At 39.8% G+C, this 102,910-nt stretch overlaps 1 protein-coding gene across 2 annotated transcripts; it reads right to left on the bottom strand.

The window, feature by feature from the left end:
- Window positions 1–5,139: 5,139 nt before the first annotated feature.
- RFC1 (replication factor C subunit 1) lies at window positions 5,140–82,358 on the bottom strand. 2 transcript variants are annotated; one of them, XM_008017619.3, is made up of 25 exons: window positions 82,212–82,358; window positions 66,726–66,854; window positions 59,877–59,952; window positions 56,853–56,975; window positions 41,809–42,041; window positions 40,842–40,919; window positions 37,696–37,773; window positions 35,607–35,694; window positions 34,704–34,990; window positions 31,236–31,343; window positions 27,095–27,274; window positions 25,771–25,875; window positions 22,957–23,353; window positions 20,972–21,084; window positions 19,198–19,312; window positions 17,437–17,528; window positions 17,120–17,257; window positions 16,885–16,980; window positions 16,664–16,762; window positions 14,717–14,871; window positions 14,491–14,608; window positions 11,940–12,085; window positions 9,325–9,538; window positions 7,529–7,720; window positions 5,140–6,521 (listed from the first exon to the last, which is right to left on the bottom strand). In XM_008017619.3, exons 1-25 carry the CDS (start codon window positions 82,212–82,214, stop codon window positions 6,438–6,440), a joined length of 3,447 nt encoding a protein of 1,148 aa, XP_008015810.3. In that variant the 5' UTR covers window positions 82,215–82,358; the 3' UTR covers window positions 5,140–6,437. The 2 variants fall into 2 exon arrangements, with proteins under 2 accessions (XP_008015810.3, XP_008015811.3); XM_008017620.3 differs by having other exon boundaries at window positions 20,972–21,081.
- Between the last annotated feature and the right edge of the window lie 20,552 nt (window positions 82,359–102,910).

Raw genomic sequence — 102,910 nt, 5'->3', positions numbered from 1 at the left:
TTGCTGAAGTTCCTTATCAGCTTAAGGAGATTTGGGGCTGAGATGATGGGGTTTTCTAAATATACAATCATGCCATCTGCAAACAGGGACAATTTGACTTCTTCTTTTCCTAATTGAATACCCTTTCTTTCTTTCTCTTGCCTGATTGCCCTAGCCAGAACTTCCAATACTATGTTGAATAGGAGTGGTGAGAGAGGGCATCCCTGTCTTGTGCCAGTTTTCAAAGGGAATGCTTCCAGTTTCTGCCCATTCAGTATGATATTGGCTGTGGGTCTGTCATAAATAGCTTTTTTTTTTTTTTTTTTTTTTTTGAGACGGAGTCTCGCTCTGTTGCCCAGGCTGGAGTGCAGTGGCCGGATCTCAGCTCACTGCAAACTCCGCCTCCCGGGTTCATGCCATTCTCCTGCCTCAGCCTCCCGAGTAGCTGGGACTACAGGCGCCCACCACCTCGCCCGGCTAGTGTTTTGTATTTTTTTTTTTTTAGTAGAGAAAGGGTTTCACCGTGTTAGCCAGGATGGTCTCGATCTCCTGACCTCGTGATCCGCCCGTCTCGGCCTCCCAAAGTGCTGGGATTACAGGCTTGAGCCACCACGCCCGGCCAAATAGCTCTTATTATTTTGAGATATGTTCCATCAATACTGAATTTATTTTTTGAGAGTTTTTAGCATGAAGGGCTGTTGAATTTTGTCAAAGGCCTTTTCTGCATCTATTGAGATAATCATGTGGTTTTTGTCTTTGGTTCTGTTTATATGCTGGATTACGTTTATTGATTTGCGTACGTTGAACCAGCCTTGCATCCCAGGGATGAAGCCCACTTGATCATGGTGGATAAGCTTTTTGATGTGCTGCTGGATTTGGTTTGCCAGTATTTTATTGAGGAGTTTTGCATCGATGTTCATCAGGGATATTGGTCTAAAATTCTCTTTTTGTTGTATCTCTGTCACGCTTTGGTATCAGGATGATGTTGGCCTCCTAAAATGAGTTAGAGAGGATTCCCTCTTTTTCTATTGATTGTAATAGTTTCAGAAGGAATGGTACCAACTCCTCCTTGTACCTCTGGTAGAATTCAGCTGTGAATCCGTCTGGTCCTGGACTTTTTTTGGTTGGTAGGCTATTAATTATTGCCTCAATTTCAGAGCCTGCTATTGGTCTATTCGGGGATTCAACTTCTTCCTAGTTTAGTCTTGGGAGAGTGTAAGTGTCCAGGAAATTATCCATTTCTTCTAGGTTTTCTAGTTTATTTGTGTAGAGGTGTTTATAGTATTCTCTGATGGTAGTTTGTATTTCTGTGGGGTCAGTGGTGATATCCCCTTTATCATTTTATTGCATCCATTTGATTCTTCTCTCTTTTCTTCTTTATTAGTCTTGCTAGCGGTCTATCAATTTTGTTGATCTTTTCAAAAAACCAACTCCTAGATTCATTGATTTTTTTGGAGAGTTTTTTGTGTCTCTATCTCCTTCAGTTCTGCTCTGACCTTAGTTATTTCTTGCCTTCTGCTAGCTTTTGAATGTGTTTGCTCTTGCTTCTCTAGTTCCTTTAATTGTGATGTTAGGGTGTCAATTTTAGATCTTTCCTGCTTTCTCTTGTGGGCATAAATTTCCCTCTACACACTGCTTTAAATGTGTCCCAGAGATTCTGGTATGTTGTATCTTTGTTCTCATTGGTTTCAAAGAATATCTTTATTTCTGCCTTCATTTCGTTATGTACCCAGTAGTCATTCAGGAGCAGGTTGTTGAGTTTCCATGTAGTTGAGCAGTTTTGATTGAGTTTCTTAGTCCTGAGTTCTAGTTTGATTGCACTGTGGTCTGAGAGACAGTTTGTTATAATTTCTGTTCTTTTACATTTGCTGAGGAGTGCTTTACTTCCAACTATGTGGTCAATTTTGGAATAAGTGCGATGTGGTGCTGAGAAGAATGTATATTCTGTTGATTTGAGGTGGAGAGTTCTGTAGATGTCTATTAGGTCTGCTTGGTGCAGAGATGAGTTCAATACCTGGATATCCTTGTTAACTTTCTGTCTCGTTGATCTGTCTAATGTTGACAGTGGGGTGTTGAAGTCTCCATTATTATTGTATGGGAGTCTAAGTCTCTTTGTAAGTCTCTAAGGACTTGCTTTATGAATCTGGGTGCTCCTGTATTGAGTGCATATATATTTAGGATAGTTAGCTCTTCCTGATGAACTGATCCCTTTACCATTATGTAATGGCCTTCTTTGTCTCTTTTGATCTTTGATGGTTTAAAGTCTGTTTTATCAGAGACTAGGATTGCAACCCCTGCTTTTTTTTTTGTTTTCCATTTGCTTGGTAGATCTTCCTCCATCCCTTTATTTTGAGCCTATGTGTGTCTCTGCATGTGAGATGGGTCTCCTGAATAGAGCAAACTGATGGGTCTTGACTCTTTATCCAATTTGCCAGTCTGTGTCTTTTAATTGGACCATTTAGTCCATTTACATTATATTGTTAATATTGTTATGTGTGAACTTGATCCTATCATTATGATATTAGCTGGTTATTTTGCTGCTAGTTGATGCAGTTTCTTCCTAGCATTGATGGACTTTACATTTTGACATATTTTTGCAACGGCTGGTACTGTTTGTTCCTTTCCATGTTTAGTGCTTCCTTCAGGATCTCTTGTAGGGCAGGCCTGGTGGTGACAAAATCTCTCGGCATTTGCTTGTCTGTAAAGGATTTTATTTCTCCTTCATTTATGAAACTTAGTTTGGCTGGATACGAAAATCTGGGTTGAAAATTCTTTTCTTTAAGAATGTTGAATATCGGCCCCCACTCTCTTCTGGCTTGGAGACTTTCTGCCGAGAGATCTGCTGTTAGTCTGATGGGCTTCCCTTTGTGTGTAACCCGACCTTTCTCTCTGGCTGCCCTTAACATTTTTTCCTTCATTTCAACTTTGGTGAATCTGACAATTATGTGTCTTGGAGTTGCTCTTCTCGAGGAGTATCTTTGTGGCGTTCTTTGTATTTCCTGAATTTGAATGTTGGCCTGCCCTACTAGGTTGGGGAAGTTCTCCTGGATGATATCCTGCAGAGTGTTTTCCAACTTGGTTCCATTTTCCCCGTCACTTTCAGGCACACCAGTCAGACATAGATTTGGTCTTTTCACATAATCCCATATTTCTTGAAGGCTTTGTTCATTTCTTTTTACTCTTTTTTCTCTACACTTCTCACTTCATTTCATTCATTTGATCTTCAATTGCTGATACTCTTCCTTCCAGTTGATTGAGTCGGTTACCGAAGCTTGTGCATTTGTCACATAGTTCTCGTGTTATGGTTTTCATCTCTATCAGTTCTTTTAAGGTCTTCTCTGCATTGATAATTCTAGTTATCCATTCATCCATTCTTTTTTCAAGGTTTTTAGTTTCTTGGCGCTGGTTATGTGGTTCCTCCTTTACCTCTGAGAAGTTTGATCGACTGAAGCCTTCTTCTCTCGTCAGTCATTCTCCGTCCAGCTTTGTTCCGTTGCTGGCGATGAGCTGCGTTCCTTTGGAGGGGGAGATGCGCTCTGATTTTTGTATTTCCAGCTTTTCTGCACTGCTTTTTCCCCATCTTTGTGGTTTTATCTGCCTTTGGTCTTTGATGATGGTGACGTACTGATGGGGTTTTGGTGTGGGTGTCCCGTTTGTTAGTTTTCCTTCTAACAGTCAGGAGGACCCTCAGCTGTAGGTCTGTTGGAGTTTCCTTGAGGCCCACTGCAGACCCTGTTTGCCTGGGTATCAGCAGCGGAGGCTGCAGAAGATAGAATAATGCTGAACAGCAAGTGTTGCTGTGTGATTCTTGCTCTGGACGCTTCGTCTCAGGGGTGTACCCCGCCATGTGAGGTGTGAGGTGTCGGTCTGCACCTAGTAGGGGATGTCTCCCAGTTAGGCTACTCAGGGGTCAGGGACCCACTTGAGCAGGCAGTCTGTCCGTTCTCAGATCTCAACCTCCATGCTGGGAGATCCACTGCTCTCTTCAAAGCTGTCAGACAGGAGCATTTACCTCTGCTGAGGTTTCTGCTGCTTTTTGTTTAGCTATGCCCTGTCCCCAGAGGAGGAGTCTACCAAGGCAGGCCGGCCTCCTTGAGCTGTGGTGGGCTCCACCCAATTCAAGCTTCCCAGTGGCTTTGTTTACCTACTTAAGCCTCAGCAATAGCGGGTGCCCCTCACCCAGCCTCACTGACATCTTGCAGTTAGATCTCAGACTGCTGTACTAGCAATGAGGGAGGCTCCATGGGCATGGGACCCTCTGGGCCAGGTGTGGGATATAATCTCCTGGTGTGCCGTTTGCTAAGACCCTTGGTAAAGCACAGTATTAGGGTGGGAGTTACCCGATTTTCCAGGTGTTATGTGTCTCAATTTCCTTTGGCTAGGAAAAGGAATTCCCTTCCCCCTTGCGCTTCCCAGGTGAGGCGATGCCTCGCCCTGCTTCAGCTCTTGCTGGTCGGGATGCACCTGCAGACCAGCACCAACTGTCCGACACACCCCGGTGAGATGAACCCGGTACCTCAGTTGAAAATGCAGAAATCACCCGTCTTCTGTGCCGCTCACACTGGGAGCTGGAGGCTGGAGCTGTGCCTATTCAGCCATCCAAGTATACAGTTTTATGCTGCAAAGATACCATGTGGCATCAAGTGGCTCCAAAAGACCACATCACTGGTGGCTCCAATGAAGACTCAACCCCAATGCAGACCATTCCGATTCACATCCAAACTGCTGCAGAACCACCAACTGCCTCCTTCCATGAATCTCAGTCATTCACCTCATGGTCACGAGGGCTTCAAAGAGGAATCAAACAGACCTATGCCATCCTCATAAAGGGCATATTTACAATTTCTAATTCTAAAAGAAATGCTATTTATTTTACACACATATTATCCCAACCTTGTGTTTAAAACATTTAAAATTATAAACAAAATCATAATAAACAAGTGAAGGACACTATGCCGCATCCTGGCTGCATGGAGAGTCAAGTCCCTCTCCTGGGGGCTGCAGAAGAAGTAGGGAGATGTGACTTACATATCCAAAAGGCATAGAAATGGAAGAACATGAATAGGAAAGCCAGCCTCACCCTACTGGTGAGAAAACCTTTCCCGAACCAGAAGAGTTTCAAGACAGACTTTAACAAAGACAGGGTCGTGACTCAGCAGGCAAGGGCTTAGGCAATGTTTTATTTCCATAATGAATTAATCTCCAAAAAGGACATTTTTCACACTGGTAAATACAGTTTAAATGTCTCAAGAACTTTGTCTCATCACCCAAACAAGACTACCAGTTCCTTAAAGCATGGAATACGATCCTTATTTTATATTCATTTAGTATATACCTCACAGAGGTAGCACAGACCTCTGAGCATTTACCAACAAGATTAAAAAATAGACATCTAAATTCTAGGCTAGGTCCACAGCCTCAGGGCCACTCAATATATTCGGTTATAGGAATAACCCAAACTTCCAACAGGGTTTGTGGAAGCCATCACAGGATGGGACTAGATCTCCCAGGGGCAAAGTGAACGAAAGCCAATGTTCATTTTGTCCCCCACCCTAGTGAACTGAAGAGCCTGACCCAGCCTGGTTCCTACTGGTTTGAACCTGATGGGTTGAGACTCCAGAAGGATAAGAATGTCTGAGAATCTTCTGCAGCCCCCCACACTGCAAAGTCCCATAACAGACCTCTCCTTGAAATCCTATTCACAGCAGAGATCTGGTCAGCACACACAGGAGTGAGGCTGGGAATCCCAAGTTCTGACTCCTCGACTGCCAATGTTATGTTTCACACAACAGGTGAGTAAGGAATACAGTGAGCTTTTTAATCCAATCATTTGCAAATTAATAAGTAAGTAATATACCAACATAATATTTTGCTGTACAAGATGACAATCTTAAAAAGAATTTATACATGTATCATGTGGAACATTTTTATTCCTAATTTATACTTTGAAAGATATCTGACAATGTACAAAGAATACCCAGTTCTAGGTGATGACTGTTTTGTATAATCATTTATTTACAAAATTTCACCACATAATAGGAACTACCTTTAAAAAAAAATCAGCATTGGTCCTATAAAGGCCATTAGGATAAATTCTTAAGCCTACAAAAGACGCCTTAGTACTACTGCTCCCAGGCTCAATATCGTTAACTAAAATCTGACTCCAAGGCCCAGGCGTAGTTTCTAGTTCCAATTCTATAGTCATTCAAAAGCATATCTAACTAGATTGACAAGGGACAGTGGAGGACCCAAGCAGTCCTATCAACCTCTATAAGAGGTGTACATAAGCCTACTGCTCATACCCTTCTAGCCATACCACCCTTTATTTATAATGGGACACCAGGTCATCCCATTATGCTAAAACATGGTTGCTCTGGGAAAAAACAAGGCTTTCGCTAGACCAGCTGGACTGGTCAGAAGGGAGAGTAAAAAGTGGCTGTCGCTAGTGAAAAATGGTTTCATTTCTTCGAACTTTTTCCTTTTCCTTTTCTGGGCTCCTTATCTTTTTCTGGTTTTGAAGGCTTTGAAGGTTTTGTCTTTTTCTGTTAGGGGGAGGGAGAAGATAACAAAATAGTTAATAGCTGTGTTTATGAGTAAATGAAATAAGTTCATCTCTACAACAAATCTAATCTTTACCTGCAACTTAATTAAAGAAGGGAGGCTGCAAACATCGAGATCTTGAACTACTGCGACCCATGAAGCGCTTACTTTCAAGCAACAACTGCCCTACTTACAGCCTCTAAAAGCTGGCAGTAAAAACTGAGAAGGTATTTAGAATTTAGAACTAAGATCTGTTCCCCATGTAAGGCAGTTTCTTGGATTTAGAACAGAGGTATACTTAGAAAAGACAAAATAAGCAAGAGGTAATTGACAAATAGGGTAATGTTTAGATGCAGAATTTCCTCTTCTTTTAGTTTCAGATTAGAGGTGTAAACAAGTCATTTTGTGAAAGTAGAAGAGAGGGAGACCACCCCTTAGGGTCTACATGAGCCACAGTGAAGAAGGCCACTATTCCTACTCCTGCGTATAGAAAACAGAAATGAAAGGCAAGAAGCACCCACACCCAGCAAAGGACAGAGGAGGATCGGACGAGTTTCCTTGGCTCAACCAGCTGTAAACAGCAGGCTGATACCACAGTTGGCTTTCATCTTTCCCATCAAAAGACAAGAATATTTTGCTCTGAGAAACTTCTACAAAGCAGCTTAGTGGCTATAGCAAAACATACACAACAGAAGAAACTGTTTTGTTAAAAACATTTTTCTTGAAAGCATATACCAATGGCCAGATAAATAAAAATGGTACTTTTTCTAACAGAACATATGGCCATCAAAATCATGTCCTGTTTTCTTGCCGTTTGGCTCTTCGACTACTATAAGAAACTGTTTATAAAAATGAAATCTCTACCTTCTCCACCTTCAACCATGATGAACAAAAAAACTTAGAAGTATTTTCAATTTATTCTGCCATGTGCTGAAAAGGCCCTATTATTCACCAGGCAAGAAAAGATCATCTATTTTGAGGTTCTCCTGTTGGTGGCTTAAAATACTACCTTGATCATGGCATCAGTTTCTATAGCATCTTGGTCTTTCTCATCAGATTGAGAGTCATCTTCATTTAACTCTTCATTGTATTCCGAATCCAGGGATGGGCTTGTGCTGTGTCTAGATGCCTTTATAGCTTGAAGTGAATATGGAGTAAGGTGGGCTTCCTTATTGTAAGCTCTTGTGAAGGCTGCTTTCACCTACATGAAAGGAGTAGATGGAGTTTTTAAAAATATAAGTCCCAAACAATTATTTTAAACTCTGGAAGCCTAAAGAGACCCTGAGGGCCCCTTGCAACTGTTTGCAAAGTATTTATGTATATACATGTAAATCTAAGTATGTGCATTTTTCTATGGATAAGTTCCGTATTTTTCATAACATTCTTAACAGAGCCCATGACAAAAAAGACTCAAGGCCAAGCGGGCTCACACGTCTCCATGAGAATCTTGAACCCAGGAGGTGGAGGTTGCAGTGAGCTGAGATCGCGCCATTGCACTCCAAGTTGGGTGACAGAGTGAGATTCTGTCTAATAAAAAAAGGATTTGGGAACTTTAGGCAAACAAACAAACAAAAGGTCACTTCAAGTTATCATGTTTACCTATTCAGCATTCTCCACATTTCTACAAAGTAGTAAGCAAAGTTAGTCAGTGAATCAGTAAATCAAAAAGGGGCTTGGCTGGGTGCGGTGGCTCATGCCTGTAATCTCAGCACTTCGCAAGGGCAAAGCAGGCAGATCACATAAGGCCAGGAGTTCGAGACCAGCCTGGCCAACACGGGAAAACCCTGTCTCTACTAAAAATACAAAACTTAGCCAGGCGTGATGGAGCACACCTGTAATCCCAGCTACTTGGGAGGCTGAGACAGGAGAATCACTTGAACCTGAGAGGTGGAGGTTGCAGTAAGCCGAGATCGTACCACTGCCCTTCAGCCTGGGCAAAGGAGTGAGATTGTCTCCAAAAAAAAAAAAGAAAAAGAAAAAGAAAAAAAAAAGTGAGGGGAGCTCATCATAAGATATAAGTTGGCCTTTAATTTCCACAAAACACAAGATACCTTTTCCATAATAATAGTAGTTACTTCAAAATACTACGAAACTTGAAAGTCTTACCTTCAAGCTTCTAATCATAATTCCTGAATTAGTCCATGAATTCTAACAATGGATGTCTGCTGTGAGAATTTACTGATAACCATAAAGTCAGGTCAAAATTCTGGAGAGGGCAAACTAGAGAGACTGAGTCTTCTAAACGCATTCATTACACAGGTGCAAGAGTTGGGTACTGGATGTTACATATTCATGATGTATCACTTTAGTTTTTTTGTGCTCATTATAAGAAAAGCGGGGATATATTATTACAGGGAAGATTATCCAACTGGAATAAATGCTGAATCCACAGATTAGGTAGACTAGGAAAAAGAAAATTTATACAAATCCTCAGCCAATAAACACATTTTATTTTTACGACCCATTACCACCAGAGCTCACAGCTCAACTTTTAATTCCCTAAGCTCATCCTCTCACCTTTTATAAAGAATATATTTATATTTGCTCCTCAAATTTCACTTCTTGTTTTTCCACTGAGCATAAAGCAAATATAAAAATACAAATTGTAAAGTTAAGTCCAGAAGTCTACTCTGAATACTGCATTCAAATAGTATCTATGGAAAATACAGGTCATAATAAGCAACAAGCATTTAAGGGGAAAAAGAAGTAAATCTTTTTATAAAGCATCTAAAACACCTCTGAAGTACTGTCAGTACAAACCTGGTATTAGAAAGTGATGGAGAACCAGTGAGTGACATGATTTACCTTGGGATCCAGCTTTGAAAAGGGACTAGGTTTGCCACCCCAGCTGCTAATTTCCATGATATTCTCAAAGTCTTCTTTCATCAAATAATATGTGTCCATAAGTGCAACAACATCCTGTACCCCGTCGACTCCTTGTGAGGTCAAGGGCTGTACAAGTGCATCCCTTAGATGTGACAGATAATCCATGTTTACAGTCCTTTTGCTGGAGTAAGTTCTGAAACCACAACAAAAAAGACATAGTCAACAGCAAAGTATCAACTTAAGTCATACTGTGCATACCAGCACTGTGTTAATCAGGCAGAGTTCCATCCAATTTCAATAATGCTGAATGGAACGCGTACTATTTGACAGCCAGCTGGTGTAGTTTGGAAAGCCCAGCACCACAGCATGAGGGTAATGGGTACACATCACATGCCCAAAGGAAGTTTTCTACTTACCCACATCAGTAACTGAAAAACAAATATGGACTCTACCCTACTCTTAAGGCCCAGGCAACAGAATGTTTCTTTGTGTTCATAAATATGACTCGTTCCAAGTTCCAAAATATTAAAAGCATCAGTAGAAGACAATGAAATTCCCTATCTCAAGTGTGTGAATGTGTGTAACACCTTTTGGTCTCCAATTATAACATACAAAATCATATATGAATATTTCCCTCATATTTCCTAATGGTGCTACTCTGAAATCTTCAGTTCTAGAACTGGGTTTTCCCCAAATCTAAGAAAATTGCAGAGTGTTCCCACAAAATCAAAAAGTGATCCACACTGGCCAGAGGAAGGTTTAGGGAAACAGTCTCTGGTCTGCTAAGAACTAGAATGTTATCATAAAATGACTTTCTTTCTCTCTTAAATGTTGTCACTTCTTAAAGACAGAAAGCTACTGAACAAAATAATATTTCAAATGCCACCATCCTAAATCTTTCCAACCCAGCTGCCTCTATCTTCAAACCAGGCAATTATATGCATACATATTTTTATTTATTTATTTATTTATTTATTTATTTTCAGACGAAGTCTTGCTCTTGTTGCCCAGGCTGGAGTGCAGTGGCACAATTTCAGCTCACTGCAACCTCCGCCTTCTAGGTTCACGAGGCTCTCCTGCCTTTAGCCTCCCGAGTAGCTGGGATTACAGGCGCCCGCTACCACACCCAGCTACTTTTTTTTGTATTTTTAGTAGAGACAGGGTTTCACCATGTTACCCAGGCTGGTCTCAAACTCCTGACAGGTGATCCGCCCGCCTTGGCCTCCCAAAGAGCTGGGATTACAGACGTAAGCCACTGCGCCCAGTCTGTATACATATTTTAAACAAGCAACCTCAAAAGCTGTTGGTATCAGAACCAGCATCGGAAGCAGAAAGAAATGATTCTTTACAAATTATCTATGGGTCCTGCTCCTGCCTTCAAGGAACTGAATGTGTGAACCGCAAGAAGCCACAGCTTTTCTCCTGATCAGAAATCTAGACTCACCCTTGCAACTATTACCTAGACAGAGTTTTTAAAACTCTCCTATTTCAATTTCATCCATTTCCTCTACATTGTCTTCCATAATTAAGCACACTAGTACTTAAAGGAAGTAGTGTGAGTCCCTAAACCATAGTACCCCCAAAAATCATGAAACCATTTCCAAAATTGTTCTCCTACAATGTTTACAGTATCATCATTTTCTAGTAGACTCACAGAAAAGTCAAAGATGCCATTTAGGGTACCTAAACCAAGGGTTCTTAACCTCAGGAATCTGTAATTCCCGAAAAGTGTTTTCTTTGTGGATCTATGCATTGTCAGGGGAATAAAAATCAAAGCATTCAGATTCTCAAAAGCACCTATGACCCCCAAAAAGGTTACGAACCAATAATAAGATCACACTTGCATTTTTTAAAGAAGAGAAACAGACCTACAAAAAAGTTCAGTGACTTGATCAGGGTTAAAAAGTAGGGAGGTCTTAATTTACTTTACAAATTGTGAATTCACTATAATGCAGAGATCGCACTACTGCATTCCAGCCTGGGTGACAGAGTGTGAAGAATAAAAAAGAAGAATCCATAATATTTATGTATATGCACATTTTCCAAGTTTCTAAAGTTCAACAAAATTGTACCAAATGCAAGTATTTTTGAACTTCCTTAAACTTTTCCAAGCACATTCGTTTTCAGTGATGTGAGCAGCCTCCTCCTGTTGCATGCTAAACTGTTATTTCCAATCCCACATGACTAGGTCAGTTTACTACTAGAGAAAATTGGTAAAAAACAGTTTGTTTCTTTAAATAGTTCAATTATTTTCCGATTAATTATTCTGAAGCTGGGAAGCTATTCCCACTAGTAATAGACATAATAACAATAACAGTGCCATCTCAGACTTCTGCAGTCTTTAAAATTTTAAATTATGACATCTACCGTTTTATTCTCCAAAGTATTCTTTTAAGTGGTGAAACAAGAGTTATACTGATTATAGATGATAAAACTCAGCCCATAAAATATAAGGAACTTATCCAGGATCATTCATCTAGTTAGCAATAAAATAAAAACTAAAACACAAATCTTTTGACTCACATGATTGTTACTGGATAAAGGCCAAATACATCAAATCGATAAAATACCCGAAACAGAGTAATCCCACCTACCTGAGACTCATATGCAAGGCCAGGTCCTGAACAATACGATCGTGTTTGCCTGTAGACGAGTGCTTCCCCAGCCAGCTCGGGAAGGTGGGAAACTGGGTCATGAACCCTCTCATCAACTCTCCAGGAAGAACACTGGCATAAATGGCCTGAAAAAAATCAATTGCAGTCCAGAATTTATGTTTGGTACAAAGTTATTTCCTTAACAGTCATTGGCTTCCAAACAGTCTATGGAAGATAAAGCAACACTGTCCCAAATACCTACCTACAGGCCAGTCAGATGCTTTCTCTAACTCTAATCTGTTGGTACGGGAAACTTCTCCCAAAGAAAACAACAGACTGTGGTACACACCTTGATCCGACGCGTTATGGCTCACAGGGAGATCATCTCGCCAACTCAGCCTCCTCAAGCAACTAATCTCAACATACCAGTTACCTCACAACGTCACAGCAAATAATTACTTAAGAGGGATATGATGGTCTTTAACATAAATGATTGACAGCATAGGTAGATTAAAGCATAGAGACTAATGATTAGAGTCCATTAAACTGGCACTTGAGAAAAGTTTTTTAAAAATGTATCCTTAGATGTCTTCTATGTCTAGCGTTTTCACTTTCTTAAAGACTGGAATTATAGTCTACATAAGTTTTGTATACTACTTATTCTAGTAATTCCCTCACAAGCACTTTTTCCTATTAGACAATCTTTGCAAATAGTTTTGAAGGCTATAAATACTTCCTCAAGAGAATTCATCATCATCATTCTGCTGCTAGACCTGGAGATTTTCTCTAACTTTTTGTTACCAGAACACTTTTGGAAGTATTTTTGTACATTAAGGTTTTCCTGTGTTAAAACATTATGCCTTTGAGGTACAATTATTAAGTAAACAAAACTAAACACATAAAATATAAAAGAAAAGATTCTGAGCCAGGGGCAGTGGCTCATGCCAGTAACCCCAGCACTTTTGGAGATGGGCAGACAACTTGCGCCCAGGAGTTCAAGACCAGCCCGGCCAACATGGTGAAACCCCGCCTCTACAAAAATAACAAAAATTAGCTGGCATGGTGGCGCACACCTATAGTCCCAGCTACTTGCAGGGCTGAGGCGGGAGGATCGCTTGAGCCCAGGAGGTCAAGGCTGCAGTGAGCCGTGATCACACCACTGCACTGCAGTCTAGGTGACCTTGTCTCAAAAATAAAAATAAAAAGTTATGTGTCTCCAGAATGAAATTTTGTTTCTTGTTTTCAAGCAATGTGTGGGTAGAATCAAGAGAAGCATTAGGCCTTCTGGAAGTGTCTTGCTTATTTTATTACTCAGGCCAATAATCCTGTATAACTATACAAAAGTCAAAAAGAACAAATAACTCTCTTAATTACAAATGTCTACCAAATTCTGTTTTGAGTTAAAGATCTCAACCTAAATACAGTACCCAACAGAAAACTGCTTTTTTAGCAAGGAAGACGAAAATCTGAATGCATGCCTCAGAGACACGGCTGCTGGCCCGCCCTAGCTGCACTGCTTCTAGGAGCCGCTACTCAGTGACCACCTGGGAGAGCCAAGAGTGACCACAAATAAAAAAAACAAGGATTCTTAAGTTAAAACACAGCAAATAAAACTTCTGATTCACATCTTACAACCAAAATCTAACATTCCTATTTCTATGTATCCATTTACATTAAAATTTTTTGAAATATGGATAAATAAGACCAGATTGGGCTGAGCACAGTGGCTCATGCCTGTAATCCCAGCACTTTGGGAGGTCAAGGCAGGCAGATCACAAGGTCAGGAGATCGAGACCATCCTGGCTAACACGGTGAAACCCCATCGATACCAAAAATACAAAAAATTAGCTGGGCATGGTGGCGGGCGCCTGTAGTCTCAGCTCCTCAGGAGGCTGAAAGCACGAGAATGGCATGAACCCAGGAGGTGGAGCTTGTAGTGAACCGAGATCGCACCCCTGCACTCCAGCCTGGGCAACAGAGCGAGACTCTGTCAAAAAAAGAAAGAAAGAAAGAAAGACAGAAAGAAAGAAAGACAGAAAGAAAGAAAGAGAGAGAGAAAGAAAGAAAGAAAGACGGACGGACGGACGGAAGGAAGGAAGGAAGGAAAGAAAGAAAGAAAGAAAGAAAGAAAGAAAGAAAGAAAGAAAGAAAGAAAGAAAGAAAGAAAGAAAGAAAGAAAGAAAGAAAAGGCCAGATTAAGAAACAGACAATAGTTACCACAGAGTATTATAATCTGTAACAGACTGTATTTTTGCCTCAAGAGCCATAACATTTATCTGGTATTTAAAATAACTACAGGATTAGCTGGGTATGGTGGCAGGCACCTGTAGTCCCAGCTACTCAGGAGGCTGAGGCAGGAGAATCTCTTGAACCCGGGAGGCAGAGCTTGCAGTGAGCCAAGATTGCACCACTGCACTCCAGCCTGGCGACAGAGCAAGACTCGATCTCAAAAATAAAGTAAACAAAATAAAATAAGTACAGGAGCTAAAAGCTATTTAGTTCTCTTTTCAGTAAAGCAGAGTCTGCACTTTAGGGAGAGCTCTCTGCTCACCTGCGTAGGCAAAAGACTCCAGTTTTGCTTACTCCGGATCTGGCTGTCCACTAAGTCACCATCACATATGCTGTCTGCTGCTCTGCTTAAAAGCATCAAGTGCTTTTTCATGTCGCCCCTGCAGGAAAGAATCAGTCTGGATTATCTCACTCTCCACACCCCAGGTCCCTCCTTCACGGTGCTAGGAGGATATTAACCATGTCTCTCACCAGCTCTGGACACTCACCCTGCTGCTACAGGCTTCACATGTATGTAATTTTCCTGGACAAAGAGGGGTGCTATTGAATAATCATGAAAAAAGAGATCTGACTTGTCCATAAGTGACATGTGAGCAGTCTCCTCTCCAGCTGCAAACACTTTCCGGGCAACATCAAATGGGCCCTGAAAAAAAAGAGGGACACACCTATTACAATGGCCAAAATTCAAAACATTAACATCACCAGATGCTAACGAGGATACGGAACAAGAGGAACTCCATTCATTGCTGGTGGGAATGCAAAACTGTACCGTTTGGTAGTTTCTTACAAAATTAAACATACTCTTACCATATGATCCAGCAACCACGCTTCTTGGTATTCACCCAAGTGAATTAAAAACTACGTTCACACAAAAACCTGCACATGGATGTTTATGAGCAGTTTTATTTATAATTACCAAAAGCTGGGAGCAACCAAGATGTCCTTTTAGTAGGTGAATAAACAATTTAACTGTGGTACATTCACACAATGTAATATTATTCAACAATAAAAAGAAGTGAGCTATCAAGCCATGAGAAGACATGGGGGGGCTGGGCATGGTGGCTCACCCCTGTAATCCCAGCACTTTGGGAGGCTGAGGTGGGCAGATCACTTGAGGTCAGGAGTTCGAGACCAGCCTGGCCAACATAGTAAAATCTCGTCTCTACTAAAAAAAAAAATTGGCCAGGTGTGGTGGCAGGCGCCTGTAATCCCAGCTACTCAGGAGCCTGAGACAAGAGAATCACATGAACCCGGGAGGCGGAGGCTACAGTGAGCCAAAAGTCATGGAAGAACCTTCTATGCTACTACTAAGTGGAAGAAGCCAATTGGAAAAGTCCACCTACTACATGATTCCAACTATACCACATTCTGGAAAAGGCAAAACTATAGACACAGTAAAAGGATCAGTGGTTGCCAGGGGTTGTAGGGAGGAGAGAGGAAAGGAAGAATGAACAGGTAGAGCACAGAGGATTTTCAGGACAGTGAAACTATTCTGTATGATACTATAATGGTGAATACATGTCATTATACATTTGTCAAAACCATACAACGCACACCACCAAGAGGGAATGCTAATGTAAACTATGGACTCTGGGTGATAATGAGGTATCACTGTAGGTTCATTGATTATAACAGATATACCACTGTGGTAGGGGACACTGGCAGTGGGAGAGGTTGTGCGTGTGAGGGGGACACGAAGTATATGAGAACTCTCTGTACCTTCCACTCAATTTTGAATCCATAGGCCGGGTGTGGATCACCATGTTGGCCAGGCTGGTCTCAAACTCCTGAGCCTAAACTGCTCTAAAAAATAAAGCATATAGGCCAGACGTGGTGGCTCACACCTGTAATCCCAGCACCTTGGGGGCCACAGCAGGAGGATCACTTGAGGCCAGGAATTCAAGACCAGTCGGGGAAACACAGCGAGACTTTGTCTCTACCAAAAATTTTGAAAATTTAAATAAATAAGAAAGTGTATTAACTTTTTTAGAACCTGCTTAATCATTGCTCTAACTATAAATTCTGATTAGCAACTAGGTAAAATACAACACAGAGGTAACTGACACATACCTCTAGTTTCAGAGAGGTCATTAAACTAAACCATTTGACATGGATTATTCTGAACAGTGCAAAACCACTCCAAACATGAAAGTTAAACATAAGGAACTCTGGAAAAGCCATTTTATAATTGCTGAAGCATGAGTATAATTTAAAATTTATCCCTTTCTCAAAATTTATAATAGACACTGACAATCTTTGAGAAAAAATTCACTTGAATTAGAAACACTTTTAGCAGCTGTCTGTACTTCTTACTATATATCCCTGGATTCCACAGGCATATCAAGGAACTATAATAACTATTTCTATCAAGCTACCTACAGAACAAGAAGTGTTTTGGCTTAAGAAAGTAACTAAGACATGGAAATTTATTTTACCATTTTGATATCCTTTTTGGCTCTGTGAGAATCAGCTTTGGCCTGGTCATAGGTTAATGCTTTACTTCGTGCACACCACATACTCAGATTATGTAAAACCTAAAAGAATCACAAATAAGACAACGTCAAGATAGGAAATCCTGTTGCCCCCCACCCCTACAACATTGAAAGCATTACCTAAAAATAATCAACAACTGTTACATAATACGTATTTAATTTACCTGTCTGATATCTTGATTGGCTCCCAAAATTATTTCATTCATTGCTGGAGGGGGAATCTTTAAACCTTCTTTAAATGCAATAGACATCATAGCACCCTGAAATTGACAAGGAAGGAGTCCTCAATGATTTTAACTCATATAATCAGATATTTTAAAAATATTTATCAGGTACTTTTAAAAATTGACCCTTAAATAAATAGGCTAGTGTGATGGGAAAAAATTTCAATCATCATACCTTAATCTGTTCAACCCGAGGTCTTTGAAAACGAAGATCAAAACAATAATGAACCAGAGAGCGAATCTTGGGATGATTTCTATCATTGCACATACAAATAATGGGAATTTTAGTATGTTTTATCAGGCCAATTAATTCCTGAAAGGCAAGTTAGCAACACAAAAATAATTATTTTTAAAATGACAAATATCACACAAGGTAATTTAGGTTCTAAAAATCTCCTCAGCGACATGCCTTGACTGCCATGAGAGAATGACAGTGTTTTAAAAATCTAAATTATCAATAGTGAAACTGCAAAAATACAGCACTTGGATTACCTGAATTCCTCCCCTATCCTCATTGCCTGCCATGCCATCTACTTCATCCATGATGAGAGCATGTTTCGTGCTTACTGAAGAGGCTGCTCCATCTGACCCAGGTTGAGGAGCAATGGGATGAGACAAAAACAAAATAACAATTGCTCAAAAACTGCTGCTCTGTAGAAAATTATGTAACAGATATTAAACTTCAAAAGCTACAAGAATATGCAGCACTGGGCTACAGAGTGTTGCTAAAGAAAAAAAAAGAATATGCAGCAAAGAGAAACTCTCCCTGCCACCCCTTCCCCTGCAGACCCCAATTCCCTTCCCAGAGACAAACAATAGTCTCTTACACGTCCTTTAAGAGATATTCTACACATATGTGCATAAAAATATACAACTGAGGGGTTTTTTTTTTTTCTTTTTTTGAGATGGAGTTCCACTCGTTGCCCAAGCTGGAGTGCAATGGCGCGATATTGGCTCACTGCAACCTCCGCCTCCCGGGTTCAAGCGATTATCTTGCCTCAGCCTCCCGAGTAGCTGAGATTACAGGTGCACGCCAACACACCCGGCTAATTTCTGTATTTTTAGTAGAGATGGGTTTTCACCATGTTGACCAGGCTGGTCTCCAACTCCTGACCTCAGGTGATCCATCCGCCTCGGCCTCCTAAAGTGCTGGTATTACAGGCGTGAGCCAACATGCCCGGCCAGTTTTGTCATTTTATGTATTTTGGTGATTCATTCTTTATCTATAGATATAGAACACTTCATTTTTTAAGGCAATTTAATATTCCATCCTACACTTGTACCACACTTTACTTAATCACCATTAATGAAATATATAGGATGCTTCCAAGCTTTTTTCTATTATGTCATACTAAATGACTATCCTTATCTATATGGCATATATATGCCAGTTTGCACATATATAAGTAAAATAATAGCTAAATTCCAGCAATTGGAATTTCTGGGCTAACGGGTATGTGTAATTTGAGAAATACTGCCGGACTGCTCTCCAGAGTAGTACCATCTACCCTCCCAACAGCCATGTCTAAGAGTGACATTTCCTGAGCAAATTCTTTTGAACAATGTGAAGGCACCAAGAATTCAGGTGACAAAACAACACACCATAGATGATTCTAAACAGGCACTGTGTGGTCCTTAACTTGAGCATCTTATTTTCCATGAACTTTGGCCATAGAGGACCACTAGCTACAACCTGAAACACAGTGGGCATTTGCACACTGTCTTCTCTTCTACTACCTTTGCCTGCAATGACCTCTTCCACCTCCAAATGGTTTTATTTCTCATTCTTTGAGGTCTTTCAAAACAATTATCACCCCTTTACTCAATGCCCCAAGCATAATTACTTCTTCATCTGCTGGCCTTATTACCTCACTGTGTATTACATACCTTATTACATACATACACAGAGTGAGGTTAATAAGGTAATGAAGTAGTAAGTCACACTGTATTACATACAGTTTTTTTATTTTCTCTCTTTACAGGATTCACCTGTGAATCCTCTAAAATCATATGAAAAATGCATTAAAATGTGCATGTACACATTTTTATCACATTCTCAGAAGCCTCTAAGACCTACAAAAGGGTAAGCACTACCCCATAAGAATGATGTCAGAGGACTTCCTTATTCTCTTGTTAGCCCCAGAATTTAGTAGGGTGTTTGGCACACAACCTGTGTTCAATACTGGTTACTGAACATTGAAATGAACATATTTTTCTTACATCACAACAGCAGCAGTTCAAAAAGCCACATACTTGAATAAAAGCCTTTGATGCTGGTATTGCTCAGTGACTCAGCAACAATCGCCTTCAAACTGCTCTTACTCCGGGTGTCACTTGCATTCAGTTCCACGTAGCTGTATCCCAATTCCTAATCAAAATATTGGAAACCACTGATGGCACAATACGAGTTACCTCCACCACCCCCGCCAAGAAAGGCCAGTTAAGAAAGACAGCAGGTACAAACATCACATAAAAAACCATAGGTAAAAATATAAAGTATGACACTAACAGACAATGAGATTAACTATAGTATGCCTTACAATATTAGACATTTTAGAATATCATATACATATATATAACATACACATATAAATACTAATAAATTTGGTCTTAGAACTTCAGCTGACAAATCACTAATCTGGAAGAGTATATTCAAACAAGCAATTTTACTAAATTTATTTCTTAGAGTCCTAAAAAAAGAATTAAATATAATAATCCCAACAATTCAGTATCAAGACACAGAATTAATCTATTATAAGATACCAGCCAGGTGTATTGGCTCACACCTGCAATTCCAGCACTTTTGGGAGGCCAAAGCGGATGGATCACTTGTTGTTAGGAGTTTGAGACCAGTTTGGCCAACATGGTGAAACCCCATCTCGACTACAAATACAAAAAATTAGCTGGGTGTGGTGGTGCGTGCCTGTAGTCTCAGCTACTCGGGAGGCTGAGGCACGAGAATCACTTGAACCTGGGAGGCAGAAGTTACACTGAACCAAGATCGTGCCACTGCACTCCAGCCTGGATGGCAGAGTAAAACTGTGTCCCAAAACAAAAAAATAAGATACCACAAAGTAATCCTAAGATAATTGATAAAGTTAAATCATTTTTTGTCATGACACTATCCCACTAAACAATTTTCCTCTGAAATCAGGAAAATTCAAGTTATTCTGATTCATTTCCCAAAACTGATCAGCTTATGCCTTAATTTGTAAAAAATATAATGATAATAACAAAGGGAGAAAAAGAGTTGTGTTCACAATTGTAGGAACTAGGGAAAAAATATTGTTTTGCTTTTTCATTAATGTTTATAAATACAGTGAAAACAGATAAAATTTTATTTAAATTTTATGCAGATGCATACAACAAATACCAAAAGAAACCATAAGCTTATGCAGCAGAGGATTGAGAAATCCAGCAATAAATTTCTAATTTGGTATTTCATCATTCTGATACCAACACGTGAACTCTGATCTGCTCTAGCGCCTAAGCAAGTCAAGTTCTCCCGTTGTCTACGGGGATTCAGCAGCAACAGAGACAACAGGAACAAAGGCAGGACCACACAGTGCTGAAGAGTAGAACCCTGAGTCACGCTACGTGGGTGAAAACTGGGCCTCCACCCTCCTCCCTAAGCCTATTTCATTTCACACATGTGGATGATGACAGTACAGATAATGATTCAGTACATAGAATTATTCAAGGGCATTAAGGTATTTGCATCTTTCAGAGTCTAGAATACATGTTTTTGTTATCTATAACACACCCACGTGCTGAGCACGCTGCCTCGCTCATAGGTAAGTATTGCCTAGTACTTTAATTACCAATATTTTAAAAGGATTAAAATTACAAACATCACCAGAACCAAAACAGGTTCTAAAGGATTTATTTTAGAAAAATAAACACAGTTTATATATAGACACCACACACACACACACACACACAGGCACACATGTGGGTACACACTTTTATCTCCTAGCCATGACCACTCGAGGTTATCTGTCCAGCCACACTGCGACAAAGCACCCACCTGACACACCAGGGAAGCTGTGGTGGTCTTGCCAACACCAGGAGGGCCTGACAGCAACGCTGCTTTAAAACTAGAGCCATCATCTTTGCCGGAAAATTTACCAAACTTTGCTGCTAGGAAAAAAGAAGTTCCAGAGTGTTAACCTATATCACCTAACAGAAATTCAGGCATGGCAGGGATAGTTGTGCCTAAACTTCGCATAGACAGCCATCCTCCAGTTTAGTTCTAAATTTGCAGAATATTTTCTACAAAACATAAACAAGTTTCCAGAGCATTCAGTGAAATTCTACTTCCTAGCTCACCCCCACCCAAAATAAAAAACTAAAACTCACTCACTTTAAAACTCTTGATTTGAAATAATAATTGTATGAGTTCCTTTCCTGTGAACGCACAGGCCATGGAGCACGCTGCCGGGGCTCGATCCTGACTCCATCCATCCTCATGCCAACTCTCACCAGCCACGGTGAGTTAAAAGTGACTTAGCCCCTGTGACTGCCTCCTCCTTTGTTAGACAAGGAGAACAACAGCAAAGTGGCTACTAAGGATGTTGTGAGGACGGAATGGCAGAGCACAGAGCCATGCATGCTTCACTAAATGTTAACAAGCACAGCAGCTACATGGTCACAAGAAAAAAAACTGACTTGAAGATGCTGTGTCTGCAACTATCTTGTGCCCCTCAACACTAGACCAGCACTCTTCCTCCCCTCACCACGTGAGCACCTGGCACACACATCAGGCTCAACTCATACTCAATAACTGACAGAGACAGCGGTTTTAAACCTACTGCCAGCAGGCATGCAGACAGGGACTAAGCTTTAAAACAGTCTTCTCGGCCAGGCGCGGTGGCTCATGCCTATAATTTCAGCATTTGGGGAGGCAGAGGCAGGTGGATCACATGGTCAGGGGTTCGAGACCAGCCTGGCCAGCATGGTGAAACCCCATCTCTACTAAAAATACAAAAAATTAGCCGGACATGGTGGTGTGTACCTGTAGCCCCAGGTACTCAGCCTCCTGAACCCAAGCGGCAGAGGTTGCAGTGAACCTAGATCGCGCCACTGCACTCCAGCCTGGGCAATAGAGCGAGACTGTCTCAAAAAAAAAAAGTCTTCTCTGGGCACATGAAATGCCTGTCTCTCTTTTAAGGAAGATTTTATTAAGTTTCAGAATGAAAAAATGATTTAACTTAAATGGAGTCCTATATCATTACAATATATTATCTGTTTAAATAAACAGGCATCATCAGCAACGGTGATCGGCATCTAGTCATCACTGGTCTCTGTTGACAACACTACTAAAACATTTGTGATCTCAAACCTCCGTTAAGAAATACTGTGGACATTAAATACATACTGGAGCTTTTCACTCTCCACAACAAATACATCACAAACAAGGACAGAAACTACAGAAGCACAGGCCTATCAGGCCTGCCAGAGCAAATCGTGCTTGCTACTGGGAGTTGAGGCTGACTGCCCTGCACGCATGCCTCCGTTATTTATTCACACCTTTCCTCCTAGTGCCCTTGCCACTCAGGGGTCTTACTGTCACATGGCTTCAGACCTTGGGACACATACTCTTTCCTACCCAACACTCACCCCTCCCTCCCTTCGCCTCGCTACCTCCTACTTTGTTTCCAAGTCTTAGCTTAGCCATCCCTTCCTCCAGGACGGGAGGACACACACCCAGACCCTGACCACACATCTTCATCCTCACAGCACCCTGGACTTACCCCTCTAGCAGTACTTGGCACAATACATTTTAATTGCTGGTTCAGATATGCCTCCCCCACTGCCTGTGAGCTCCTGAGAGGGACTGTTTTGTTCACAACACCACCAGCAGGGTCTAGTACTGCACCTGGGTTCAGATCAAGCTCTTAGTAAATGCTTGCTGACAGATGAATGAACCATTAGATTTTCTTATATATGTGCCACTGAGCAATCACATGTTGATATACACACACACAAAAATGAGTGAGGTTGTAAAATCACCGTGTTTTTTATCTTCAGAAGAACTCTTGTGCCAGTTTCGGAGCCAGCGTAGGAGTTTGTTGGCACAGCTCTGGTCACCTTGCTGTCCAATTATGGTCTTGAGCGAGGTTGGCTTATATTTATCCACCCAGAGCAAATTTTCCACTTTGTTTTCACTGCTGTCATCAGCCAAATTCCTAGCCTTGCTGTCACCACTTGTTTCCTCGGCCACCTGCTCCTTGAAATCCAGGCTTCTCCAAAACACATCTGTTTCCTTTTTTATTGTCTTTGCCAAACTGTCCCTTTTGGAAGTCGGCTTGCTCTTTTTAGATTCCGATTCCTTTTTAGAGGGACTAATTTTTCTTTTGCCTTGAACATTTTTTTGGGGTGTTCTCTCCAGTTTCGACTCTTTCTTCATCTTAAAAAGCAGAAAAGTGAGGAAAGAAGAAACCTGATGAAACATACAGAATTTCTATTCTGCTAAATGTACTACAGAGAGCAATCAGAGATATCCAAGTGGGCTATTCAACCTGGGCTGGTCTTGTCATGACAGACTTTCCTGTTTGTGGAAATCACCACTTTCTAAACTATAAAAATTAACAAACACACCAGAAACCACCAAAAGCAATTTCTAAAAGTGAGAACGTGTTGGATTTTAAAAGTAATAAGTACTCCAATTTTAGTTTGAAAAAAACAAGGTATAGTGTTGAGATTTTTGTTTCAAAGTTTCCTAATTAAAAGTTAATGCCTCTACAAAAACCTGTACACAAATGTTGTTCACAACCATATTATAGCTAAAAGATGGAAACAATCCAAATGTCCATCAACTGAAAAAGAAACAAAATAGGGTGTCTCCACATCATGAAATATTATTTACCCATAACAAGGAGTGAAGTACTGATACATGCTACAACCCAGGTCAACCTTTAAACCGCTATGCTAATTGAAAGAAGCCAGACACAAAATGCCATATATTCTAATGTCTCCATTTACACATGAAATGTCCAGAATAGGAAAATCCATAGAGATAAAGCAGAGCCGTGATTGCCAGGGGGTGGATAGAATGAGTGGCTGCTAATGGGTACAGGGTTTCTTTTTGGTGTGATGAAAATGTTCTGGAATTACACAGTGCTGATGGTTGCATACTCTGTTAATATACTAAAAACCACTGATTTGTACGCTTTGTAAGGGTGAATTTTATAGTATGTAATATCTTAATTTTAAAAAAAAATTATTGCCTCTTTAGCAGCAGATGCTAAAATTAGTGGATGAATGTTTAAGGACAAGTAGTATATAAGCATAGTTTTAAAGTACCTCCCTCTCCTGACAAGATAGTTATCAATTACAAAGGAAAAAATAGTCACTTTACTAGTGAAGAAACTCAGCACTAGTTTCAGTGGGATGCTGAATCATCTTAACCAAATAATCAAGGTTATCCTCACTAATAATAAGACATATTGACATCCTGTACCTATGAAAGGATGCACTGAGGACACAAGATCACACCTATGGTTTTCTTAGAAACAAAGGCATAATCTCAATCTAATCATGAGAAAACATCACAGATCCAAACTGAGAGACATTCCACAAAACTGACCAGTACTCATTTTAAAAGTGTCAAGGTTGTAAGAAGACAAGGAAAGACTGAAGAAATGTCATCGACTGGAGAAGACTAAGAAGACACAACTAAATGCAGTGTGGGGCCTGGAACAGAAGAACTACTACAGGGGAAAATGTAAGGTTCGAATAATATGTAGAGAGTAGTTAACAATAGGGCATCGATGTTAATTTCCTGGTTTTTATAACTATGCTATGGTTATGCAATCGAAATCATTCCCTAGATTTCTCTAACCAGAATAACCTGGGTGGACTATCTTGCCATTTAGGTGACAGAGCTGGGGACATTAACATCTTGGAATGCTGGCAATCCTGTGTCCTGTGTGTACAAATGGATGGTCTACAGTGGGAATGAATGAGGCTAACTAGGAGAAACTGAGAGACAGAAACTGAAGGGGTCCTCAAAGCTTTGTAGTCTGTGGATCCAGTAGTTCCTAGACCAGATCCTCCCTGCCCGTAGTTTAGTTATGTGAGCCAACATTTTTCCTTTTGCAAAAGCTAATACAGGCTAGGTGTCTGCACAACTTAAAAAATCCTAATACAGTTCTAATTGAAAACAAATTTATCATGCTGATACCTATTAACATATCCTTTAAGGAACTCCTAAACAATAACCTTTGCATAAAGTCAACGTGAGAATACGGCTGGGCACAATGGCTCACACCTATAATCCCAGCACTTTGGGAGGCTGAGGTGGGAGAATCACTTGAGGTCAGGAGTTCAAGACCAGCCTGGCCAATATAGTGAAACTCCATTGCTATTAAAAATATAAAAATAAGTGGGCGTGGTGGCAGGTCCCAGCTACTCGGGAGGCCGAGGCAGGAGAATCGCTTGAACCCAGGAGGCAGAAGTTGCGGTGAGCCGAGATCACACCACTGCACTCCAACCTGAGGGACAGAGCTAGATTCTGTCTCAAAAAATTAAAAACTAGTAATAATAATTATAGGAAAATTAGGAAAGTTTGATAAGTAGATATGTTATACACAATATGCTGTCCTTTCTCTACTCATATTCCCTGACAAAGATAAGGAAAAACAACAAACTAGACATCTTAAAGCAGAGTCCTCCAGCTCAAAAGGAACTAAGGTGGTTCATTTGTGGTAGACAGGAATGTTAACCTTTCAGCCAACAAGCCTGTATCCACCCAAGACATAAGTCTATGAAATTAAAAAGTTACTATACACCAACTTAAATAAATCACATTCATTTTATACAAACCTCAGTTTCAACTGCTATTTCGTACTTGGATTTCTTGCCTGGCATAGTTCGAATCAGATTCAACAGGCCATCTTCATCAATAATTTTTGTCCCCAAGGCTGCAGCCTGTTGATTAAAAATGCAAATCATCAAAACTGCATCCTACCATTCCTTTCTGTTTAAAAAAAAAAAAAAACAAAAAAAAACAAAAAAAATTCTAGGGCCTATTAGTAGGTGAAAAACCACATTTGTAAATTAGGTAACGCTGGAATTAAAAAAGAAAAACAAAAAATAGCACATTCATTGAAAAAGTAACATTGAAAAGAAAGAAAATAACAGATACATTCCCTAAGCGTAGCAGGTTGGCACAGGAAGTGGTCCATTACACTTTTGTGGACTGCTTTACCTTTCCTCCCCTAGGAAGGGGCAATGCCACTAGGGCCTAAGACCAGCTCTTCATACCTTCTCCCATATTGAATACATATGGCAGACATTTCCCCCACCTTCTTCCCTGCTGATGGAACTCCAATGTGTCCTTCTCCAAGTGATGAATTATGGCTGATCTAAGGCAACCAGAAACGTCTTGGTTCTTCCCAACCTCCCATACAGCTCTGAGTGGCCAGGTGACAGCTCTGGCCAATGAGACTTATGTGAAATTCTATAAGAGGTGTTTCTGGGAGAACTCTTGTCAGGCCAGTCACAGCTCTTATGACATCCTGCCACTGTTCCCTTTTCCTACCTTGAATAAGAACTTAAATGCCTTGAGCTGCAGCTACCTTGCAACCACAAGGCAACATTCATGAGGACAAAAGCTAACACAATAAGGACAAATGGAGGAACCACATCACTGAGATGCTGAACTATCCCAGCAATACCTCCAGAATTCTTGTGGGAAAAATAAGCAGATGATTGTTTAAGCCACGGTTAATCAGGTATTCTGTTGTTTGTAGCCAAACACAATCCTACCCAGGAGGCCGCTGATTCTTTTTCTAAAAGCATCAATTTAAAAAAAACCTAAGATGTTGTATGCGGTGGCATACATAGGAATACTTCGGACTGGAAGAAAAAGAAAACTGCATTTGTTTCTATCTTCAAAAATAAAAAAAGACTTACACTTAAACACACTAAAAAAAAAATCAAGTAAACAGGAACTACGCCTTCCATTGGAAAACCAAAATCCTGGTGTCAGAGCCAATAACACTTCTGTGGAGAAGAAATAATGTAGGCAAGAAATTATTTTTCTATTTCTTTCCTTCATTTAACTCTGAGTAAAGGGCAAATCACATCAAGAGTGTGCCAAGGCAGGCAGGAGGTATCACAGCGTTGAGAACACAGCAGTACCCACCTTATCACTCTTGGACTGTCCACTATCACGACCCATGACAAGGTAATTTGTTTTCTTGCTGACATTTCCTGTTACTTTTCCCCCATAACGTTCAATTAGAGACTTGGCCTCATCTCGTTCAATAGACTCCAGCACGCCTGTGATTACAAATATAAGGCCTTCCAAGCAATTTTCAGCTCCCTAAAAACCAAAATGTTCAAGCAGAGAGGAAATTACATGGTAGCTTTCCAAAGAAACATCTGTCATCAAAACTGCAGGAAACTGATTTTTCTCATTTCACATCATAAATAACCTTGGCATGGAAAGTTTGCTGGAAATTTACAGCAAATAAGCACCACCTGAAATTAGATCCTAAGAAATTTTGATATGGCTAACATTTAATAAACTTACAAAACAAGCAGTGAAAAACATACATCCAACACTGTTAGCAAAGCTATTAAAATTACCCATTCATACTATTTTCCATTATGCCCTCTTCATATCTAAACCACTAGTTAACTTGCATAACTGTAAATAAACAACCAAATGCAATCCATCTATAGAAACTCTTGCTATTCAGGAAACTGCTTGTTCTTAAGAACTTTCCCAACAAGAACTAATAGAAGCAGGCATACTCCTATCATTTTGATGTTTCTGTTAATGTTTCCAAACAATGTACTTTAAAATCAGAATCACTTATCATTTTCATACACTTCTGATGCTTTTCATCACATTAGTGATCAGAAATGAGGTATAATTCCCCAATCCCTGCGTGCAAGAGCTAAGAAGGATCTTAACTGTCAGTTGAAGGGAGTTCTGCCCGAACTCATGGCTTGTTCCAGAACAAACTGCGGTTGGGTTTGATGGTCTGCCAGTGGATTGTGGTGTGGCATATCTGAAGGCTACTGAATGCAACTTACAATGCTTAACAAAAATATTTACTGTTTCAGAGGAAAAAAGGAAGAAAACAGGCAACTCTTGCTATTGTTAAAAAGGGAAAGTTTTGATTCTAAAAAGCTAAACGAGTGTGAGCTCGTGCCCTCCTCTCTGCTCATTACTCTATGATAGTAAATCTGGCAACCTGCTAGTAACTTAAAGGCAAGATCATATTATCTCTGGATTGGAAAGATAACTCTCATAATGTATAACATAAAATAGGAGATACTTGCCAAAGAGAGTTGGATGGAAAAGACATTAAATCTTAATTGGAACTATGTATAGTTATATATTTTTGCAATGGTTCAATAAAATTATACAACAAAACAAAATGAAATAAAAATTACACATGACATTCCAAGTTACTTATTACTCTTTTAACAGAGAATTGAGATTAACAAACTTAAAACAGGCTTGAAAAGCAGCAGCCAACCAAAATTCAAAGACTACCCCCATGTAAGTTCAATCCTTCACCATTCAGGTGAAATCTTTCTCAGAAGACAAAAAGAAACAGCTATGAATATGTTTGGAAAGAAAAGGTTTGACTAACATCTCAGGGTCCCTTGAAGAGGTTCTTGGATTGAAATGATCTACTGTAACACTACAGGAAGTTAACTACTTCTGAACAAACTCAAAACAACCCTGGAAAAATCGCACATGCAAGCCCCTATATCCCATATCCCATGTATCTATTATCTCCCAAATTATCCCCACAATGGCTCTGATTATCTTTTTACTTATCCAATCTTAGCACTTCTAGCCTCCCTACCAAAACTCTTCTATTCTAGAACTTGTCTAAGCTCTTACTCCAGGAGCAGCCAACCACCCTCAATATTCCCAACCTCTGCTCCAACATTCCCTCCATAGCCTTGGCTTCACTGAAACCTGGCTGTCCCCTCAGGGCACCACTTTGCCTGAAGTCCTCTCAAGCAGAACTTGTTTGGTCTCTCATACCCATGTACAGGAGGCAAGACTGGCATCTTCCTGCAGGCTCCCATAAAACCCATTAGCCCCTTAAGACTGACCTTCCCACTCCCCACTCCAGGTACAGCTACACCATCTCTCCCTCTCTTCATTAGGGGAACTATTAATCTCTATATGCACTTATACATACCAAGCAAACTGAAAATTAAATTTATACATACATTGTATATGTTTCCACTCCCCTCCTGCCTTCTCAGAAATCTCAAACTACAATTGATTCTCCTTCTCCTGCTGCTATAACTTCAATCTCTCCCTTTCTGGTAGGACCTATCCCATTAGCAAAATGCAAGCTTTAAAATCTCCTACCATAAAAATAGTTACATCTCCCCCTAAATCCCACTTTCCATTCTAGCTAGAAGTCATTTCCCCTTCTAGTCCTTCTAGCTAGAAGTCCTCCCACTTCTTTCTCCTTCACAGCCAAACGTATCAAAAATATCTACTTTTCCTGTCTCCATTTTGTCTCCTCACACTCACTCTTCCACCCACTTCCATCAGGCTCTGCCTCCACCGTCCTTAGCTCTTGCTAAGGCCACTAAAGATCATTAATTCATGTTACTAAATGCAACAATTTCTGGTCTTCCCTTACCTGGAATCTTAACAGCATGACAGACTTAACCACTCAATCATTTTTAAAACACTCTCTCTTCCCTTTGCTTCTGTGATCCCATGCTTATCAAACTTCTCTCCCACATTTGTAGCTGCTGCTTCGCAGTTTCCTTTTGGTTTCCACCCTCTTCCACTTCACAAAGCAGCAGGGGCCGAGGCCCTCTTCTCTTCTTGGTCTGTACTAGTTTACCAGATGATATTCCTCACTTCATGCCAAGAATGCCCAAGTTTTTCCATCAAGTTCTGACTTCTGTTCTAAGCTCCAGTCCCACATATCTGCTTATCTACTCAGCATCTCCATGTGGACATCTCACATAACCCTAATGCACAGTGTGGCCAACAACAAACTCATTATCATCTCCCCAAACCAGCCCTGCCACCAATCGCATCAGCATCCACCAAGCTGCTCATGCCAATAACAAGATCATTCCCAATACTCTTTCTGCTCACCTTCCAATTCCAATTATCACCAAGTCCCATAGATTTTGCCTCTTCCAGTGAAACCTCTCCACTTTTCGACATTTTCACTGCTCCCCCAGACAAGTCCCTATCACTTCTCACCATCTCTCCTGATGATCTGTTTATCTATTCCTGCCCCATCCACTGCACTTGGTACATCAGCAGCCAGAGCGATCTTTCAGAAATTCAAATCTGGTCATGTTATTCCTCCACTTTAAAATTCCTTCTCGGCCGGGCCCAGCGGCTCACGCGTGTAATCCCAGCACTTTGGAAGGCCGAGGTGGGCAGATCACCTAAGGTCGAGAGTTCAAGACCAGCCTGACCAACATTGAGAAACCCCATCTCTACTAAAAATAAAAAATTAGCCGGGCATGGTGGCGGGCGCCTGTAGTCCCAGCAACTCCAGAGGCTGAGGCAGGAGAATCGCTTGAACCCGGGAGGCAGAGGCTGCAGTGAGCCAAGATTGTGCCACTGCACTCCAGGCTGGGCAACAGGAGCAAAACTCCGTTTTCAAAAAAACAAAATAAAAATTCCTTCTCTTAGACAAAAGTAAACATTAGGCCCTGCAAGATGTGACCCTATTAACTTCTTTGGCCATTCTCATCCCTTGGTCACTATGCTCCAACTACCATAATTTTTCTTTCAGTTCCTCAAACACACCATGCAAGAACCTTCCCCCTGCGGGAACATCACACATTGTGGCCCCTCTGCCCAGACCACCACGCCATCACAACCCCTTCACACCTGTTGAATCCCTTTCATTCTTCAAGTCTCCATATAAATGTCACATTCTATATGCCCCACCGAGGACCAGGTTCCTCTGTTATACTCCCTAAGGGCATCTTAGATTTTTCCCTCATAGCACATATCCCAATTATAATTAATTTATTTATTTAATGTCTCCTCCTTTAGGCTGTAAGTGCCATGCAAGCAAAAACATTAGTTTTGTCACTGGTATAGTCTCAAAGCCCAGCCTTTCTAGGGCTACTTGTTATTTAAAGGGAAATTTTTCTTAGTATCAAGCAGTGATTCATAATGTGAATAAACATCCCTAATTCTTGAAGATGGTAACTGAAGTTTTTCTGTTGCTAATTTTTAATTATTAATCCTCTGCTGCTGTAATCATAGTGAATACATACATGGCTCACAGAAAGGCATGCCCTCTCAGTACTCTTACCTTTGGTATTTCTTTGGAGCCCAGAGCCTTGGGACCTTCTCGATTTAAGTAGCTTCGATAAGCTTGATAATTAGTGCGTTTCTTTTCAGAATCTTCAGGACTTATAGACTATGGGAAGAGGGAAAGGAAAATGAACAAAGTCATACAAAATTCATGCAAAATTAAAAATACATATCTAGAAATAAATGTTATCTTTATTATGTCACTTCTGTGTCTGGCCGTGAAATTAACAGTTTTAGCTACACAAGTACTTCCTAACTTACAGATAACTCACGAACATCCCTGCATCAGCGCTTCTCAAAACTTCCCACTCTCTAAAGCCACACACCTCAGGGCAGATTATGGGAATAAGCCAAGTTGCCAGCTTCAAGCAAAGAAATGCAAAAAGTGTTTTACTTTAGAAATTCATCTGAATTTTAAATTCTATTCCATGATATAGCCATATATCCATGTTTACCAGGAAAATACATTTTTTCCCCAAGTAAACTTGATCACCCGAGAAGATATTCTGTGTTAACCTTCCATGCCCCTAAAGCACCAGCCTGCATCCCTAAGGATGGAAGTATTCCAGTTGGAGAATCTAAACAGTCAGTTCAAAGAAGGGACAAGCTTTACTCCAAAGAGAAGACACGTTCTCTATGCTATTTCATCTCTCCCTTTCTACTTCTCTCAGGAGATTTACCATGGGTATATCTCAGAAAATCCTGGGGAACTTTTTCAAACTATGCATCCCTAGAGCCATCTCCAAGTTTCTCTTTCGGAGATATGGGGTGCGGCTAGAATGTGTTTATGTGGGGGAAAAATATCCTAGATAGTTCTCATTTAAGAACCACTATCAGGTGTTTGTTATTTTTCCACTTTCTATTTTACATTATTTTTAACTTGTAAGCAATCCCAAATCCTTTTGAGAGTAGACAAAATAATAACTTCTATATAAAGAAATGGCTTAACCAATAAAATAGTTTAGCTGGTTTGGGTAAGAAGTTGATAAGCCATTAACAGGCTGGTCCTAGAATCTAACCCTACTTTCTAACAATGGTTTTCAAATGTTGGTGTGTGTTCATATCATATGAGGAGCTTATTAAAATACAGCCGCCCACACCACATTCCCTGGGAAACTCCGTATTTTTAATAAGTTTTGCAAGAGAGTCCAGTGCATACCAACATGGGAAAACGATTAATTTATGACACTCATTCCATGAAAAGAATTCTGAATGATAAACAGCTTATAAAATAACTTTGAAGGACACCCATTTTATGAAGTCAGAATTATTTGACCAAGACCAACTAAATGTATTAAATAGACTTTATTTGATGTTTCCAACCAAAACTGCTTAGGTAAAAGTTTTAAGTTATTTCTATTCTAACTTCAAAAAGTACAGTGAAGAGTATCATTTAAAGATTTCTTCTTGCCGGGCGCGGTGGCTCAAGCCTGTAATCCCAGCACTTTGGGAGGCCGAGGCGGGCGGATCACGAGGTCAGGAAATCGAGACCATCCTGGCTAACACGGTGAAACCCCGTCTCTACTAAAAAAAAAATACAAAAAACTAGCCGGGCGAGGCGGCGGGCGCCTATAGTCCCAGCGACTCGGGAGGCTGAGGCAGGAGAATGGCGTGAACCCGGGAGGCGGAGCTTGCAGTGAGCCGAGATCCGGCCACTGCACTCCAGCCTGGGCGGCAGAGCGAGACTCCGTCTCAAAAAAAAAAAAAAAAAAAAAAAAAAAAAAGATTTCTTCTTTCTTCATAAAAACAGACCGCCTCTGTAAATGGAACATGTTTTAGTGTGCCTGAAGAAAACCATTCATCTACCAGATAAGCATTTAGTGAAGAAAAAATCTGAGACCAAAAAGTTAATTGCTCCTTTAAGCGTATTTATAAGAATTGTCCACCAACAAAAGCATTCTGAAATCATCACCATTTCACTGTTCTGCACTAAAAAATAATGGTGATGACCAGTTAAAATAGGTGATATTCTACTTTTAATCCTAAGTGCCTAAGAGGCATGAATGAATAGTGGTTTCTCATTATGAATCTAAAGTAGTTCCAAATTGGAGATTCAGAGACCATTCGCTTCTCAAATATATTTCCTAACAAAACTTTTCAAAGATATTCATTATCTCATCATTTTTTCTTTTAAAAATAATTTCAGTATTTCAACACTGTTATACAAGAATAAAAAAGAGTAAATTCAGAACTAATCCAAATAACAATCATTTTAATAATAATAGCTAAGATGGCACTTACTAGGTCCCAGGCACTGCTCTAAGTGCTTTTACATATGAAGTCATTAGGTACTATTAATATTATTCCTATTTTACAAACAGCACCAAAGCACAGACAGGAGAAGTGATCAAACCTGCTCAGGGGCCCAGCTATAATTTGAAACTGGCTCCAGAGCCTGTGTGTGGAACCACTATGTTATACTGCTTCGGAGGACCTGAGTTCAAGGCTGGCCTTGCCACTTACCAGGTGGATGATCTTGGAATAAACTCTTTCAGCCTATTTCCTCATCTTTAAAAGTTGAATAATAAAAATAAGTATCTCAGAAGGTTGTTGGGAAAATTATGAGCTACCACATGTAAAGTACTAGCACAGTATCTGCCATACAATAATAATAAATATGGGCTTATTTAGCTATATTAATACTGCATATCCTACAACAGCTTCTAAATAAGGTATCTTAAAAATACAATGATGACTTATGGTCGTTAGAAATAAAACTTGAAAACAAACCCAGACTAACACACAGCCCCAAAATATATATAGCAGTCCCCCTTTATCCGAGGAGGGTATGTTCCAAGACCCCCCAGTAGGTTCCTAAAACCACAGACAGTACCAAACTCTATATAAACTTACATGTACTGTTTTTTCTATCTAATAACCAAGTCGGCTACCAAGTGACTAACCGGTGGGTAGTGTATCCAGCACGGATATGCTGGACAAAGAGATGATTCACATCCTGGGTGAAATGAAGCAGGCTGGCCAGAGATTTCATTATGTTACTCAGAAGAGTACACAATTTAAACCTTATTGTTTATTCCTAGAATTTTCCATTTAATACTTTCAGACCATGATTAACCACAGGTAACTGAAACTTCAGAAGGTAAAACGATGGATAAGGGAAAACACTGTACTCCCTAGAAAGTTCCTACCAAGGCCGGGCTCGGTGGCTCACGCCTGTAATCCCAGCACTTTGGGAAGCCGCGGCGGACGGATCACCTGAGGTTGGGAGTTCAAGACCAGCCTGACCAACATGGAAAAACCCCGTCGCTACTAAAAATACAAAATTAGCCGGGCATGGTGGCACATGCCTGTAATCCCAGCTACTTGGGAGGCTGAGGCAGGAAAGTCACTTGAACCCGGGAGGCGGAGGTTGCAGTGAGCCGAGATTACGCCACTGCACTCCAACCTCAGCAACAAGAGCAAAACTCCATCTGAAAACAAACAAACAAACAGAAAAAGTTCTTACCTCTTTTTTAGCTGGAGAACTTTTGGTTTTCTTAGGAGTTTTTGTCTCTCCTTTCAATTCAATGGCATTTTCTTTTCTTTTTGAGGCCACAGGCTCTATTTCTTTATAAGTGCTCTCTTCTTTTCTTTTCATAATTGCCAGCTTAGAACTGGCCTTGGGAGAAGAGACTTCTCCTATTTTGTCAGCTGATGACTTGGAATGTTGCTGAGGTTCTTTTGAACTTTCATATTTAGTTTGCTTCCTAGGACTGTAGCTCTTTCTTTCATCTGAAAATTGTTCTGTTTTTACTAGGAAGAAAGAAAAGATTATGATTGTTGTTTTTGGAAAATGATAACCTATATCAACTTTTCTTTCGTTTTTCAACTGAGTAATCTTAGCACAGAATATACCCTGAAGGCCCAAAGTCCTAAAGTGTCAAGACCATCTGTTTATAGTAAATCTATAAATACATTTACTTATAGGACTAAGATCATCTAGACTAGCAGATGATTTGCTATCAGGACCACCAAAGAATAAAACCTACAGGCAATAAGCAAGAGAGCTGAAGATGACCTGGCCAACTATGAGTCAACTGTGAGACTACCTCTGACACGAAAAGCTCAAAACATCTACTTCTTCATCTTTATATGCTGAAGTCCACATATCACACTATACTTGGAAATTAACAAGAAACCTGGAGTTGTAATACATTTCTCACAGTAATCATAGAGCAGATGGGCATTCTGTACCAGCTAGCATCCAAAGAGCTTTCAAAGTACCTAAGCTGAATATGCTCTAATAGTCCTGTGAAATAATGTCTACCTAACAATACATAATTATTCAATAGAATATTTAAACAAGATTATCATGAATTTACTTCCATGAAGACAAGTGCTCCATCTTACTTTTTTCTGCTAGTATTACCTTTATGAGGATATTTACGTTTTTCTGCTTTACTTAAATTGGCTTGGACAGATGAAAACGTTTCTCCCTCTTCTGTGTCCTTTCGAGCCTAAACAAATTTTAAAAGTGTCAAATGTAACAAATAATAGAAAAACTATTACCATAAAATCTGTTGTTAAAATACTTAAAATTTTAAGTTTAAGGGTCACCTTTCAACTAGCAGGGCACTCCAATAAACTGTCATTCATTCATCCACAAAATTTCCAAGGCAAATGAGGCATGTTTTATTACTTCATGTTACAAATGAGGAAACAGATGAAAGGGTATAAAAATCCATCTATAAAAATTATCCCTCTTCATTCCAACCTGTAAATCTGGAAGTAGAAGCCTTATTTCTGCTTCCTTTATCTCAACTCTCAAACTGTTAGTATTAAGCAGTTAAAAACTAAAATCTAAACTTAAAAGACTAAAATAAAAATAAACAAAAGCTCAAAAGGAAAATGAGAGCACTTTCTGAAAGAGAAAAAAATATATCCATTCTTTCCACTGCTCCTTCAAAACTCCATTTTATAAAAAGTTCACAAATCAAGGTGTGTGATACAGTCTTTTAAAGTAATTATAATTTGACTGTCTTCAGATGAAGTAAGACTTTTCAAATGAGAAAGTCTCTGCCACTCCCTACTGTCTTAATACCTGCCTGCTTAGTCTCAGCTCCTGATGTATCTAGGTTTACAACTCCCTGCTTTAAAAAAAAGAAGTAAAATCTTTTGAAGTAGTCACATATTGACACTGACAATTATATTAACAGAATGTGATTCATCAGAAATAAAGTTAATCTACTGGAGATAAATAAAAAATAAAAACAAAATAAAGTCTTGACGTTTTAAAGATTCCCCAAAATAAGGCTGAGGCAGGCAGATCACTTGAGCTCAGGAGTTCCAAACCAGCTTGGGCAACATGGCAAAACTCCATCTCTACAAAAAACAAAAATATTAGCTGGGTGTGGTGACACACGCCTGTAGTCTCAGCTACTTGGAGGGCTATGGTGAGGGGATCAATTGAGCCCAAGAAGTCAAGGTTGCAGTGAGCTGAGCTAGCACCACTGCACTCCAGCGTGAGTGACAAAGTGAGACCTTGCAAAAAAAAAAAAAAAGAAAGAAAGAAAAAGATTCCCCAACCTCAAAATATACTCATTATTATATGAGACTTGTCATAATATAGATTTTAGAGTTAACTGATTAGAACTGACAAAACTGTGCTTCCTGAAAAGACAGTGATTAATATTAAAATTATTAAACTCGTGTTCCAAAGGAATTTTTATGAGCATTATTTTCTGAACAAGTACATACGAACTCCTATGATAAAGAGTAACTAAAAGGTAAACTGGGCACAGAGGCTTATGCCTGTAATCCCAACACTTTGGGAGACTGAGGCAGGAAGATTGCTTGAGCTCATGAGTTCGAGGCTTCAGTGTGCTATGAACGTGCCAGTGTAATCCAGCCTGGGCAACAGAGACCTTGTCGCTAAAAAAAAAAAAAAAAAAAAAAAGGAACTAAAAGGCCAGGCACGGTAGCTCACATCTATAATCTTAGCACTCTGAGAGGCTGAGGCAGGAGAATCGCTTGAACTCCGGAGTTCAAGACCAGCCTGGCCAACGTAACAAAAGCCCATCTCTACAAAAACATACAAAAATTAGATGGGTGTGGTGGCACATGCCTGTAGTCTCAGCTACTCAAGAGGCTGAGGCAGGAGGATCACTTGAGCTCTGGAGGCAAAAGTTGCACTAAGCCCAGATCACACCCGGCTGCACTCCAGCAGAGACCCTGTCTCTAAAATAAATAAAATAAAATAAAGTCAAATATAAAAAAAGAAAAAGGAAAAGATATAATTCTTTGTTTTGTGATAAAAGGTTCTGGTTTGCTTTGACGCTGTCACCCTTCTTTTACAAAGAATAAGTTTCTCAGTGAGCTTCCCCAAAAACATTTTTATAAATCAAAATAATTTAACTTCTTTCTGGAAAAGTTATTCACGTTTTGGCTAGAGCCTAGAACACGCAAGTATGAACACTGTACGTTATATTCAGAATGCAAACAGCCCAACATTATGCCACCTTTTTGGTCTTGGGTTCTTCATCCAACATGGCTAATGTTCTGGCAAACTCTTCATCTTCATGCAACTGCCTCTCCAGCTGTAAAATGTGTCAGCAAAGTGAGTTGAGTTGCTCTTTTTCTTTTTGTAAATAAAAGTTTTCAATGTCAGATTCATATATTTAGAAGAAACTAGAAAAACATTTTCCAGAAAATAATTACGACATTTTCCCACTTAACATTAACAGTCAAGTATCACGGGTTTGTTTCACTAAAGCTGAATCAGATTGTGGAACACACAGTTCTGGTTTTGCAGGGATGACAGATAAAGTGAGCATATTTTTAAAGTCATATTTCTTACTTATAAAACATTAGGTCTATACTTTTAATGTTCCTTACGGAACACAGCTTTCTTGTTTCTATTTATTGTCTAAAAAGACCTCTGAAAGGAATCTCAACCTAACAGGAAAACACAATCATCTGGGGAGCACAAAAATAGTGAATCTAAGAATTTAAGAAAATTATACAGTTTTTTTTTTGCACATATAGTAAGCTATCTGTAAATGTAAAATCACTTTTACTATCAAACTCCTATTTTCAATTACTAATTCAAATGCATCTGTTCTCCTTTGAAAATTTAAGTCATCATGTCAGGAGTTCTAACATGCTAATATAACACACATTCTAGTTATCTCAGTTATTTCGAAATACTTTCACTTTCAGCAACATCTTCCAAAAGAGACTATGTAGCAGTGGAATATCTTTCTCATTATAAACCAAATGGCTGTATACCCCCTGGTAAAATGGCCTTATGTGATATTCAATAAAAAACACCATACGTTATTCAAACAAAGAAAGGACTTCAAAATCCACTCAATCTTTTAAAAGAGAAAAAAGAAGGGAGGAAAAACTCTTAGAGGGATAATTAGGAAAGACATCTTCAGGCATTAACACCTAAAAGTCCTTAATCAGATTAATAAATTACCCAAAAAAGATTCTGAAAGAATGTGATAAAAATGGAAAAATAGGGGATTATGATACAAAGTACCACACCTGGTTTGGAAAGGATTAGGTAACCCTCTAGTATTTGGATCAGATAAGGAGAAATCAGGTTCCTAAAAATTACTTCCTAGTTTGACCTAGGCTACTTGCACTACCTTGAGTCATGTGGACACTTGTTTGTAGTTTATGTGATTCAGTGTGATCAAATAAGATAGAAAAATATTTTGAAAACACAAACTATAAACTGCCGAAGTAATAAAAAGTGAACAATCACAAACAATATTGTTCTCTCACAATAATACTTATCAAGAGCCCATTGTATGCCAGACACTAAGATAAGCACTGATGTAACAATGGTTGAGTGAGAGACATAAACAGTCCTGGTGAGGGGACCTCAGAGCCTATACTTTAATAGTAGCTATGACAGCGTGATAGAGTATATCGGAGGGGTTTCTAATATAGTTAAGGTAGTTTGGAAAGTGACACTTAAGCTAAACAAGAGGAAGGGAGTTCAAACAGCCGGCAGCTAAGCCGGGAACCTCTGACAGAGATGGGCGCTCCTCCCTGAAATACTTTATTTGGCTTCTGTAAGATATCAACCCCTCCTGTTGTTCCTACTTCACTAGCCACTCTCTCCTCTCCTTTGCTGGATCATCCTCCTTTTCCTGACCTCTAAATGTTAACAGTGGCCCAGGGCTCAATCCTGAGACCTTTTTTTTTCTATTTGCATTATCTCCCCAAGATCTCACCCAGTTACACAGGTTTAAATATTACTCAACTGGTAATGATTTCCAAATGTCCATCTTCAGTTTAGACTTCTCCCCTGAGTTCCTGACTCTTCTACCCAACCGCCTACTCTGCATTTCCATTTGGAAGTCTATTAGACATCTCAAACTTAACTTGTCCAAAAGATTTATCTATACCAAACCTGTTCTGCTTCCCGTGTTCCAGCCTTAGCAAATCATATCACCGTTCATCCAGTTGTTAAGGCCATAACTGAATATTTTTTTCCCAGAGACAAGGTATTGCTCTGTCATCCAGGCTGGAGTACATTGGCACAATCACAGCTCATTGCAGCCTGAACCTCCCAGGTTTAAGCAATCCTCCCACCTCTGCCTCCCAAGTATCTGGGACCACAGGTGTGTACCACCGTGCCCAGCTAATTTTTGTATTTTTGGTAGAGATGGGATTTCCCTATGTTACCCAGACTGGTCTTGAACTCCCAGGCTCAAGTGGTCCTCCCACCTCGGCCGCCCAAAGTGCTGGGATTACAGGCGTGAGCCACCACGCCCAGCCTCATCTGTGAATCTTCTTCCCTCACACCTTACATCCCATCTGTCAAAAACAACTTGTACCTTTCAAGGTACATTCAGATTACGACCGCTTCTCACAGCCTCTTCCTATTACAAGCTGACATCTCTCGCCTACCATTCAGTCTGCAAACTGATCTGCTTTCAATCTTGCCCCCACCATGAACTATTAACATCATCGAGCCAAAATAATTTTCTTTTAAGATCCATCAAGTCATGTCACTTCTCTATTCAAAACTCCAATGGGTCTGGGCGTGGTGGCTCACACCTGTAATCCAACACTTTGGGAGACTGAGGAGGGCACATCACTTGAGGTTAGGAGTTTGAGACCAGCCTGGCCAACATGGTGAAACCCCATCTCTACTAAAACTACATAAATTAGCCAGGCGTAGTGGTGGGCACCTGTAGCCTCAGTTACTGGGGCAGGTGAGGCAGGAGAATCACTTGATCCCAGGAGGCGGAGGTTGCAATTAGCCAGATCGTGCCACTGCACTCCAGCCTGGGCAACAAAGTGAGACTGTCTTCAAAAAAAAAAAAAAAAAAACTCCAATGGGTTCCATTAACATCCTTTTTGTAGGTATCAAAGACCTATCATGACCTACAGGATTTGCTGCTAGCCATTTCTCCAAAATCATCTCACAGCACCTGATCAATCTTCTCTAAAAATAAATCTTTCAGTAGTAAATAATTCTCCCCTGGTCTCATTATTTATCTTGTATAGAAATTTAGATTTTCATTTATTAGATTTTAACTTATTTTACATGTAACTTCCAATGAGGTTCAATTCAAAGTCTAGTTGGACTAAATAGCTAGTCACAATATCAAGTTACTAATGATTCTAAGCAAAATGCCAATACCTCCGCATCTTCATCAAGCTGTAATTGCTTGGCGATGGCTTCATCATTTAATCCAGACTCATTTGTATTTTGTGAAAGCTATATTTCAAAGAAAATCAAGCAAAATCAGCATAAACCTTAAGTGAAAAATAAGGCACTTTTTCTTTACTGCTGCTGATTAAACACACCAATGAGAGATAAGTGTATCAGTAATAGCTGCAATGCACACCAGCCAGAAAGCCAAATCTACGGCTACTCCCTGACCATATCCAATTCCCTAATAAATAAATAGCCTATAGACAGACCTGTCTCACTTAATTCTATTGATATGTTCAAGAGAAGTACCAAAAATAAAAATAAAAATAACCCAATCCTGTAGATTAACGTCTTGGCTTGACAAGTAGTCCAGAACATTGGCAAACCAACATGTGAGAATGATTACATTGTACTATGGAGGAAGTGATCGAATCAACAAACACCCACTATAGGGCAGGCTTTCTTTAACTCAGGGGACTACTTTCACCATAATTTATGTGGTATGTTTGTTTCCTAAATGGCCAGGAACAGATGAATCCAATATCTGTCAAAGTAGCGAAGGTCAAAAGTGTAGCATTGGTATGCTGTATTTGTAAAGACTCTATTTATTATCTCATGTGGAAACAAATTTATTTCTAATATTGACTGGCTGAGGTCAACAGTAAAATGAGTTTGCATTCTGAGAACTCAATTTAAATTCGAATAATTACAATGTTTTCTTACAGCTTAAAAGATCTTTTCCCGCTTTCACGAATTAAAAAACTAAATATGTAACATTCTAACTTCCTCATCCTTTAAAATGAGGGCAATACATTTGATCCATAATCATAGGAAAATTATTTTAATTATTAAAACATGTTGACCTATTTACTACATCCTAGTTTCTCCTGTTATTAATATTAGTGAATGGGTATAAATCCTGAGCATACTTGTTTATATGTAGAACACTCACCTCTTTTCTTTTGCTTGCCACCATCTTCTTATTAGATCTTTGGACACTTCCAGTTCCAAAATAATCAAGCACTGATGTGGGTGTAAGTTTTATTGGTGATAAAGGCTTATTCTTGGTCTTAGTGTTTTCTTCATTCTTTTTCATGTTTGATGTTCCAAGATGACTATTTGTAGATCTTCCATTCTCTTTTGATTTAGAGGCCGCCTTCTTACACATAATGTCATCTTCTTCATCTTAAATGAAATGTAAGCAAATATTTTTTATAAAACATCAATTCAGTTATACAAAGCAAACACTTCTACCAGCTTTATAAAAAGTATACAAGAGGCTACACATGGTGGCTCATGCTTGTAATCCCAGCACTTTGGGAGATCAAGATAGGAGGATCATTTGTACTCAGGAGTCCGAGACCAGCCTGGGCAACATCATGAAATTCCATCTCTACAAAAAAACTATCAAAAAATTAGCCAGGCATGGTGGTGCACACCTCTAGTCCCAGCTACTAGGGAGGCTGAGGCAAGAGGATATAAACCCAGGAGGTTGAGGCTACAGTTAGCTGTGATTGCACCACTGCACTCCAGCCTGAACAACAAAGATCCTGTCTCAAAAACAAAATAAGTATACAAGAACTTTGAGATGCTAGTAACTTTTTTACCTTCTATCTCCTAAATTCAACCATCATCCCCACATTTACCAGTGCCAGGCCTGTAATACACTGTCTCCCCCAATTACTACCGAAAATACACAAATATTTACTGAGCACCCATTATGTACCAGGCACTTAAGACACAGCAGTGAATAAAAAAGACAAAATTCCTGCCCTTATGGAACTTGAAGTCTAGAAGAGGAAACAGATATACAAATAAATATACATTGTCAAGTTAAATGTTCTATGAATAAAAAGTAAAACTGGGTGAAACAGGGTGAAAGACTTAAAGAGTGATGAAGGATACTCTTTGAGATAAGGTAGTCAGGGAATGCCTCTTTGATAAACAACACTTTGACAGAGGCCTGAAATGAAGATACCTCAGGCAAGAATATTCGGGCAGTTAAAACTGCAAACGGAAAAGCCGAGATGGGAGTGTGCCTGGAGTTCAATGTGGCTGCAGCACAATGCGGAGGCGTGCCAGAAGAGTTCGGGTGAAAGAGGTAGGGGCCAAATCCTGGAGGACTTTCTAGGCAGTAGGAATAATTTTAGTCTTTATTATAGAATGGGAATCCACTGGAGAATTTTGAGCATAGTTTGTGACCCAACTTAAGGCCTGTCCTTTGAAGAACACACAGAAGAGGGGGGAAAGTAAATGCAGGGAGACCATTTAGAAAGCTACTGCAGTTCCAGATGAGATGCGGGAGGCTCGGACTATGGTGGTATTTGCAGAGGTGGTAAGTTGTCAAGTTCTAGCTATATATTGCAGGTGAACCATCTACTGATATCTAACCATTCATTTAAGACCATAAACTCTTTGTTACATTTTCTTTTTCTAAAAAGTTTCCACAAAACATCTTTTAAAAAGTTTCCCTACACATCTTTTTAAGCATTCATGACAAAGTTTAGATAATTAGAAGCTCCAAAAATGTACCTCAAAAGGGTGTCAATAAATTTGTTTGCTTCAGTGATTCACAAAAAATAAAAATAAAATAAAGCTTTTCAATTTGGCCTATTAACAAAAGAAATCCAATAAAAATGAAAATCTAAGAGACAAACATGAAGTCAGGTACGGTAGCACAAACCTGTCATCCCAGTACTTTGGGAGGCTGAGGCGGAGGACTGCTTGAGCCCAGGAATTCAAGATCAGCCTGGGCAACATAATGAGACTATCTCTACCAAAAAAAATTAGCTGGGGATCACTTGAGGTCAGGAGTTTGATACCAGCCTGGTCAACGTCGTGAAACCCCATCTCTACTAAAATTACAAAACTTAGCCGGGCATAGTGGTGCACGCCTGTAGTCCCAGCTACTCCGGAGGCAGAGGCAGAGGGTGCAGTGAGCTGAAATCGTGCCTCTGCACTCCAGCCTGGGAGACAGAGCAAGACTCTATCTCAAAAAAAAAAAAAAAAAAATTAAGCTGGGCATGGTGGTGCATGCCTGTAGCCCCAGCTACTCAGAAGGCTAAGGTAGGATGAGGATCGCTTGAGCCCAAGAGATGGAGGCTGCAGTAAGCCTCAATTGTACCACTGCACTCCAACCTGTCTCTAAAGAAAATTTTTTTAATAAAATTGAAAACAGGCTAGGTGCAGTGGCTCACACCTGTAATCCCAGCATTCTGAGAGGCCCAGATGGGCGGATCGTTTGAGGTCAGGAGTTCAAGACCAGCTTGGTCAACATGGTGAGACCCCGTCTCTACTAAAAACACAAAAATTAGCCGAGCATGGTGGAATGTGCCTGTAATCCCAGCTACTGGGGCAGTTGAGGCAGGAGAATCACTTGAACTGGGAGGCGGAGGTTACAGTGAACTGAGATTGCACCACTGCACTCCAGCCTGGGTGAGAGTGAGACTCCCTCTCAAAAAAGAAGAAGAAAAAACTTTTTTTTTAAATAAAAGACAACCATGAAGACTAGGTCATGGTGGGGATGGGGAACAGTTCACCTTATAAATTTGGTATGCAAAGCCACATATGAGTGGCTCTTATGTCCTCTCAACTGCTCCCTCATTCAACTATGAACATTTGCTCAAGGCCTTATGTCCCAGGCCTTGTGTTATCCTTAGGTGGCTGCCATTTCAAACATGAAAGTATCTAATGATACGTAAAAATTAAAAGGATTTAGCCTTACCTTCTAATTACTATATTTATATTAAAATGAAACTATAAATTTTGCAACACATAACTCTTACAGGTTTCTGATTACTAAAAATAACCCACTATTTAAAACAAGCACCTAGTAGACATCTCTGAGGATGCCAGTGCCCTTCACTACAAGCACATTTTCTCTAATAATTTACAGCTCACCCCACCCTCCAAAGGGCCTCCAAAAACCACAGATATATCCATCAGATGGCTCCACACTCTTGAACACAATCAACTAGCCCAGGAGTGAGCACTTGAGCAAGGTGTGGCCAACTTTATCCTTGATTTGTTGAACCAGTATGTACAAACCAAGGTGCAAAATGTTTATTTCTACATTCAGTGAGAAAAGTTAGCAGGCTCCGAATAAATTCCCCCATTTTGCTTACACTAAAGTGTTTGCAACTGAAAGACTTAAATTAAAACATATTTGTTTCATTTGTCTTCAACTATAGTCAATCTACCATCAAGTCTTAATTAAAAATTTATCCATAACTCTTTCTAAAGCACATTCAAGGTCTGATACAATTAACAGATTTCAGTTCAACCATACATTACAAAGAGTCAACAGACTAGGTTCAGTCATTCAAATATCTGTTCTCCCTACCTAACTACCGGTTTTTCTCTGCCTCTTTGTCAGACAGGAAAAAGGCTTTGCAAAAGGCTAGGTAACATCACCATTCCATTTATAATAGCCATGTGGATCACCCATAATAGTCCTAGTAACTAACCATTGAGAATATAATCTCAAAGTCCTTTCCTTTTCTCTAAAATAATAACACAACGATCATGGTATTATAGAAACTCAAAGTTTTTATACTTGACAGCTGGCCAGTTATACCCAAATATGTCAAATTTCTTATCTTATTAAATTTTATAATCTTTACTTGCTTTAAGTTCAACAGTTGTACTTCTGGGCAAGAGGGAGTCCCTTAATGGAGAAAGAACAAACTTAAATTATCTCTGAAATGATGGTGCTCTACTAGTTTCCCACCACCGTAAAAATGCCAAAAATATTAACATTCCATTTCCACTACACCTAGCCATGCTTATAAGCAGTATGACAGAAAACCCCATAGCTGAGTGGGTGAGATCAACTACTATGGAGAGCAGATTGCAATAGGGCAAGAAAAGGGGAAGTCAGAAAGTAAGTGACCATGTAGGCAAAGATGGCCTCAACTATAATAATGGCAGAATGAACAAAGAGATGTGAGTATTGTTTATAATATGGGAAAACAAATAACCTAAATATCTATTAATATGTATATTCAACAATGTAACAAAATCTCTACAGCAATAAAAATTATAACAAATACCATATTTACTCACAGAAATACATTCATGTTTATTAGGTGGCAAAAGCAGATGACGTAACAGTATGTTTAATGACACTGTTTATCTCTAGATATATACATAATTTTTAAATTCACATTCTAAAATCTGAAAAGAATCAATAAAACATTAACAATGTTTATCTCTGATTAGGGAAATATGGGTAATTTTCATGTTTTCTTCACACCCTTTGATATGGTTTGGCTGTGTCCCTAACCCACATCTCATGCTGAATTCCCACATGTTATGGGAAGGATGCTGAGAAAGGTGAATGAATCATGGGGACAGGTCTTTCCTGTGCTGTTCTCGTGATAGTGAATAAATCTCATGAGATCTGATGTCTTGTCTGCTGACACTTGAGACGTGTCTTTCCCCTTTCACCATGATTGTGAGGTCCCCAGCACGTGGAACTGTAAGTCCAATAAACCTTTCTTTCATAAATTGCCCAGTCTCAGGTATGTCTTCATTAGTAGCGTGAAAACGGACTAATACACCCTTTTCTCCATCTAATGTTTTACAACAAATTGACTACATCCTAGAACTCTCTGACCCCTTAGCTTTCAGAGTCAGTGCTTTAGTTTCTACCTCCTCTCCACTCTTCTTTGCTTACTTCTGTTCATCATTTATCAGCATCTCTGCTATTCTGTTGCTGGCTTCACAGACTTCATGGTATCTTTTAATTTACTATTAATAAGTTTTTATTGAGCATTAAACTACATGCCAAGAACTGTAAAATAAATTATCTTTAGTCAACTAGTCCTACCTCCTTATTCAATACATAGACCCCATTTTCCACATTTCTAAAAAAAATAGACTAGACTTAAATACTTTCAAAATCGAGGAACATTAATTCACATTCTTTCTTTAGTGAATAGCAAAATACTATACTCCTTAAGAAAGTTTTTCCTTATATTAAGTCAAAATACTTCCCTGTGAATTCCACCTTTTTCCTTAATCCAGCCGCTGACCAGGGAGAAAAAGTTTATCTACTTTTTCCACATTCAGCATCTGAAGACTGCCCTTATTTCTTCCTTATGTCCCCTTCTCTATAAATAGTAAAACAGTTTCAAGCCACTCAACATTTAGGTTACTGGGAAGATTAAATTTTTCTTAAAGGGTCGGACATGGTAGCCCATGCCTATAATCCCAGCACTTTGAGAAACCAAGACAGAAGGATCACTTGAGCCCAGGAGTTCAAGACCAGCCTGGGCAAAAGAGCAAGACCCCATCTCTACAAATAAACTAAACTAAACTAAAATAAAATAAGACAAAATTTTAAACGCTAAGTGCCCAGTGTAGCACCTAGCCATGTTACAGCCATTCAATAAATAAAAGTAGTATTCTCTGGGAAAAACAATACTGAACCAGAAGTCTAGAAAACTAAAATTCTAACCTAAGTTTGACTTACCATTTTTATTTTAATTAGTCATCAGGATTTCACTGTGGTCTTCTGTAAAATGTTGGACCAAACAAACTCTTTTTTTTTTTTTTTTTTTTTTTTGAGACGGAGTCTCACTCTGTCGCCCAGGCTGGAGTGCAGTGGGGCGATCTGGGCTCACTGCAAGCTCCGCCTCCCGGGTTCACGCCATTCTCCTGCCTCAGCCTCCCAAGTAGCTGGGACTACAGGCGCCCGCCACCTCGCCCGGCTGGTTTTTTGTATATTTTTTTAGTAGAGACGGGGTTTCACCGTGTTAGCCAGGATGGTCTCGATCTCCTGACCTCGTGATCCGCCCGTCTCGGCCTCCCAAAGTGCTAGGATTAACAGGCTTGAGCCACCGCGCCCAGCCCAAACAAACAAGTCTTAAGATTTTCCCCTCTACAATTTTATGACTCTATGGGTAGCCATATAGACTTTTTAATATTATACACAATATTGATAAAAATATGAGTTTGTACTAATAAAAACACTAATTATAAAAGTGTAAATTAGTGTGACTTTTCTAGAAAGTAATTTGGTAGAACACACCCAGAACCTCAAAGAAGTTCATTCATCTCCTTTAGCATAGTAACTCTTGGAGATACTCAGAGGTGATGACAAATATTTACATATAAATTTAGTCTAGTCATCACACTATTAGGAGCATAAGAAGTGCAAGCAACTGACATGCTTGAAATCAGGAAAATATTTATATAAATTATGGTCTAACTATACAATGGACTCATGAAGCCATGAAAAATTAAGCCCAAATTTCAAGACTCAAAAAAAAAAAAAAAAAACTCATGAAAAAAGCAAAATTAAGCTGTCAAAAAAACAAAATGCATCACTCTGTTCTTTTATGTGCACCCTAATGTTATAGGTATAAACATCACCCATAAAAAGGGAGGTTCCTGTCATGAGCCTCCTCTACCAGAGATCTCTGTACCATAGTGGAGGGTAACAGGGCCGTTCTCTGAATACATGAATTTGAATTGAACAGTGTCTTTAAGCTATAGATCAAAAAAATGTGCTATAGCTAAACACGGGCATAAGTTTATAAACATTTTTATAATTTCTGAGAAAATTTAATTACACATGGATCTCCAAAGAAAAAATATGGGAGTGTTCTACAAGATACTTTAAGTATGTTTTCATTGGGATAAACAAAAATTGCAAATAAGGCTCCTTTTCTCTGTTAGCTACAAAATAAATAGCTCTCTAAGCCCCTCGGAAACTACGAGTAACTCTAGTAACACAGTTATGAAAAGAAAAAGGGAGGCTAATTCTCAAGGACTGGCTCCCTTGCTTTAATACCTATTTAGTACCCCCTGATTTGTCAATTTCCCCATACTTCTTACAGTTATGAGAATAACATTTTTCAAAAAAAGCAAATTCATGATCCTAAGCATTGAGATATTTCTCACAAATATAAAGGATTTCATATTTATTTTATAAATAAATATGGTATCCTATAAGCCACAGGCATATCTGAAAACACTGTCATCTTGCCTTGATGAAACCAGAAAACTTGAAGAACAAGCAGTCCTACTGTTTCTCTACTATGACTTCTGAACTAGTTGTCTTAAAGTTCCTTTGCCTTTAACATTTTAAAGGCTATACCAATATATTATGGAAAGAAGACAACACAGGCCAAGGTTACAACTAGCTGCTTCCAACAGACAGTGACTTAACAGGTGTTGCTGTGAGGATCCTCATGTAAAATAAATATTTTACTATCCTACACAGTGTGTAGAGATGAAACATTCCAAATAAAGTTTTTTAACATTTGTTCTTGTTTTCTAATAAGCTTAAATTGGATTCCGCCTCATCGGAAGCCAAAGGCAAACCATGTTCTCTTCTCCCCAGAAACTTACAATAAAATAATGATAAACAGATCTAAGTCAAATTGAGGAGAACTGGTTGAAAATCACAAACAATTGAACACTTAGATTTTCCCTCTAGGATATCTGTCTTCTTGTAAAAACACCATTTATTTGTATTTATAGGCAACATAACCTCAAATGCGGTACCAACAACCAAGCAAACTAGCATTATTATATTATCCTACACACAGCAGAGGAACTGCGTGGGAGAGAAGATTGCTTTGACATTCTGAGTTAGATACATTCATTTATTTAGAAGAATAACAAAAGAGAAATAAAAAATGTGGGGGTCCATATAAAAATCTATTTATAAGGCAAGAAGGAAAAAAATCTAATTCTGGAATTCATACTGCTGAGAATCTGGCCTTTCCAAACAGATCTCTGAATTCTAATTCTGTGATTTTCTTTTCTTTGGTCTAGAATACACAAAAAGCAAATTAATGAAGAGATCCAGTTACAGGGACTAAAAATAATTTATTTAGCAACAAGTCAAAAACTAAAAAACGAATCAAACTGTTCAAACTCTTTTTCTATAAAGCTTCTTTTCAATATTTCCATGAGTCAAAAATCTAAACCATCATTTTGGTTTTAGAGACAGAAAAAGGTTCATGTATGAGCCATGCCTTCAATAAATATTGGTTAAATTAAGTGGATGGAAGAGAAACTAAACATACCACTTTTGCCCATTTATATGGTAAATCAGACATTCTATACATATCGGCATAAAATAAAACTTCTAAGACTGCTCATCTTCAATCAAGAAATCAGAGATCTCATGATTCACTACAAATGAATCCTCTTAGAATCAAATAGAGTCAGTTATATTTTTTAAATAAACCTTATTTTATAATTCATGGAGTCTAGTGAGGTAGCTGAGTAATAATAAATAAGAGAAAAAAGTACTGGCTTGCAATGTGATGTTATCCACCACATGGGTACCGAGTCCACTGAAATGCCTGAATAAGAAAAAGTGGGGGAAAGGCCTGGGTAGTTGCCACAGATACATTACCCAAAGCTTCTTACAATTCTAAGGCATAAAACGGGCAATAGAAGGAAACCTGCCTGGCCACAGAGCTAAGGGAGTGATTCTGCAATGCAATTTCCCCAATGCCATTCACATACATCTTCCCCACACAAGAGGAGAGAACAGTGCTGGTCTTAGTATCAAAGCCAAATATACGTCACTTTGTATATTATTTTATTATTATATATTGTATTGTATATTATTAGTACTTAATGATATTTTCATAATATAATCCTACTTCCTTGGCATTCTGGAATACAGTTCTATGTCCCTCATAATTTCACAAGTGCCTGACAGCAAAGTACGTGTCACCAGAACAGTCTGTTCATTTTCAAAGATGCTTCAGAACCTCAATATTTTAGTGTCTCATTATTTACTGTGCCCTTTTCAAATCTCCTTCCTCTCCATATGCCACTTAATTTTTTTCAGGTCTCGTAATACACACTAATAAAAGAGAATTGAAGAACAAATTAGCAAAAAAGATTATAAGAAAGCATCTAGCTCTCATAAATATGTGCATTTGCAGATAAAATTGCTAAAGCACTATCAGTGACCTTTGAATCATCACATAAAATAGAAATCCCTGAAGATTAAAGAAATGAAGTCCTAATTGTCAAAAAAAAAAAAAAAGGGCAGGCAGATCCGCAACCACAGAACTACAGAAGATTACAGATTTAGTGACAATGCTATGCAGTAACATCATGAACAGGTCAGGAGCAACATATGGCACTCAACTGAAGTAGACAAGGTCTCAATGAGCATAAACTAAGGCCTAAGCCTTCATTTCCTCTGTGAGTTATCAGACTAGTAGGTGAAATGAATACTAAAAACGATATCTGGACTTAAAGTATCTACCAAATTCTCTTCTGATAAGAGGCAGGGTTTCTAACCTCCACGTTATTGACATTTTAAGCCAAGTAACTCTCTGTCCTGTGCATTGTGGGATGCTTAGTGGCATACCTGGCCTCTGCCAATTACATGCCGTAGCATCCCCCAGTTGTGACAACCAAAACTGTCTCCAGATATTGCCAAAGGTCCCTCAGAAGGCAATATCACCCTTGGTTGAGAAACACTGATTTATGGCAAGATAGAGAAATATAAAATAATAGTCATTACTAAGATTCATAAGTAATTAGACAGCTATACATAAGAAACTAAACAGCTATATCCAGGGTGATGATTCAAAGCAAATTTTGAAAAAAACTTTGTCCCTTAATGCTAAACAATTTTAATAATGATTCAGGAAGAAACACAAAGATAAATCTATCAAATTTGTAGAAGATATAAAACTAGATGACATTAAAAAATTAAGTGTACGAGAGACATCCAAAGATCTACTCAATTCTTCTACTGGGAGGGAAGGGAGAAGGGAGGGTTAAGGCATTAAGTTATGAAAAAGCAAGCTGTAGACCAGGCGCAGTGGCTCACGCCTGTAATCCCAGCACTTTGGGAGGCTGAGGCAGGTGGATCACCTGAGGTCGGGAGTTCGAGACCAGCCTGACCAACATGGAGAAAGCTCGTCTCTACTAAAAATACAACATTAGCCGGGCATGGCGGTGCATGCCTATAATCTCAGCTACTCAGGAGGTTGAGGTAGGAGATGCACTTGAACCTGGGAGGCAGAGGTTGCGGTGAGCCAAGATCCTAACAAGAGCGAAACTCCATCTCAAAAAAAAAAAAGAAAAAGCAAGCTGTAGAAATTTTACAGTAAGATGCTACTCAAATGTGTGTGTGTGTGTGTGTGTGTGTGTGAGTGAATGGAACATTTACTTAGGTAATTTAAAATAATATTAATTTAAATACCTCATCTTCAACAATTCTAAATTTAGTTTCCTTTATACAGAATTTTAGCGTACAAAGTATTATTAATTTTTGAACAAGTATAATCAAAAAAATATAATACTCACTTGAAGGAAATTTTCTACCCTTATCACTCTAGGTTTCCCTGAAAACATCTAAGAGAAGCTCTCTATCATATACAGAATCTATACCTATTTGTCTCATGCACAAAACTATATGTCTCTAAAAGTTAGCAAAGAGAATGTTACACACATCGCCAAGAATATTTCCTGCTACTATTTTCCAAAGTCACAAGTCACTGTTATTACATGGTAACCTGTAACCTAGAGAACACAACATCACCAATTTTTTTCCCATTTAACACTCCTCAAATAATTATAACTTCAGGAGTACTAACTGCCTCCGGAATTATGTGCACAATTAAAATTACCAGTCAAACAATTCAAGGCAGGAAAAACCCCCACCATTTTCGATCAAACAGCAAGCCCTGATGAAACCATAATAAAAGGTCAATCTTCGCCAAACAAGACTCAAGGTCTCTCACTTCATTAAACAGCTAAAAGTAAATATATTTACCCAGTACAACAAGTATTTGGGTTTTCACTAACCTTGAAGAACATTTTACTAATGTCAATAGTTGGCTATAAAGATATTTATAAGCAGTTCTTTCCTTTTCCTGTAACTTGGGAAATTAATGTGGTTAAATTAGTTTTTAAAAATCAATAAATCCTAGTAGAAGACAGAGCTAATCAAAGTGATGATGAAAAATATTTCTCAAGGAGCAAAATGGAAAGCCTAAAAATCTGTATAACAATAATCTAAAAAGCTAGCTGTATAATAATATAAGCAAAAATACTTGAAACCTACATTTTTCCTAAATCTGTTTTTCATTGCTTATAAAGCACTATGCAACAGAAATAAAATACAAGCCACATATAAAATTTCAAATTTTCTCATAGCCACATTTTTAAAAATAGAAAGAAGGAAGTGAAATTAATTTTAACCATATATTTTATCTAACCCAATAGATCCAAATTATTAGCATTTCAAAATGGGATCAATAACAAAAAATTAACAAGGTATTTTACCTTTTTTGTGTAGGAAGTCTTTGAAATCTGTGTTTTTAAAATAAATTTTATTGTATATATCTAAAGTATACAACATAATATTAGGGGATATATAGATAGTAAAATAAATACTATAGTGAAGCAAATTAACATATCCATCATCTCACATAGTTACACATTTTATTTTTGTGGCAAGAGCAACTAAAATGTACTAATTTAGCAGGAATCCCAAATACAGTACAACTTTATTAACTATAGTCCTCATGTTATACATTAGATCTCTGGACTTGTTCATCCCATGTATCTGCTACTTTGTAACCTCTAATCAATATCTCCCCATGTCCTCCTCAACCCCCGCAACCACTGTTGCATTCTCTATTGACTTTTTTTTAAGAGTTTGCATTATAAGTGAGATCACGCAATATTCTTCCTTCTGTGCCTGACATTTCACTTAACATAATGTCCGCTGGGTTCATACATGCTGTGGCAAATGACAGAACCTCCTTCTTTTTTTAAGCCAAATAATATTCCACGATTACATATACCACAATTCCTTCATCCATCCACCGTCTGACACTTAGGTTGTTTCCGTACCTTGGCTATTGTGCATAATGCTGCAGTGAATATGGGAGTGCAGATAACTTTCCGAGGTGGTGATTTCATTTCCTTTAGGTATATGCCCAGAAGAGAGATTGCTGGGTCATATGGCGGTTTTATTTTTAATTCCATTGGGCTCCTCCATGCTGTTTTCCATAATGGCTGCACCAATCTACATTACCACCAATGGTGTACAGGTTCCCTGTTCTGCACACCCTGAATAACATTTGTTATCCCTTTATTCTTTATAACCATCCTAACGAGTGAGGTGTTATTGCATACTGGTTTTGATTTGCATTTCCCTAAGGATTAATGATATTAAACACTTTTTCATATACCTGTTGGCCACTTTTATGCATTCTTTGGAGAAATGTCTCTTCAGGTCCTAACCATTTTTAAATTTGACTGTTTTTCTATTGAATTGTATGAATTATTCACACATTTTAGATATCAACCCCTTATGAGATATATGATTTGCAAATTTTGTCCCAATCTGTAGGTTGTCATTTCATTTTGTTGACTGTTTCCTTTGCTGTGTGAAATCTGTGTGTATTTCACATTTACAGCATTCTCAATTCAGACTAAGCACATTTCAAGTGCTCCACAGCCACAAATAACTAGTAGTTCCCATACTGGATGACACAAATCCATAACATAAGTGGGCCAAATATCATTCCCAAATATCTAAAGCTCAATTACAAAATCAATAGAAAGCCCTAAGTAAGTAAACAAATACAAAATGTCTTTAAAGACAGACGTAGGCTTATAAGAGAGTCAAAACATAAGAATAACAATTAATACTTATTGAGCATTTACTATTTTAGATCCTAAGTCAGACCCTATTTTAAATGCTTTTCAAGCATTATCTCATTTGACTATCACAAAAGGCTGCTGATGCAGGTACTAGTGATGTCTCCATTTTACATAGAAGTAAACTAAAACACAAGGAAAGTTAAGTAAAGATTTAAGCAAGGCCATGCTTTCAAACAGTATACATGCTATGCCACAAGAAAAATGCCAATAGAACCAAAGGTTGTTTTTAAAATCAGAATACAGAACGTAAGAAAAGATAAAGTATGCAATAATGAAAAAAAATCCTATCTTTTGGAATTAACAGGTTTTTTTAAACTGAATCATGTCATATGATACTTTTCCACAAGAAGCTCCAATCTCCAGATAAACAATACAGTTTTAGATTAGAATTTTTACTTTTAAACTATTACACAAATATTGGGAATACTCATTCTATTTTATGGAATGAGGTAATGCCCAATTCTATTACACACACACACACATTTTATTTAACCTTATACTGGTAATACAAAACAAAAATATTTATGACCCAATATTGAAAAGTATGGTTTTAGCCTGAAGTAGAGTAACGAAAGTATTACTTTAAGGTCAAGGATTTTCCAGTAGAATATTAATTTGAAAAAGCTGCACTTCTCTTTTTTGAAACTCATATATTTGTGATTTTATTATGCCAATCTTATTACGGACTTTTTTTAATAGTCTCATTCTCTTGTATGAAGGGAAAGGCTTATCTTCCTCCTATTCACCTATCATTTCAAACAATAAAGTATGAAAAGATAAAACAGGCAATAATAAAGCAAGCTTCTTCCCTACATCTCAATTATAAGAAAAAAATAGAATAATGCATAATACTGAACACCACCTTAGATAGGTACACCATACCCCAAGATTTTTAGCTAAAACAAGAGGGCAATGTTTACTTTCACATGTATATGCTACCAGCAAACGACATGAACACTGCCTAATGTTCATAAAAAGTTTTCAGATAAAAAGCTGGACTTCTCTTCAGAAAGTAACATTCAAATATTGCTCATCTTAATGGATGACTGGAAACAGAAAGAAAAAAATTGCTTGTCTGAAATAAACAGTCCAATGTGAAAGAAACTGTGATCAGAACTTAAATTGTCTGACCTTTTTGTTTACTTAAAATCACCAGATAACAACAGCCTTGATCCACAGTTGAAGGCCATGGCTGGCTGCACACTAACTTTGACGTTTTTCAGGGTGTCACTGGAAAGCCTGATCACACCACCTTCAGTTACATAATAAACCTATCACCATACTGTTCTTACTCTCCCCTCCCACATGTTCAAAACTTCACAAAGGTAGCCAGAGCTAAGAGGAGAGCCTCACAATTTAAGGGTTCGTTTACACAATGTGCCTGAGCAGATATTTAGCAACAGCACGAAAAAGTTAAGAGTCAGTCACCTGCCCATAACAAAGAAACGTCTCAGTTTAGGAAAAATTTCCCAAAAAATATGCTCACATCACTTACATTTTGTCTTTAATATTTTGAACAATTTCATCAACAAATGTTCCACATAACTTACAAAGTTCACCTATGGACTTGGTTTTTCTTTTTATTTTTTCCTTTGGACTGCCTACTTAATGTGTCAGGCACTGGGTCTGGCCCTTTCATGTACATCATCCCATATTATTCCGGTTATGGTCTCCTCCAAGGGTTAACAATGTTACAATTGAAATGACTTCACCACTAACTTATCTGAGCTTTTCTTCTAGGATGACAATATAACTCTGGGATCCTTACATAAAAGAACAGTATTCATGAAACAACTATTTGCACAACAAAACATTTCAGATTAGCACATAATTATTTACAAATGTCCTTTGCACTTTGATTACTCTTAAAACAGATCTAACAGAACTAAATTTAAGTACAAAACAATCTTCTTTAAAAAACCCAATACTTTAATTTTCAGTGTCACCAGAGAATACAAGGAATTCAACATCAGTGCTAAATAATAAATCACAAATGTGAGTAATCACTCGACACTTGACTTTGGCCTGCCAGATAAAAAGCTTACATTAAAAAAGTAGTTCTAAAACAACCCAATACTATTTTAATATGTGATTCAAGATTAAGCTTCAACTTACATGATTCAGTACGAGCACTTAAAAAAAATTCCAAGAGCCAATTTCCCTGTAATTGGTCCTTAATCCACAGGAAATGCCAAAGATGATCCCAGCCTTCCCTGATAAATATAACTCAACAAAGCAAAAAGGCAGTAGAAATTCCATTCAAAGTGAAGGAGGTACATTTAGACACCAACAAAAAACTCAAGAACATAACACACAATGCAACCTTACCTGTTTCTGAAATGTATGTAACAGGATCCTGCCGTGAAATTTTACCAGGTTTAGAAGATACTGGCGGTTTTTCTGGTTGCTTTTTGGCATTTTTTACCTGCAACGTCTCCTCTGACTCTGAATCTGTATGTGAGAGAAAAATAAAATGAAACTTGGAAAAGAACTATTATAATACAGTGCATTTTTAAAGTAGTCATGGTGAACCAATTCCTCAAGGTCTTTTTCAAGGCACATGTCTTCTGTGAATTCTCACAGGTTACTTTTACTCAGTGTTAAGACTGTGTATTAGTTTCCTATTCCAGCTATAATAAATGACCACAAACTTAGTGGCTTAAAACAACTAAGCCACTAAATTTATTATCTTCCAGTTTTGGAGGTTAGATAGACGGTGAATGTGGGTTTCATTGGCCCAGTCAAGGTACCAGCAGGGCTATGTTCCTTTCTGGATACTCTAAGAAATAATTTTATTTGCCTTTTCCAATCTCTAGTGGATGTCAGCATTTCCTGGCTCAAGGACCCTTCCTCTATCTTCAAAGCCAGCATCAAGCGAAAGTCCTCATGTTGCCATCTCCTGGATCCTCTAACCTTCCTCCACAGTTAATCTCACTCTCTAAACCCTTTTTCTGCCTCCCTATTCCTTGTGACTACACTGAGCCCACCCAGATAATCCAGCATAATGTCCCTATTTTATTTTTCTTTTTTGAGACAGAGTCTCACTCTGTTGCCCAAGCTGGAGTGCAGTGGAGTGATCTCAGCTCACTGCAACCTCTGCCTTCCAGGTTCAAGCGATTCTCCCGCCTCAGACTCCTCAGCAGCTGGGACTACAGGCACGTGCCACTACGCCCAGTTAATTTTTGTATTTTTAGTAGAGACAGGGTTTTACTATGTTGGCCAGGCTGGTCTGGAACTCCTGACTGACCTCAAGTGATCCACCCACCTCAGCCTCCAAAAGTGCTGGGACTACAGGCAAGAACCACCACACCTGACCTAATCTCCTTACTTTTAAGGTCATCTGATTAGCCATCTTAACACCATCTGTAACTTTTACTTACCTTTCCCATATAACCTAATATAGTCACAGGTTCTAGGAATTAGGCTGTGGATATCTTTTGGGGCCATTATTCTGTTTACCACAGCCTAATCTCCCAGGGCACTTACATAAAAGTCAGGAAAAAAGTGTGAGTACCTGGCATAGTGCCTGGTACAAAATAGATATTTCATAAACTTTAGTGTCCTTCCTCTTCCCTTCACCATGCATTTATAAATCCTGTCACACTGTAGTAAACTATATCAAACACATTTCCAGTTTCCCAACAAACAAAACTCCTGGGGAAGAAGAACACGTACTTCTTTCAAATTCTTTACAATACAGAGTAATAAAAGGCACACAGTAAACACTTAAGTACTTTCAGAATTCAGAACCTTTGATAGTACTGTGAAAATCTTGACAATCCATAAATGCTTCTTTAGGCACATTTTTTATTTTAAGAATTCACACCAGAAGGCCGAGTGCAGTGGCTCACGCCTGTAATCCCAACTCTTTGGAAAGCCGAGGCAGGCAAAATCACCTGAGGTCAGGAGTTCGAGACCAGCCTGGCCAACATAGTGAAATCCCTTTTCTACTAGAAGCTACAAAAATTAGCCAGGCATGGTGGTGGGCACCTGTAATCCCAGCTACTTGGGAAGCTGAGGCAGGAGAATCACTTGAACTCAGGAGGCAGAGGTTGCAGTGAGCAGAGAGTGTGCCACAGCACTCCAGCCTTGGTGAGAGAGCAAAACTCCGTCTCAAAAAAAAAAAAAAAAAAAAAAAAAATTCACACCAGATAAAAATAAAACAGAAGAGACAGATCTTCTCCACAAAAGCAAAAACTGAAACTTTCTGAATTCTATCATCATTTTACCATCATTTTGTGCATCATAAAAGGCATGCAAAAAAATGTGTTCCCTATTTTAAAATTACATTCAAAGAAAAGCCTTTAAATTGTGTTTATTCCTTTTTAAATGCAACCCAAAAAAGCCAGACCTTTCAATAAGGCACAAAAATTAAATTTTAGATTTTTTGCTTTAAAAACAGTATTCTAAGGCACTATTTTTCAAATTTAACTTCCAACAACCTCAACTGGAAAAGAAATTAATACAAGTATTTTTAAAAATAACAGGGCCAGATGCAGAGGCTCATGCCTGCAATCCCAACACTTTGAAAGGCCGAGGAAGGTGAATTGCTTGAGGCCAGGAGTTCGAGATCAGCCTGGGATACATGGTAAAACCCTATCTCTAATAAAATTACAAAAATTAGCTAGACATGGTGCTGCACGCCTGTAGTTCCAGCTACTGCGGTGTCCGAAGCGCAAGAATCGCTCAAACCTGGGAGGTAGAGGTTGCAGTGAGCCAAGATCACACCACTGCATTCCAACCTGGGCAACAGGGCAAGACTGCCTCTAAATAAATTAATTAAATTAAATAAAAACACATATATCACATTCAAATTAAGTTTGACAAATGCTGCATACTCTATCACTTTCTGAAGGAATCTTTAATACAGATTTTGGTTCTGGTAAGTTCTATAATAAAATTATTTGAAATTTCACTTGAGCATACAGCACCGTTCTCACAGCACTTATTAATACCTCAGAGAGCTATGTGTCTCAGAACATAGTTTATTTACGTTTTTTTTTTTTTTTTTGGAGACAAAGTCTCACTCTTGTCAGCCTGATTGGAGTACAGTGGCGATCTTGGCTCACTGCCACTTCTGCCTCCGGGGTTCAATCAATTCTCATACCTCAGCCTCCCAAGTAGCTGGGATTGCAGGCACATGCCACCACACCCAGCTAATTTTTGTATTTCTAATAGAGACGGGGTTTCACCATGTTGGCCAGGCTGGTCTCAAACTCCCGACCTCAAGTCATCTGCCTGCCTTGGCCTCCCAAAGTGCTGGGATTACAGGCGTGGGCCACCGCACCCATCGCTGTGCTAAGGGATATACAATAACTTTAAAACTTTAAAGCTCCGCAGAAGAAATATTACCTGAATCATAGATGATCCTCTTTTTCTTGCTTGGTTGTTTCTGTTTGAAGTCATCCTCTTTACAGGAGCTATTTACCTATAAACATCACAGTATAATTAGAACATAAATAAGCCTATATAACTATCCTTTTTTTCTTGTTAGATTTGGGCTCAGTCGTTTGAACTAGGAGGAATTTTGCATACCCGCCCCCCGCCAGAAGACATTTTTCAATGTCTAGAAGCATTTTTACTTGTCACAAATAGGGGTAGGGAGGTTTACTGTCATCTAACAAGTAGATCAGGGATGCTATTAAACATCCTACAAATGCATAGGACAGTCCTCCACAACAAAGAATTCTCCAGCCTAAACTGTCAGTAATATACCCTTATTGGCTAAAAATAGGCCAGACACTAACTGTACCACAATGGGAAAAAAAGAATTACAGAAAACACTATAATATTATTCAGCTCCACTTTCAACACTAACCTATATATACAGCAAAGAATAAACAGATATCAGATATTACAAGGCAAGTGCTTCCTGAAAATGAAGACAGAAACAGGAATAAATGCTAAGCTAGTGGCCTACCACTGCCAATGCCCCTTTAGGAAACTAAATAAAACCGGCCATGCGTAGTGGCTCATGCCTGTAATCCCAACACTTTGGGAGACCAAGGCAGGTGGATCACCTGAGGTCGGGAGTTCAAGACCAGCCTGACCAACATGGAGAAACGCTGTCTCGACTAAAAATACAAAATTAGACAGGTGTGGTGGTGCATGCCTGTAATCCCAGCTACTCGGGAGGTTGAGGAAGGAGAATCACTTGAACCTGGGGGGCAGAGGTTGCAGTGAGCCAAGATCACGCCATTGCACACCAGTCTGGGGAACAAGAGCGAAACTCCATCTCAAAAAAAAAAAAAAAAAAAAAAAAAACTAAATAAAACCAATGCAAAAGGTATTATTTATATTTTGTAGTTAAACATCACATTTCTAACATATTCAAATTTTCTCAGAAAGCATCAAGAAGTCAGACAGTGAAAAAACTGATTATAATCAATTATAAGGTAGAAATAGAAACTATTCCTATCCATTACAATAAAACTTCAAAAACATAAGAACAATCAACTAGCTTGCAAAAAAATGGATCAAATGAGCAATTATAATTTACATATACCACTGGAACAAGGACAGAGTTAGAATCAACTACAACTCAAAAGTAAGAGAAGAAGGTATCAAGCAAAGGAGAAAGCCACAGAAAGAAATCTCAAATTCTGCCTGTAAACTTTACCCAAATCTCTGGCTATCTCCTGAATTATACATAAGTGGAACAACTCCTGGTGCTTAGCTAAGGTTAAAAGAATTGAAAAGATTTCAGCTGCTGCCCATTACAGGGTAGGCAAGAGTTTAGAGCTTGAGTACACCAAGATCATGCCTGATAAACCCAAATAATCAACACTCTTTGAAGGAATATAACAGGATCCAAAGTTTCTACACTGTATCATTCACAATGTCCAAGATAATCCAAAATAACTAGAACATACAAATAAAGAGGAAATGTGACCTGCCGAGGTTAATTTTATGTGTGAACCTGACTGAACCACAAGATGTCTACATATTTGGTCAAACATCATATTGGGTGTTTCTGCAAGGATGTTTTCAAATGAGCTTAATATTTAAATCAATAGACTAAGAAAAGCATATTGCCCTTCCTGATGGCATTAAGTCTCATCCAATCAGCTGAAAGTCTGAAAAGAACAAAGGCTAATCCTCTCCTGAATGAGAGGGAATTCCTCCTGCCTGACTGCCTTAGAGCTGGGACATCTCTGGGATACTTTCTTCCTGCCTTTGGACTCCCAATTAAAACATCAGGGTACCAATTCTTGGTAATAAATCTCTCTATGTATACACACATGCATCCTATTGCTTCTGTTTCTCTACAGAACTCTGATTGTATAATACAGATTTTGGTACCAAGAAATGGGGTACTACTGAAAAAAAAAAAAACCTAAAATACAGAAGTGACATTGGAATTGGGTAGAGGCTAGACGTTTTCTAGTATGTAGAAAAAGCCTAGACTGCCATGAAGGAACTGCTGGTAGAAATATGAACTTTAGATGTAATAACTATGAGAGCTGATGAAGAAAAGAGAAGAGCTAAAGAAGAAGCCTCTTTCATCTCAGAGCATATATCATCATGAACAGAATGCTGGTATAAATATGAATGTTAAAGGCCAACCTGGTGAGGTTTTACATGGAAATGAGAAAGAGATTATTGGAAATTGGAAGAAAGGCAATTATTACTATAAAGTGGCACAGAACTTGGCCAAGTTGGGTCCTAGTGCTTTGTAAAAGATGCAACTTGTGAACGATGAAATCACATATTTAGCTGAGGAGATCTCAAAGCAAAATCTTGAAGATGCGGCCTGAGTCCTTCTGACTGCTTGCAGTCAAATGCAAAAGGCAAGAGATGAACTACAGAAGAAACTGTTTAGCAAAAAGGGACCAGAGCTTGAAGGTTTGTAAAATTCTCAGCCTGTCCATATTTCAAAAAATGATAAAGCATGTTCTAGGCCGGACGTGGTGGCTCACACCTGTAATCTCTGCACTTTGGGAGGTCGAGGCAGGCGGATCACTTGAGGTCAGGAGCTTGAGACCAGCCTGGCCAATATGGTGAAACCCCAACTCTAGCAAAAATACAAAAAATTAGCTGGACAGTGGCACGCAACCACAGTTCCAGCTACTCAGCAGGCTGAGGCAGGAGATTAACTTCAATCTGGGAGACGGAGGTTGCAGTGAGCTGAGATCGCGCCACTGCACTCCAGTCTGGGCAACAGAGCAAGACCGTTTCAAAAAAAAAAAAAAGAAAAGAAAAGAAAAGAAAAAGCATGTTCTAAAGAGAATAGCAAGGATGTAGCTGGAGTATCACTTGATAAAGAGATTATGGGATTATACAAGCAAAAACACTGTCAGTTTGAATTGAAGAGGATGGAGAAAGGACAAAATGAAAGAAGGCTGTCAGACTTCTGAGATTCCAGTGACAGGACAACAGGGCTATTTTTCAAGAAAAGGGAAGAATGGTCCCAAAAGCAATTCAGAGACCAACCATCAGAACTGCCTCTTCAAAAGATGGAGCTTGGTTTCAACAGATGAGACAGCCACCACCCAAAGCCTTGCGGGCAGGATGGCCCAGCAGAGCTGCAGAAGCAGGACAGTTGCCTATGGTTGTGGGGGTAGAGCCACTAACCCAGTGGGTCTAGAGGGCAGGGCATCAAGCCAAAGAGTATTATTTTCAAGGCTTAAGTTCTGATGGAATTTGCCGTGCTAGGTTTTGGACTTGTTTGGGATCCATCGCCCCTCCCTGCCTTCTGATTTCTCCTCTTTGGAATGGTAATGTCTACCCTATATGTCTGTTCTACTATCATATTTTAGAAGCACATTCCTTATCTGGTTTCACAGGTTCACACCTAGAGAGAAATTTTGCCTCAGGATGATTCATACCTTAAGTATCACCCATATCTGATTTGGATGATATTTACATGAGACTGTGGACTTCAGACTTGATGCTGAAATAAGACTTTGGGGGCTGTTATGATGGAATGAATGTATTTTGCATGCAAGAAGGACATAAATTTTGAGTGGCCATGGATGGAATGTTATGTCCTGAATGTCTGTGTCCCCAAAATTCACATGTTGAAGCCATAACCTTCGGAGTGGCTATATTTGGAGGTGGAATCTCTAAACAAGTAATTAAGGATAAATAAGGTCATAAGGGTGGGGCTCTGATCTGACAGGATTCGCATTCTGTAAGAACAGACACCAGAGTGCTCATTCAATTCCTATCTCTCTCTCTTTCTCCACCAGAGTGCTCAATCTCTCTCTTCACCCAAATGCACTAAGAGGAGACTATGTGAGGACACAGCAAGAAGGGAGCCATGTACCAACCAGGAAAAAGGCCCTCACCAGACACCTAATCAGCCAGTACCATCTACTTTACAGTATTTTGTTATGGTGGCCTGAACTAACACACGACCCAAAGAATCAGGACAAAAGGCACTTAATGAAGACCAATCTTCATATAACCCAGATGTCAGCATTCGCAGACAAGAATTTTCAAGCAGCTACTAGGCCGGGCGCGGTGGCTCATGCCTGTAATTCCAGCACTTTGGGAGGCCGAGGCAGGTAGATCACCCGAGGTCGGGAGTTTGAGACCAGCCTGGCCAATATGGAGAAACCTCAACTCTCCTAAAAATACAAAATCAGTCGGGCATGGGGGCGCATGCCTGAAATCCCAGCTACTCGGGAGGCTGAGGCAGAAGAATCGCTTGAACCCAGGAGGCAGAGGTTGCGGTGAGCCAAGATCATGCCATTGCACTCCAACCTGGGCAATAAGAGCAAAACTCCGCCTCAAAATAAAAAATAAAAAATAAAGCAGCTATTATAATTACACTCAAGGACATAAAAGAGAGAAATTAAAGTCATGAAAAAGAAACGAAAATTCTAGAATTGACAAATACAATATATAAAATAAAAATTCACTAGATAGCCTTAACAGCAAATTGGTGATAAAAGAAGAATCAATGAACTTAAAGACAGAAAAAGAGAAAGTACTCAATCTGAAAAGAAGACTGATAAAAATGAACAAGGCTCAATGATCCGTGAGATAATATCAAAACTCTGTTTTTTTTTTTTTTTTTTTTTTTTTTGAGACGGAGTCTGGCTCTGTCGCCCAGGCTGGAGTGCAGTGGCCGGATTTCAGCTCACTGCAAGCTCCGCCTCCCGGGTTTACGCCATTCTCCTGCCTCAGCCTCCCGAGTAGCTGGGACTACAGGCGCCCGCCACCTCGCCCGGCTAGTTTTTTGTATTTTTAGTAGAGACGGGGTTTCACCGTGTTCGCCAGGATGGTCTCGATCTCCTGACCTCGTGATCCGCCCGTCTCGGCCTCCCAAAGTGCTGGGATTACAGGCTTGAGCCACCGCGCCCGGCCAATATCAAAACTCTTAATGTTTATGTAATTGTAGTTCAAGAAGAGGAGAGAAAATGAGGCAGAAAAAATATTTAAAGAAATTATAGCAAAAAGTTCCCAATTTTGATAAAAGATATAAATTTACAGATTAAAGCAGCTCAGAAACCCAAAACAGGATAAACACAAGAAAACCACACTCAGGTACGCCATCGTCAAACTGCTGAAAACCAAAAATTAAAAAATTCTTTAGTGAACCATGAGAAAAACAACACACATGAGAAAACAATATGAATGACCGGAGGCATCTCATCAGACAAACTGGAAGCCAAAAAACAGTGGAACATCTTTAAAAGGCTTACATTTTTTAAAAAACGGTCAACCCAAAATTCCATACCCAGCAAAAATAACCTTCAAGAATGAAGGCAAAATACAGGCATTTTCAGATTAACAAAAACTTAGCAGAGGTTTATCACCAACAGACCTACGCTACAAAAAAATGCTAAAGAAAATTCTTCAAATTGAAAGAAAATGATATTAGATGAAAACTCAGATCTTCAGTGAGAAATGAACAGCATCAGAAATAGCAAATACGTGCGTAAAATAAAAACAGCAATTTTTGCCTTAATTTTTTTTAAAAATGCACGTCTTTTTAAAGCAAAATTACATTGAATTGTGCAGTATTAACATACGTAGGTGTAATATATATGACAACTAGGGCGTAAAGAACGGAGTGATGGTGGCAGAGGGACTTGCAGAGTTGCAAAATGGTTACACTTTACATAAAGTGAAATAATATTAATTCAAATATACTACTGCAGCCATGGCCTACTTTCCATATTGACATTATATCTTAGTTTCTCTCAGGCCCATAGAAAACAGGGAAAAGAATAAAGCTTTCCTCCAAAGCCTTCCGTCACCAGAAATCTCACACCATCCACCTGAGCATAGGGGTTCATGTCTCTGTGAGCAAACTTTGGTCTTAAAATGCAAAGTGTTAACAACTAAAAGGGGTTATATCTCTACATCAGGAAAACATCAAGCTATGAATGTAGTAAGTTACATTAATTAGAACTAGTGGCCAGGCATGGTGGCTCACACCTGTAATCACAACATCTTGGGAGACAAGGGCAGGAGGATCACTCGAGGCCAAGAGTTCAAGACCAGCCTGTCTAACGTAATTGAGACCCCATCTCTATCAAAAAAAAATTTTTTTTAATTAGCCAGGCACAATGGCAAGCACCTGTAGTTCTGGCTACATGGAAGGCAAAGCCAGGAGGATCATTTGAGGCCAGGAGTTCGAGGCTGCAGTGGGCTGTGATCACGATACTGCACTCCAGCCTGGGCAACAGGGCAAGATCCTGTCGAAAGAACAGAAGAGAAGAGAAGAGGAAAAGAAAAAAGGAAAGAGAAAAGAAAAAAGAAAAGAGAAAAGGTGAGAGAGAGAGAGAAAGAACAAACGAACGAACAGCCTTATTACTCTTTTTCTTCCTCTGAGTTGAAACCTGCTTCCTCTGAGTTGATATCAAGCTTCCCAAGATATCAAGTATAAGAACTGAGGCTGGGCACGGTGGCTCATGCCTGTACTCCCAGCACTTTGAGGGGGGAGGATTGCAAGGCCAGGAGATCGAGACCATTGTGGCTAACACGGTGAAACCCCATCTCTACTAAATATGCAAAAAATTAGCCAGGCGTGGTGGCGGGTGTCTATAGTCCCAGCTACTCAGGAGGCTGAGGCAGGAGAATGGCGTGAACCTGAGAGGCAGAGCTTGCAGTGAGCTGAGATCGCGTCATTGCACTCCAGCCCGGGCAACAGAGCAAGACTCTGTCTCCAAAAAAAAAAAAAAAAAGTATAAGAACTGAGCTTCTTTTACATTTCATACAATGCAAAATTATATCCAGAAAACTAACCTTGATTTCCTTTATTCCTTTCTTTGCTTTTAAAGTTTCTTCATCAGACTTTGTTTTCTCATTCTTCTTTACTGTTTCAGTTACAAGTTTCTTTCCACTTGGTATTACTCCAAAGAATTTCCGAATGTCCTAAAAGCAAAAAAAACCAGGAGATTCATGAATAAACATTAACTGCATAAAATTATAATTTCAATTGTAAGATGGGACAGCTTTATATACACACTGGGTTACCCTGAGTAATTTCTCCCTATCAAGATAGTTCCATGAATACAGTAGCTTTCTTTTCATGTGCACAAGTTAACTGATAACTTTACCTGAGTTAAGAATAATTTGTCAGCCAGGCACAACGGCTCACGCCTGTAATCCCTCCACTTTGGGAGGCCAAGGCAAGTGGGTCAGTTGAGGTCAGGAGTTTGAGACCAGCCTGGCCAACATGGTGAAACCCCATCTCTACTAAAAACACAAAAAATTAGCTGGGCATGGTGGTGACAGGTGCCTGTAATTCCAGCTACTTGGGAGTCTGAGGGAGCAGAATTGCTTGAACCCAGGAGGCAGAGGTTGCAGTGAGCCCAGGTCACACCACTGCACTCCAGCCTGCCTGGGAGACATAGTGAGACTCCGTCTCAAAAAAAAAAAAAAGAATAATTGGTCTAATGAAAAGTAACATAAATTCTCAGAATTAGGCCAAAAACAGACCAAAATAAGCAAGTGATATTTTTGCTAATGACAGCAGAGTTACTAAAGAGGCAAGTAGCAGTTACTTATTATTGATCATGCATGCACATACACATCCACATCCCATCATCCCAGGCACAACTGAGGAGAAGACAAAGTTGGAGAATATAATCCTTGTCGGTGGAACGTATACTCCAGTCTGAAAGAAGAATAACTCTCACAACCCTAATCATTCCTGGCAACTAAAAACCTCCTAATTGTTTTCCTTTATATGATTGTTCAACATTCTGAAGAAAAAAAAACCTTTGATGCTTATTACAATACGCTCTTTAATCACCCCCTTGTTAAACCACAGAATTCAAATTAATCATACTGAAACATTTACAATGTAATTGTATTTAATTACAATTAAAATCAATCACTTTTCCTAACCTTTGCATAGTCTTCCCCACCTCTCTAAAATTTAGTTTAAGAAATTGCGGTATAGAGGAAAGGGAACAGACCTTAGAATCGGAAACCTTAATTCAAATCTGTGCTCTAGTGTTTTCTACCTGTGTGATTTTGGGCAAGCTACCGTGTATTATCTGTTTTCTCCTCAGTAAAGTGGGACTAATACTGACCCTTTATGTGGATTAATTATGCATCTGCCACAATTCTGGCTCAGTAAAAATCTTCCCCTCATCTCATTTCTGAACTATCATCCCTTTATATTACTGAAACACTCTGTTTATCATTATCTCTGCTTATAGAAAATGGTATAAGGAATAAAAAATAATGAGAACATAGGATCTGAACTCCAAAGAACTGGGTTTAAGAACCACCTGTATCATTTTCCCTCTTCCTATTCTTGATAGTTGTAATCACCAGTTTTTATCACTTTTTATACCTTATAGCCTATCTCTCTTTATTGCATGAGAGAAATGCCTACAAAACTACTTTGTAAAGTTTAAGAAAAGTTAGCAATTATTTCCTAGATCCTGACAATAATTGTTACACTCTTACAATGTCAAAAATTCCAAATAAGTGTGAAACACACACACACACACACACACAAATAACTTTGTGGCTAAGCCAATAAAGCAGATAATTGAGGTACGTAGCATGTTAAATAATTTTTTTTTTTTGAGACGAAGTCTTGCTCTGTCCCCCAGGCTGGAGTGCAGTGGCGCGATCTCGGCTCACTGCAAGCTCCGCCTCCTGGGTTTACGCCATTCTCCTGCCTCAGCCTCCCAAATAGCTGGGACTACAGGCGCCCGCCACCTCGCCCGGTTAGTTTTTTTGTATTTTTAGTAGAGACGGGGTTTCACCGTGTTAGCCAGGATGGTCTCGATCTCCTGACCTTGTGATCCGCCCGCCTCGGCCTCCCAAAGTGCTGGGATTACAGGCTTGAGCCACCGCGCCCGGCCAATAATTTTTTTAAAAGGCCAGGCAAGGTAGCTCTTGCCTGTAATCCCAGCACTTTGGGAGGTCGATGGGAAACAATCACTTGAGGCCAGTTCAAGACCAGCCTGGTCAACATGGTGAAAACCCATTTCTACTAAAAATCTGAAAATTAGCCAGGCATGGTGGCGCATGCCTATAATCCAACTACTCAGAAGACTGGAGCACGAGAATCGCTTGAACCTGGGAGGCAGAAGTTGCAGTGTGGTGAGATTGCACCACTGCACTCTAGCCTAGGCGACAGAACGAGACTTTGTCTCAAAAATAAATAAATAAATAAATAAATATTTTTAAAAAGGATTAAAGACTTCTCTGGCTTTATATATATCCTCTTTTGTAAATCTCCTAGTTACAAATCCATCCTAATTAAATCTAAGTTTAAAAGATACTGCTTACAGAATGGGTGTCTCAGCTATGAAACTGAGACATCTGTGTCAGATGCCAAAGAGGAGAAGAACAATAAAGAAAACCACCATCTTTCCTATAATTACAGAGAATCAAGTCTGAGGCTGACAACTACTTTATTGCTTCTGGAGCAAATGAGTTTCACATCAGTTTCACTTTTTTGAAATTACACAGTGATTCTTCACTCAAACAATCGTGACTGTTCTAAGTGAGCTTATAGATGGAAACATTTTAAAAATAAAAATAAAAAGCAGTGATTGTTTAAACACATACACACAGAGAAAGACAGAGTGATAGTGCATGTGCGCCATGGAAATAACCAAACTGTAAATTAATAACCTGGTTAAAGCAAGTGGTGGTTTTCAACCTGTTTTCAGACCAAAAATGCTTAAAACTGAGAAGAGAAAGAAAACAAAATGTAATTCAGGACATCGAGCTACTGGTGACATTGAGTTGTCTGGGTTTTGTCTGCACAAAAATCTGCACTGCCACTCCTTAGCACTGTTACACCACTTCCTCCCTACGTAATTATTTCCATTCACATCCTCCTTTCTTTCCTTTTGCATTACTTTACCCTACTCCCCTAAACTACCCCATACTCTGATGGCAACGTAAGAGTTAAAGAAATTGCAGCATCCTAACCTAACTTAGTATACACCAAAAATCAAAGTTTTTGGAAAATAATTTTCATCAGAATGGAAGCCATTTTACTCATACTTTTTTAGAACTATCTCCAGTGTGAGCAGTCGTCTGGGGTGTAAACATCTAAGAGGCAAAGGTCAGCAATTCGTCCTTAATTTATAGTGTGTGACTTCACCTGACTCTTCCAATTAACATTTGCTGTCCAGTGTTCTAGACCTTCAAAGACTTCATGAAATGCAGAAAAACAAGTCTAACTCCCAAATAATGGATCTAAACATTTCTCTTGCCTGCATAGAATAATTCTTGTTAAGCATATGAGTGGAGAAAGGAACAAATGTTTGTATTTATTTTTCAATCTTGGCAAGTGGAAGGCCCTCAAAGCAGAACATCAAGGCCAGAAACCATCCCTAAAGAAAGGTAGATTTTACTACACAAAAATAAAAGTGCCATAAACAAAGTTAAAATGCAAGCAACAGAGCTGGGCACTGTGGTGCACACCTATAGTCCCAGCTACCAGAGAGGCTGAGACAAGAGGATTGCTTGAACCCAGGAGTTCAAGTTCAACCTGGACAACATAGTGAAACTATCTCAAAAAAAAAAAAAAAAAAAAAAGCAACTAACTTAAAAATATCTATAACAGGCTGGACGCAGTGGCTCACGCCTGTATTTCCAGCACTTTCGAGGCCGCGGCAGGTGGACTGCTTGAGACCAGCAGTTTGAGACCAGCCTGGCCAACATAGCAAAACGCTGTCTCTACTAAAAATACAAAAATTGGTCAGGTGTGGTGGTGCAGTCTGTAATCCTAGCTACTCAGGGGGCTGAGGCACAAGAATCCCTTGAACCTTGGAGGCAGAGTTTGCAGTGAGCCGAGAATGCCCCTCTGCACTCCAGTCTGGGCGACAGAGCGACACTCGTCTCAAAAAAAAAAAAAAAAAAAAAATATATATATATATATATATATACATATCTACAACAGGCCAGGTGTGGTGGCCCACGCCTGTAATCCCAACACTTTGAGAGGCCAAGGCAGGAGGATCATTTGAGCCCAAGAGTTCAATACCAGCCAGGGCAACACAGGGAGACCCCCATCTCTACAAATTTAAAAAAAAAAAAAATCAGCTTGGTGTGGTGACACATGCCTGCATGCCTGTAGTCCCAGCTACTCAGAAGGCTGAAGTGGGAGGATCACTTGTGCACCAAAAGTTTGAGGCTGCAGTGAGCCATGACCATCAAACCACTGTACTCTAACCCGGGCAACAGAGCAACACCCTATCTTAAAAGACACACACACATACACACACATACACACACACACACATAACATGTAAAAAAGGGTTCTTACAAATCAATAAAAGATAACCCAACCAATAGAAAAATAAATAAAAGCTCCTAATAGGCAAAGTATAAAAGAAATGCAAATAACCAACAAACACAAAAAATGCTAGACGTCACAAATAAGCAGATACATTAAAACTTGATCATTTTCCCCTAAGTTTTAAAAGACTGATAATGCCCATATCTGTCAACGATGTGAGGAAACAGATGCTCACGCACTCTTACTGCTGATAGAAGTAAAAACTGGTATAACCTCGGCCGGGTACGATGGCTCATGCCTGTAATCCCAGCACTTTGGGAGGCTGAGGCGGGTGATCACGAGGTCAAGAGACCGAGACCATCCTGGCCAACATGGTGAAACCCCATCTCTACTAAAAATACAAAAATTAGCTGGGCATGGTGGCGCACACCTGTAGTCCCAGCGACTTGGGAAGCTGAGGCAGGAGAATCGCTTGAACCCAGGAGGTAGAGATTGCAGTGAGCGGAGATCATGCCACTGCACTCCGGCCTGGTGACAGAGCGAGACTTCACCTAAAAAAAAAAACTGGTATAACCTTTATGGAAGGCAATCTAGCCACACTTATCAAAATTTTAAAGGTACATACCCTTTGCCCAGTAATTTCATTTGTAAAAGAAATGGTCGGCAGGGCGTGATGGCTCACGCCTATAAACCCAGCACTTTGGGAGGCCGAGGCAGGTAGATCACGAGGTCAGGAGTTCCAGACCGTCCTGACCAACGTGGCAAAACCCCATCTCTACTAAAAGTACAAAAATTAGCTGGGCGTGGTAGTGCGTGCCTGTAATCCCAGCTACTCAGGAGACTGAGGCAGGAGAATCACTTGAACCCGGGAGGCGGAGGTTGCAGTGGGCCAAGATCATACCACTGCACTCCAGCCTGGGGAAATAGTGCAAAACTCCGTTTTTAAAAAAAAAAAAAAAAAAATTCATTGAACACATGAACTGTTATTTCTCAGGCCACTGACCTTCACAACTGCACTCAGAAAGAGAGGTTCTTGATTATGTAAAACAAAATTAATGGTAGATTTGTTTTTAAAGATTATGTATTAAAAGAATCTTTAATTGGGATTAACTTTGTGCTATGACTTTACCTAAGAAATTTTAAGAAGATATTAAATTAATACTGATTATATAGTATTTCTGAGTTAATAAAATTGAGTTTCTATAACTGATTTTCTGTTACTCTCATATTACAATATCGTGGCTACAAAAAACAAAAATATACTTGCACTTTTATTAGGACATTTCCTCTTCTTTAAAATTTAAGCCAGACAAATATAAGTTTTTTTAAAGAAATCAGAAATATCTCTAGATTTATAATTGATGTTACTAATTTAACAGTCTAGAATGGGTCTCAAAAACTTCTCTGAGGAAAACACTGGTGAGTGAAATATAAGAGTGGTCTGAAAAACCTTTGAACAGTAACAAGTTCTAGCTAGGAAGAATTTTAACAGCCCGCATCAACTCTTTTCATTCAATCATTCATTATCCATTCAAGAAATATTTACTCAGAGCCTTTTATAGACCAGGAACTATTCTTGATGCTTGGGATAAACAAAAGACGCTAGGTCTCTGTTCTTGTGAAGCTTTCATTCTACTTTCTGTTCCTAATCTTTCTTTAATCTGTCTTTAGAAAACAAAGCAGAGCACAGAAAAGAAAGAACAGATGAAATAAAGCACACTGAGGGAACAGAAATAGAGAATAGAAATTACTTCCCCTACTCACCCCAGTATCTGTTAAGTCTACCTGTGAGGCCACTCCCATGAGAGCAAAAAGACCCATTTCTACTGCTGTTGTGACAAGGGGGAAGTATAAGATTCTGAAGTCATAATATTTACTATCATTGAGCTTTATGCATTCAATGAAACACTCTATCACAGAAGTTTCCAAGTACCTGATCCAAAAATACAAACCGACACAGGCATATTAAATAGCAAATTGAAACAATTACCTAAATTAGGTTTAAAAAAATAAGTTATGTTTTCATACCTGCATAACTAAAGCATTTGAGACTGTTTATGCCTGATCTAACGGTTTATTTCAGAATTTTGACATTTTCACCAGGGCTAATGTACTCTGATTATGGTTTTTATTCATCCAGGAGCTAACCTTTTTTTTTTTCTTGATACAGAGTCTCCCACTGTCGCCCAGGCTGGAGTGCAGTGGGGCGATTTCAGCTCACTGCAAGCTCCACCTCCCAGGTTCACGCAGTTGTCCTGCCTCAGTTTCCCGAGTAGCTGGGATTACAGGCGCCCACCACGACACCCAGCTAATTTTTCCGTATTTTTAGTAGAGACAGGGTTTCACTATGCTGGCCAGGCTGGTCTCAAACTCCTGACCTCACAATCCGCCTCCCAAAGTGCCAGGATTACAGGCGTGAGCCACAGCGCCCAGCCCAGAAGCTAGCTTTTTACAACTGACTTTTGAGCCAAAAAAAATCAAATTTAAACTACTTAAATGAACACAGAAATTAAGTCCAACCGCGCCAGGTGCGGCGGCTCACACCTGTAATCCCAGCACTTTGGGAGGCCGAGATGTGTGGACCAACTGAAGTCAGGAGTTCGAGACCAGCCTGACCTACATGGAGAAGCCCTGTCTCTACTAAAAATGCAAAATTAGCTGGGCATGGTGGTGCACACCTGTAATCCCAGCTACTCGGGAGGCTGAGACAGGAGAATCGCTTGCACCCAGGAGGCGGAGGTTGCGGTGAGCCGAGATCACGCCATTGCACTCCAGCCTGGGCAAGAGCGAAATTCCGTTTCAAAAAAAAAGAAATTAAGTCCAAACTGAAAAGAGACCTACAACATAATAAAATAACTGTATTTCTCTAGGCTATATTATTCGTCACTAAGTGTTTTAATAGCTTAGATATAAAGTCATGCAACAGTGCTAGAGATGTTTTTATACCAGGAAGTTTTACCTTCTAGTTTATATTTTTAGTGGAAATATAAAGTTTACTTGTACTTATTCATTCCTCTAATATTTGTGGAAAACGCACCGTGAGCCACACGTTATACAGCAGTTCCCTCTCCTTGTGGCCCCTGCCGTTACAGAGCTTATATGCTAGTGAAGGAAGCTGTCAATACCTGCAACAAGTTGCTCATTTATTAAAATAAGCCAAAATGTGTGCCAAGGAAACAAAGCAGGTGCTCTCCCACTCATCATGCCAATTGTTTTTATGCTTTTGTGGATGAAAGTACATATATTTTCCACAGATACATGAAAAAACAAACATTTACACAAAACTTTGTATCCAATGTTAGGGGTTTTCCCCTAAAGCCTATTGGGAATCCCAAGTCAAAACTCCGGAACCACACACTCACACTGTGTGAACTAACTCACACCTACTTAACCCCAGTACCACTTATGTACATACTGATACTTCCTAAATTTCGTGTCTGTTTCTCCAGACCAGCTCTAAACTCCATATGTATGCAGTCAACATGCAGCCAAATCCATCTCTGTGCAAATCCCCCAAAGGTACCTCCAACTAATAATGTCCTCAACTAAATTCATCTTCAGCTGGGACTTGCTTCTCTCCCTTTATTCCCCACCTCCATGCATAGCACCACCATTCACCCAAAACAGAAACATGGCCACAGCTTTTCCTTCTCACTCTGACCTTCCACCTAATCATCCAACCTAAACTATCTCCCAAATACTTCTGTCTTCTCCCCTCTATTCCCACTGCCACTGCCCTGATTCAGGACTTCATTTGTTTACTTAACACACCTTTCTAGAGGCCTCACTCTGTGCCATGCAATGATTTGAGCTCTTTTAAAATATTAAGTCATTCAGTCCATCAATCAACAAGTAGATAAAAAAACTGTGGGATATATATATACATATATATACATACACACACACAATGGAATACTACTGAACCATAAAAAGGAATAAATTAATGGCATTCGCAGCAACCCAGATGGAACTGGAGACTATTATTCTAAGTGAAGTAACTCAGGAATGAAAAACCAAACATTGTATGTTCTCACTCACTTATAAGTGAGAGCTAAGCTATGAGGATGCAAAGGCATAAGAACAATACTATGGGCTGAGCGCAGCACTTTGGGAGGCCGAGGCGGATGCATCACAAGGTCAGGAGATCGAGACCATCCTGGCTAACACGGTGAAACCCCGTCTCTACCAAAAATACAAAAAATTAGCTGGGCATGGTGGCAGGAGCCTGTAGTCCCAGCTACTCGGGAGGCTGAGGCAGGAGAATGGGGTGAACTTGGGAGGCGGAGCTTGCAGTGAGCCGAGATCACCACTGCACTCCAGCCTGGGCGACAGAGCAAGACTCTCCCTCAGAAACAAAAAAATAATAATAATAATACAATGGACTCTAGGGAGTCAGGGAACCGGTGGGAAGGAAGTGAGGGATAAAAGACTACAAACTGGATTCATACATACTACTCAGGTGATGGATGCACCAAAATCTCACCTGTTCCCCAAAAACCCATGGAAATAAAAAATTTAAAAATAATAGTTAATAAATAAAAACGAAGGCAACACAAAAATATTTTCTTTTTTTGGCCGGGTGCGGTGGCTCACACCTCAATCCCAGCACTTTGGGAGGCCAAGGCGGGTGGATGGCTTGAGGTCAGGAGTTCAAGACCAGCCTGGCCAACATAGTGAAACCTCATCACTACTGAAAATACAGAAATTGGCCAGGTGCGGTGGCTCACCCCTATAATCCCAGCACTTTGGGAGGCAGAGGCAGGCAGATCGCCAGAGGTCAGGAGTTCAAGAACAGACTGGCCAACATGGGGAAACCCCGTCTTTACTAAAAACACAAAAAAGTTAGCCAGATGTGGTGGCACATGCCTGTAGTCCCAGTTACTCGGGAGGCTGAGGCAAGAGAATCGCTTGAACCAGGGCAGCAGAGGTTGGCAGTGAGCCAAGATCACGCCACTGCACTGCAGCCTGGGTGACAGGGCAAGACTCCATCTCTATAAAAAATTAAAAATAAAACAAAACAAAATACAAAAATCAGCTGGTGATTTTTGTATTTCAAAATACAGGCGAGCACCTGCAGTCCCAGCTACTTGGAGGCTGAAGCAAGAGAATTGCTTGAACCTGGGAAGCGGAGGTTGCAGTGAGCTGAGATTGTACCACTACGCACCAGCCTGGGCAACAGAGCGAGACTCCACCTCAAAAAAAAAAAAAAAGAAGAGAAAGCAAATTATGTGTTCATTTTATCTTTGAAGAGTACATAGTTTTATGCAAAATAAGTACCGCAGTACACTGTAGAGTGGTTGACAAAATACTGTATTTTGGTTTTACTTCTCTATTTTGAAAGTAATAAAGAAATACAAGTATTTCTGGTTAATATTTTTAAAAAGCCCATCAAATCCATGAGCAGAAATTGATTATCATCAACATACTTCACAAGTCTATCCAAGTATAAAAATATTTTATCCTAAAAATCACTAAAATGCAAAATCATATATCTGAATAAATTATAAAATGATTTAACTAGTGGGAGGACAGAAAAGAAAATCATGAAATAATTTTAAAGTATTTAAGCCAGGCACAGTGGCTCACGCCTGTAATCTCAGCACTTTGGGAGGCTGAGGCAGACAGATTACCTGAGGCCAGGAGCTTGAGACCAGCCTGGCCAACAGGACAAAACCCCGCCTGCTAAAAACAGAAAAAACAGTCAGTTGTGGTGGCACATGCCTGTAATCCCAGCTACTTGGGAGGCTGAGGCAGGAGAATCGCTTGAACCTGGGAGGTGGAGGTTGCAGTGAGCTGGTATCATGCCACTGCACTCCAGCCTGGGTAACAGCGAGACTCCGTTTCAATCAATCAATCAGTAAACAAATAAACAAAATATTTAAAATTATATTAAGGCTTTATACTTTGGAAGCAAAAAGTAAGTGGTTGGAGGGCTTTCCCCCTAAAAACAGGAAAAAATTGTCTGCTCTTGCCACTTGTACTCAATGTTGTCGAGTTTCTAGCAAAAGAATTAGGCAATAAAATGAAATAAAAGCCACCTACATTGAACAAGAAGTAAACCCATGTGTTTTCAGATGAAACAATCTTACAGAAAAACTAAGAAATCCACTAAACACTTTGAATAATGAGTTCAGCAAGGATACAAGATCAATATACAAAAATCAATTGTATTTCTGTATACTTTTGCAATAAACAATCCAAAAATGAAATTAGGAAAGCAGTTCTGGCCAGGCGCGGTGGCTCACATCTGTAATCCCAGTACTTTGGAAGGCCGAGGCGGGCGGATCACGAGGTCAGGAGATCGAGACCATCCTGGCTAACACGGTGAAACCCTGTCTCTACTAAAAATACAAAAAATTAGCCGGGCATGGTGGCGGGTGCCTGTAGTCCCAGCTACTCAGGAGGCTGAGGCAGGAGAATGGCATGAACCTGGGAGGCAGAGCTTGTAGTAAGCCGAGATTGTGCCACTGCACTCCAGTGTGGGGGACAGAGGGAGACTCCGTCTCAAAAGAAAAAAAAAAAGAAAGCAGTTCCACTTAAAAAATCACCAAAAAGAATAAAATACTTAGGAATATATTTAACAAATGAAGTGTGAAACTCATACTATGAAAAACTACAAAATACTGTTTAAACAAACTGAAGACCTAACAAATGAAGGCATCCCACATTCATGGATAGGAAGATTTAATATTGTTAAGATGGCAATATTCCCTAAATTGGCCTACAGATTCAATAAATTTCCTATCAAAATTCCATGTGGTATCTTTGCTGATTCTAAAATTCATATGGAAATTCAAGGAAATGGAATAGCCTAAACAATCTTGAAAAAGAACAAAGGTGGAGGACATACTTCCTGACTTCAAAAATTATTACAAAGCCACAGCAATGCAGTGTGTTGCTGGCATTCAGATAGATATACAGATCAATGGAATAGAACTGGGAGTTTAGAAAACAACTCTCACATTTACAGTCAACTGATTTTTGACGAGGGTGCCAAGATAATTCAATGGAGAAAGAAGAGTCTTTTCAAAAAATGATGCTGGGACAACTAGATGTCCACATACAAAAGAATAAAGTTGGACCTCTATACTTCACACAATATATAAAAATTAACTCAAAAATGGATAAAAGTCCTAAATGTAAGAGCTAAAACTACAAAGCTCTTAAGCATAAATCTTCATGACCTTGGATCAGGCAAGAGAAACTTAAATGATGTAAAAAAAGCAGACACTCAAGGATGTGGAGGGAGAGTATTTCGAAGAGAGAAAATAGCAAAAACAAAAGCTCTAAAAGAGAAACAGAACCAACCTAACACACTCAAAAGACAGAGAGAGAAAAATCAGAGAGGTAGGTAGGGGCCTTAGAGGCCAAGTTCAGGTATGTACGCATGGCAAAAGCATATTATTTGGCAAAAACGATATTATAACAAAATCAAGCACTGCTCCAGGGAGAGCATTCCACATAGTACACCATGATGTGAAAGCTGCCTCTAGGAGTGGAGCAGAAACAGTTCAGACCACAACTTATTTAAACTGACCTCACAGCTCTTCAAAAGGCTGTTCCTTAAGTCTCATGTGTGTTTAGTTCAATCTTATGCATATTTTCAATAATTATACCAACCAATTAATTATATATGCTGACTTCTTAAAAATGGCATCTGTCAGGTTTTATTCAAGTTTTGTGCAAACAATTAAATCTCAGTGAAATTCAAATGTCCACATGGCTTCTTTATTTTTAATTTTCTTTCTATTCCTTTAGTAGATAATATATTCACGTGGTTCAAATTTCAAAAGGGTAAAAAGTCTCCCTCTTATCCTGCCTCTCAGACACATACTTCCCATCTCTGGAGGCAACAAATGTTATCAGTTGGTTCCTTCCGGATCTTTCCAGAGAGATTTTTATTTTGGCAATTGTTTCGTATCAGAGTATAAAGTTTTCTCAATTTTATAAAGGTTGCACAGTATTCCATTGTATGAATACATACGCTTTATTTCTTTATTGATAACTTTTAATTAGAATTTTTGTTTTCAATGCAGCTTCCAAGGCAAGAGCTGTCTATGGATGGGTTTCAGAAGACAAGTGAATAGGCCAGGAACAGTGGCTCATACCTGTAATCCCGGCACTTTAAGAGGCCGAGGCAGGTGGATCAATTTGAAGCCAGGAGTTCCAGACCAGCCTGGCCAACATGGTGAAACTTTATCTCTACTAAATATAAAAAAATAAAATAGCTGGACATGGTGGCAGACACCTGTAATCCCAGCTACTGGGGAGGCTGAGGCATGAGAATCACTTAAACCTGGGAGGCAGAGGTTGCAGTAAGCCAAGACTATACCACTGCACTCCAGCCTGGGCAACACAGCAAGACTCTCAAAAAAAAAAAAAAAAAAAAGAAGAGAAGTGAATATGCCAGGCACAGTGGCTCACGCCTGTAATCCCAAAGCTTTGAGAGGCCAGGGTGGAAGGATCGCTTGTACCCGGGAATTAGAGGTGGCAGTGAGCTATCATCACACCACTGCACTCCAGCCTGGGCAACAGAGCAAGACTTTGTCTTTAAAAAAAAAAAAAAAGAAAAAAAAAAAAGAAGATAGGTCAATCCCTTAAAATAGTGTGTATGTGCCATATGCATTTCTCTGGGCAAAAAATTTGCATATCATTCACTATATTTATCAAAGGAAACTGTAACTAAAACAAAGATTGAGAACTACTGTCCTTCATACCCAATGACACAGTTTGAGGGAAAGAAAAAAAAAAAGAACTACTGTCTTATAACTTTGCACAGGTGTTCAATAAGCATTTGGTGAATCAATTTTAGTCTAGGGTTTTGCTAATTGTTGCACTAGAGACTGAAGGGCTAAATTAAATATCAATATAATACAAAATTCTTATCTACCGCATAGAACGTTTTCCCATTAACAACAAAGCTGACTAATTTGACCTATTTCTTTTCTGAGAAGAGGTCTATTTTTTATCTGCACCATGAACGGGAGTATTAAAGGAAGAAAAGAACCAAAAGTAAAAGGACCTGAATGATCAAAAGTTGACCACACAAGCTATGTTCACCATAAATGACACAGGAATCTACCATTAAAATCTATGTAACTTTCCATAGAGTCCTTTCTGAGAAAATAGATCATTGGTAGCTGTGTAGTTGCCTAACATGCCAGGCACCAGAATGGAAGCTTTACCTATACATCTTGCTTAATTCCCAAAACAATCACTATGGCAGCTATTATTTTCCCCTCTTACAGATAAGGAAATAGAAGCTTAAAGAGATTAAACGTAAGCTATTTACTTGCCCAAGACCACATAACTATTAAACTAGACCATACTAACATAGTAATATAACTATAAATTAATCTATAAACCATTAAACTAAAACATAACCACGTTCTTCATCTTCAAGACTCCAAATCTCACCAAGTTTCCAAAATACCACAGTGCCTTGACCTCCAAAATGTAATGATGATCATTATAACGAGGTAGTATAGCATGGTGGTCAGAAACACCAAGATTCTAATTCTAGTTCAACCACCTGCTACTTGTATGACACACTGTTTAAATTCCAGAAAGATGCTTGTACTGTCTGTAAAACTGCATCGATGTGGGTTGAAATGAAAAAAAAAAAAAAAAAAATGAAAAACCAACAGTTCACATATTGACCTAAAGAAGATGGTTGGTACAAGGTAGCTACTATCATTACTGTTGCCCTTTTTTGAGAAGAAACACAAAGGACTGCAACGTTTCCCAATGTGGCATAAAATTTTCACCCCCTAGAATGTTGTCTCTGTGACAAGTTGACCAATGAATGAAAAAAATTATATCGGATTGTTAAGTATCTTCTAGTTTAATGGAACATTTTAAATTGTCCTTTAAAAATATTTCAGCCGGGCGCGGTGGCTCAAGCCTGTAATCCCAGCACTTTGGGAGGCCGAGACGGGCGGATCACGAGGTCAGGAGATCGAGACCATCCTGGCGAACACGGTGAAACCCCGTCTCTACTAAAAAGTACAAAAAACTAGCCGGGCGAGGTGGCGGCGCCTGTAGTCCCAGCTACTCGGGAGGCTGAGGCAGGAGAATGGCGTAAACCCGGGAGGCGGAGCTTGCGGTGAGCAGAGATCCGGCCACTGCACTCCAGCCTGGGTGACAGAGCCAGACTCCGTCTCAAAAAAAAAAAAAAAAAGACATTATTTCTAAAAATATTTCAAACACAGAGCCGTATCCATTGCCATACCATGAGGAACGTCTGCTTTGCTGGCTGCATAATTATTTCACTTTCAATTTGTCTTAATGTTTTATCCAGAATTATGCAGTGAGGTTTGGGTTTTTTTAAGATTATTTTTAACACCAGGTGATAAGAGGATGACAGCTGTCAAATGTCTTGCATCTGTTTCTATTCGCTGCACTTCTTTTTCCTAGTAAGCCGTGTTATCCTTTTGACTCCTATGAACTCATCTAAACAAAATAAAATATCCTCTCCATGCCCTCGGTCTCAGCACCGCTCAGGTGATCGTTAATGACAAGTGGAGATGAGACGAGCTGAGCTGTTAATGATAAAAGTTTAAGGCCCTACACAACATATTCCCTAAGAAAAGTTTGTTACGTTCTTCTCCCTCGTGACCCAAAGCTTGAAATCCACGCCTTAGGCAGTACTCAAACTGTGGTTCGAGAAAGGCCGAACAAGAAAATAACTTTACCAATGCGTTCCAAAACCATCATCCATCCTTCTTCCTCTCTTCCTTTCTCCCTTCCCCCGGGGGCGGGGGGGGAATGTGCAAGTACACGTAGCAACAAAATCCCTGCGCGCTGGCTGCCGCCCAGAGCTTCAGCCCGCGGTGCAAGTAAAGTTTTGCGTCCAGTACCCAGTGTGCGGCCCCTTCTCTGCCTTTGCTCGCCTCCGGAACCACCCACCGCCATCCTCCCCCACCCTGCATACCAGGAGTGCCCCGTCCACACCAGGCCTGCAAAGCCTCCCCAGACCCCGAGCCCCACGGCCTCCCCCAGCGGCTCACCATCGCAGCCCCAGGATGAAGGCGCTGGCTGGCTGGCGGGCCGGCCTGTTGAGGAATCCGTTATCGGGGCTCAGGATCCATTCGCGCCAACAACTTCTCCCGCGAAGTGGAAGAAGGCGAAGATAGCGGCGCGCGGTGATGACGTCAGGCGGCGCGAGCTTTCCTCCGTCCCGCCCAGAGGCGGGAGGTGCGACGCCTGCCCAGGTGCCGCCCGGAGGGCAGGCGGGCCGCTGCCATCGCGAGGAACCACGGTGCTGTGGTGTGAGCTCGGTTTTTGGCACGGGCACTAAAGTAGGTGGGTCCTATATTGGTTTCCTTGGAAGGCGGGGTACCCAAGTACCTCCTGATTACACGTCTGGATAGTGCACTTCCCTACAGTAACTTTCAAAAGTTTTTACTACTAACTGCAGTTAAGATAAACGTTTTAGCTGCGCATTTTACATATTATGTATAAATATCTATTCTGTAATAGGTTTCATCAAGCGGCCGGACGCGGTGGCTCACCCCTGTAATCCCAGCACTTTGGGAGGCCGAAGCGGGTGGGTCACCTGAGGTCAGGAGTTCGAGACCAGCCTGACCAATATGGTGAAACCCCGTCTCTACTAAAAATACAAAAATTAGCCAGGGGTGGTGACGTGTGCCTGTAGTCCCAGCTGCTCGGGAGACTGAGACAGGAGAATTGCTTGAACCCAGGAGCAGAGATTGCAGTGAACCGAGATAGAGCTACTGCCCTCCAGCCTGGGTGACAGAGGAAAAGTCTGTCTCAAAAAAAAAAAAAAGATACCTAAAGCTTTGGAGTATACCAGTTTTATATGAATAGATAAGCAATTGAATCGTGGAATAGAATGAAACATTTGCGTACGATTTCAAGAGAAAAATGAGACCATAAAGAGTTCAATGGAGAAAGCAGTATCTCCAGCTTTGGCTGTAGCTACACTTTTGAAATTCTCACCCATCCACCCCCTGTTGGGTCTTGCACTTTATGATACCAACATCTTTAGGACGAAAGATATCAGAGCCTGGAATATAACAGAGGCTGAACATCAACAGCTTGTATTTATTAAACATTTATTGTTATATGTGCAGCTCTGGACTAGCCTAGCTGATTTTATCCCCATGATGACACTGAGTACTCTGATTCCCAATTTACAAACAGACTGTTACTTATTAACAGGGCCTCACTGCACTGGTCCCTCTGAAGCCAGGATGCTAGGTCTCCCAGCCCCACCACGTGCTATTTATCTGACCAAGGGCAAGTTACTGTGCCTCGGTTTTGTCTTAACAGACACATCACACAAATTTTTGCCCATAATTTTAGAGGACCTATGCCAATTTATAATGTTCATTGTGTTATAAATCAATAAATGAGTAAATAAGACACGTAAAAAGTTGTACGTATCTTTTATATTACATTCCTCTTAACTTTTGCTTTTTTTTTTTTTTTTTTTTTTTTTTTTTTTTTTGGCATTTGAAGCCTTCCTTGAGTTTAAATGAGACTTAAGTCAGGAGCCTGTAACTTCTTTGTGAGAGTGTTTTCCTTAGGAATATTTATTTACTTGAAAATACTTTATCTCAGAAATATACCAAATTTAAAATGACTGCAGTGCTTTGAAACTCCTCCCTTGAACCTGGACTGGCCTGTGACTGATTTGACCAAAGAATACAATGGAAGTGATACTATGCCAATTCCAGACCTAAGTTTTAAGAAGACTGGCAGCTCCTGTCTTGCTCTCTTGGAGCACCATGTAAAGCCAGGGAGGTGGTCATCTGAGACCAGCCTTATAGCCGTCTCCACCAGGCACCATGCATGTAAATGAAGCCATCTCGGACCCAACATCCCAGCAACCGATGGAATTTCACTAGCTTTGTTGACTCCAGTCAACACCTGGGAGAGCAGAAAAATCACGTAGTCAAGGCCTGTCCAAATTTCCTGACCCACAGTAGTGTGAACGTAATTAAATGATTGCTCTGTTAAGGTAACAGGTATTGGAATGGTTTCTTGTAAAGTAATAGATATCCAGAATGGAAATATTTTTGAAAACTCCAGAATAGGACCCTGAGCATGGTGGCACATGCCTATAATCCTAGCACTTTGAGAGGCCTTGTCTCAGAAAAAAAAAAAAAAAAAAGTGAAACCAATCAGAAAAGAAAAGATATTCCTGCTGATTCATGCCCTTTTGTTAGCACAATAATGGAATGGACACAAATTCACTCCAAAAAAAAAAAAAAAGTGAAACCAATCAGAAAAGAAAAGATATTCCTGCTGATTCATGCCTTTTTGTTAGCACAATAATGGAATGGAAACAAATTCACTCCTTGAAAACAGTACGGGTATGAGCTTTTGTCTATCACAGCAAGTTTACATTTATGGATGCCTGCTGCACTAGCACATGTCAGCACTGTTATTCCATCCTTCCCATCCTTAATTCCTTTATGGGCTAGCTCATCAGCTGTAGTTAGTATCTATCTGGGGCAATAACACCAAAACAGTGATGTTTCAGCAATATTATAGACTTGGTCTGGTGTCGGATTTTCATGAGTGATAATATTGGCAAATTCATCAACAGATTTCTCCACTGCTTTGTGATCAGCAGATGCTTTATTGCTGCAGATTTTTTAAAAATGTAACAGCCTGTCTTTTCTTAAATTTATGCAACCAGCCTGTTGAATATTCACAGTTCCCTTCCATTTTTAGTTCATTGTAATAGATCTTTGTTTCATGATCAGCATACCATTACATGGCATGTGTTCACTATGGTGCTTATGAATTTATGCTTTCAATACATGATTGAGATTTTTTTTTTTTTAGTTTTATGTAGTTTTGGGGTTTTGTTGTTGTTTTTGAGACAGAGTCTTGCTCTGTCGCCCACACTGGAGTGCAGTGGCACGGTCTCAGCTCACTGCAACCTCCCCCTCCCGGGTTCAAGCAATTCTTCTGCCTCAGCCTCCCGAGTAGATGGGATTACAGGCATGCACCACCACAGCTGGCTAATTTTTGTATTTTTAATAAAGACGGGGTTTTACCATCTTGGCCAGGCTTGTCTTGAACTCCTGATCTCATGATCTACCCATCTCAGCCCCGCAAAGTGCTGGGAGGGTTTTTTTGTTTTTGTTTTTTCACTTTCATTAACTTCTGTTCATCACTTTCAGCATAAACCTTCAACAGTTTTTCCTTCTGTTTCTTCAGGTCATATATGGTGGTTATTCCAATCCCATACTCTTTTGTAAGATTTTGACACTTATACTGCTGTCCAACTTCTCTAATAGCTTGACTTTCTTTGCCACAGATAAACATAAATGCTTCCTCTTTTTCTTATCACTATTAGCCAAAGGGGTATCTGCAGGCCTTTTCGACATTTTCAGCAATATCTTTATACCACAAAGCAGAGAATAATCAAAAAACCACAGATGGCCAGGCACAGTGGCTCATGCCTGTAATCCCAACACTTTGGGAGGCCAAGGAAGGAGTATTGCTTGAGGCCAGGAGTTCGAGGCCAGGAGTTCAAGACCAGCCTGGATGACAGAGCAAGACTTTGTCTCAAAAACAGAACAAAACAAAAACCACTGTGAACAATCTGAATGTTAACTATAAATAAAATTGATAAATTGAAATGTATTCATACAACAATAAAAATCAATGAAATACAGATCATACATCATACAACACTACAGATCAGTCTTATACACCTTTTTTTTTCTTTTCTTTTTTTTTTTTTTTTTTTTTTTTGAGATGGAGCCTTGCTCTGTCACCCAGGCTGGGATGCAGTGGTACAATATTGGCTCACTGCAACCTCTGCCTCCCAGGTTCAAGCAATTCTCCTGCTTCAGCCTTCCAAGTAGCTGGGATTACAGGCACCCGACACGATGCCTGGCTAATTTTTGTATTTTTAGTAAGGACAGGGTTTCATCATGTTGGTCAAGCTGGTCTCTAACTCCTGACCTCAAATGATCCAACCACCTTGCTCTCCCAAAGTGGTGGGATTATAGGTGTGAGCCGCTGCACCTGGCCCAGTCTTATATACTGATACGGTTTAGCTCTGTGTCCCCACCCAAAACTCATCTTCTAGCTCCCATAATTCCCATGTGTTGTGGGAGGGACCCAGTAGAATGGCAGATGATTGAATCGTGAGGGCAAGTCTTTCCTATGCTGTTCTCATGATAGTGAATGGGTCTCATGAGATCTGATGGTTTTAAAAACGGGAGTTTCTCTGCACAAGCTCTCTCTTTGCCTGCTGCCATTCATGTAAGATGTGACTTGCTCCTCCTTGCCTTCTGCTATGATTGTGAGGCCTCCCCAGCCATGTGGAACTGTAAGTCCAATAAATGTCTTTTTTTTTGTAAATTGACCGCTCTCGGGTATGTCTTTATCAGCAGCATGAAAATGGACTAATACAGTAAATTAATACAGTAGAGTAGGGTGTTGCTAAAAAGATACCCAAAAATGTGGAAGCAATTTTGGAACTGGGTAACAGGCGGAAGTCTGAACAGTTTGGAGGGCTCAGAAGACAGGAAAATGTAGGAAAGTTTGGAACTTCCTAGAGACTTGTTGAATGACTTTGACAAAAATGCTGATAGTGATACGAACAATAAGGTCCAGGCTGAAGTGGTCTCAGATGGAGATGAGGAACTTGTTGGGAACTGGAGCAAAGATGACTCTTGTTATGTTTTAGCAAAGAGACCTGCAGTACTTTGCCCCTGCCCTAGAGATTTGTGGAACCTTGAACTTGAGAAAGATGATTTAGGGTATATGGTGGAAGAAATTTCTAAACAGCAAAGCATTCAAGAGTTGACTTTGGTGCTGTTAAAGGCATTCAGCTTCAAAAGGGAAGCAGAGCATAAAAGTTTGGAAAATTTGCAGCCTGACAATGCAATAGAAAACAAAATCCCATTTTTAAGGAGAAATTCAAGCCGGCTGCAGAAATTTGCATAAGCAACCAAGAGTCCAATGTTAATCACTAAGACAATGGAGAAAATGTCTCCAGGGCATGTCAGAGACCTTTGCAGCAACCCCTCCCATCACAGGCCCAGGGAGGAAAAAGTGGTTTCATGAGCCAGGCCCAGGGTCCCAGTGCTGTGTGTAGCCTAGGGACTTGGTGTCCTGTGTCCCAGCCACTCCAGCCGTGGCTGAAAGGGGCCAATGTAGAGCTTGGGCTGTGGCTTCAGAGGGTGCAAGCCTCAAGCCTTGGCAGCTTCCACCTGGTGTTGAGCCTGCAAGTGCACAGAAGTCAAGAACTGAGGTTTGGGAAACTCTGCCTAGATTTCTGAAGATATATGGAAATGCCTGGATGCCCAGGCAGAAGTTTGCTGTAGCAGTGGGGCCCTCATGGAGAACCTCTGCTAGGGCAGTGCAGAAGGGAAATGTGGGATCAGGGCCCCCACACAGAGTCCCCACTGGGGCACCACCTAGTGGAGCTGTGAGAAGAGGGCCACCATCCTCGAGACCCCAGAATGGTAGATCCACTGACAGATTGCACCATGAACCTGGAAAAGCTGCAGACACTCAATGTTAGTCCATGAAAGCAACTGGGAGGGAATCTGTACCCTGCAAAGCCACAGGCAGAGCTGACCAAGACCATGGGAACCCACCTCTTGCATCAGCATACCTGGATGTGAGACATGGAGTCAAAGGAGATCTTTTGGAGCTTTAAGATTTGACTGCCCTGCTGGATTTCAGACTTGCATGGGGTGTGTAACCCCTTTGTTTTGGCCAATTTATCCCATTTGGAATGGCTGTATCTACCCAATGACTGTACCCCCATTGTATCTAGGAAGTCACTAACTTGCTCTTGATTTTACAGGCTCATAGGCGGAAGGGACTTGTCTTGTCTTGGATGAGACTTTAGATGGTGGACTTTTGAGTTAATTCTGAAATGAGTCAAGACTTTGGGGGACTATTGGAAAGGCAGGATTGGTTTTGAAATGTGAAGATATGAGATTTGGGAGGGGCCAGGGTTGGAATGATATGGTTTGGCTCTGCGTTCCCACCCAAATCTCATCTTGTAGCTCCCATAATTCCCACATGTTGTGGGAGGGACCCAGTGGGAGATGACTGAATCATGGGGTGGGTCTTTCCCGTACTGTTCTCATAATAATGAATGGGTCTCATGACATCTGATGAGTTTTAAAATGGGAGTTTCTCTACACATACTCTCTCTCTTTGCCTGCTGCCATCCATGTAAGTTGTGACTTACTCCTCCTTGCCTTCCACCATGATTATGAGGCCTCCCCAACCATGTGGAACTGTAAGTCCAACAAATTTCTTTCTTTTGTAAATTGCCCAAGTCTTGGATGTGTCTTTATGAACAGCATGAAAACGGACTAATCCATAAACCATTGAGCAAAAGAAGCATCTATTCCACATGCAATATATTTTGCTGACTGTTCAGGCTGAATGGAAAGATCAGTAAAAATTTTCCCTACCTCAGTGAACTTTATGAATGAAATGAGGATAAAATATTTACACAGCACACACACAAAAAATAACATCTGTATCTCTGTGAAGTAGGTAACAGTGGCATAGGTTGCATTTAGCAGATAGAGAAATAATTTTAGTATGTCAAAGTTATCAGTAGTTGCCAATAATACAAAATTTCTTTTAGTTTAAGTCTATTACTTATTCAATTATTTTTAATTACCTATTCACCTATAATTTTCAGAACTTTTGACTCTAGTGGAATTTTATTTTATTTTTTCTTTATTTTATTTCAGTTTTGTAGAGACAGGATCTTGCTTTGCTGCCCAGGCTGGGCTCAAACTCCTGGCCTCAAGCAGTTCTCCCACCTTGGCCTCCCAAAGTGCTGGGATTACAGGCAGGAGCCACTGTGCTTGGCCTCCAGTGGAAATATTAGTAGCAGTATTTAAATGCTACACAAACCTATAATGCAGGGCATGCGAATGAAGAAACTATGACAACTTCTAAATAGGAGATATCCTATTATACATCTATATATATCTATTTCTTAGAGAAATCTCTAAGAAAAATATTTCTTTAATGTGTAGAGATTTGCTGACAACTGAACTACTCTTTGTCTTCATATTATGCAATTTTAATAATCATTCTTGGTACTTAAAGTCAATCAGTGGGAGAAGGGAAAAGAGGTGAAATTCAACATTAGCAGTGAGTTTCAATTTATAGTTTTGCAAATCATACTTTTTTTTTTTTTTGAGATGGAGTCTCACTCTGTTGCCCAGGTTGGAGTGCGGTGGCACAACTTCAGCTCACTACAACCTCTATCTCCCAGGTTCAAGCAATTCTCCTACCTCAGCCTCTGGAGTAGCTGGGATTACAGGCACCAGCCACCATGCCCAGCTAATTTTTGTATGTTTATTAGAGTCAGGGTTTCACCATGTCAGCCAGGCTGGTCTCAAACTCCTGACCTCAAGTGATGCACCCGCCTCCGCCTCCCAAACTGTTGGGATTACAGGCGTGAGCCACCATGCCTGGCACACACTCTTAAACTAAAACATTTTCTTTTTTTTTTTTTTTTTTTTTGAGATGGAGTCTCGCTCTGTCACCCAGGCTGGAGTGCAGTGGCCGGATCTCAGCTCACTGCAAGCTCCGCCTTCCGGGTTTACACCATTCTCCTGCCTCAGCCTCCCGAGTAGCTGGGACTACAGGCGCCTGCCACCTCGCCCTGCTAGTTTTTTGTATTTTTTAGTAGAGACGGGGTTTCACCGGGCTAGCCAGGATGGTCTCGATCTCCTGACCTCGTGATCCGCCCATCTCGGCCTCCCAAAGTGCTGGGATTACAGGCTTGAGCCACCGCGCCCGGCCCTAAAACATTTTCTTACAAATGTCTGGAGAATCGGCCGGGTGCGGAGGCTCACACCTGTAATCCCAGCACTTTGGGAGGCCGAGGTGGGCGGATCACCTGAGGTTGGGAGTTCAAGACCAGCGTGACTGGCATGGAGAAATCCTGTCTCTACTAAAAATACAAAATTAGCAGGGCGTGGTGGCACAAGCCCGTAATCCCAGCTACTCGGGAGGCTGAGGCAGGAGAATTGCTTGAACCCGGGAGGTGGAGTTTGCAGTGAGCCGAGATCGCACCACTGCACTCCAACCTGGACAACAAAAGTGAAACTGTCTTAAAAAAAAAAAAAACGTCTAGAGAATCTCAGGTATTAGTGATATTTACTTTATCAAGTGCTTGATAAAGTATTTACTTTATCAAGCGCTTGATAAAGTATTTACTTTATCAAGTGCTTACCACCATCCAAAGCTAATGATAATATTTATATGAAGTCATCAAACCAGGTGTAATATTTTAAAATGTAGAGTCCAAAGCACTTACCTTATTTGTACTAAAACAAATTAGCTCTCTTCATAGCAACTAGCAATTTAAATGGATATGTTAAAAGTATTGCTTACATCCTCTTGTGGTCGTGAACCAGATTTTATCTGAGTAAGATTTTTGCCATATACTTTATAGAAGATGTGAATGTATTGGTATTCCTTTTTTATGCCTTTCCTACTTTAATCTGTGTTTATTTGTAACATTTTATTTATTTATTTATTTATTTATTTATTTATTTATTTATTTCAGACAGTCTCTCTCTGTCGCCCAGGCTGGAGTGCAATAGTGTGGTCTCGGCTCACTGCAATCTCCACTTCTCAGGTTCAAGTGATTCAAGTGATTCTTGTGCCTCAGCCTCCCAAATAACCCAGACTACAGGTGCACGCCCCCACTCCCGGTTAACTTTTGTAAGTTTTGAAGAGATGGGGTTTCACCATGTTGGCCAGGCTAGTCTGGAACTCCTGACCTCAAACAATCTGCCCACCTCGGCCCTCCAAAGTGCTGTGATTACAGGTGTAGGCCACCATACCGGATGTATTTGTAAAATTTTAAAACGTCTAATGTACACTACTCTGTATAAACCGATGATCATATTTAATTCTATTTAAACTTCATGTCTGGCCGGGCGCGGTGGCTCATGCCTGTAATCCCAGCACTTTGGGAGGCCGAGACGGGCGGATCACGAGGTCAGGAGATCGAGACCATCCTGGCGAACACGGTGAAACCCCGTCTCTACTAAAACTACAAAAAAAACTAGCCGGGCGAGGTGGCGGGCGCCTGTAGTCCCAGCTGCTGAGGCAGGAGAATGGCATGAACCCGGGAGGCGGAGCTTGCAGTGAGCTGAGATCCGGCCACTGCACTCCAGCCTGGGCGACAGAGCGAGACTCCGTCTCAAAAAATAAATAAATAAATAAATAAATAAACTTCATGTCAAGAAAGACAACATGTGAGATTTCCAAGAAAGTTCAATTTTTTTTTTTTTTTTTTTTTTTTTTTTTTTTGAGATGGAGTCTCGCTCTGTCACCCAGGCTGGAGTGCGGTGGCACGATCGGCTCACCGCAAGCTCCGCCTCCCTGGTTCCCGCCATTGTCCTGCCTCAGCCTCCCGAGTAGCTGAAACTACAGGCTCCCGCCATCACACCCAGCTAATTTTTTGTATTTTCTGTAGAGACGGGGCAAAATGTATTTTTATCACAAACATTGCTGAAATATGAATGAGAATTCCGGGCATACCTTCTCACAGCATTTCAGGTTTTCAAAGGTCCTAAGGGTCTGGAACATCCAGGTATGTGATCATCCTTAATATAGCAGCAGTTCTCAAGTAACTGAGGGTAGTTTTTTATTTGCTATGCCTCACATTATTTCTACAAAACAACAACAAAAACAACAACAAAAATCCTGGAATTACTTTGACTTGTAGGACTAGAAAAAGATTAATCATAAAATCTACTATCACTACAAAGTGCTGATGGAATTCCTGTCACTCTGTTCATACATACCCATAATAAAATTGCCAATGAATATTTTAGGAATTAATCCATGACTTGAGATACATTATATATGTAATCAAATGTATATGTCAACAGTAAAGTTATATGGTTTTTGTTAAACTTACTATTTTAAATGTAAATGCTGCCTCTCACCTAAGTGAAGATACTGATTTACTTGACAAAAACTTTGTTCTTTTGGGCTATAAAAATTATTAGGCATAAGTTTACATAAACTTAGCTTAGTCAAGCATAATCATATTAAAAAGGTTAAAGGGATATCACCCAAGAATTAAGATAAATGACATAGTGCCCAGTTTCCTAAATTATAATATGTGCACTTTAAGAGTGACAAATTATGTTTTAATGATTATGTTCATAAATGGATTATAAGGTCAACATCACCGGCCGAGACCTGCAGTCATCACGAACACAGAAAAGAGTAAGCTGCTTAACAGACTGTTGTCTATAAGGAAAATGTTCCAATAAACTCTGACAAAGCAGGACATGCTAATATTTATCCAGAGGGCAGAAAGTCACATTTGTTGTTGCACAGTGAAAATTCTATTGATTTCTGTTGACTTTCAAAAGTCTAGTGAAAGACAATGTGATTATTGTGCTTCTGAAAAAGATTTCAAAAGTGACTTTAAGAGTTATGTCTATCACACAAGCAACAGTTTGCTTATCAGGCCCATCAACTAAGGCACCTTCCCTCATGGTAAGTTTCTCCTGGATATATGGAAGTTGGTGGTTTCCCAGTTTTAAAACTTAAACTAATATTACCTAAGAAAACCTGAGCCTATATTGTTTTTGTTTTACTTAGCTAGAATCTCATAGCATGGGTCATATCCTTATCCTCACTAAAAATAACTATGTCTTTGTGAGAGGAATATTGTATGTGGGAGCGATATTAAATATTATTATAGGTGTTACAGAATCTTTAAATAAATGGACATGGACCAACCTTCCATCTAGTAGTGTACGATCTATATAGTGCATGTCAGTAGCACAAAATGCAGTCTTAGCATTAGCCTGTCTAATCTGAATAGTTTACTCAAAAGTACTTCTTTGTGTTAATTATTCAGCCATTGTTTTTAGATCTAGTTAATAGGTTCTATTTAATTTGCTGCAACATTTACTGAATGGTGGAGTGAAAGAACTGACTCATATTGGGAAATATCTTACCATTTTTTAAAGACAATGTTACATTCGGAAAAGAACACTTTTAAAGAATTTATAGCAGTGATGAAATGAATTCAGTCTATATCAGGTACACCAAACTGTTGATGGTATTTAAATGTGACTTCAAGTTAGTATTTCTGTATATATTATTGATTACTGGTTTGTTTTTAGATATGTAAGTCTGTTCTAATCTACAGTTCACATATCAGTTGTTCGCAATCTACAGTTGCTCTGGTAATAATAGAATGTTTGTGATGATCACTTGGTGGTGGTGCCTGTGTTTTGTTTTGTTTCCTACTCTGGATACCAAATAGGTGTATGCTACTTTTTTGGTGAACTTATTTCTTGGAAGCTTTGGCTATGCTATTCAGGGTTTTCATTCTTATGTTTTTCTTCTAAATTTAAGTAGCATCCTGCTGCTACCATATTAAAGCTAAAATTTAACTGTTGTTGGAGAATCAGCTAATTCAGGTAATCCAAATATTTGTGGAAAAACATCTGGATAATTTATTGAACATATTAGTATTGTATAGACAGCTTTGATCATTCCCATTGCATAGGTTTTTATTGTGGAATAGTCAACTTAATATAGATTCACTTTTAATTCACATGAATAAAGTAATACACAATAAAAACTTTTTCATTTATTTTTCAAAACAAAAGAGTTATGTCTATCACATAGATAAGTTAACTAAGCCAGATATATTAACACTGAGCATTTACTTTGACCATTTCAGTTGTTTTTCACTTACATACAGTAGGAGTTAGACTGTAAGGAAGGACCAAAATTCAGATCATGCACTTTCTGAATAATACACAACTTTTAGTCATTTCAGGAGGGCTATGATTTCTCTCTCCGTATATGCTATGGAAAGAGCCATTTACTATAAGAATAATTTAATTATTCTCATGTTTAGAAACATACTAATAAAGATGTGAATGTAAATACTCTAAATTTGGGGGTAGAGTTTTCATGGAATATAAACTATTCTTCCACTAGTGGTATATTTTTAAGGGTGGAGGGGCATGAAATAGATCATACTTTCACAAAATTGGCTTTGTTGATAAAGTTTTCCCTGACAACCTCTCTCTTTTTTTGCCCATTTTTTTGCATGTCCTCAAGCATTTGACCTTTGTATTACAAACAATCTAATTACACTATTTTGGTTATTTTAAATGTACCGTTATTATTGACTATAGTCACCCTGTTGTGCTATCAAATACTAAGTCTTATTCATTCTATTTTTTTGTATCAATTAACCAACCTCACCTCTCCATCACCACCCACTACCCTTCCCAGCCTCTGCTAACCAGTTTTCTACTCTCTATATTCAGGAGTTCAATTGTTTTGATTTTTAGATCCCACAAATAAGTGAGAACATGTGATGTTTGTTTTTTGTTTTTGTTTTTGTTTTGAGATGGAGTCTCACACTGTTGCCCTGGCTGGCATGCAATGGCGTGATCTCGGCTCACTGCAACCTCTGCCTTCTGGGTTCAAGCGATTCTCCTGCCTCAGTCTCCCGAGTAGCTGAAATTACAGACGCCTGCCACCGTGCCTAGCTGATTTTTGTATTTTTAGTAGAGATGGGGTTTCACCATGTTGGTCAGGCTGGTCTCGAACTCCTGACCTCGTGATCCGCCTGCCTCAGCCTCCCAAAGTACTGGGATTACAGGCGTGAGCCACCACACTGGACCATTATGTTTGTATTTCTGTGCCTGGCTTATTTCACTTAGCATAGTGACTTCCAGTTCGAACCATGTTGTTGCAAATGACAGAATCTCATTCTTTATTGTGGCCAAATAGTACTCCATTGTGTATAAGTACCACATTTTTTTTTAGCCATTCATCTGTTGATGGATAGTTAGGTTGTTTCCAAATCTTAGCTATTGTAAACAGTGCTACAACAAACTTGGGAGTGTGGATATCTCTTTGATATACTGATTTCCTTTCTTTTGGGTATACATTCAGCAGTGGGATTGCTGGATCATATAGTAGTTCTATTTTTACTTTTTTAAGGAACCTCCAAATGGTTCTCTATGGTGGCTGTATTAATTTACGTTCCCATCAACAGTGTTTGAGGGGTTCCCTTTTCTCCACATCCTCACCAGCAATGGTTATTACCTGTCTTTTGGATATGCCATTTTAACTGGGGTGAGATAGTATCTCATTGTAGTTTTGATTTGCATTTCTCTGATGATCAGTGATGTTGAGCACCTTTTCATATGCCTGTTTGCCATTCATATGTCTTTTTTTGAGAAATGTCTATTCAAATATTTGGCCCATTTTTAAATCAGATTATTAGATTATTTTCCTACAGAGTTATTTAAGCTTTTTATATATTATGGTTATTAATCCCTTGTCAGATGGATAGTTTGCAAATATTTTCTCCCATTCTGTGGGTTTTCTCTTCACTTTGTTGTTTCCTTTGCTGTGCAGAAGGTTTTTAACTTGATGTGATCCCATTTGTCCATTTTGACTTTGGTTGCCTGTGCTAGTGGGGTATTACTCAAGAAATGTTGGCCAATGTCTTGGAAAGTGTCCCTAATGTTTTCTTGTGGTAGTTCCATATTATGAAGTCTTAGATTTAAGTCTTTAATCCATTTTGATTTGATTTTTGTGTATGGCAAGGAATAGGAGTCTAGTTTCATTCTTCTGCATATGGATATCCAGTTTTCCCAGCACCATTAATTGAAGAGACTGTCTTTTCCCCAGTGTATGTTCTTGGGACCTTTGTCGACAATGGGTTCATTATAGGCGTGTGGATTTGTTTCTGGTTCTCTTTTCTGTTCCATTCATCTATGTGTCAGTTTTTATGCCAGTACCATGGTGTTTTGGTTACTATAGCTCTGTAGCATAATTTGAAGTCAGGTAATGTGATTACTCCAGGTTTTATCTTTTTTGCTTAGGATAGCTTTGGCTATTCTGGGTCTTTGTGGCTCCATATAAATTTTAGGATTGTGTTTATTTCTGTTAAGAATGTCATTGGTATTTTGATAGGAATTGCATTGCATCTGTAGATTGCTTTGGGTAGTATGGACACTTTAACAGTATTAATTATTCCAATCTATGAACCTGGACTATCTTTCCATTTTTTTGTGTCCTCTTCAATTTCTTTCATCAGTGTTTTATGTTTTTCATTGTAGATGTCTCTTACTTCTTTGGTTAAGTTAATTTCTAGGTACTTAATTTTATTCGTGGCTATTGTAAATAGGATTCCTTTTTTGTTTTTTTGTTTTGAGACAGAGTCTCACTCTGTCACCCGGGCTGGAGTGTAGTGAGTGGTGCAATCTCGGCTCACAGAAACCTCCACCTCCTGGGCTCAAGTGGTTCTCCTGCCCTAGCCTCCAGAGTAGCTGGGATTACAGGCACGTGCCACCATGCCCAGCTAATTTTTTGTAATTTTAGTAGAGACAGGGTTTCACAATTGGCCGGGCTGGTCTCAGACTCCTGACCTCAGGTGATCTGCCCTCTTTGGCCTTCTAATGTGCCCAGTGAGCCACTATACCTGGCCTATAGATAGGGTTACTTTTTTATTTCTCAGATTGTTCACTGTGGTATATAGAAATGCTACTGATTTTTGTATGTTGATCCTGTATTCTGCAACTTTTTTTTTTTTTTTTTTTTTTTTTGAGACGGAGTCTTGCTCTGTCGCCCGGGCTGGAGTGCAGTGGCCGGATCTCAGCTCACTGCAAGCTCCGCCTCCCGGGTTTACGCCATTCTCCTGCCTCAGCCTCCCGAGTAGCTGGGACTACAGGCGCCCGCCACTTCGCCCGGCTAGTTTTTTGTGTTTTTTTTTAGTAGAGACGGGGTTTCACCGTGTTAGCCAGGATGGTCTCGATCTCCTGACCTCGTGATCTGCCCATCTCGGCCTCCCAAAGTGCTGGGATTACAGGCTTGAGCCACCGCGCCCGGCTCTGCAACTTTACTGAATTTGTTTTATCAGTTCTAACAGTTTTTTGGTAGAGTCTTTAGGTTTTTCTGAATATAAGACTACATTGTCTGCAAATAAGGATAATTTGACTTCTTCCTTTCCAAATTGTATGCCCTTTATTTGTTTCTCTTATCTGATTCCTCTAGCTAGGACTTCCAGTATTATGTTGAATAACAGTGGTGAAAGTGGGTATCCTTGTTGTGGTCCAGAACTTAAAAGGAAAGGCTTTCAGCTTTTCCCCATTCAATATGATACTAGTTGTGAGTCTGTCATATATGGCTTTTATTATGTTGAAGTGTATTCCTTATATACTGAGTTTCTTGAGGGTTTTTAACATGAAGGGATGTTGAATTTTATCAAATGCTTTTTCAGGACTGAGATGATCAAATGGTTTTATCCTACATTCTGTTGATATGATGTGTCACATTGATTGATTTGCATATGTTGAACCATCCTTGCATTCCAGTAATAAATCCAACTTGGTCATGATGATCTTTTAATGTATTGTTAAATTTTATTTGCTCGTATTTTGTTGAGGATTTTTGCCTCAATATTCATCAGAGATATTGGCCTGTCATTTACTTTTTTTTTTTTTTTTAATGTGTCTTTGGCTTTTAGTATCAGGGTAATACTAGCCTTGTAGAATGAGTTTGGAAGTATTCCCTCCTCCTCTATTTTTTGGAATACTATGAGTAGGATTAGTAGTAGTTCTTCTTTAAATTTTTGGTAGAATTCAGCAGTGAAGCCATTAGGTCTCAGGTTTTTCTATACTGAGAGACTTATTATGGCTTCGATCTTGTTGCTTGTTATTGATCTGTTTGGGATTTGGATTTCTTCCTGGTTGAATCTTGGTTGGTTGTATGTGTCTAGACATTTGTCCATCTCTTCCAGAGGTCCAATTTATTGGCATATAGTTGCTCATAACAGCCACTAATCCTTTGCATTTCTGTGGTATCAGTTACAATATCTTCTTTTTCATCTCTGATTTTATTTCTTTGAGTCTTCTCTTTTTTTTTTTTTTTTTTTTCTTCACTAGTCTGGTTAATTTGTAAATTTTGTTTAACAAAAACAAAATTTTGTTTTATTGATCTTTTGTATTGTTTTCTTCATTTCAATTTCATTTATTTCTGCTCTAACCTTTGTTATTTCTTTTCCTCTATTAAGGGGTTTGGTTTGCTCTTATTCTTCTAGGTCTTTAAGATGCATCTTTAGCTTGTTTATTTGAAATTTTTCTTCTTTTTTGATGTAGGCACTTATAGCTATAAACTTTCCTGATAGTACTGCTTTTTCTGTATCCCATATATTTTGGTATGTTGTGTTTCCATTATCATTTGTTCCAATAATTTTTTTCAGTTTTCTTTTTAATTTCTTCATTTACCCATTCAGGAACATACTATTTAATTTCCATGTATTTGTATAGTTTCCAAAATTCCTCTTGTTATTGTTTTGTATTTTTATTTCATTGGGGTCAGAGAAGATGCTTGGTATTATTTCCATTTTTGAATGTTTAAGACTTGTTTTGTGACCTAATATATGGTCTGTCCTTGAGAATGATCCATGTGCTGAGGAAAAGAATGTGTATTCTATAACCATTAGATGAAATGTTCTGTAAATATCTATTAGGTCCATTTGGTCTGTAGTGCAGATAAGTGTGATTTTTTTGTTGTTGATTTTCTGTCTGGAAGATCTATCCATTGCTACAAGCGGGGTGTTGAAGTCTCCAGCTATTATTGAATTGGGGCGTGTCTTTCTCTTTAGCTCTCATAATATTTGTTTTATATATCTGGGTGCTCCAGTAGTGGGTGCATATATATTTTAAATTGTTATATCCTTTTGCTGAATTGACCCTTTATCGTTATATGATGACCTTCTCTCTCTCTTCTTACAGTTTTTGTCTTGAAATCTATTTTATCTGATATAAGTATAGCTACTCCTGCTATATTCCTGTCATCTAGGTTTTAAGCCCTGCATGCATTAGGTATTTGTCCTAATGCTCTCCCTCCCCTTACCCCCCAACCCCCGACAAGCCCCGGTGTGTGATGTTCCCCTCCCTGTGTCCATGTGTTCTCATTGTTCAACTTCCACTTATATGTTTCTCTTTAATCTTGTGTATTGTCTATGTCTTGAAAAGCTGTTGTAGTTTTTGATTGGTTCATAATTTAGTCTTTCTATTTAAGATAAAAGTTTATACACCACAGTTACAGTGTTATAGTATTCTGTTTTTCTGCATACTTACTATTACTTGTGAGTTTTGAACCTTTAGATGATTTTTTATTGCTCATTAACATACTTGTCTTTCTAAATGAAGTATTCCCAGTATTCCCTTTAGCACTTTTTTTATTTTCAATTTTTTTAATTTTTTATTTTTTTGAGATGGTGTCTCACTCTGTCACCTAGGCTGGAGTGCAATGGCATGATCTCAGCTTACTACAACTTCCGGCTCCTGGGTTCAAGCGATTCTCCTGACTCAGCCTCCTAAGTTGCTGGGATAACAGGCATTCACCACCATGCCAGCTAATTTTTTATATTTTTAGTAGAGACGGGGTTTCACCATGTTTGGCCAGGCTGGTCTCAAACTCCTCACCTCAAGAGATCCACCTGCCTCAGCCTCCGAAAGTGCTGGGATCACAGGCATGAGCCACCACCCCTAGCCTCCCCTTAGCATTTCTTATAGAACAGGTCTGATGAAAGCTAAGGGTGAAATCCTTCAGTTTTTGTTGTCTGGGAAAGCCTTTATTTATCCTTCATGTTTGAAGAATATTTTCTTTCTACATACTATTTTAGGGTAAAAGTTTTTTCCTTTAGCACTTAAAATACGTCACGAAACTCTCTCCTAGCCTGTAAGGTTTCCACTGCAAAGTCTGCTGCCAGACATACTGGAGCTCCATTTTATGTTATTTGTTTCTTTTCCCTTGCTGCTTTTAGGATCCCTTCTTTATCCTTGACCTTTGGGAGTTTGAGTATTAATTGCCTTGAAGTAGTCTTCTTTGAATTAAATCTGCTTGGTGTTCTAGAACCTTCTCGTACTTGGATATTGATATCTTTCTCTAGGTTTGGGAAGTTCTCTGTTATTGTCCTTTTGAATAAACTTTCTACCCCTATCTCTTTCTCTACCTCCTCTTTAAGGCCAATAACTCTTAGATTTGCCATTTGGAGGCTGTTTTCTAGATTCTGTAAGCATGCTTCTTTGTTTTATATTCTTTTTTTCTTTTGTCTTCTATAATTGTGTATTTTCAAATAGCCTGTCTTCAAGCTCACTAATTCCCTCTTCTGCTTGATCAATTCTGCTATTAAAAAACTGACGCGGCCAGACACAGTGGCTCACCCCTGTAATCCCAGCACTTTGGGAGGCCGAGGCAGGCGGATCACCTGAGGTCAGGAATAGGAGACCAGCCTGACCAACATGGTGAAACCCCGTCTCTACTAAAAAAATACAAAATTAGCCAGTGTGGTGGCACATGCCTGTAATCCCAGCTACTTAGAAGGCTGAGGCAGGAGAATTGCTTGAACCTGGGCGGCAAGGGTGCAGTGAGCCGAGATCATGCCGTTGCACTCCAGCCTGGGCAACAAGAGTGAAACTCCATCTCAAAAAAAAAAAGAAAAGAAAAGAAAAAGAAAAGAAAAAGAAAAAGACTGATCCATTCTTCAGCATACCAATTGCATTTTTCAACTCCAGAATTTCTGCTTGGCAACCTCAGCCTCCTGGGTTCAAGCGATTCTCCTGCCTCAGCCTTCCTGAGTAGCTGGGATTACAGGCATGTGCCACTGTGCCCAGCTAATTTTGTATTTTTAGTAGAGACAGGGTTTCTCCTTGTCGGTCAGGCTGGTCTTGAACTCCCGACCTCAGATGATCCACCCGCCTCGGCCTCCCAAAGTGCTGGGATTACGATGTGAGCCATCACGCCCAGCCCCTATTCTTTTTAATTATTTCAATCTTTTTGTTAAATTTATCCAATAGAATTCTGAATTCCTTCTGTGTTCCATTGAATTTTGTTGAGTTTCCTCAAAACAGCTATTTTGGATTCTCTGTCTGAAAAGTCACATATCTCTATTTCTCCAGGATTGGTCCTTGTGTCTTATTTAGTTCATTTGGTGAGGTCATGTTTTCCGGGATAGTCTTGATGCTTGCAGATATTCATCTGTGTTTGGGCATTGAAAAGTTAGGTATTTATTTGTAGTGTTCTCAGTCTGGGCTTGTTTGTACCCATCTTCTTGGGAAGGCTTCCCAGACATTCAAAAAGACTTCAGTGTTGTGATCTAAACTGTATCTGCTTTAGGGGGCACCTCAAGCTCAGTAATGCTGCTGTTCTTGCAGACCCACACAGGTACTGCCTTGATGGTCTTGGACAAGATCCAGAAGAATTCTCTGAATCGCCACACAGAAACTGTTGTTCTCTTCCCTTACTTTATTCCAAACAAATGGAGTGTCTCTCTCTCTCTCTCTTTCTCTCCCTCTGTCTCTCTCTCCTCTCTGTTCTGAGACACCTGGAGCTGGGGGTGGAGTGACAAGCATCCCTGTGGCCACCATCACAAAGACTGTGCTGGATCAGATCTGAAGCCAGCACAGCACTGGGTCTCACTCAAGGCTCCCTGTAGTCACCCCTTGGTTACAGCCTATGTTCACCCAAGGCCCTGTGGCTCTACAATCAGCAGGTTGCAAAGCCAGTTGGGCCTGTGTCTTTCCTTTCAGGGTGGTGAGTTCCCCCAGGCAGGTCCAGAAGTGCCATCTAGGAACCAGGGACTAGATCTAAAACCCTTAGAAGTCTACCTGGTGTTCTATTATACTGTGGCTGAACTGACACTCAAGCCACAAGACACAGTCCTTCCCACTCTTCTCTCCCTTCTTCAAAGGTAGAGGAGCCTCATCCCATGGCCACCACCACCACAGGCCCACAGGGAGTACTGCCAGACTACCACCCTTAAGGCCCAAGCGTTCTTCAATCAGCTCGTGGTGAATGTTTCCTGGCCTGGGACTCACCCTTCAGGATAGTGAACTCCCCTCTTGCCCAGAGCAGGTCCAGAAATGCTATCCAAGAGCTAAGTCCTAGAATCAGGGACCCCGAGAGTCTGGTTGGTGTTCTTCCCCACTGTGGCTGAGCTGGTACCTAAGGTGCAAGACAAAGTCCCCTTTACTTTTACCTCTGCTTTTCCCAAGTGGAAGAAGTCTCACCCAGTAGCCACCACAGCTTGGAATGTGCTGGGTCTCACCTAAAGCCAGCATGTCTCAGAGTCTCACCTGTGGCCCTTGACCTAGTACCTGGGTATCACTGCTGGTTTTTGAGGGCCCAAGAGCTCTTCAGTTAGCAGGTAATGAATACTGCTAGAACTGGATCCTTCCCCTCAAGGCAGTGGGTTCTCTTCTGGCACAGAGTGTGTCAAGAAATGTCCAGAAGCTAGGGCCTGGAAAGGAGAGCCCATGACTCCGACCAGTGCCCTGTGCTGCTGTGGCTGAGCTAGTATCAAAGATGCAAGACAAAATCCTCCTGACTCTTCCCTATCCTCTCCTCAAGTAGAGAGAGGGGGTCTCTTTCCGGGCCACGAGCTGTGCAGCCCGGGGCTAGGGGAGGGGCAATGTCAACACTTTCTTAGCCACCCTGCCTGGTATCTCAGTAGGTTGCATGCCCCCCAGTCCACTGCCTCGGGGCCCAGTTCAGCACTAGGACTCACCCAGCAGCTGTAGTCCTTGTGGCCTAGCCGATCCTTCAAGTGTATTCAAGGCTGCAGAGTACTTCAGCTCGAGATGGCGGGGCTTGCGGGAACTCACATTTAGACTGTTGAGATCGGCGATTCCCCTCTGGCTAGGGC

Source organism: Chlorocebus sabaeus, chromosome 27 (genome assembly GCF_047675955.1).
Source record: "Chlorocebus sabaeus isolate Y175 chromosome 27, mChlSab1.0.hap1, whole genome shotgun sequence".
NCBI lineage: Eukaryota > Metazoa > Chordata > Mammalia > Primates > Cercopithecidae > Chlorocebus > Chlorocebus sabaeus.
This window is presented reverse-complemented; position numbering and strand designations above follow the sequence as displayed.

What these genes read in the sequence shown, in the direction of transcription:
- RFC1 (XM_008017619.3), bottom strand. An exon ending in AAGGAATAAAGGAAATCAAG is followed by an intron (nt 59,953 to 66,725) that starts GTTAGTTTTCTG and finishes TGATGTTTATAG; the next exon opens with GTAAATAGCTCCTGTAAAGA. An exon ending in GGAGTCTTTTGCCTACGCAG is followed by an intron (nt 12,086 to 14,490) that starts GTGAGCAGAGAG and finishes GATTTTTTTCAG; the next exon opens with GCCATTTATGCCAGTGTTCT.